This window comes from Entelurus aequoreus, linkage group LG05 (assembly GCF_033978785.1).
Source record: "Entelurus aequoreus isolate RoL-2023_Sb linkage group LG05, RoL_Eaeq_v1.1, whole genome shotgun sequence".
Classification (NCBI taxonomy): Eukaryota; Metazoa; Chordata; class Actinopteri; order Syngnathiformes; family Syngnathidae; genus Entelurus; species Entelurus aequoreus.
Window position 1 is genome coordinate 40,573,567 of NC_084735.1, and position 144,179 is coordinate 40,717,745.

Genomic DNA, 144,179 nt, shown 5'->3' on the forward strand with positions numbered 1-144,179 from the left:
CAGTGTCATCACCAGGAAAGATGAGGTCACCTACCTAGGTTCCATTCTAGAGGCTAACCTTTCCTGTGATAAAATGGCAACCAAGGTAATCAAAAAGGTTAACCAACGAACGAGATTTCTCTACAGAATTTCCTCTCTGGTCAACAAAAGCACCTTGAGGATTCTGGCGGGAACTCTCGTTCAACCCTTTTTCGATTACGCATGCACCTCCTGGTACCCTAGCACCTCCAAAACCCTCAAATCTAAACTCCAAACATCTCAGAACAAGCTAGTCAGGTTACTTCTAGACCTCCACCCCAGATCCCACCTCACTCCTACCCACTTCTCTAAAGTGGGCTGGCTCAAGGTGGAGGACAGAGTTAAACAACTTGCACTGAGCCTAGTCTATAAAATCCGCTACACCTCCCTGATACCGAAGTACATGTCAAACTACTTCCTTAACGTAAATGACCGCCATAACCACAACACCAGGGGGTGCTCCACTAACCACGTTAAACCCAGATTCCGAACTAACAAAGGTCTTAACTCATTCTCTTTCTATGCCACATCAATGTGGAATGCGCTCCCAACAGGTATAAAAGAAAGGGCATCTCTATCCTCCTTCAAAACCGCTATAAAAGTTCACCTCCAGGCAGCTACAACCCTAAACTAACACCCTCCCCGGATTGCTAATAATCAAATGTAAACAATCAAATGCAGATTCTTTTTCTTATGCCTTCTGATCTCTCTCTCTCTCTCTCTCTCTCTCTCTCTCTCTCTCTCTCTCTCTCTCTCTCTATGTCCACTACTTGATGTCCATATCCCCACCCCCCCCCACCCCACCCCCCCTCCACACTCCTGATTGTAAATAATGTAAATAATTCAATGTGATTATCTTGTGTGATGACTGTATTATGATGATAGTATATATGATAGTATATATCTGTATCATGAATCAATTTAAGTGGACCCCGACTTAAACAAGTTGAAAAACTTATTCGGGTGTTACCATTTAGTGGTCAATTGTACGGAATATGTACTTCACTGTGCAACCTACTAATAAAAGTCTCAATCAATCAATGTACAAAATAAACCACATGATGTTAGTACATCAGTTGAGGAAAATGAGCAAACTTCATAAATAACATTCTGTATTTTGATTTTGATATAATTTTTTGGTAACACTTTTGTATGTGGAACACATATTCACCATTAATTAATTGCTTAATAACATGCAAATTAGTAACATATTGGTTCTTAATTAGTCAATATTAAGTACTTATTAATGCCTTATTCTGCATGGCCTCATTATACAAGCAGTAAGCCATTAACTAAGAGTCTTCCCTCAATAAACTCAGAATTATTGCTTACTAGTAACCCTAACCCTTATATGTTCCCCTAGTGTCCAGATAACTCTAAATAAGTCTCTGTTACTTTAACAAGCAACTAATTAATGGAGAATATGTTCCCCATACTAGAGTGTTACCTATTTTTTTTTTATCTTGATAGATTGAAAATTAACACCAATGAGTTGACTGATGAACATTATCACATCATTTATTCAGAAAGGATAAATAACGACAAATAAAGATAGAATACTATTAACCGCGACATGTAAGTGCAGGGGCGCCGAAAAGGGGGGGGTAAAGGAGACGAATTCTAGGGGGGCCCAGAGAGGCCCCTAATGATGATGAAATTATAATGTTACCGCTGTGTTGGGGGCCCTGTAAAGATTCTTTTCATGGGGCCCAAAATCCCTAGCGGCGCCCCTGTGTAAGTGTAAAAGACAACATTATGATTTGTAAATTTTCAGAATGCGCTTGTTTTATTTTTAAACATACAAAACAGGCTGAAGTTGTCTTTGTTTTTAAGTTATCATGCCGTGATTTCACCACTTGGGAGTAGATTTTTATCTCCATGTGGCCCCCGATCTAAAATGAGTTTGACACCCCTGCTTTAAGCCATGATTTGTAATATGTACGTTTAAAACGCACTTAAAGACTGTGGCTTTGGCATGAAGTGGATCGGGCGCAGTAAAGATTATCCAAGCAGATGTCCGACTGAAACAGTGGGCCAATGACACACGCACAAACGTGCACGCCAGTGTGCGCGCACACACACACACACACTGTGACAGCACACTTGCGCAAACCCCCTCCCTTGCTCCTTTCTCGGGAGCTGCCTCAGTCCCACCAATGTCAAGTTTGTTATTGTTTGCCCCCCTCACTGCATTGTGCGCCATTCATCAAGTTTGGACAGGAGTCGGAGGACCGCGTCTTCTAAATGGACAACGAGCGCGTTAAGAGACGAACATCGCGCGTAAAATGTACCCTCGTTTATGTTTTTGTCCTCATTGTTTGCTTTTTGGAGCGGGCCGGCGCACAGATCCGCTACTCCCTCCCAGAAGAGCTGGAACATGGCGCCTTTGTGGGGAACATAGCCGAGGACTTGGGTTTGGATTTGGATAAGCTGTCGGCGCGCAGGTTCCGCATCGTGTCCGGCACCAGGAGGCAGTACGTGGAGGTCAATTTGGAAAATGGAGTGTTGTTCGTCAACGAGAGGATCGATCGCGAGGAACTATGCGAGCAGAGTTCGGGCTGTTCGTTCCACTTGCAGGTGGTCATCGAGAACCCCTTGGAGCTGTACAGAGTGGAGGTGGACATCGTGGACGTGAATGACAACTCTCCGAGCTTCCCGTGGACCGAGTTTAATTTGGACGTTTCGGAATCGGCTTCGCCGGGGTCCCGCTTCCCGCTGGAGAGCGCGCAGGATTTGGACGTGGGTTCCAATGCGCTGCGCACCTATTTGCTGAGCGTCAATGAGCATTTCACTCTGGACATCCAGACGCGAAGTGACGGCAGCAAATTCGCCGAACTGGTCCTGCAGAGTCCTTTGGACCGGGAGCAGCAGAGCGCGCACCAGATGGTCCTGACCGCCGTGGACGGGGGCTCCCCGGAGAAGTCCGGCACGGCGCAAATCGACGTCACCGTCTTGGACGCGAACGACAACGCGCCCGTGTTCGACCAGTCCTTCTACCGGGTGAGACTGGCCGAAAACGCCCCCAAGGGCGCAGTCGTCATCAAACTGAACGCGTCCGACGTGGACGAGGGCACCAACGCCGACATCACCTACTCCTTCAGCGGACACGCGCCCGTCAAAGTGCGCCAGCTTTTCAGCGTGGACGCGCGCACGGGGGACATCAAAGTGAAGGGAGTGATTGATTATGAAAAAGCCAGGATGCATGAGATCTACATCCAGGCCAAGGACAAAGGTCCTTCCGCTGTCGCGGTGCACTGCAAGGTGCTGGTGAACGTCTTGGATCGGAACGACAACCTGCCAGAGGTCATCCTGACGTCGGTGTCTACACCTGTGCACGAGGACGCGCCCCCCGGCACCGTCATCGCCGTCATCAGCGTCACGGACAAGGACTCCGGGGAAAACGGTAACGTGGATTGTGAAATCCCAAATCTGGTCCCGTTCCAGCTGCACTCCTCTTTTAAAAACTACTACACGCTGGTGACCAGTGATTTTCTGGACAGGGAGACAGTGACAGAGTACAACATCACACTCACTGCCAGAGACATGGGCTTTCCGCCTTTATTTACGAGAAAAAACATTCTGGTGCAGGTGTCAGACGTGAATGATAACGCACCGTTATTCAAGCAGCCTTCCTACACGGTCTATTTAACTGAGAACAATGCACCCGGGGCGTCTATTTGCTCGGTCATAGCCCAGGACCCAGATTCCGGCCAAAATGCATACCTGTCTTATTCCATACTAGACGACGCCATTCAAGGAATGCCCGTCTCCACGTATGTGTCCATCAATTCCGACAACGGGAACATCTACGCGCTCCGATCGTTCGACCACGAACAGCTAAAAAACTTTCAAATCACAGTCCGAGCTCAAGATGCAGGATTCCCGCCTTTAAACAGCAACGTTTCGGTGACTATATTCATTTTGGATCAAAACGACAATGCACCTGTCATCGTGTCGCCCCGCCCTCAAAATGGCACACCTCCGCTCGAGGCGGTGCCGAGGTCCGCGGACGCCGGCTACTTGATCAGCAGAATAAGCGCAGTGGATGCAGACGGAGGTCAGAACTCGAGACTTATGTACCAATTACTCCAAGCGACCGACCCCAGCTTGTTCAGCGTGGCGTTGTACACGGGGGAAATCAGGACAATACGGCAGTTGGTAGAGAAAGACCCCACAAGGCACAGATTGGTCATACTGGTGAAGGACAACGGCCAACCGCCGCTCTCGGCCACAGTTTCCATCATCCTGTCAGTGGTTGACAGCCTGCCAGAATCCCAGCCCGATTCCAGCGACCTGTCACTGAGCCCCCATCACAGCTCCAACTTTAGCCTCTACTTAATCGTGTCTCTGGGCGCCATCTCCTTCACGTTCCTCGTGGCTATCATCGCCCTCGTTACAGTGAGAAGGCTGAAGGACAGAGCGTCCAACATAGATTCTGACTTCCCCTCCGCCGACGCGTGCTGCTGTTGCTGCACTCGCTCGGCGTCGGCCAGCAGCGCAGACATCTTCAAAAAGACAAATTTGAACCTCAGGATGAGCGCAGACGCCCCCGGCTGCACGGAGACGAACGGCGGCGGAGCGCAGCAGCAAGCGTACTGCTATAAAATGTGTCTGACGCCAGAGTCGTCCAAAAGTGACTTTATGTTCCTCAAGCCCTGCAGCCCGGTGTTGACGGTGCGGCAAAATAACGCCAAGAGCACGGACTATCTGGCTTCTGGCTGGAGTGCGCTAGACCGGAATGAGCTGACCAACAATAGATCGTCAACCCCGAAAGAGGTAAATTCAAATATGGCTTCAATAACAATTCACAAAAACACTCGCATCATAACATTTAATACAAGAACACTGTTTTTTTCACTCGACAATAGCTGACAGATAGCTTATTGTTCACTGTGTCACAGACAGTCAGAGGCTGGAGCCTATCCCAGTTAGAGTTTGGGTGACTAGTCAATCGCAGGTCGCCAAAATCAGAACACTACCAATGAGTATTTTTTAATCAGTGCCGTTTTTAATCAGATTAACTATACTTTTGAATTGTGATTATTCATGGTTAATAACAGTCAATGAGTTGCCTAAATAACCTGAATTAACTAAAAAATAAAATACCCCTATTCTTTGATGCAAATGCAATTTTATTGTCAGAATGTCATAAACAAACACTTTTAAAAATGAGAGCATTAGCGGGCAAAATAAATGTGGTGATTAACATGCCTTGATATTTCATTATGCTTTAGTTATTTTGTGAATAATCACTCGGTGAATTTGACAGCCATTAATGCAAATTGGCCCAACGAGTGTAGCTAAATCCGATGATCACATTATGAGAAATGATATCAGTAGCCACACAAGAGGGATACATTATTGTTATCTCATGAGAAGCTGGTGTGGAATCGTTTCCCACGCACTGCACACTATATCGTTTTCTTGTGGTTGGCTAAGTAGTACTTATTCAATACCACTATAAAATAAAACAAAAACTGAACCCATGTACTTTAAATTCACTACTCTATTGAAAACGGTTTCAAGATGTCAAGTATTTAAGATCACTTTGCATCAACATCTTTTGGCACATAATTTGAATTTAAAGAGGTAACTATACATTCAAAAAAAGAACAGCATTGTTCAATAACCTACCAGTATATTAAAACAAACAATATTGTGCTTATAGCTATGCTTATAAATAACAATAGTCAACTATTTTACAATCAAATCAAACTATTTTTTTTAACACTTCCTACACAGGCAAGTGGTAACACAAAGTGCTTTACAGAAAAAAAGGAAAGAAGAGAAGAAAACACACACATGCACACACACAAACACACACACACACACACACACACACACACACACACACACGCGCACGCAGCACTATTACCAAAAAATAAACATGGCATGGTACTGAGGATTGCAAAAGAAAATGCCACCTTTGAGGCGTCCACACAGGAGAATAACTCAAATCAACGCCATTCAAAATATAGTATGAAACATATTTTTTTTAAATTATGTAAAAATAAAATATAAATACAATAATACATTTCTTAAAAAAAACAGTAGTGGCATGGAGTCTTTAAGTTCGTAAAAGAAACAATATTTTTGGTTATTATTATTTCAATATATGGTGGTAGTATGACATCATGTACATTTTATTAAAATAGGTTATTAAAAAGGCTAAAACATTTTTAGAGACAAATGTTTGTGTTTATTTGTTATTAGTATCAACATGCTAAGCTTGTTCTCATTATGTAATACCTTTTCGCCTTTTCTTGTTTTTTCATTAAAAAATAAAAAATAAAAAGATAAAAAAAAGAGCTGCGTTCCACAAATGGCCCCCAGGCCACATTTTGAAGAGCAGTGGTTTACGTATCTCACCACAATGAAAAAATGTTTGCCAGACGACGAAATAGTGTCTCTCAACTCTGTCTTCTTGGCACTTGTAGAATTCATGAAGGTTTGATAGAAACCTTGTGGAGGTTTTCTGCACATGTAAAGCACACTACCTGCTGGGCTTGTGGTGGCGGAGCTCACCTCTCACTCTCATGACACATACTTTGCCTTTCATGACCACTTGTGTTTAGTTAGCAAAGAGTTTCACTTTCAATGCGTACCTCGATTAAGCGGCAGCAGTGCAGCACAGATCCCTGCTGCTACGTTTTTCTCTGGCGTAGCAGGTGAGTATTAGGTGTTGTGAAGCGGACATACGATGCATACGGACACAGTCCCATCATAATTTGTACATGAGTAAGGGAAAAATGTAAGCACCAAATGTATATTTGTTGCAGGCTGACACAAAACCCATTTAAGTGGAAACACTGTATCACGATATCGATACTAATGATACTGAAAAAGCAGGTATCGATTTGTGGGATCATTTTTGTGTGTTTGTATCAACTTTGTATCAAAGTACACATTTGACAATCCTATTACTATTATGTTAAAAGTAGATCATTCTGCTTGAGTACAATAATTTTTTATTTTATTTAGCCTTTATTTAACCAGGTAAAATCCCATTGAGATCAAAGATTTGTTTTCCAAGGGAGACCTGGCCAAGAGGGCAGCAGCAAGGTTACATTAAAAACAGTAAACAACACATAAAACATCACATTTACACTTTAAAACTTGCTCACATGACACATGTACATACAGACAAGGTAGACTGCAGTCCTTTCACAGAAGCTTTAAACTCATTCAATGTAACAAGGGTTTGAAGTTGAATATTCGATTGTAGGTTATTCCAAGCCTTCGGTGCTGAAAACCTAAATGCTTTCTTGCCCAGTTCAGTTCTTACTTTGGGGATGACAAATTGCAGAACATTCATTGAACGAAGATTGTGACTTCCTTGTTTCTTTGTTAAAAGACAAGACAGATAAGATGGAGTGATACCCAGAATGGTTTTGTAGATGAAAACATACCAAATGATTGAGGCGTCGAGCACATAAAGATGTCCAGTTAACCATTGAGTATAACACACAATGGTGAGTAAGGGGAGCGCAGTTGGTGATGAATGTCAGTGCCCCGTGGTACACACTATCCAGCTTGTGGAGACAACCAGCAGTAGCATTTATGTACAACACATCTCCATAGTCAATAACAGGTAAAAAGGTTGTTTCCATCAATTTATGTTTCACAGTAAAAGAAAAGCAAGACTTGTTTCTATAATAAAATCCCAGTAAAAGTTTCAGTTTTTTTACAACATACTGAATGTGCTCCTTAAAACTCAAGTGGTCATCAATTAAAAATCCTAAATATTTAAAAGCAGATACTAACATAATTTCTTGCCCATTTCTTGTTAAAATGTTATCACACAGTGCTTATCTTACAGTTTTTGATGTGGTAAAGAACATACAGTTAGTTTTCTCTGCATTTAAAACCAGTTGAAGACAGCAATAAGATAGCAACAAGTCAATAATTTTCCACTATGGTGTTACCCTCAGACTTGCTTGCACTTCATTAAGTAAGGAAAATAACCAAAGCAGTTATTTTTAGTCCACAAATTAGCATAATAAATATTATGCTAGGTTTAACAATGATGTGCGAAACAATATAAACTTAAGCAGGAGTAAAAGCAATTGTTTGAGTTAGATCTTTTTTTATCGCTATAACATGTCCTGGTGCTTCTTCCATGTGTGTAAAGGTCATCAGTGGGATATATCAAAACTGACAACTGTGCACTGCTAAATTTGCAACCACTTTCATTATTCAGGCCATTAGTCATTCTGTGCACTCAAAATAATGTGATGCCTCACACTGAGTCAATTTGTACCTCATTACCTCATCATTATCTCATTAGGGCGCCTTTTTTCTGGCTCCTCCAGGCATATTGAGCAACTTGCAGGGCTGTGAAAAGTATATTTACCAAGGCGCTTCTGTCATGGATCACAATCTACTTGTGATTCACACACTTGCGCAATTTGATAATGCTTTCCACCTGAAATAATTCGTAATTAGTTTTGTTACATTTGTTTTTGTGTCACCTAAGTCACAAACTGTGGATGCATACGCAAAAGTGCAATGTATTTATCTGTACAGTAATCTATTTATTTATATCTGCACCTTATTGCTCTTTTATCCTGCAATACCTGTTAAGCTCGACCAGAGCTGTTGAACCAAATGTACCAGGGACCCTCAAGGACAAAGACAACGGAGGCAGTAATAAAGTATAACAGAGTTTAATGAAACTTTACGGAGGAGCGGAGGGATCCCGGGGAGGCGGCGAGGCGTGGGAGACACTGGGTTTGTGGAGGAGGGAGCCTGGAACGAAGCAGAAAGCAGAATCAGCATGGAACAAACGAGCACCAAGTTCTCCTTTAACTAACTCACAGAATACTACTAGATAACTGTAATTCTAAATGCTGTCTATACTGACCACAGGAGTCAACGTTCAAGCGTCGGGCGCCGGCTCTCAGCGGTTTTTGTAGGCTGCTCTCTGATGGCTGGGATGTGGAGCAGCTGGGCTGATTGGAACCAGCCACACCTGTGCTGGCTGCAGCAGGCTGAGAGAGACGCCCGGCCCTTGCCCTTAGATGGCGTGCAGGGGAGGGACCAGGAACGTGTGACACAACAGTACCCCCCCCCCCTTAGGGGAGGCACCGGACGACTGTCCTAGGGCACCTGGATTGTCCCGATAGAAATCGTCCAGCAGGGAGGGGTCAGCCAGGTAGGAACGGGGCACCCAGCTACGGTCTTCAGGGCCGAAGCCCTCCCAGTCCACCAGGTACTGGAATCCTTTCCCACGGCGGCGGACGGCGAGCAGCTTCCGAACCGTCCAAACAGGATCACCACCAGCCAGGACTCGGGGGGGTGGAGGGGCGGAGGTAGGGGGAGACAAGGCACTAGTGGCCACGGCCTTAATCTGGGACACGTGGAACACCGGGTGAACCTTAAGAGCAGGAGGGAGATTCAGACGAACTGCAACGGGGTTGATAACACTGTCCACAGTGTAGGGTCCGACATAACGAGGATTCAACTTGCGGGTTGAAGTCTGGGACGTCTGCAGGGGCAGGTCCCGGGCCAATAGCCAGACCTTCTGACCAGGCTGATAGTCAGGTGCACGCACCCTCCGGCGGTTGGCACCACGCTGGGTACGTGCAGAGGCACGGAGTAACGCAGCGCGGGCAGCCTCCCAGATGCGTCGACACCGGCGGAGGTGGGCTTCGGTGGAGGGAACTGCTACCTCCACTTCCTGTTCGGGAAACAGAGGGGGTTGGTAACCCAGCGAGCATTGAAAGGGTGACATGCCGGTGGCAGAGCTCTCCATGGTGTTGAGGGAATATTCCACCCAGGGTAAGTACTTAGCCCAAGAAGAGGGGTTGCTGGAGGCAACACAGCGAAGAGTCTCCTCAACTGTCTGGTTAGCGCGCTCCGTCTGCCCATTGGATTGTGGATGGTATCCAGAGGAGAGGCTGGCCGTGGCTCCAATACCCTTGCAAAAGGCCTTCCACACCTTGGAGATGAACTGGGGACCACGGTCTGACACGATGTCAGAAGGAATGCCGTGGGGGCGGACAACATGGAGGGTTAGGAGGTCAGCCGTCTCAGCAGCAGACGGGAGTTTGGGGAGAGGGACAAAATGAACTGCTTTAGAGAATCGGTCGACCACCGTCAGAATGGTGTCACAGCCCTGGGACACAGGAAGCCCAGTAACGAAGTCCATACCTATGTGAGACCAAGGCCGACTCGGAATAGGAAGGGGTTGTAGCAGGCCTGCAGGAGGCCTGTGTGAAGCCTTACTACGGGCGCAGACGGTGCAGGCGGCCACAAATTCCCTGACATCCTTCTTGAGGGTTGGCCACCAGAACCTCTGAGCAATGAATGAAGCTGTCCTGCGCTCTCCAGGGTGACAGGCAACACGGCTGGAGTGCCCCCACTCCAATACCGGTGTACGGACGGCATCAGGAACAAACTGTCTGTTCTGAGGGCCGTTGCCAGGGTCGGGCTGGTTCTCTAAGGCCTGCCTCACCACAGCGTCGATGGCCCACGTGACTACACCTACCACCCGGGCAGGGGGCAGGATGGTGTCGGAATCCGATTCCTCCTGGACAGCAGGATCTTCGTTAGAGAACTGACGAGAGAGAGCGTCCGCTCTGACGTTCTTGGAACCTGGGCGGTAGGTGAGGGTGAAATCAAACCGGCTGAAGAATAAGGCCCAGCGGGCCTGCCTGGAGTTAAGCCTCTTCGCCGTCTTCAAGTAGGTCAGATTCTTGTGGTCTGACCACACGATGAACGGCAGCTTCGCTCCCTCCAACCAGTGTCTCCATTCCTTCAGAGCGTCGTGGACCGCCAACAGCTCCTTGTTTCCCACGTCGTAGTTCCTCTCTGCGGGGTCGTAGCTCCTGGAGAAATAGGCGCACGGATGAATCTTCTGATCCTCTTCGGACCTCTGGGAAAGGACGGCTCCGATGCCTGTGTCAGAAGCGTCCACCTCGACAATGAACTGTCTTGTCGAGCCAGGGTGGATTAGCACGGGTGCTGTGGAGAACAGACTCTTGAGCTTGGAAAAGGCTGTCTCGGCTCGAGACATCCAGGAAAAGGGACGCGAAACGGAGGTTAGAGCATTAAGGGGGGCAGCGATCTGACTGTAACCCTTGATAAACCGGCGTAGAAAACCGGCGAAACCCAGGAATCGTCTGAGCTGAGTCCGGTTAGTAGGACGTGGCCACTCCTCCACGGCTTTGACCTTGGCAGGATCCGCACGCATCTGTCCAGCTTCCACAACGTTGCCAAGGTATGTCACAGAGTCAGAGTGGAAGACACACTTCTTAGCCTTGACGAACAGGCGGTTCTCCAACAACCGCTGGAGAACAAGGCGGACATGCTGGTGGTGTTCCTCCACAGACCTGGAGAAGATAAGGATGTCATCCAAATACACCACCACAAAGATGTTTAGCATATCTCGTAGCACATCATTCACGAGGGCTTGAAACACCGCCGGGGCATTGGAAAGCCCAAAAGGCATCACAAGGTACTCAAAATGGCCAAGGTGGGTGTTGAAGGCCGTCTTCCACTCGTCACCGTCTCTGATCCGAACTAGGTGGTAGGCATTGCGGAGATCAAGCTTAGTGAACACTCGGGCATGAGTGAGTGGCTCAAGAGTGGAACTAATAAGGGGAAGTGGATACTTATTCTTCACTGTGATGTCATTGAGACCACGATAGTCAATGCAAGGTCTCAGACCACCATCCTTCTTGTCTACAAAGAAGAAGCCTGCCCCCAGAGGCGAGGACGACGGCCTGATGATGCCAGAGAGCAGGGACTCCGCAATGTAGTTGTGCATCGACTCCTTCTCTGGTAGGGAGATGTTGTAGAGATGCGACTTAGGATAGGGAGCCCCAGGCAGGAGATCAATGCCAATATCATAGGGCTTGAACGTTCTGTTAAGCTCGACCAGAGCTGTTGAACCAAATGTACCAGGGACCCTCAAGGACAAAGACAACGGAGGCAGTAATAAAGTATAACAGAGTTTAATGAAACTTTACGGAGGAGCGGAGGGATCCCGGGGAGGCGGCGAGGCGTGGGAGACACTGGGTTTGTGGAGGAGGGAGCCTGGAACGAAGCAGAAAGCAGAATCAGCATGGAACAAACGAGCACCAAGTTCTCCTTTAACTAACTCACAGAATACTACTAGATAACTGTAATTCTAAATGCTGTCTATACTGACCACAGGAGTCAACGTTCAAGCGTCGGGCGCCGGCTCTCAGCGGTTTTTGTAGGCTGCTCTCTGATGGCTGGGATGTGGAGCAGCTGGGCTGATTGGAACCAGCCACACCTGTGCTGGCTGCAGCAGGCTGAGAGAGACGCCCGGCCCTTGCCCTTAGATGGCGTGCAGGGGAGGGACCAGGAACGTGTGACACAACAATACCATGAGCTAATGCAACGGAATTTCGTTCTTATCTGTACTGTAAAGTTCAAATTTGACTCTTTGACCACTCTGATGCGGCTCAGCTGCATACTTGCCGACCCTCCCGATTTTCCCAGGAGACTTACGGATCTCAGTGCCTCTCCTAGAAATCTCCCTCTCCCGGGGCAAATATTCTCCGATTTTCACCCAAACAACTAAATTAAAGCTGTGCCTTAACGGCACTGCATTTATTGTCCTCTATAGCCTGTACATACAGCGTGCCAGCCCGGCCACATGATGTATGTTGCTGTTACTTGCACATGTAGGAGACAGCACGGCATAGTTGGTCAACAGCCACACAGCTTACACTGACGGTAGCCGTATAAAAGAACTTTAACACTGTTACGTTACAAATATGCGCCACACTGTGAACCCACACCAAAAAAGAATGACAAACACATTTCTGGAGAACATCCGCACTGTAACTCAACATAAACACTATACAACAAATACCCAGAATCCCATGCAGCCCTAACTCTTCCAGTCTACATTATACACCCCCGCTACCACCAAACCTCCCCACCCATCAACCCCCCCCCCCCCCCCACCTCCGTGCGTCGGTTGAGGTGGGCGGGGTTTGGTGGTAGCGGGGGTGTATAATGTAGACTGGAAGAGTTAGGGCTGCATGGGATTCTGGGTATTTGTTTTGTTGTGTTACATTGCGGATGTTCTCCAGAAATGTGTTTGTCATTCTTTTTTGGTGTGGGTTAACAGTGTGGTGCATATTTGTAACGTAACAGTGTTAAAGTTGTTTTCCACGTTCACCATCAGTGTAAGCTGTGTGGCTGTTGAGCAAGTATGCCTTGCTGTCACTTACGTGTGCAAGCAGAATCTGCATTCAACATGTGGCCAAGTAGGTACGTTGTTAGAGCAGGCTGTAGAGGGCGCTAAAAGCAGTGCCATCACGCCCTGAAATTCGTGAGTCTCCCGGAAAAATTGAGAGGGTTGGCAAGTATGACGCTATCAAGCGCCATTCAATTAAAACTCGCGGGCTGCACTAACATTACATTTTCATATTAAGGTGCGGGCTGGGGCGTGTGTCTGAGACCCCTGGTTAAAACATAGCACAAAGTAAAAAAAAACTTTGTATGCAGTGTTATTTCATTTTAAATTTTCAAAAGAGTTTTGTGGCTCCCATTGTTTTCTTTAACTTGTGAAACTTGTCAAAATGGCTCTTTGAGTGGTAAAGGTTGCCAACCCCTGGTCTAAACTATTCACAATTATGCAATGCAGGTTCAACTAGACTACTAAACAATAACTACAATATGCAATTTTGAGAGAAATTGCGTGGGAATGCTGAAGAGACAAAGCTGAGCTGAAATTCTAGTAGATTGTATCAATGTACAAATTATGCGACTCTCATGTGCGTATCAGCAACATTAGCAAAAAATTATAACATGTTAATATTAATGTCTTAACAGTAAAAGGGGAACTGCACTTTTTTTTGTAAATTTTGCCTATCGTTCACAATCCTTATGAGAGACAAGAACACATCCTGATATGTAATAATCGAATTGTTACAGGTGGCTAGCAATGCTGCAATGGGAGCAATCCATTCTGCCTCTAAATCACTCTAAAATGCATCCAAAAAACGGCAACAATACTTCATTTACGCTCCGAAGCCTGTATGATAACCAAGCTGTAGGAACATTGTTATTGTAAAAGCAAACATTGAGGAACTCTTTTTCTAGCGTAGTAACACACCACTTTGCTCACAGAGACACTCCCACTGCTACGGCATTAGTCGTAAACTAGCTTCTGCGTCAGCAGCTGAGCAGCTTTGTAATGCGCAACACAATGCGATAGAACACCAATCTGTACTGACTGAAAAACATGAACAATCATATTACAGAATCTGTATGTAAAAATTAGCCCGCATTTCATGTTTTGTTTGTTAACAGCAAGCTCGACAGCGTATGTATTTGTACTAACATGCATGATGTGCCGCATGTATTATGAACAATAGTATAGTGACTTACTCAATGGACAGTTGTCCGTTTGGTCCAGCTGGCCCGGGACGTTTTCAGTAAATTTTCATAGGCGGAAAAAACATGTCTACCACTGCAGGGTTTGTTAGCACCAACAGTTTGTCTTTTGTTGTGATGCAGTTTTATTGAGCAGTGTCCTCCTCGCCAGATACAAAAAGCCTCTCTACATTGTTTGCCACTCAGTGCAGCAGAAGCATTCCTTTTCTGTTGGCATAACTTGGCTTCAAGCGCCACATTTTCACGCTGTCGCTTAGCTTCTATGACTAAGTAGTTAATTCTCCGTATAGTTAGGTTAAAAAAAGTTGTGAATCCTCATTTGTCAAAAAATAGTCGTCTTTGTCGTTTGTTACCAAGTCTGCCAGAATTACAACAGACACACGTTTGTGGCCGAAAGTAGGAACACATGTTTTTTGACCAAGGTCAGAAGTGCTTTGCTATGGGCAATAAAATAAATGCTCCCAGGAAATAAGTTCCGGTAATGTTTAAATGACCAATATATGCGTGTTTATAAAAGGTTGATGGAGGGTTTTAAAGTTGTTTTAGAGCAGGGGTGTCAAACTCATTTTAGCTCAGGGGCCGCATGGAGGAAAATCTGTGCACACGTGGGCCGGACTATTAAAATCATGGCATTAAAACTAAAAACTAAAGACAACTTCAGATTGTTTTCTTTGTCTTACTTTGGCCAAAAATAGATCAAACACATTCTGAAAATATGACAATAAAAATATAGAAAAAAATACCGGCTGGGGTAAAGTTTAGATCCATGAAGGAAAGAAAAAAGTGAATTCACGTTTATAACTGAATAAATGTACATATGCGTACAAATTTGTTATAATTTGTATTATTTGTGTTAATGAATTAAGTAACGTTTATGACAACCTTTTTCCAAAACACAATATAGAATGTCAGATATAACAGGACATTTATTATTTGTTTTCAAAATGGTTACAAAAAAGTGGAACCCCAAAAATTTACTGTGGGATCCCATTTTTATCACCATTTTTTAAAAATTCCTAGCGCCAACACTGATGGAGTATTGGTGCGTGCAAAACAGCAGTGGACTGCGGGCCGGTTCTAATACTAATTAAATATCATCCCGGGGGCCATAGATAATTAATTTTAGGGCCAGATTTGGCCCGCGGGCCTTGACTTTAACACCACTGTTTTAGAGGGTTTTGAAGGCAATAGATGATTACTATTAGCTGCATCTTGCAAGCGTTTTTTTTGTACCTTTTAGAATCTTAAAAAAACAAACGTGTGTTCCTGTATCTTGTGATTGTGAATGACAGGCAAAATTCCAAAAAAGTGCAGTTCTCTTTTTAACATGTGTCAATCAGAATCAGAATCAGAAGTACTTAAGTACCAAATTATATGAATCTGAAGTGTATGCCTGCAAAATTTGCTAAACACAATTTTAAACCATTTAGCATACATCTTTTTGAGTTATCCCTGAGTGCAATTTTTTTTAAATGCCCATGCAGAAATAGTACATCAGATGGTGCAGGTGTTTCTAATGTTGTGGCCTGTAAGTGTAAGAGATAGGATTGATGTACAGTCATTCTTTGTTTATCACGGATATTTCGTACCGAACCAAATCGTGGTAAACAACGTTCTGCAAAGTAGGATTATTAACAATAAATGTAATATTTTCAGAGTTGGAGCATAAATATCCGTTGACAACTGTCTAAATAGGTTTTTAAACATTATTAGAGCCCTTTAAACATGGCATAACAGCTATATAGTCACCATTGTACTCGTTTCACCCAATATAGTTGCCCTGAGTGTGTTCTACTGTTGATTAAAGTACTCACCGGTAGCCTGGAGGATTCATCAAGCGTCATTGCTATGGTCGTCGGCCCGCCACTACAACACGGCCACCACATGGAAATACTTCATTATGTCCTGAGAAGTTCTTCTTAAGTTAGAACTGAGCTTCAATGTGCTGAAACCACGGGTGTAAGTTGTTCTGCAAAAACTTGGTCAACTTGACAGTTACAGCTATCATCAGTCATTAGCTTTGTTGTTAACCTTCCGTGTTGTTAGCATTGTGTGTCTGTGTTGTCCTTCCACATTGCTCAAGTCAAAGCTGTGTGATTGATGTCGAAGATGAATTGCATTAAGAGTTCACCTCCACTTTGGCTGGACAGCTGCTGATAGTTTATTGCAGGCTTGTTAGCATGAAGTGCTGCGTCAACTCCAATGCTAGGTCCCGTTAATTGTCTTTTGATATTGCTCGAGTCAAGTCTCACCAATGTGGAGATGTGCTATTGAGGCAGGAGTTGAAGATGAAGTCCATCAAAAAGTCATTCTGCCAAAAGTTGGTCAACTTGATTGTCGCGGTAAAATAGAGTAGTGCCAAGATTAGCTGTTAGCATTGCTCATTCTTAACCCGGAAATGGTGACTATCTTTATCACTGCCACAACATAATTATAGAAAATAAGACAGAAAATATGTCAGTGAAAAACTGTACATAAAATGCAGAAATAACATTTAATTTAACGCTTTATTTAGGCCAAAACTAAAAATGATTTGATCTTTTTTTAAAATCCCCAATGTAGCGACACCACAATTTATTTGAAGTACAATTTAACGAAGAACAACTGAATTAGTGAACAGAACAACCTGCTCAGTGGCTTTGTGGTTCAAGTGTCCGCCCTGAGATTGGTAGGTCGTGAGTTCAAACCTCGGCCGAGTCATACCAAAGACTATAAAAATTGGACCCATTAGCTCCCTGCTTGGCACTCAGCATCAAGGGTTGGAATTGGGGGTTAAATCACCAAAATTATTCCTGAGCGCGGCCACCACTGCTGCTCACTGCTCCCCTCACCTCCCAGGGGGTGGAACAAGGGGATGGGTCAAATGCAGAGGGTAATTTCACCACACCTAGTGTGTGTGTGACTATCAGTAACTTTAATTAACAAACCTGGAAAATAATTGTTTTAATAATATTAAAGCCAACACAAGGGAACAACTTGACTTGATAAAACATAAATGTTTGCTTTAGTACTATCTAGGGCTGGGCGATATATCGACTTTGATATAGTTTTGAAGATATGAATGAAGAAAATATCGTAATATCAATATTAATTTATTTCACGTTAAAATTTCCAAACGCTGCTTATTTGTTGTGTTCCTTGTTCTCCCCCTCCATTGGCTACTAAACCCCTCCCCTTCCTCCTTCCAAGACGTGCTTGCATGTATAAGAACATCCATGATTGGTTGGTTGTTTACTATGATGAGTCATGATTGGTTAGGGACAGGCCAATCAGAGGCAAGATAGGGCGGGTCATCGAACCAGGAAGGGAAATCACAAAGTGCCTGCCTGTATTTGTTTTATCTGAGTTTGATACATTTTGTATTATTTGCACAGCTGTGTTATTTATTTTACATAGAAATAATATTTGTGTGTTTTATTTATGTTATGTAATTCTGTACTACTTAAACAGTTTATTTTCTGTGCTGTTAATACCCATGTTGACTAACTGGGTTAATAAAAGTGCCACTGAATGTTTACAGTACAGTTCAATTTCACTTAATATCGCTAAAAAATGAATATCTTTATATGTATACTTTCACCGAAAAATATATCGAGATGCATATCGAATATCAAGTCTAAGTAAAACTATTTCGAGATATACTTTTTCATCCATATCGCCCAGCCCTAGTGCTAACAAAAGCAAAAGGCTATGAGTATCCATTCAGTCATTTTCTACTGCTTGTTTCTCCCTCTCTGGGTTGTGGGGGAATTACCTTCCTACGGTAACTCGACCAGAACACAGTCATGTGATAGCATTTCTTGCTATGTTGGAAGACTGTTCTAGGTATCAAAGGTGCATACAGTGTTTAAAGCTGACTTAAAATTGAGGGACTAAACAACAAATCCCACAAAGTTGCTCAGTTCAGTCATTGTCACTAAAACTTGTCCTTTTCGCCAAAGCGTGCAACCCGTGAGCTATTGGCTGCCAACATAAAGGATAAAAGGGCACAGCAGTCAAGCAGAAAACACAGTTGCCACACTTGAACAAGTTATTGATTTAATGTGGTTTGTTTGCAGCTTAAATATTCCAGCAAGGACTGGACCTCCGCCAAAAATCAACGCAATTCAGCATACAAGAGGTGAGTAGTTCATACGCACCACGGATGTATTGCAAATGTATGAATGTGTACTCAAGTTGTGTATTTATTTACTCTTCAGGTACAGTTCAGGAAATATGGAGGGAACACTGTCACGTCCACAACAATACGACGCCGATGCCTACTTCTGCTCTGTGGCACCACAATACTGGACCTGGGGAAACCGTATGAGTGGTAGGTGTTAATTGTTCAATTTGCCCAGCCAGGTTAGATAGATATACTCACTATGTTCTCTGCTCGCTGTACATATCCTACCAAGTCAGACCTACACTGTTTCAATGCCCATTTCTCTGATGATGCAATTGTTGATGACTGAAGTGCTGTTATCAACCAAACCCTCCTCATCCCACCCCCCGGATTGTAAATAATGTAAATCATTCAATGTATATACTCTGATGATTAACTTGTGTGATGACTGTATTATGATGATAGTATATATTTGTACCATGAATTGATTACGTGGACCCCGACTTAAACAAGTTGAAAAACGTATTCGGGTGTTACCATTTAGTGGTCAATTGTACGGAATATGTACTGTACTGTGCAATCTACTACTAAAAGTTTCAATCAATCAATCAATAGGATAGTAATCATAAAATGAATTAATTTACAGAGTGCAAGATGTCTCTTCGAGAAGAAACAAATCCGGACTTTGTGTGGACTCCAGAGTACACCCAGTCTCAGTCTGAGGCGCCTGCAGACTACCAGCACAACGTGTATATTCCCGGCGCCACATCTGGTTACAGCACACTGAAGCTTGCGCCGAGAGGTGACTTGGATGTCTACAACACCTTTTCTACTTTTGGGAAGAAAAAGAAATTCATCTCGAACTATGAACAGTCTTTCGACAACGACGATGGGCTCATCAGCAATGCTATTTTCAAATGAGGCACCAAACCATTCTGGTGCATGATGTGCAGCATTTATAATTAAAGTCTCCTTTCGCCGTCAAATGTTTTGAAATTACGCTAATTATGGGTTTGTGTTGCGGGTGTAAAGTTACACCATAATCACGGTTCAGTACGTCCCTCGGTTTTAAGGTCACAGTTTGGTTCACAACATAACACCCAGAAAAAAATGAAGAATGTTTGGGGGTCACGTTGATACATTTTGTACATTAAAGATGGGAAAACTATTCCAATGTACATCAATATATGCTAAGCTATTTAAACAAAACATCTTACACAAAACATATTTGTGTTGTTGGTAACAAAGCAAATTAGAGTAAACTCTAATCTTTAAGGGGAACTATGATGAATTTTTTTTCTGACTCATAAATTTTGTCAGAATGTTGGACACTGTTAACAGCGTCACATCATAAGGGTCATGCATTTGTGTGTGCAGCTTGCGCACATTTTTGCATACCTCTGAATGCCATGTTTTGCAATATTTTTTTAACAGTGGCTACAGTATGAGACTATAAAAATGGGACCCATTACCTCCCTGCTTGGCACTCAGCATCAAGGGTTGGAATTGGGTGTTAAATCACCAAAATGATTCCCGGGCGCGGCCACCACTGCTGCTCACTGCTCCCCTCACCTCCCAGGGGGTGATCAAGGGTGATGGGTCAAATGCAGAGGATCATTTCACCACACCTAGTGTGTGTGTGACTATCAGTGGTACTTTAACTTTTAAATTTAACATCACAGTGAAGTGGATGCACTTATATGGACATTAAGTAAAAGCATGCAGAGAAACAAAGCAGTTTTTTTAATGCAGCTTTACCCATCTGATGGTGGGCAGGTGTAACTAATGTTGCGACCGGGTGAATCTATATAATACGTTTATTTTTGATTATGTCTGACAAAAAATAATAGCGGGGACGTTTTTTACATTCTGATTGTTTTGGAGGGGATTTCAATCGCAATCTAAAGAGAACACCTTCAGACATTTTCATAGGTTATAAATGTGACTGTGGAGCAAAAATTTACTTAAAGTTTACACCAAAGCATATCCAGTAAAGATTATCCAGATCACAAGGGAGTATTTTAAATGTAAATTAAAATCCTAGGTCGCTTTATCTTTAATAACAGATTTTATTTCCAGTATAAATCTCGGGACAATAGAAATCAACCTGTGGGTACTACGTAAACACTCCTGGTTTACAGCATTCTTCTTAAGAAAGTAAGAGTTGAATACCTCCTAAATATGATTTTATTTGTAGTAAATACAAAGTCTGTTGTTGGCTGAAGTGCAGCATTAATAGTTCCAGCTTGTAACCCGGTTCTCCATCTCCGCTGAACAATGTCAAAACACTGTTTTCCTCTTATCTACTTGTATTCATCTGTTTATGTCTTCCATCCGGAGGCAAAGTCTAAAAACACAGCATATTTGAACTCATTAAGATTTCAAGTTGCATTTTCACTGTTACTTTTCACGTCACAATGAAATAATATAATTTAGAATAATGGACTTCAGCAGTTTGTGATGGTCCTCTTGTCGTCTTTAGGTTTGTCAAAAATGCTTAATTAGAAGCAATTGTTAAAAGATACATGATAGGGCTGCACGATTAATCAACATCAAACTGACATTGTGGTTGTAATTAGTACGATCAACAAACCGCAAGATGTCACCGACATTTGAGTGACACACATGCTCGCCAATCAGAATTGTTGAACCTTTATTCCTTTGCCTTCTAGCTAGTAGCTAGAAGGCTTGCACCTTGGAAAACGTTTTAATGGTGACTAGACCTGGGCTGATAGTCAATAAGTCATTTAATCGAAGGATAACTGAAAAGGGAAGTTGAAATACTTTGCCGGCATCACTAAATTGCTTTGTCCGTGTTTTTTCGTTTTCTTCATCTCTTGCTTCAAACAGGGAGAAAGAGGTCTCACTCTGTGCATTTATTTAACTTTAGAATTGACTGAATGCAGTGAGATGTCTTTATAGTAATTCACAACCTGTGTCTCGGTGGGCGGAGAGCAGGACTGCTACCTTACACACACAGGATTCACACCTCCCTACTTGTGACTCGCTGGTGACAAGTCCCGCAAGGTAACTCAAATTAAAGGTGCTGTTTGCAACTTCCTCGCAGTAACGTTTTTTAAAGCAAAAAATATAACAAGAACACCACCGGCCAGCTTACGTTAACATTATTGGCTTAACAGAACACATTTGTTTGACAATTGTTTATATTTATCACAATTACTAAATGTATGGAATAACATGTTTTACAGGCCCGAATAAAATGATTGGTGTTTACGGCGGTCAACACGTACGTGCATGGAGCGCGTGCACACGTACAAAAGCAGTCCAAGGGAAGCAACGAACAATCTGCAGTCATGTTGTTGTTATGATAAAAAATACATTCAATGACAGCTTACGCTAGCTATCCAAATTGCTATTATTAACTAAAAACACAGACAGCTAATGCACGTGCATGTGTTACGTACGTACGTAATTACTTCATTACGTCATTACGTACGAGAAGCCGTGAGAGGGCGACATATATTGTGTAAAAGACATTGGAAAGTTGGCGCCCTCTAGGCATCTGTGTAAATGTTGCAAACAGCCCCTTTAACATGGAAACAATGTGATTACAAAGCCACATGTCCTTTTGGGAGAATATTTCAGCCTCAGACCGGATGGGCAATATGAGCCCATCAATATGGACGATGACAACAACAACAAAAAAGACAACCAGACCTAAGTTTACCAATCAGGAAAACAAATGCACTTTAAGATGTTCATTATTTTTTTAAGTAACATTACAGAAATGAGAGTCCATTTTAGTTAGTTAATTTATTTAAGATAACAAAGTTTTTGGCCTTCCAATTACAGTTAAGTGGTAAACAATTCCACAGTAATGAGGAATAAAAGTGTATATTATTTAGAATGGGTACTTGCATTATTATGAATACATTACATTCTGATCACTGTATAGTTTTTATCGGTTATTTCTTCAGTTTAAGAGCATGATGTAGACAAAAACTCAGAGTCTGTTTGCAGCAAGCCAAATATTTTTGAAAATAGATTATTGCATATTGTTCTAATGTGGGGCACCTTGAAAGAATATGTTGATCGACAGTCCAAAAGTAACATGTCTTCGTTCACTCGTTATTTTCGCAGTTTTATGCATTTACATCTATAAAATAGAAAAATCGCAAATCGAATCTCAATTGCAATTTTGGTGGGAAAAATCGCAATTAGGTTTTATCTCAAAATCGTGCAGCCCTAATAGATGATAATGTATCTGTTGTATGCATTCCAGATTGATGTGACCTGTTCTTATCCATGTTTCATCTGTTATAGTAGCCTACACTCCTAGAATCGCTTTGTATAAAGTTTGTGTACAGTATATATTATATAAATAAAAATTCACCTTTGACCCTGTTTGTTTCTTTACACATAGGGAAATAATGAAATACAACACAAGAGAGTATAACCAAATGTAGCAGATTGAATGTGGGGACCATATGTGAGCCATATGTGAGCGTGCTAATGATGTAATTATGCATCATTTGTTACGTTTTTGCACAAGCATAGCTTGAAAAGTGACCCCAGGATGCAGAGATGGCAGGCATAGCACAGGTAAAAAAAAATGTATTTAATAACAATACCAAAGTAATTGCAAAGTGCACAGGAAGCATTGGGGAAAGCTATGCATGTTTCAGTTACGAAATAAAGCAACACATTGAGGAAATAAGTCAAGCAATGATCCAGATGGTCCAGAGTACAGGCCTGGCATATAAAGCATTTTGATTACCAACCAGAAACAGGTGTGTCCTGATTGCAAATCAGGGACAGGTGAAAGCCAGCACCCAAACAGAGGAAATTGCGGCGAAAAAAGGCTAAAAGGAATTGGTAGCAAAATTACAGAAACTAATAATTGTCATGAGAGAGCATGACAGGAGCAGACCAAATAACCATATACCCAAAATGTGATGTATAATGGAACAATTCCCCTTGTGGATCAATAAAGTTTGTCTAAGTCTAAGTCTAATATCTCCCAACATTTGGAAGGATGGATTTTTTTTTAGAAAGTATACTGTAGGTTTATAGTTCAGTCATGCTCAGGTGACTAATCTGTCTCAACCTGTGCTTCCATGTTGTCACAGTTTGAACCTTGTTGACCTTTGACAACAAGTCAGACAGCCTCAGGTGTCTGACTTCATTGTTTTTACTTCAACATATGAATCCATTTTTGTTCAGCAAGACGTGGCCTGCGGGTGAATGCTGGCAGTGAGTCGGTCAGTGACACCACACTGTTTCACAAACATGAAAAAATAAGTAAAAGTACAGTTTAATTTGTCTCTCTCAAGTCCCCAAAGGAGTCTGGCATTTTGAGGGCAAATCTCCGGCATTTAAGTGAAGTGAATTATATTTATGTAGCACTTTTCTCTAGTGACTCAAAGCGCTTTTACATAGTGAAACCCAATATCTAAGTTACATTTACACCAGTGTGGGTGGCACTGGGAACAGGTGGGTAAAGTGTCTTGCCCAAGGACACAACGGCAGTGACTAGGATGGCGGAAGCGGGGTTTCGAACCTGGAACCCTCAAGTTGCTGGCCTGTCAGCCACTCTACCAACCGAGCTAAGACCAGCTGCAATATCATCCAGACAAATGAACGTATGCTGCCAATAATTACAGATTTAGAGATGTAATATTTGGCTGCATCACAAACAGTACTAAAAGGAAACAGAAGTAGACCACATGTATTGTGTCAGATAACAGTCATAGGGAAACATTATTTTAATATAAACCATAAAGGAATTATTTTCTAAGTGCCTTGCATCCTCGGGGAGCAGATATCTATTTCCTCCACTAGAGGGTGTACATCCATCACAAATACATGTCCTGTTGTACAAAGGTGTGGAATTGAATTCAGTAAATTACACTACACATTACATTGTCTTAAATTGTTTATTGACTATATGATTCTCTTGGTTCTGCATATTGCAGACTTAACATTTACAGGATTTCCAAAGAAAATAAGTCAAATTCACAAAGTGGCCACGACATTAGGTATATGGACACATTTTAATATGAGGCAATATATAAACTCTACTAAAACTGCAGCCTTTTCAAAGATGATCATTTTAAATTTGTGTTGACATTATCAGAGAGGTGTTAATTTTATAATATATCTGTCAATGTTGTAGATACTTGCTTTATTTGTGCCAGACTTTTTCATCATGGGCCATGAGGTGTTACTTGTTACTGTGATCGCCTTATTATATTATTACACAATTCATTATAATCATATTTTTGACCAAGGAAGTGATTACAATCTGCTTGGAAACCAACAGGTCAAGTTGACAATCAAATATACAAGTAGGCCAATATAAAAATTGTACACTTTATTTCAAAATGTGGTTTACTTGCATCACTTAATATCAGGAAGAATTGCAATTGCATGCAGTACAATTGTTCTGTAAAAATTGAAAGAACAAATACATTCAGCAAGAAAGATGCATTATTGATGCTTATTGGTTTGACATCTGTACAATTGAGTGACAAAGTAACGGCTTTCTGTACAGTTCTGCACCACTACAGCCTAAAGCCACGATAATGAACATGCTGTTAAATGAATATCCCTCAATCAAAACTGATTATTGTCTTTTTTTTAAAAATGCACTTAAAAACATACAGCTTTTGCGGTGTAGCTGTTGAGTTTGTTTACTCTTACTGTACCTACTATACTCTCAAAAATAAAAGGTACCAGCGTGTACCGAAAAGGGTACAATGCTTGTCGCTGGGGGTGTACCTTTTTCGAGAGACATTTCTGTACCCTTTAGTCCAAGCTATTTGTGTACATTATCAATTTGTCAAAGAACAATCGTTATAACCCCCTAACGCTATACAGCCCAAAGTGAGTCATGAACCTGTGCTTGAACCTGTGCTTGAACCCACAACAAAAACTCAATACACAAAAATAGGTAAAACCTTAAAGGATAAAATTGAAAATACAACAAAAGTTAACAGAATATAGATGATGGCAATAATCAAGTATGATAATAATAGGGACATGGATTATCATTATTAGTATTATATAATATATTATATTATATAATTATACTACTATTAGTGTGGCCTATTTAAAGGGGAACTGCACTTTTTTTTGTAATTTTGCTTATCATTCACAAAATCATTCACAATTCCTGTGTAAAACAAGAACACATATACTTTTTTAAATGCATTTCTAACTTGTAAATAAAGGCTAGCAAAAGTCAGCAATGGAGGTAATGTGATTCATGACGTTTTTGCTTCTACTGCGTCTATTGCGCCCATAATGCCCTTTAAACTGCCAACAATACTCCATTTACATCTTGTGACCTAAATAATAACAGAGCGTTAGCGATATTGTTATTATAAGCACTAAAATTAAGAGACTATATTCAACGGTGCCATGATCACAGTGAGCTAGCTTATGCTGCTACATTGACATATTGAGTCTGTGAGCTGCAGCATTGCCTCTGAGTTAGTGAAAGTTAATTGATCAATTTGATTGATTGATTGATTAATTGATTGACTATAAATCATTATTTTCACCCAGATAGGAGAAATTTGCTGTTATTAAAACGAGAGTTGGTCAACTTTGACATCCTACTTATACCCGAAGATGACGAGAAAGATCAACCGTCCAAACGGTCTAAAGACACGAAAAGACGCTTGCGTTTGCTGCGCTTTTTTTTTCTAACCTGCGTGGAAGATATAAACATCCCATCAGTTGGCATCACAGTGAGGGCAGACATTGTACAGTAAGTGGTTGTTTTATTATGTTTGTATCTTGCTCAGCACTTAGCAATACTGCTACATGATGCTTAGTGTTTCAATAAAGCTGGATCTGTTAGGCACACAGCTTCTAAAAGTTGTAGCTAATTCTTGGTATATTCAGGCTAAAAAATATAAGGTTCTGGATCATAATTAGTTTGTTGTTGAATCTCCGGAAGTCTATGAGTAATAGTGTTGTTGTTGTTGTTGAAGAGAAAAGCGGGCGTTGTGATGCATCTGTAAAATTAATACGCCGCAGTATGCTTAAAATGAGCAAAATATGTAAATGTTATTATGAATGAGCCTGTTACTACATTACATATATACTTACAGCATATATGATGGAGGCTTTTTGATGTTTTTTAGAGTGCTTTATAGGAGAAATAGCGCAAATCCAATTAGCTCCATTGTTCGATGACTTTTGCCAACGTTTGCAAGTAAGAATGCACAGAAGAAAAAAAACCATACGTGTTGTTGCCTCACATAAGGATTGTGCATCATAGGCAAAAAAAAAAAAAAAAGTGCAGCTCCCCTTTAAAATACTACTAATAATACGTAAAATATGTGAGCTAAACACATGTTTAATGCAGCAGGTACCCTTACCTTGTTTTGGTTGTACTTCTGGCCTCTTAAAATACCAATATTGCACTGCTGAGAGAATTTTTTTTTTTTTTTAAACGTACCTACTGTGTTGGTATTGTACTAAAATGTTCTCCTCTCGTACCTCTATTTTTGAGTGTGTCTTTTCATGTGACTGTTTCACTGGGCAGATGATGGCGCCAAAATACAGGGATTATTGAGGCACACTCCCTTTGTGTACACATCAGGCATGCTGGCACTCAAGGTTGCCATGGTAACCCCCCCCCCCCCAAGAAAATGTAATTTATTGCTATTAACAATAATTGCATTCAAAGACACTACTCGATGAACCCATGTTTGAAACAGACTAATACCACCATATACATACAACGTAGTAATGCAGATAAAAAGCAAATGTATGCACATCATCTGGAGACCTTGACAGGATGTTTACATTGTTTGTCATACATATTTTAAATGGCATGGATTTGTCATGCCCCCCCGACCTCCTTCATGTGAGCAAGGCCACTATAGAGGCCAGCCTCCACAAATGCTGCATACGCCCCTGCAGAGGATTCAGTGCTGCTGCTGCTGCGTGTGTGTGTGTGTTCGTGTGTGTGTGTGTGTGTGTGTGTGTGTGTGTGTGTGTGTGTGTATGCTGCTTGGTCGCTGCAGCTCCCACGCGTGGAAGCAAGAATGACACCAGCGCTTCCTCGCATCCAGACAGCCTGAGCATTAGGACACATTTGCCTCATTGCTATCTTTAAAAGCCTGCACCATGGCTCCTCTGAAGGCTCCTCCACGGACCCAATTGCTCCTCGCAGTTTTTACGTTCAGTGCACTGTGGGGGTTTGTGCTTGCCATCACCCGCTACTCCATTCCGGAGGAGATGGAAGAAGGTTCCTTTGTTGCAAACCTGGCCACCGATTTGGGTCTGGATGTGCGCAGCATGGTGGAACGGCAAGCAAAGCTGGATGTCATTCACAGCAAGAATTACCTCGACATCAACAAAGAAACCGGGGATCTGATCATCCGCGAGAAGATCGACCGGGAAAGCATCTGCATGACAAAAACAACCTCATGCTTTCTGAAAATGGATGTCATACTAGAAAACCCCATTCGTATTTTCAACATCGAACTGGAAATCATGGACATCAATGACAACGCTCCAGTGTTTCGGAGGAAGACCATTTATTTGGATGTTTCCGAGGCAACCCTTCCCGGTGAGAGATTCTCATTAACAAATGCTGTCGATGCAGATGTTGGAGCTAATTCAATAAAGACTTACTATTTAAGCAAGAGCAAATACTTTAGCATTGACATTCAAACTGGCAGTGACGGCTCCAAATATGTCGATTTGGTTCTGAATGGCAATTTGGACCGGGAGGCAGGTGAAGTGCATGATCTAATTTTAACCGCTGTGGATGGAGGGGTTCCTCCCCGCTCGGGTACAGCCAGTATCATTATTAATGTGCTGGATATCAATGACAACGCCCCCTTGTTCAGTCAACCCGTATTTGAAGTCAATGTTTCAGAAAACACTGTTGCAGGGACTGTGGTTATGACCTTAAATGCAACAGATTTAGATGAAGGCACAAACGCCCAGTTGTTGTATTCGTACACGCTTTACACTTCTGAGAAGACACAGGAGCTCTTCTCACTTGACCCAAATTCCGGCGAGATCAAAGTAAAGGGCGTGATCGATTTTGAAGAGAGTCAGAATTTTGAGATGCACATCCAAGCCCAGGACAGAGGGGCGACCCAGCTGTCAGGGCAGTGTAAGGTGATGGTGTCCATCACGGATTTGAACGACAACTATCCTGAGCTGACCATCAAGTCTCTAAAAAGCGCTGTGACGGAGAATGCCGCTGTGGGGATGCTGATCGCGGTGGTAAGCGTCCAGGACAGGGACTCCGGCCGCAACGGGCAAGTGGAGCTCACTTTAAGTCAGCAGGAAATCCTCCCCTTCACCCTGAATCAATCCTCAGAGGGTTACTTTGAGCTACTGATTTCAAAGCCACTGGATAGGGAGATACAGAGTAAATATGAAATAACACTGAGAGTGTCGGATAAAGGGTCGCCGCCACTGACTGAAAGCGAGACCTTCACTTTAGAGATCCATGATATCAATGACAATGCACCCACATTCCCTCAGTCCTTCTACACCATCCACGTCATGGAGAATAATCTGCCAGGGGCCCTGCTGACATCTCTGAGCGCGTTTGACCCGGATCTGAATGAGAACCAGTACTTGGTGTATTTCATAATGGAGAAGGAGATAGTGAACACATCCGTGTCAATGCTGTTCTCCATCAATCCAGAGAATGGAGACCTTTATGCGTTGAAGACATTTGACTATGAAAGAGAGCGGGAATATCTTTTCCATATTGAGGCCAGGGACTCAGGTGTTCCTCCATTGAGCAGTAATGTGACGGTTCACATCATCATTCTGGACCAAAATGACAACACCCCTGTCATAGTGTCGCCATGGCGGGCACAGGGGTCTGTTGTCGAAGAGGTTATACCAAGGTCTACAGATAAGGGACATTTAGTAGCGAAAGTGATTGCCATCGATGCAGACTCCGAGCAAAACGCCAGGGTCACTTATCAGCTCTTGCAAATCACTGACACAAGCCTCTTCAGTCTCGATCAATACAACGGCGAGATTCGGACCACAAGAATGTTCAGCTACAGAGACCCCCGGCAACAGCGTCTAGTCATCGTCGCGAAAGACAACGGCGACCCTGCTCTATCAGCCACGGTCACCATTAAAATATCCACAGTGGAAAATGCAATGGCCTTTTCAGAGACGACAGAGTTGCCACTAGAGTATGACGTCTTCACGGACCTGAACTTGTATTTAGTCATCGGTTTAGGGGCTGTTTCCTTCTTGCTGCTTATCACCATCTTAGTTATTATTGTGCTCAAGTGTCAAAAACCAAAGCCAAAAGCCATCAAGATACCTCCAGTTAATAGGAACAGTGTGATCAGCAGGAATAGTGTGATCAGCCAGAGGAGCTCCACAATTGCTGACTCCACCTTGATCTCCAGCGATGCCTACTGGTACAGTCTGTTCCTCGCAGAGACCAGGAAAGGCAAAGTCGTCGTAAGACAGCCCATAATACCCAAAGGAGCCGGCTACTTTGTGTCCAGTATACCCAGGAGCATAGGGCCAAGTGAGACCACGGAGTCCAGAGCATCCACACTGGAGGTACGTACCTGTGAGATCCAACCTATAACATTATGCTAGTGTCATTTTTAGTCCAAACTACAAAACGAACATTATTAAAAACACAATTTTTTTCCAGTAGTAAGTTTTGTGGAGCATGAAATGTACACAATGGGCTGATAAGGCGTGTTTAGAAACTTTTTGAATCATGGTAACCAAGCCATTAATAGTAATTTGTTAAAATCAAACATGTTTCTAAATAAAATATCAATGTATGTTGTAGGGTTGTTCGGTATACCGGTACTAATAAAGTACCACGATACTAATTGATTGAAATCGGTACTATACTGCCTTTGAAAAGTACCGGTACCGTTCTTTCATCTGAATGCCGCTGTGCGGCGGTGACTACAGAGCCGAGGCGCATAATGTTGAGTGTGTCAAAACGCACACACAAAGTGCATACAAGCAATAACATCTTGGAGAGGAGGAATGGCAAAAAACAACAATTATACTGGTTAATAAAGTGTGCGTGAAACGTAATATAGAGATATCTGGGCTTCAAAACTAACGGTAAAGGTGACACTTTAAACACGGAAGCGCTGCGCTTCAAGTGTTGCTTTAAAACACGCCTCGCCAAATGTGGTGATTAGCATTACCACCTTTGCTTCAAACTTAGGTAAACATGTAAATAATAAGCATTCAGATCTGCACAAGAAGTTATAAAGAGTGACAGGTAATAATTTTGTTGTTGCACCTATCCTGCTGTTCGGCTCCGGTGCAGACCGTAGTAGAGGCGCACAGGGGGACGTTCCCTTCAGTTCACTTTAACCCGCAATGGGTCTGCTAAGATCCACTTTTCGGTTTGTGACAATCTGGTTGCTTTATTATTAGTTTTGCAGGACACAACCGGACCTCTCTCTCTGTACTCGCCCACTCACTCACTGACGTCACTCAGCCAACACGTTGACATTCTCGCAAACACACATGCTGTACGCTCATAAGATACATAACATGTAGATAAGCAGACGCGCACACAGCTGCTTGGCTTGATGCCAAATATTAGCGGACCGCCCATCTAACGTCAACTAGTGCAATTAAAATTACTGAATTTGGTAACAAATTGCTACAATTTGTGTTTTATCTTGAACAGATGTGTGTTTTACCTGCTACATGGCTTATCTGGGTACATTTATCCATAGTTTTGCTTTTAGTACTTACTAATAATTGTATTGTTCTTAAAGCACATACCAGGATTGGCAACCATAAATCAGGAAGCATTTAATTTAATTTAAATAAAGCTTTTTTATTATATTCTAATATAATCTTTGATTATGGCAGACTATATGTAATATGGAAAATTGTAAATTGTTCTTTGAGTGCAACAAGAAAAACACAATGTGTTTAATGCCCTTTAATTTATATTTTAACCTTCAAAAATTGTTCTTTGAGTGCTATAGGAAACAAATGTTTATTGTATTGTAAGATTTTCTGTTAACATAAAGCCAAAATTGACACTTTTTCGTAGTTCCTTTTATTTGGAAATGTATCAAAGTATCGAAAAGTATTGATATACATTTTGGTACCGGTACCGGTACCAAATTATTGGTATCGGAACAACCCTAGTATGTTGTATAATAACTTTCATAGCAAGGGTTGCTAGCCAAATGCAAAAACAACAACAAAAAATATTGTAAAGGGTATCCCAATGTTTTTTTGGAGCGTAAGCAAAATTACATTTCTCCCCCAATTCCCAAAATGTTTGGTGTTAGATTAGGGGTGTCAAAAATAACAAGTTAACTGTGATTACTTACAAACAAATAATGCATTATTCATGTATAAAACACAGTTTAATTTCACCAAAGATCAGGTCAATCAAAGCATACCTTAGTGCGGGGGTGTCAAACTCGTTTTTATCAAGGGTCACATCGCAATTTTTAATGCACTCACACGGCCACGTTGAATGACATGGCGAATCACGTTTTGATGCGACAGGCCATTGTGAATGGCGTGGTAGGCCACATTAAATTATTTGGCGGACCACAATAAATGATGTGGCAGACTACATTAAATTTAGCGGCAGACCACAATAAAAACTGTGGCAGACCACTCTAAATGACGTGGAAGACCACGGTAACAGACGTGGCAGATGACATTAAACAATGAAATGAAATCGAAGACCACATTGAATGGCGTGACGGGCCATATTTAATGATGTGGAAGGCCCCATTGTGTTTGACACACACCTTAGTTCAAAAATGAGTGAGGAGACTCCCATCGGCATGCTTGAAGACAAATGTCACTTCAAAATACACTTGGAAGTGACTTGAAAACTGACTTTAAAAAATGGCGAGTATTCAAGTAAAAATATTCCTGTATCAATAAACATTTGTTTATTGATTTTCAGACACATTTAAATGACATGAATTGTTTCGCTGTGTTTTTGTCCCTACAAGTAAAACAAAATAAAACAATTGTAATAATTATAAAATAATAATAAGAAACACAGTTAGAAACCGCAGACAGATAAAACCACATGCAGCTGCATTCCTGAATGACCTTAGAGAGACATAGCAACCCACAAGCACACAAAGGACTCATCAACCACCCACATTTCAATTGTAATTCAACCAGGGTTAATTTGGAGATCCGTTTCTCCGACATATCTCAGAAAGGCACCCCACAGTTCATGAAACTTCACAGAACAACCAGTCAATGTCAGCCTAATCTTCTCCAATTTGACAAAATACAGAACACCTTTAATCCAGCGGGTGTAGCAAGGAGGCGCTGTTGCCTTCCAATTTAATACAATGAGTCTTTTAACCAAAAAAGTAGTGAATTCTACAAGATTATTTTTAGATTTGCTAAGGGTAGATGACTGAGGTGCTACCCCAAATAGTACACTTAGAAGATTTGGTTCAATCTTTTTGCCAGTGACCAAAGACAAAAGTGTGAAAAACGTCCGTCCATTCTCTGTTCAGGGATGCAGGGATGGGAGGAGCTAAACATATTTATTAAATTAGCTGGAGACCGTTGGCACCGACGACACGATACAGATATTCGGTCACACATCTTAGCTAGTCGAACCTTGGCATAATAAGTACGATGTATCAGCTTGCATTGAATAAGGCTGTCTCTGGCACAAATAAAATACTTAGGAACTTTCCTTAAAATCTCTGTCCAGCTATCCTCAGATAGGGTCACTCCTAAATCCTCCTCCCAAAGTGACTGAATTGAATTTCGAGACTCGGGACTCAAAAGAAAAACATGGTTATAAGTATGTGTAATTGATTCTTTTAAAATTGAAAGCAGTGTTAGAAAACACATTTAAATTGTGTCAGTCGGTAAATCTGGAAACCTAGGGAAAGTATTACTAACAAAACTGCGGATCTGTAGATATCTAAAAAGGTGTTGATAGGAGTGAACATTTATCACAAAGCTGCTGGAAAGAGGCAAAAGTGTTGTCAATGTATACATCTTTAATGTTGTTGCTCCCCAAACTTGACCACCTTTAAAAAGCACTATCTACAAGAGAGGGGGGCAAAGCATGATTAGCAGTGATGGGTGCAAGACTAGAAATAGTCTGTGAGCCAAAATAGCGCTTAAACTGAACCCAAATTCAGAATGAGGTTTTTACGATTGGATTTTTCGTAAAAGCGGAAGTAGATGAGTGGATGGGAGAGTGAACCAGAGCCATAAGACATACTGGTTTAGTTGAGTTAGCCTTCATAACCAACCATATTGAAGAATTCTAATGCTGGTAGTAGTTCCTGTATGACAGTTTGACAATACAATTCATTTGTGCCAAAATATTGGAGTGTTTTTTAAAGATTATTCAAATTATGCAAGCAATTAATTTACTGTGATTAACTAATCTGATTTTAAAAAATGAAATCGTTTGACAATAATAATAAAAACAGTTACTACCAGGGGTAACCTTTAGTGCAGCTAACACTAACACAATGTGCTGACAAGACAACTAAATGGTGTGTTCAGGGACTTTTGTAACTATAGTAGCCAAGCCATTAACAGTAAGTAGTTCAAATTAATTTCATTTAAAATTCTAAATAGCATAATAATGTATGTTGTATAATAACTTGCATGACAAGGGTTGTGAACCAATACCTACTTTACTGTAGCCACCCTTTTTTCTTTTTTTCGGACACAAAAAAGACCAAAAATACTTAGCATCGACACAATTCAAAGAGAAAAAAAATATAATCTTCAATACAATATTATCATTTGGAGAAAAAAAAAACATTAGTAATATTAAAATAATTAAACAAAACAGAACATGTTGTGTGTCCCAAAAAGAGCAAGAAGAAGCAAAGCTTATAATGTGCATCCTGCCCCATCACTTACACATAATCTTCTCATTGTTGATTAACAATACAATACATAATCACCTGATATATAACAATATTCAGTATATTATTACAAGATACATATCATATATACTAGGGCTGCAATGATTAATCGATTGGAGCTTTGGTTTAGATTCTCTTGCTTTGATTATCATATTTTTTTGGACCATAAAGCGCGCCGGATTATAATGCGCAAGGCCGATGAGCGTTTCTATTCAGGTCTATTTTCATATAAAAGGCACACCGGATTATAAGGTGCACTAAAGGGGTCATATTATGACTTTTTTTTTTAAACACTAATTTAAAACACTTCCTTGTGTTCTACATAAAATATGAAAAGGGTAGTTATTCGGTCAAAATGCTGCATAAATTATGTTTTATAGACCATTTTTAAGCTGCTTTCTGACTGTCTCTTCAGGATGCGCCGTTTTGTGGGCGGGTCTTATTTATGTGGCTCCACTTTGACGGTGTCTTCTCCTCATCATCTTTGTTGCACAGCTAATTTTAGCACTTCCATAGCGAATCTACTGACAGATATGTTATAACTCTATTAGAAATGGCAACAGCGCAGGATCACTGCCACACAACAAAAGGATGGCGTGGCGAAGTTGGTAGAGTGGCTGTGCCAGCAATCGGAGTGTTGCTGGTTACTGGGGTTCAATTCCCACCTTCTACCTTCCTAGTCACGTCCGTTGTGTCCTTGGGCAAGACACTTCACCCTTTGCCTCTGATGGCTGCTGGTTAGCGCCTTGCATGGCAGCTCCCGCCATCAGTGTGTGAATGCGTGTGTGAATGGGTAAATGTGGAAATACTGTCAAAGCGCTTTGAGTACCTTGAAGGTAGAAAAGCGCTATACAAGTATAACCCATTTATCATTTATTTAAAAAGAAAGAGCTACGGCGCGGGCTACAATTGCACCCACACGCAAATTTTCAGGACTTATGCAGATCCCAAATACACAACAGCAGGTGCCAATATGTAAGAAAAGTTTGTTTTGCATAATAGGTCGAAACAAAACGCCAGATAATAAGTCTCCTAATAGGTGCCATTTTGGGGTCCTCGTACACATCCCATAATGATACACATAGGTTAAAGCACAGCAAATCTGACTACCAAAGTTGTACTAAAACTTTTGACAGATTTTTGAGCGCCGTGTGTAATGTTCTATATACTCAATGAAACGTGATAATTTTGGGCTCGCTTGCTAACCTGTACTTGCTAGAGTCATTTATAGAACAGGCGACAGCCTGCAGTGCACACATATCTCTTATGTGTGACTGCCATCTACGGATCACACTTATCACTACACCATGTACCAAATAAAATTGCTACGAGGTCGGTCAGCACAACCAGAATTAATCCATATATTAAGTACACCGGGTTACAAGGTGTACTGTCCATTTTTGAGAAAATGAAATGATTGTAAGTGTGCCTTATAGTCAAAAAAATACAGTAATCGTTAAATGATAATAAATTAATAATAACCCCTCAATGCTGTAACTGCGTCACAATCTATTTTTGTCAGAAACAATGGTAGCAACCAAACAAAATAGAAAATGTAAATTCCATTGGGTGACAAAACACCCTATTTTAGATTTATTACACATTCATTTGTGATCCTGAACACATAAAACAGCAACAAAGAAATGGACAGGGGTGAAACCATCATCTAGGCAGGGGGTAAACATGTGATTAACAAAAAGACCTGATCACACTGTTAATTATTAGAGTATTGAAAAGAGCCCACAAGCAATCACGTTGAATAATTAGGTCAAACTAATAAACCCCCCACCCCACACACACACACACACACACACACACACACACACACACACACACACTCATACCCATACCCACTCAGATAATGTTCCACTGTCCATTGTGTAATGTAGGTCATTTCTCCCAGATGCATATCACAGTAGTTTGTAGTGGGAGAGCGTCAGGACTTGCAAGAACGCAGACATGGTACGGTTCTCTTCAAGGACAAGATGTGCTAAATGAGCTGTATCATGCAGGAAGTCTGGTGCATCTTCAGCCCTTCTGTAGAACCTCCATGGTTCAATACAATCGCTTTTTCCAAAATAAAAATAATCCGTCGCAATCATAAAACCTTAACTCATATGGAATAAGTTATTTATCGTTAATACAACATGTAAAAAAAATACCCAATTTTAACAATGAATGTGAAATGTCAACGTTCCAAAATGGACACACACAAAAATAACATTAACATGATAAAACACTGTACCTTAATTTGTTTAATAATAGGTGATGACAAGTATGGCTACAACGAATAATCGATTAATTGTACACTGTAGAAAAATATAATTTAATATAAGCTTCAATTTATATTATGTTGCTTCGGTTAATCATTCAATGAGTGTAATTGACAAACATTTATAAAATCAGGGCCTCATTAACTTTAAATATACGGACATTGTTTCCACACGGCCTCTGCAATAGAACGCACATGAGAGTGGTGGTTTGTGTGTGTGTGTGTGTGTGTGTGTGTGTGTGTGTGTGTGTGTGTGTGTGTGTGTGTGTGTGTGTGTGTGTGTGTGTGTGTGTGTGTGTGTGTGTGTGTGTGTGTGTGTGTGTGTGTGTGTGTGTGTGTGTGTGTGTGTGTGTGTGGCAAAAAGTGGAGGGTTAAAAAAAAAAAAAAACATTTTATTAATGCAAGTGTAACTTAATAATGTGGATGGTTCAGGGAGAATCGGAATGTAAGACCCCCTTCCCATCGATGCCCAATCAGAGGGTGTACCACCTACTTTCAAAAACGCATCGTCCTCTGATTTCGGATCAACATTTGCAGTAAGAGTGACTGATGTAACACAAGCAGCTGCAGAAAATATCTAACAAGCTAAATAGTCCATGAGAGTTGTGTTTGCTCATCTGAGTTGACGTCAACCCGGGTGAAATTCATTTGCAGCCGGTGGCTCATTTTTTTATTCGCTCATTTAGAAATACAATCAAACAACAAAAAACCCAGCAAAACAGGATGAATAGAGCAAAAAAAACAAACAGCGTAAACAGAAAAAGCCCAAATTATATGCATGTATGTACAAACGTTTGTATGAGGTTGGCAGGTCTGTAAATATATACTGTATATGGAGTATCATTGTTGATGATGTTTGTGCATTGTAAGTACATGTTTGACATACTCACTTATTGTCCAACTTGTCTCCTTCTTCTGTTCTTAAGTACTCAAAATGAAAGGAAGTCCAATCTACAACTGGAGGTATGCTGGTTGCTATCTACATAACATAGGGCTTTCTGTTCAATCTGATTCTATTTGACATACAGATCACATGTTTGTATTTTGAACTCAAATTTTCAGTTATAATTCATCAAGTAACTTAAATCCTATGATTTATGTTTCCCTGGATGAATCGTAGCCCCGCATTTGTCCACATTGGGCCTCACTCACTCTTCACTGAACACCCGCTTCGATGCCATTTTAAAATGCTGTATCTAAATTGGCTCGGGTCTCAAGTGTGGAAACCTATCAGCTTACTGAGAGCGGGGATTAGAATGAAATTGGCTGCTGGTCAGAGTCGTGTTGTGCACATCTGGCCAGCTTGGCCAAACTTCAGGACTAAGTGATGGCCAAAATGTATATTATGATGCCTGCCTGTGCATGCTTTATCAACACTATGATGACTTTGTTTTGCTGTTTTTGATTGGATTGATCAACATTATTTGCAAATTACACCTAATTTGAATTGTTTTCCACCATAACAGTGGCAGTAACCAGTCACGATCCACTGTTGCATGAGTGAGGACTTTCTGTAATCTTCAGCATGCTCGTGTCGATCCTAATTCCATGTTCTGTTTCTCAGCAGGCAACCAGAAGAAAACTGCCGTGATGTAATCATCTCTTCCTGGAACTCTTGGGCTCTTATACAAAATGTTCCTTCAGTCCCTCCAAGCCAACTCTTCTGTCCTCAAACTATCCAAATATCAGCCATTAATCATCACAGATCCTATCTTTCCGGCATGAATCTGCATGATTCTAAAACATACTTGATTTGGACAAAGAGGTGGAATTTTGAATATTATGGAGATGTAGCCCCATGCATTTTTCCTTTTTTGCAGGTTCTCTTTATTAAAGCTGAAACATTTAGTAGTGCTAAATACAAAACATGCCTAATCAATATGAGTCCGGGTCAACTTAATTCTTCAGTACAACTGAATTGTAGCTGATCATCTCAATCATCCAGGCTTCAAATACTATATTTTATTTTTTTTCTGGCAATTTGATATCTCATATTGTACTCCTCTGTCACAAATGTGTAAAAATGCAAGAAAAAACAATGGAAGAACATTTTTATACAATGTTTTGTAGGAGGAGCTCGTTGCGATGGCGGGGGGAATAAAAGCTCTGGTGGGCTTTGTGTGTCTGTAATATACTTGGTAATATTTTGAATACTTCAAAAATATCAAGTGTTTGGCATATGTGCTGTTAAAAATAACGTTTGGGGACAGAACCTCCATGGCGTTGGTAATGATTTATTCCTAAGGTACTTGGAATGAGTGATGACGGTGCTCTAACAGAATGTTGGATGAGAGGAACGATGACATTACGGACTGCAATGAGGTCAAAGTGGATTCAAAAACCATAGCACCACTTAAAAAAATGTTACATAAAAAGCAGTCCATCTTTTTCCTATTGATCAAATAAGCTGGCAATAAAAATATTTTAATGATACATCTATCAATTTATGTCAACAAGAGTTTTCAAATGTATTAATCTTGGTCATGAATGAATGAAAGTCAAGGCGAGGTAGATTCATTTTCCACACTCTTTTATAGGTATTATGTCTTAAATTGTAATGCTGCTTCCGTGAGCTTCTTCAAGGGCATTTTGTGTTGCATATGTGTAGTATGGTGGATTTGATGTTTTGGTATACTGTAGTTTTAAAAAAGAAACAATACTTTTCTCTTACTTTTTGACCTCTGAGGTGGCAAGGCTTTTGACAGTTCTCCGAAACAAGGGGCTGAATAAAGCAAATCATTTGGGTGCTAAGTGATCAACTCTAATAACTTGAAGTATTTTATCAAGAGAACATAGGTATGAAGATAAAAAAAAACAACTGTACAATATGCACAAACGGTTAAGAGCATTCTCCAAAGCAACGCAATCAAGAGACTGTCAGCAAAATCTGTTTTACTCCTTTTGCTTGGTATTTATGTGACACTTATACATGTTTATAGTATTGGTCGGTAAGACTACTGATGTTGGGAGGGATCTTTTACTTTGCATTTGTGCGTTCAATTTCTAAACCAGTCAATTTCTAAAGTGCACGTCATTGCACATCCGATAAGCTCTTTGCGTGCCTTCTGCATTGTAAAAAGATATGTATGTGACTTTTAAAGAATGAACTTATGGCATTTTGAGCTGTATTGTACATCAACGTCCTCAGACAAGAATTTAGTAGGAAATCCAATGAAATGTTAGACATTATATTTCATCATTGTGCAGCAAGCACATGCCAATACTGTGAACATTTAACAAAACAAAAAATGTAATGATTATATTTTAGTATGGTTTTGGACATTTTGAATAACAAATCATAATGACAAGTACAGTCGTGCTTCAACTGACAAGCTTAATTGGTTGTGTGACAGACCTCTCCTGTTGTTTTTCTTAGCTGAGGTCTTTATCATTATGAATGGCATGCATTCAAATAAAGAATGACTCATTGCTACTTTTGTTTATATACAGTAATACCTCAACTTACAACCTAAATTGGTTCTGTGACGGAGCCTTTAACTCAAAACACTTCAATTTCCAATCCTCTCCGATTGAAATGAATAGGCATCAATCTAATTGGTGCAAAAACAGCACAATTCTAACATGGAGCGTATCCCAGCTGCACTCAGGCAGAAGGCGGGGTACACCTCTGTGCCTTTTTAAAAATAAAAATACAACTTTTAGATAAGAAATACTGTATAACAAATAATACAATTGAATGTACTACTAACAACTACAGTAGTTTTATAGAGTAATGTAATAATAAAATACATCATTTCTCTTGGAGACTGGACTTTTACTGTATCTCCTTCCAGCTGCTTCTCCGTCAAACACACCATCAGCCGCCTTTCCATATTTTAATGGATACATTTCCAACGTTTGGATATTATTTTAACATTCTTTGCTGGCGTTAGACTCATTCTGCTTCAGTATGGCGCAGACTAGCAGTGATATGCTAGAATTGGTTTGCCGAGATTTTCTCATGACAATTTATTTCTTTAATTCATGCACCATCATCCTCTTCTTCTTCTCAGCACTGTCCTTCACACTCACTTTCCTCCTTTCTATGATTGGAAAACCAAAATGTGTCTATCTCTAGCGAAAAGATAATGCTGGTGAAACAGATTGAACGTTTTGGGCGGATCTTACGGGGTTCACTGTGATATTTGCAGCACTAACTAGTGGCGGAGATGCTTGTAACTCAATTTTTTGCTAACAACTTAAAGCAATACAATTAGACGACCAACAGCTCTTATCTCAAAACACTCTTAAGTTGAAGTACCACTGTATTTTATTGATCACTTCTTCTGTTATTCTTGTTTTTTCCTAAAAATATGTTTTTTTGCTCAAAAAGTGGTTAATACTCAGCGTTGTGGTCGCAGTGATCGTACTTCGAATCATGGTTGGGCACCAATTGATGTAAACTACCCGGGTTTTCTTGGTTGAAAAGCCAAGGATCGAGTCAACAAAATATTGATTTATTTAAATCATGCGTCAAAATAAATTCAGAATAAGGGTCAAATGGTACAAAAAACTAAGTTGGGGCACTCTTAAGCTGAGGTACCAATGTATTTTGCATTGTGCATAATCCTACTAAATTCTTGTGGGAACCGGCGCCAGAAAATGATGGTTATCCTATGACGAACTACTACAATGTATAATCAAACAACACAGACGTTGAAAGATAATGACTCAGCTTTTTGTTTTCCAAAACCAGTAGATGCATTTAGTGTACATGGAACCACTTTTTACCTTGTGTTTTTTTATGAAGTAGACTTTTTGATATCTTCTGTAACTTCACTGTGATCAAATGGCACAGGGGGTGCTTGTTCTTGCTTAGTGTCATCATCACCTCGTGTCAATTTTTTTCCACCATCAGATTGTACAGTATGCTTGAGGATGACGTCACATGCGGTCCACTCCCATCCCATTTACAGTAGTAGATCAAAGACCGTATGGGAGAGAATGGCCTTGCTTTCTTTTCAAGTCCAGTTAATTGTCCAATTTTGATGTCGCTTATTTGGCTTTAATGTTCTGCTTGATCATGATAGTTTGAATAAAGATTTTTTAAATCGGTCTCTTTGCTGTGTCTCTCTGACGGAACACAAAGAACAATACAAAGTTATCACAAGTCAAAGACGTGCTCGCTCTGCCTGAACTTCCTTCTCACACACAATATTCTGACCCAGTTTCCCTTTGTGTTCATTCTTAGAAACCAAATGAGGGAGTTGTGCTTCCACTTCAACAGGCAGGAGCACACAAACGTGAGCTTGGCCGGGACTAGCAGAGGTTTCTTGAGTTGCTGCATGCTTTGCTTCTTGATTTATGTCTTCCTGTTAAAAAAAAAAAAAAAAAAGCATGTCAAGTTAAGTACAGTACGACGTTTTGTATGACAATTGCTTGTTATGTTGCACAAGTGATGAACAAAAGGTTACACGCCTCTCAGCAGTACTTAGCTACAAAAGGACTTGAACTCCTCTGGATACTTGTCCATTTAAAGAATTGGAAGTAGGTCGGAGGGGGGAGTAAGCAGTGCACCTGTGGCTACATTTGTGCGTGCTGACTGTGCGTGCTGTGATGCGCTGTGTGCCATGCATTCTATCCACAGTGGTCTACATTTTCTCAACTGGAGCTGGACCGACTTCACAGCCATGCAGCTGTGACAGGCAGGGAACTGACGTTGTCTTGCATGCCAGCCTTATATCTACTTGTCCTAAAATGACCCTGCAAAGAGACTGCAAATTGATCCAAAATCAACAAGCGCACAGTAATAAGGATGCTCAAAGTGGGGCTCGCGGGGGCCCGTTGTGCCATTTCATTTGGCCCGCCAAAGGGTGGCTACCAAATGTAATACACATTCATACTGACCTCTTCAAGATGCACAATTATGAATGGAATGTCTGCAAGGCTATGCCGTAGAAAATAGTTAGTATATTTTACTGTAAAAACCTGGCATCTCAGTTGCCATAAATGTACTGTAAAATCATCAGTGTTACCATTTTTCTATTTAGAGTAAAATGGGGAACGTCGATTTTGCGGTAAAAAAAAGTAGCGGTTCATTCACCAAAATGTTGAGGTAAAAATAACAGTGGTACTGTTTTCCAATTTAGTAATGAACTGTAAAAACAAAAAAAGGCCATTCTGTAGCTTTTACGGACACTCTAACCACAAGGCCACTGAGCAGGTGTAAAAATCCCCGTATATTTTTAGGTAAAATTCTGGTGACTCATCTGCCATTTCTTTTAACCAAAACATCTATAGATTTAGCATCCTCCAAATGTCTAATCTATCTGGGTACAGTTTTAAAGCGATCAGATGAAATATATAGGACAAACTGGGTATAAAACAACACCTGAAAATGGCAAAAATGTGCAGAAAATGACCTTTTTGAATTTTTTTAGGTCAAAAATGTACTTAAAAAATGCAAAGTTGCATGTTAACTGAATTAGGCACATGGTCTGTGTGATAAACTCTAGTACCTTATATTTACATATACGGCATTATGAGGCTGCATTCCTCAATCGTGGTGCTATTGCAAGGTAACAAACAATCACTATTTGGCTCATGGACCATTGGCACATTTTCACTTTGGCCCTTGGAGGCAAAACGTTTGGACACCCCTGCTCTGCTATACTCTACAATAATATATTGTTTGTGTGCTGCATGTTCCAGAAGGGAAGGGTGAAGTGAAAAGCAAAACAAGTCAATTTTGCTCATTGTGTGTCACCTCCGGAGGTGGGAATAGTAGCCACAAATTGTACTCAAAAGTACTAGAGCAGGTGTGTCGCGACCTGCCTGACTTTATTTTTCCTTATTTCTGTATTAACTTCCTTTCTTGCGCTCTTATTTTTGTTTTACTTCCTGTTTCTTCACAGGTGTCATATTCCTACTTTGCTTTTGGCATTAAAGTCATGTTTACCTGCGCTACGTTTGCTCTCCCTGCATCTTGGGGTTCAAGACCGACAGAATGTAACAAGGGGATTCCAAAACTTTTCCATCAAGGGCCCCATACTAAAAAGTCAAAGTATGCGGTGGTCATCTATTTATTTTTTTATTTTGCTAGAAAGAGACATCATATATATTTCAAGACAAAACTTAGTGTCAGCTTTGTGTTATAGGTGACAAATATATATTATTATTAGTTATTACAGGGGTGTCCACAATGCAGCCCTGGGGCAATTTGCAGCCTGCAGCTCGAGTTTTGTTGACCTGCGGAATAATGTCCGTAAAAAAAAAGACACGCAGTCATGGGGAAAACATGCAAACTCCACACGAGCCCGTGGATCGAACCCAGGACCTTCCTATTGTGAGGCACACCCACTGACCCCTTTTCCATCATGCTGCCCAAGCAGTAACCAATAGGCTATACATAAATATAATGATGATATACAGTAGTGTATAAAAGTAATTATAAAAAGTTTGATGCATTAAAACTTCTCTGGCAAGTACAATGTATCAAAAAATGTACTTAAATAAATCTAACAGCGTAAATGTAGCATGTTTCAACCCACCTCTGATCACTTCCACCTACCCTTAAAACCCCCCACGACAGTCATATTCACTATTAATGAATGCATTCATCAATGAGGGGGGTCATTAAAGGCCATACAGTACTAAAACTTACAGTTGATATAGAATTGTATAAGCTACTTGGCTGACATTTGGGCAAAGCGCAGCTGGCATTTTTTTCTGTGGATTAGGTTAATAAAAAAATAGAGATATTCAGATTTGGTGACAAGCGGTTTATGGGATTTTTACTAGATTGTGTGACCTGGTAAGCCCTTTTTATTGGAAAGTATACATGGATATGTTTGCATGTTTTACAGAATGACCACATGCTTTAAGTTGTATGTCATACAGTGTTACCTCAATTCAAGAGTGTTTCGTCACAAGAACTGCACCTTTTTGGAATTGTTCCTATTGTTCACAATCATTATGAGAGACAAGAACAGAAATGCCTTTTTTTGAGGGGGGATTTTCAAGATTAAAAAACGCTTGGAAGATGCGGCTAATGAGAGTCACCGTAGCCTTCAAAGCCATCTAAGACAACTTCAAAACCCTCCAACGTTTTATATACACACTGCAAGTATATACAATGTAATAACAGACACGTTCATAACAATAATATGTGATATGTACAATATTTACCGTATTTTGGTCATCTTAAGCAATGCCAGGACTCATTTCCTCAGCGCATTTATTTCTGTTTCCATAGCAGTGCACATCCGACTTCCTGCAACAAATGTGTGTTCCTTCTTCCGGAATCAAACGCGAGTGTTTTCTAATCATGGCAGACTTGGTAACAGATACGAAAACAACTATTTTTGAACAGATGAGGATTCACAACCGTATCTTTTTTGCAGCTGAATATACAGAGGATGAACTGCTGCTTATAGAAGTGAGCACCAAGGAAGAGTGAAACGTTGGAGCAGACGGAAGCTGAGAAAGTGAGTTTGCCGTGACTTGACGGTGTACCTGAACTTGGAGCCATGCTATTTTGACATAAATGGAGTGCTTACCCCAAATAAACCGGAAAAAATCCTTCGTAGCCAGACAACTGCCCATCGAGTAAGTCACTAAAATATTGATTATGATACATGCAGCACGTTGTGCGTTTTATTACAACTACTGTGTACAAAGAAAACATGAAATGTGGGCTAATACTTTACAGACACTGTGATATGATGGTTCATGTTTTTCAGTCACTACATATTGGTGTTCAATCGCATTGTGATGTGCATTACAAACTCGAAAACAGTTTGTTTACTGACGTAGAACCTAGCTTTTCTCTTGTCGTGGTTAGCTTTTACGGCTAATACCCAAGCACGCCGATGTGTTACTATGATAGAAAAAGAGTTATTCAGTGTTCGCTCTTACAGTAACAATGTAGGTACAGCTTGGTTATTATACAGGTTATGGAAGGTAAATGGAGTATTGTTGTTGGCTTTTGAATGCATTTTTAAAGTTATTTGTGGGTAGAATTGATTGCTCCCATTAGCTGCCACCTAGAATGAGCCATTTTTACAAATGACAATGCAAAAAAAAAACAATCGTTTCTCTTCTTGTCTCTCATAAGGATTGTGAACGATCGGCAAAATTCCAAAAAAGTGCAGTTCCCCTTTAAGTTGCATTCCGAAATCTGAGATACATGCATTTCCGCCATCCATTAGCATAGTGAACCCTGTAAGATCTGCCCAACACATGGACAGTGCTGAAATGAAGAAGCGGATTATATTAATTTAATTCAAGAAAGAAATAATCAAAAATATGACCAAGCGTGTCGCAAAGAAATTCGAGCTTATCACTGCTAGTCTGCACCATGTAGCAGAATGAGTCTTACACCGGCCAAGAAAATAAATAAATAAAATAATATCTAAACAGCCGACATGTATCCATGAAAATATAGAGATGCTGCTAATGGTGTATTTGACAAAGAAGCAGCTGAAAGGGGATACTGTAGAAGTCCACTTTCCAAGGTAAATACTGTACATATTATTACTTCATAAAACTGCTGTAGTTGTTAGTAGTACATTCTGTTGCAGTGATTCTCAAACTGTGCGGTACGCGGGCTGCATCTCGTGGTATGGCCAAAAAAAAATCACTTAATCGAATATTCAAACACAGTGTTACTGTTTAAACTGTGTGTGATGTTACATTGGCCATCCATCCATTTCTACCGCTTATTCCCTTCGGTGTCGCGGGGGGCGCTGGAAGGCGGGGTACACCCTGGACAAGTCGCCACCTCATGTTAAATAAAACCTCTGCCTTGTGTTTAATGAATATGTAGGCCTACTACGCTACTGTATTTTAATGTTGGTCATTATGGTGGTACATGGAGAGCCAAGTGTTTTCTGAGGCGGTACTTGGTGAAAAATGTTTGAGAACCACTGCTGTATTATTGCTATGTATTGTGTATGTATTGTATTATTTCTTAACAATTTAAAATGTTCTGTTTTTGGTGTCGCAAGCAATTGATTTCAATTAATTTCAGTGGGTGACATTGATTTGAGATCAAAGTGTTTTAAATAAGCTGACGTACTATACCATACATTTGATAAATACCTTCAATATATGCATACAAATGCTCTGTTTAAGGCTGCAGATGACAACAGTCCTTCATGCTCCTTGGCATGAGCTGGGATTTAAATGGGAATTAAAATGCTCTCTGGCGCCCTCTGTCTGTATGTTTTATCCCTGAGAGTGTAAAGGCTGTTCGTGCTTCATCTTCCTGTGTCAGCAAGAGTCTGGCACGTTCATAATTAATGGCAACCTTTGCTATTATTACACACGTCAAATAATTTAGGACTAGGAAGTAAAATTGGACATCATTACGGAACAAGGCTGCTGAATGCAAAGACAGATTCATGCAAACTGTATGGCTTTTTGGACATAAAATTAATATGTTCCTATTAGAAATGTACCAGTGACAGTGATGTGTGAGGCAGGATTTGGGCGTTTGACCTATTTGTAAGAGTCAGAACAGCAGGGAGGATGGCCTGGCTGGAGCCCATGCACACAATGGGGTCATGAGTCTTATTACCTAGAGCTGCGGTTTCCAGGGTGAAGATAAAGCCAACATGTGATGTGCGACTCGGCCACAACCCAATGGAGAAATCGCCTGTGCATGTTTTTCCTCTCCTTTGGAGCAGAGACTGTGTGAAGAGATAAGTCAGTGACTGCACTGCTGCGGGAACAGATATGAACAGGTTGTCACTCCGATTTAGAAAGAGACACAGAGCAAGACAGGGAACACAAATGAGTTATTGCATCTGCGAATAAATGTCATGAAAAATGCCAGACATCCAAAGACAGCATCTGCCATGTTGCCTTTATGGTACATCACTAAGGTTTTGTTTGATGAAGTCAACAGTGTTGGGGAGCAGACAGCTCTGTTGTAATTATTGGATTATTTATCTATTTCGGTCTATGCATGCATGAATAGAGAACAGGCTTCATATTCCCAGAGGAATAAGTGATTGAAGGGGTGTGTTTTGAGCTTGCAGACATGTCTGATGCATAGAACTATAAGTGCACTGAATCAGGAGAGTGATGCCTGTGGCAGATTTTATATATATATATATATATATATATATATATATATATATATATATATATATATATATATATATATATATATATATGTGTGTGTGTGTCAGTGCTGCGCATGATGCATGTTTTAACTTTTGAAAGATCAACATTAAAGATGGAACAGGGATTTCCAAACTTTTCCCACCAAGAGCCGCAAACGGAAAAATCATTGCATGTGGGGGCCACTTTGACATAGTTTTTTCTGAAAAAAAAAATGCTATAAACAGAAATGATATGTATTTAAATAGAGAACTTTGTGTTGTCGGTGACATTATTAGGCAGTTAAAAATACATTCCTGTAAGCGTGCGTTCCTGTAATATTTCCGTAGTATTCCATTGTCATTTTTTATCGTTTTATGGATTAATTATTGTTATTATCAATTTGTATGATTTTATTTGCAATGTTACTGTTGTAGCTTTTATGATATATGCTGATAATGTTTGTATGTTAACCATGTGAAGCACTTTTGTGAGCTCTCTCTGTGAGAAGTGCCATTTAAATAAAATGTACTTACTTATATACAATATCGATATTGAAGCCTTGAGTATTGGCCGTTACCAATGTTGATCCCATACGATATCAGCACAAATTTTACATGCCTTTTATACATTTGTATTAGTCTGGTATGTTAGAAATGGCTTGATCAAGTGAAATTACTCAAGCTGAGAAAAATTATAGATATAAAAAGACACCAACCTATTTATTATCAACCATCCGGAATAAATTGACGCTGTCTTTAACTTGAGGTAGACGTAATTGTTTTTCGGGACGACACCTAGTGACCACAATCATTTATCAAGCTCATGATGCTGTAAATTAAATTATGCGTTTGTTTCTGGATACTCTTTAATACGCTTCAGGCTTGGAGACTTTGTATTTATATTTCATATACTTGTTCATATTGGCCAATGTGTTGTTTTAATGGCTCAGGAATTAAGGACACTCATGATGCATGTCTAGCTTGTGTACTATTGAGTGCTTAGCTGCTGTGTAACTGCTAGCTCCTAGTATCCCTTTAGCCTACCTTGTTTAACTTTTTGTGAATGACTTCCCTAAAACACAAGAAAAGAAGGCTAAATTGTGTGCTTATTGAAGCACAAGACAACATAATCCGGCATTTGTTTTTTGTTGAGATCGGACCAACATCCAAAACCAATATCTGATCTGGACTCCCCTAGTTATCAGTATCAACATTTCAGCTTTTTATGAACTACATAATGTATTTTGTGTCTTACATTGTTACTAGATTTAGGAATCTTTGGACACCTCACGATTCGATTACGATTACGATTCAGGAGCTACGATTCCATAAAAAAATAGATTATTGATGCAGTTTTTCTTTTTGTTTCACTAAATAAGCGTTTATCACTTGCAACTTTTGAAAACATGCATTTGTAATAAGAAATTCCCATCACATGTAATACATTAATGGAAATGTGTGCAAAACTAGAATATAAGTGTTCCATAGTAAAGGAGCTGGTCGGATCTCTCGATGAGGTGAGAATGGCTGCATTACTTTATTCACTATAAAAACATTGATTATCTATTATTGACGTTTACTAATCGATTTTATAATCGTTCATGTCCGAATTGCGATGCATCTAAAAATGGATTATTTCCCCCACTTCTAATTGTTACTGATGTTTTTTTTTGTTTGATTAAATTTTGACAATATAAAATGCTGGCCAACCAAACTCGAGCTGTTTTTGGGAAAAGAAAAAGAGAAACACTAAAGTCTGGACGAGGAAGAGTAAGAGCAAGGGGTCCGGGGAGAAGAGCAGTCCCAAGGAGAGGGCAAGGTAGAGATGTAAAAATGCGTAGTGGTGGCATTCCAAGGGCTGCAAGAACAGTAGTCGCTGATGAAATTGGTGCCACAATCATTGACCACATAATCAACCACGTCTTTCACTAAGAGAGGCTGGTGAAACAGTTACCTTTGAACAAGGCATTGCATTTTACAGAAATTGTTTCTATTCTCACTTGACATGTAAGTAAGGCCATAAACAGTAATACAAAACCCAAAACCAGTGAAGTTGGCACGTTGGGTAAATCGTAAATAAAAAAAAGAATAGAATGATTTGCAAATCCTTTTCAACTTATATTCAATTGAATAGAGGGCAGTACGGTGGAACAGGGGTTAGTGCATGTGCCTCACAATACGAAGGTCCTGAGTAGTCCTGGGTTCAATCCCGGCTCGGGATCTTTCTGTGTGGAGTTAGCATGTTCTCCCTGTGACTGTGTGGGTTCCCTCCGGGTACTCCAGCTTCCTCCCACCTCCAAACACATGCACCTTGGGATAGGTTGATTGGCAACACTAAATTGGCCCTAGTGTGTGAATGTGAGTGTGAATGTTGTCTATCTGTGTTGGCCCTGCGAAGAGATAGTGACTTGTCCAGGGTGTACCTTGCCTTCCGCCCAAATGCAGCTGAGATAGGCTCCAGCACCCCCTGCAACTTAAAAGGGACAAGCGGTAGAAAATGGATGGATGGAGACTGCAAACGTTTGAACTGGAAAACTTTTGTTATTTTTTGCAAATATTAGCTCATTTGGAATTTGATGCTTGCAACACCTTTCAAAAAAGCTGGCACAAAGGGCAAAAAAGACTGAGAAAGTTGAGGAATGCTCATCAAACACTTATTTGGAACATTCCACAGGTGGACAGGCTAATTGGGAACAGGTGGGTGCCATGATTGGGAATAAAAGCAGCTTCCATGAAATGCTCAGTCATTCACAAACAAGGGTGGGGCGAGGGTCACCACTTTGTGAACAAATGCCTGAGCAAGTTGTTTAAGAACAACATTTCTCAACCGGCTATTGCAAGGAATTTAGGGATTTCACCACCTACGGTCCGTAATATCATCAAAAGTTTCAGAGAATCTGGAGAAATCACTGCACGTAAGCAGCAAGACTGAAAACCAACATTGAATGCCTGTGACCTTCGATCCTTAAGGCGGTACTGCATCAAAAACCGACATCAGTGTGTAAAAGATATCCCCAAATGGGCTCAGAAACACTTCAGAAAACCACTGTCAGTAACTACAGTTTGTCACTACATCTGTAAGTGCAAGTTAAAACTCTACTATGCAAAGCGAAAGCCATTTATCAACAACACCCAGTAACACTGCCGGCTACGCTAGGCCCAGACTCCATCTAAGATGGACTGATGCAAAGTGTTCTGTGGTCTGACGAGTCCACATTTCAAATTGTTTTTGGAAACTGTGGACATCGTGTTCTCCGGACTAAAGAGGAAAAGAACCATCCGGACTGTTATAGGCGCAAAGTTCAAAAGCTATCATCTGTGATGGTATGGAGGTGTATTAGTGTCCAAGGCATGGGTAATTTACACATCTGTGAAGGCACCATTAATGCTGAAAGGTACATACAGATTTTGGAGCAACATATGTTGTCATCCAAGCAACGTTATCATGGACGCCCCTGCTTATTTCAGTGGGACAAAGCCAAGCCACGTGTTACAACAGCGTGGCTTCATAGTAAAAGAGTGCGGGTACTAGTGCCAACTTCACTGGTTTTAGGTTTTGTAAATATATGTTTTTTTCACTGTTGTTGTGTTGTTCAGAATGCTGTTGTGTGTTTCATGGATAAGCAATACTGTAAAACCTTTTCTGTGGTATCATATTGTCAACTGTACCTACTGTAGTAAACAGTAAATAAATAAAACATATTAGCTTTTTACTGGAATGTTATTGACTGCAAACATTCCATGTGGACTTACAGTTCCCAACAAAGACAGTTAGTGTAAAAATAGTGGATTGTATGTTTTGCACGCAAATACCTGTAAAACTGAAACATAAAGGTCTATACAGTTTTTGTAATGTCAACTATAGACAGTATTTTAAAACCTGGTGTTATTTGATTGACTGTACTTTGTGCACCTTGTGAAGTGAAAACAAGTGTTATTCTTTGACAGAATAATTTCAGTTTGAGACAGACTTCCAGTGTTTTGCTAAAGTTAGTGTGTGCAGAAAAAGATGTGTTCTATTTTGAATTGAAGAATTAGTATATGTATATTTAACAAAAATGTGTTTTTGAGAATAACATTTTCCATTGGCCAATTGTGTTTTGTAAGTTTAAGTCTGTGTTAAGAGTTTAGAAAAAGTATCTCAGGTATGGTTAAGCGCTTGTTAGCGATAGAAAAAAAAAGTATTTTCTGAAATGAAACATGATGTTAAAAGATTGAATATCACTTGTTGTTATTGTTTAACTGTTCACTAATCCAACCCTTCCTCTCCAGGTTCAATGTGTGAGTTTGTCACAACCTGCTTATACTAGCCACCTTTCTAAATTGGCCACTTTTGCTGTTTTTCATGAATCGTCGCTATAGACACGTTTGACTGTACAGCTACAATGTTTCATTTATAAAGACAACACTGCTCTGCTCCAAACACATTCATCCTTAAAATGCAGGTAGGTGTCAATAGAATAGAGCTGCATGTTGACAACATGGAGCATTGCAGTTGTGATTGGGGAGCGTACATCAAATTTAGGACAGTGATCACAACTGGCACCACAACATGCGCTAAACTGCTGTTGCCATGGAAACACAGTGTGCCTATGCAACAAATGCAACAAATCCCAAGAATGATTTCTATAAGCAAAAAGGAACACTTGACAGTACAAATGTGGACATTTCATTAGATATTGCTATATTGGAGTGTTTTCCAACCTTTGTTCAGCAAAAGAAAGAACATGATTTAAATTGTTTTTAAAACCTGCACAGCACACCACTAAACAAAAAAATATACAAGCAGAAGTACATCATGCAGTTTTCATCAGTAATGCGTTCGAAGAGGTTAAATGAAGAACAAATCATCCAAGGAATTTTTCCCATAAGAAATTACACACAGAAAACCATTTGAAATGCATACAGATCATTTTTACCTTTAACAGAGACTCTTGGTAAAGACAATGATGAGCAGAGACGTAGAAGGGGAGGGATAGTGTCACGATCGGCCTTCGCCGGAGTAGGACCCCAATGCAGTAAAGAAAGAATAAAATGAATAGCAAAAAGCACACTCAAAAAGGAGTGAGAAAAAAGGGTGCACACAAAAGGTGTGGAGAAATTAAAATTGCACACAAAAGATGTGGAGAGGTACAAGTAAACACTACACGGTAGCGCCGGAAACAGAGCCCCAGGAACAAGGAGCATGAGTGGAGCCAGAACAGAGGAGATGGACACGATTGGAAGGGTGAACCATCAGGAATCAACTGGTGCCGAGTGAATGTACTGGAGAGCTTAAGTAGTCAGTAGGAAATGGGTATCAGGTGTGCGCGAAGGTGGTTCCGACAAAAACCTCTGATTACGCCTCCTCTGTACTTTTACTTGAAGCTCTTTCTTGAATTCAATAATGTTTCTCGCTTTCTGTATCACACATTTCTTCGGCCCCATCTTGGCTTATTTTGCAGCAAAACTCAACAAGAGAAATCACAGAGACAGAGTCACCAGCATGTAGGATTCTATGCTTGGACTCTTTGAAAAAAATCTTTGGACCCATTTAAGCGAAATTGCATAATTTTCTCTGAAATTAAAACACCTGATGATTTCTCAATGCGCTCATGATCCGCGGTACAGTGGTTGGGTATCACTGCTCTGCTCGATGCATCCAGTCAACTCTTTTTGTTGCAATTAGCGGTTTTAGATTTGTGCAACAGGGGCAATAGCCCAGGGCAGCATGCATTCTCTGAGGGGCACAGTAGGGATACAGGAGGAAATAGATATAATAATGATGTGGTAAGCACATTGTGAAGCTAACGTTAGCTTGTTTAAGGAAGGGCTCTCTATTTAAGGGAGATAGTGCTCATGCAATTTACACATGCATTTTGGGAGGGGGCACAGAGGGAGGGTCTCGTCCACGGCGCCATTGAAGCTATAGCTATATAAGTATACCCCGACTTAAACAAGTTGAAAAACTTATTCGGGTGTTACCATTTAGTGGTCAATTGTACGGAATATGTACTTCACTGTGCAACCTACAAATAAAAGTCTCAATCAATCAATCAATGCTGCCCAGGACAAACTGTGTCTCCTTATGTGACAACCCTCTGAACAGATTAAGAACCCCATGTGGGAAAGTAAATATAAAAAGTGAACACATTTTGTTAAGTAAATGAGGCCCTGCTATCGCAATAAATGATTACCCAACTGATTTAAGTATTATATGACGTCGTCCATTAACCTGAGTTATTCAGATTGTACTTAAAAGTCTAATATTGGACGGTCGTCTGAGTGGCAGTGATTAATGGGGCCATCTTTTCAAGTCCCGCCTTGATGTAAACAAGCAATCGTCACAGTTCAAGAGAATCATAAAATGAGGGTGATAACCTTATTTATTACCTGGCGTGACAGTGTGTAATTTCATTTTAATTAATACAATTAGGTGGATTAAACGAGGACTCCGTTTCATGGTTCCCGGCAGAGCGCTGTCCCTGGTGCTGAATTGCCATATACTACACTCCTTTTAAGGAGATGTTTAAGTTATGAGGGGTTCTTTGTTCTAAATGTACATACAATTAAAAAAAAGGTAATATATAATATGCAGCGTGCATAAATATCGATAGGTTCAATTCCCATTCTCTAATATTATATTATATAATTGATAGGTAGGTTTGTTTGAATGTGTTGGTTACTGTGCAGTTAACCTTATATAATCATTTTGCAGCAGAGCACCAGACAAAGAAACTCATCCCTCAGAGGTATACTTTATGTAACACACCTGTAAGCATGTGGTCTAATGCAGTGTTTTTCAACCTTTTTTTAGCCACGGCAAGTTTTTGTGTTGAAAAAATCCAGAGGCACACCACCAGCAGAAATCATTAAAAAAGAAATTCAGTTGACAGTATAAAGTTGTTGTCGCAATTGTTGGATATGACTTTAAACCATAACCAAGCATGCATCAATATAGCTCTTGTCACGACCTGTCACATCACGCCGTGACTTATTTTGAGTTTTTTTGCTGTTTCCCTGTGTGTAGTGTTTTAGTTCTTGTCTTGCGCTCCTATTTTGGTGGCTTTTTCTCTTTTTTTGGTATTTTCCTGTAGCAGTTTCATGTCTTCCTTTGAGCTATATTTCCCGCCTCTATTTTGTTTTAGCTATCAAAAATATTTAAGTTGTTTTTATCCTTCTTTGTGGGGACATTGTTGATTGTCATGTCATGTTCGGATGTACATTGTGGACGCCGTCTTTGCTCCACAGTAAGTCTTTGCTGTTGTCCAGCATTCTGTTTCTGTTTACTTTGTAGCCAGTTCAGTTTTAGTTTTGTTCTGCATAGCCTTCCCTACGCTTCAATGCCTTTTCTTAGTGGCACTCACCTTTTGTTATTTTTGGTTTAAGCATTAGACACCTTTTTACCTGCACGCTGCCTCCCGCTGTTTCCGACATCTACAAATCAATTATCTACCTGCTGCCACCTACGGATATGGAAGAGTATTACACGGTTACTTTGCCGAGCTCTAAACAGCACCGACCACTCAACCACAACACATAATTTGCAGAGTATAATTATTGGTTTGCAAAAAATGTTTTAAACCCAAATAGGTGAAATTAGATAATCTCCCACGGCACACCAGACTGTATCTCACGGCACACTAGTGTGCCGCGTCACAGTAGTTGAAAAACACTGGTCTAATGCACCAAGAAAAAAAGTTATATATATATATACACTACCGTTCAAAAGTTTGGGGTCACCCAAACAATTTTGTGGAATAGCCTTCATTTCTAAGAACAAGAATAGACTGTCGAGTTTCAGATGAAAGTTCTCTTTTTCTGGTCGTTTTGAGCGTTTAATTGACCCCACAAATGTGATGCTCCATAAACTCAATCTGCTCAAAGGAAGGTCAGTTTTGTAGCTTCTGTAACAAGCTAAACTGTTTTCAGATGTGTGAACATGATTGCACAAGGGTTTTCTAATCATCAATTAGCCTTCTGAGCCAATGAGCAAACACATTGTACCATCAGAACACTGGAGTGATAGTTGCTGGAAATGGGCCTCTATACACCTATGTAGATATTGCACCAAAACCAGACATTTGCAGCTAGAATAGTCATTTACCACATTAACAATGTATAGAGTGTATTTCTTTAAAGATAAGACTAGTTTAAAGTTATCTTCATTGAAAAGTACGGTGCTTTTCCTTCAAAAATAAGGGCATTTCAATGTGACCCCAAACTTTTGAACGGTAGTGTATATACTGTGTATATATATATATATATATATATATATATATATATATATATATATATATATATATATATATATATATATATATATATATATATATATATATATATATATATATATATACAGTATATATATATATATTTATACACTACCGTTCAAAAGTTTGGGGTCACATTGAAATGTCCTTATTTTTTAAGGAAAAGCACTGTACTTTTCAATGAAGATAACTTTAAACTAAGAAATACACTCTATACATTGCTAATGTGGTAAATGACTATTCTAGAAATGAAGGCTATTCCACAAAATTGTTTGGGTGACCCCAAACTTTTGAACGGTAGTGTATATGGGTGGCAGAGGGGTTAGTGCGTCTGCCTCACAATACAAAGGTCCTGAGTAGTCCTGGGTTCAATCCCGGGCTCGGGATCTTTCTGTGTGGAGTTTGCATGTTCTCCCCGTGACTGCGTGGGTTCTCTCCGGGTACTCCGGCTTCCTCCCACCTACAAAGACATGCACCTGGGGATAGGTTGATTGGCAACACTAAATTGGCCGTAGTGTGTGAATGTGAGTGTGAATGTTGTCTGTCTATCTGTGTTGGCCCTGTGATGAGGTGGCGACTTGTCCAGGGTGTACCCCGCCTTCCGCCCGAGCTGAGATAGGCTCCAGCGCCCCCCGCGACCCCAAAGGGAATAAGTGGTAGAAAATGGATGGATGGATATATGTATATTTATATAACTTTATATAACACACCTGTAAGCATGTGGTCTAATGCACAAAAAAAATAAAAATAAAAAATATCCATCCATCCATCCTATATATATATATATATATATATATATATATATATATATATATATATATATATATATATATATATATATATATATATATATATACATATATATATATATATATATATATATATATATATATATATATATATATATATATATATATATATGCATCGTACACAAAGATGCTCATGTAATAATTGCACCACTGCCTAATTAGGCTGTTTAAAGAAATGAACATCCATCCCAGTGTATGTAAAGCCCTATATCATGGTTCTCCCTGTGAAATGGACCAGAGGGAATATGATACTTCTGCTTTCTGGGGGTCCACCACTGCAGGCGCCTTCAATGCCATGATTTGACCTGACAGTCTGGGGTCTACCACTGACAGTGATCCATGTGAAGGGAAGGTTGTGATTGTCAGTGCAATGTTTTCTCCCTGCTGCGCCTTGCCCAAATGATCGTCATGCGGTAGGCTGCACCACAGAATGGCTACCGGCAAAATTAAGCATATCCTTGCGACTGCATTGCATGCAGACAACGGAGGACAAATAGTCACTAAGCATGTACAGGGGCTTAAAACCGCATCTTCATTCATCTCGATGCACGGGCAACACCCCAAATGCATCATTAGAGTCACACATTTGTGAAATATTACACTTGTTCAAAGAAACGCCAACAAACACCTGTTGTTATTGTGGAGACGTTATTTTATATCAGCTTTAATATTTGTATTTTTTAATATTTATAATCCTTAGATCGCAAAAAGGGAGGAGGGGAAAAGGAAGAGACTGTGCGCGCTAGGGTGGGATACTGCTAAGTTGGTAGTTTTGGTTCAGTAACTTCCGGTATGGATTTTCAAAATAATTACAATGTTAGGGAAATGTTGTAAAGTATACACATAATAACCAAATTGCTGTTGTATCTATGATTACAAAGTAGAAAATTACAAAAATGGTCACGCGACACTCTGGTGATTTGAACGAATACACGTTAATTTTACACTAAAGTGTATTGTATTTTGAAGGTGCACTGGATTTACGGAAGTACCCCACGGACAATTTGTGCGATTTTACTGCTCTCACAGCTCCAGCGGCAAGGAAACACACCCGTCAGCAGCGCGCATTGGAGACTGAAAAAAAAACAAAAAAAACAGCGCATCACGGACAAAGAAAATATGGGCGCGCTGGAGAGGATTCACCACCGCCGGTACCGACAATGGCTGAGCCGCTTCTGTTCCATTCAGCCGGAATTAATTTAGCCCACCTTAATGAGGTGCTGGGACGCGAGGTACTGCAAGCTAAAAAGGCGGAAGGCTGCGTTTGAAACCGTCTGCGGATCCTATGAGTTTGCAATGGATGTTGCGGGGATATGCAACCGGCGAGGGAGCAATGTGCCTTTTTGTTATTTTTTGATATTCTCCTTATTTTGTGGCCTTTCGTTCGGACAATTGCGCTATTCCATTACAGAAGAACTGGACAATGGGGCACTGGTGGCTGATCTTGCGCAAGACTTGGGGCTGGATATTCGAAGGCTGGCCAGCCGGAAAATCAAGGTAACCTCCAGCAGCAGCAGCAAGCGCTACGTGATTGTCAACCCTAAAAATGGCAAATTGCTTGTTAATGAGAGGATCGACAGGGAGGCGCTGTGCGATGCGTCCAGCAGCTGCCTCATCAATCTGGAGGTTCTGGTGGAAAATCCCACCGAGGTGCACCATGTTGAGGTGGAAATTGTGGACGCCAACGATAATGCGCCACAGTTCCCTAGGGAGGAGTACCAAGTTGAAATCACAGAATCCGCTTTGCCGGGGTCGAGGTACCCGATTGAAAATGCCCAGGATTCCGACATAGGGTCAAATTCAGTTCGTTTGTATCAGCTGAGCACAAATGACCATTTTGCGCTGGTATCCAACAAACCTTCCCTGAACACAAAGCACATCGAGCTCGTGCTCAAAAAGCCTCTCGATCGGGAACAGACTGCTTACCACCAGATCATTTTGAGTGCTGTTGATGGCGGGACACCTGAGAAAACAGGCACTGCAAAAATCAACGTGCGAGTCCTGGATTCGAATGACAACGTCCCTATGTTTGACAACTCCGTATACAAGGTGAAACTGTTGGAGAATTCGCCCAAAGACACCCTGGTGATCAAACTGAATGCCACCGACCTGGATGAAGGCACAAATGGTGAAGTGTACTACTCGTTTAGCAGCTACACTCCTGAGCGAGTCAGGCAGATGTTCAGCATGGACACTAATACAGGAGAAATAAGAGTAAGGAGAAATGTTGACTATGAGGAGACCAACTCGTACGAGATGTACATCCAAGCAATGGACAAGGGTCCAGGGGCAGTGGCGGCACACTGTAAGGTGGTGGTAGAGGTGGTGGACGTGAACGACAACGTCCCTCAGATCGTGCTGTCATCCCTGTCAAGTCCTGTGAGGGAGGACGCTCGCGCCGACACGGTCGTGGCCCTGATCAGCGTCACTGATCGAGACTCCGGCGCCAACAAGCAGGTGTCTTTAGAGATCCCGGCAGGCCTCCCTTTCAAAATCAAGTCCTTTAGAAACTACTACACCCTAGTAACCTCAGCCTTCTTGGACCGTGAGACCATTGATGCCTACAATGTCACACTGAGTGCCACAGATGGAGGAAACCCTCCTCTTTCCTCTCAGAAGACCATCCAGGTGGACGTGGCTGATGTCAATGACAACCCACCTCGATTCGAGCAGACGTCATACACGGTGTACGTGACCGAGAACAATGGCCACGGGGCCTCTTTGTGTACCGTAAAGGCTCAAGACGCAGACATCAAGGAGAATGCACGCATCACCTACACAGTTCTCAATGACAATAACCACGGCATCCCTGTCACCTCCTATGTGTCTGTAAAGGCCGATACTGGCGAGGCTTATGCCCTGCGAGCCTTCGACTATGAATCACTGAGAGAGTTTCACTTCCAGGTCAAAGCCCAAGATGGGGGCATTCCTCCGCTTAGTCGCGTCGCCACCGTCTACATCTACATAATGGATCAGAATGACCACGCACCACTCATCGTCAACCCTCCGGGTAATGGCACACGCTCCTTAGAGACTGTTCAAAAGAACGCGGATTCTGGTGCCTTGGTGACCAAAGTGGTGGCATATGATGCGGATGCCGGTCCAAACGCCTGGCTGGTTTACATGCTCGAAACCGCCACTGACCTGGACTTGTTTAAGGTGCACGAACACACAGGTGAGATCAGGACCACTCGTAGGATCCTGGAAGATAACTCAACCTCGTTTGCGCTAACGGTCTTGGTGAAGGACCACGGACAGCCTGCGCTCTCCTCCACCGCCACCATCAATGTGGCTGTCATGGAGGTGCCCCCCAAAGTGGTCCCTGACCCCAAGAGGATCATTCGACCTCACAGCACACTGCTTTTCTCAAACGTGACCCTCTACTTGATCGTCGCTTTGAGCGCCACCACCTTTGTTTTCCTGGTCACCGTGGTGGTGCTGGCAATTGTCCGCTGCCATGCCTACTGCACCCAACCGGGGTCCTGCTCCCCTTGCTGTGGGTCACAGAAGCCACCTCCTGATGGCGGCAACAGTAGCGTGAGTGCTGGTGGCCCCGGCGGTGGTGGTGGAGCCGCAGGGCAACCTAATAATAATGTGGTACTCCGGAGGGACCTTAAAGTTGAGCCTCACTACATCGAAGTGCGCGGAAATGGCTCGCTAACAAAGACTTACTGCTACAAGACCTGCTTGACGGCCACCTCCGGCAGTGACACCTTCATGTTCTACAACACAGGACGACCCATCAGTGGCACCTGGGGCAGTGGCGCTGACCGTTTCTTCACTAGTGGAAGTGGATTTGTACGCAGACTGAGCATGCCTGATGCTTCGCTGCAAATCTGCCCAGAGGTATGTTTTAATACTTAAAAGTATCTTTGCTTTCATGACTGCAATGTAGTTAATGATGTGTTACTTTAATGCAAACTTCAAAGTACCGACTCAACTTTAGTCCTAATGAAAGCTAAAATGTTTATTATTATTTTACTATTACTTTCCCTTTTGAGACACTTAAATATTGCTTCCCTCCGGCATCGAAGCCAACAACCGAATCAGTGCTGGGCTTTATTCTCTTTGGTTCACTTCGCCCTTATCCCGTGCAGTCGCTGAGCCTAGCCCAGCTCAGCACTCACACCGCATTAACGTCAGTCCTGATGCTTTTCTACAGCCCTGTGTGATTTTCTGATGATTCAGAGATTTGTGTCTCCATTTGATGTTGTCATCACATCCGCCTTCAGAGTGGGTCATATAGTCTTCACCTCTTTGCTCAATCTGAGCAAGTAGGCTTGAACTAAATGGTGTGTCTGAATGAGACTACAGTTGGCTCTTACAGTTGATTGACTCAATAAAAGCAACTGTAAGACTTGTTGTTCAGGGAAAAATTTGATCAGGCATTCTCATTTGGCTAATTGCTACATATCCATGAAGTAAAGCTACTAATGTTTGCCGACATGCAAATATTTTCAATAAAAATGTCAGCTTTTTCATTTCTATTCTTAAAATTTGAACTTACTGTAATTGTTCTATTGTACACAACCTAAAACCAGTGAAGTTGGCACATTGTCTAAATCGTGAATAAAAACAGAACACAATGATTTTCTAATCATTTTCAAACTATATTCAATTGAATAGACTGCAAAGACAAGATACTTAACGTTCAAACTTTGTTATTTTTTGCAAATATTAGCTCAGTTGGAATTTGATGCCTGCAACATGGTTAAAAAAAGCTGGCACAAGTGGCAAACAAGACTGAGAAAGTTGAGGAATGCTTATCAAAAACTTATTTGGAACATCCCACAGGTGAACGGGCTAATTGGGAACAGGTGGGTGCCATGATTGGGTATAAAAGCAGCTTCCATGAAATGCTCAGTCATTCACAAACAAGGATGGGGCGAGGGTCACCACTTTGTGAACAAATGCGTGAGCAAATTGTCTAACAGTTTAAGAACAACATTTCTCAATAAGCTATTGCAAGGAATATAAACATAATTGTTCAGAGAATCTGGAATAATAACTGCACGTAAGCGATTATATTATATAGCTTCAACCCTTAGGCCAGGGGTGGGCAATTATTTTTTACCGGGGGCCACATGAGCAACCCGATCACTGCTGGAGTGCCACATCGACAATATTTCAATTAAATTTTGCTCAATATTATTTTTGATATACCGTAAGATAAATAATAATAATAATAATAATAATAATTTCATTTAACCTAACTTAACTTTATACAAATGCAGAATGCTTTTGATGGTTTCATTTTTAACACTGTCTTACACAACACTTCCTCATGTATAATACAATGCAAAAATTTCAATTTCTGCACAGGGTTAATTTCTGTCACTTTATCCTGCATCCTCTTTAAAAGTCCAACATTTTTCCCGGTCAGATTTGGACAACCATCTGTTGTCACACCTGCCAGCTTGTCCCATTTCAGTCCTAATATGTCCAAACACGCATTTACCTCTGTGAACAAGTCATTACCTGTGGTTGTCCCTTTAATTGACTGCATGGCTGCCAGCTACTCCGTCATTTGAAAGTCTGCAGTTATGCCACGCAAGAAGATGAGCAGCTGGGCGGTGTCACGTACATCGCAGCTCTCATCCAAAGCCAGCGAAAAACAGTCAAAGTTGGCCGTTCTGTTCTTCAGCTGAAGCTCCAAGTTTCCAGCGATGGTCTCTACCTGCCTCGTTACAGTGCGTCAGGAGAGTGACACATTCTCAAATGCACCCCTCTTCTCCAAATATATCAGCGCAACAGAGTCCAATAAGCCCTCCTTAATAAACTCTCCGTCAGAAAACGCCTTACTTTTTCTGGCGATTTTGTGAGAAATGACAAAACTTGTCCTGACGGCTGCACATCTGGGGGTGTGAAATTTGGCAAAAAGTCCTTGTTGTGTTTGCAGTTTTACCATCAACGCATCAGCCTCCCTTGCGCGCTCTTCATCAGACAGATTCCGGTATTTTTCCTAATGCTTCGTCGTGTAGTGGCGATTCAAATTATATTCTTTAACCACAAGTGTTAGAACCACAAATTAAGCACACGGCTTTACCTTTAATTTCTGTAAAGAAATACTTGGCAGTCCATGTCTTGTTGAAAACACGGCGATCGTCATCAACTTTTCTTTTTTTAGCGCGAGCTGACATCTCTGGCATCACTTGTCGCTGTGCACCTTCACTCACAGGTTACACACGGACATACGTCAATAAATAACACTTTTCAAAATAAAAGCAGCACAGTTGTATTGCACGCACGACTTTTTTTTTTTTTTAAATGTATTTTGTAATTTGTGTTTGCCGCTGTTCACATTCACTCACAATCACTCACAATCACGCATGCGCATACGTCCACACGGAAGTAATAGAAATAACGCTTTTCAAAACAAAAGCAGCACCGTTGTATTGCACCCTCGACATAGATACTTTTTAAAATGTATTTTGTAATTTATGTTTGGCCTCACGCGGGCCGGACAGGGACGCACAAAGGGCCGGATGTGGCCCGCGGGCTGCAAAATGCCCAGGTCTGCCTTAGGCGGTAATGCATCAAAAAGTGACATCAGTGTGTAAACGATATCACCACATGGGCTCAGGAACACTTCAGAAAACCACTGTCAGTAACTATAGTTTGTCCCTACATCTGTAAGTGCAAGTTATGCAAAGCGAAAACCATTTAACACCCAGAAACGCTGCCGGCTTCGCTGGGCCCGAGCTCATCTAAGTGGGACTGATGCAAATTGTAAAAGTGTTCTGTGGTCTGACGAGTCCACATTTCCAATTGTTTTTGGAAACTGTAGACGTTGTGTCCTCCGTAACAAAGAGGAAAAGAACAACTGAATAACTTAAGCTGTTCATCAAGGAAGAATGGGAAATAATTCCACCTGAAAAGCTTAAAAAATTGGTCTCCTCAGTTCCCAAACGTTTACGGAGTGTTGTTAAAAGGAAAGGCTATGTAACACAATGGTAAAAATACCCCTGTGCCAAATTTTTTGCAATGTGTTGCTGCCATTGAATTCTAAGTTAATGATTATTTGCAAAAAAATTAAGTTTCTCAGTTCGAACATTAAATATCTTGTTTTTGCAGTCTATTCAATTAAATATAAGTTGAATAGGATTTGCAAATCATTGTATTCTGTTTTTATTTACGATTTACACAACGTGTCAACTTCACTGGTTTTGGGTTTTGTACATTAAATGGGCCTTACATTGTAAAGGTCTGATTCAAATAATGGAATCTCAAATGTTACAGTATATGGTCGTTATGCAGCGCTTTAAATATTGAGATTTATTTATGTTTTATATGTATTGCAGTTAGGGATGATGCTCTGAACCGGTTTTCCCGGTTGTTCGATAACAAAAGAACCGAGTCCTTGGACTCGAATCCCTTTTTGAGAACCGGTACTCGTTATCGAGAACACTATAGTAAAGAAAAAGAGTTTGTTCTTTATTCGAATCCCTGAGAACGAATCCCTTCCCACAGGAATTGCCCTGTGAGACGCAATGTTATGCCCATTTGATTGTAGACTCTTACTGACACCTTGTGGCGATATGAAAATACTACGCGTCATTAGTTTGGGCACTTCCAGGTTTGGCGAGTCAGTTTAGTTCATGAGACAATTGAAAAGTAGACAAGTTGTGTTAGCTCCTACAAGCCTTGGAAAAGATAAGTCTGTAAGTAAAGTGTTTAACTTGTTTATATAACTCAATATTAAGGTGGAAAGTGTTTCAATTTGATAATAAGATGTCTATTGAAAAACGATTTTTGTGCACTGTTTCAATGGATGTTTTGAGGACTTAAAATGGCTGCCAGTCGTGTATTTACACCATCTAAATAGTTTCAACACTCAGAAGTATTTGTTTGATGATAGTACTGTATATTTGTGTGAAGCTAATATTTACATATTGTGTATTACATTTCAGTATGTTAATTGAATCACATAGCTTATACATTTGTCATTGTGTGTATTTCAGTTTAAAAAAAAAAAAAACAGTCCAGTGCAAGACAAAAGTAAAGATAGGAAAATACAAAGCAAGATCAACAACAATAAAGAGCCTAAATGGATTAATCTGCTTTGGAACTTTATTAGACGTCTTGGATTGTTTGTTAGCTGTCTGCCAAGCTGTATAACCTCAACATGTATAGTGAGGGCAGAACAGGCAATATGCAATTATTGACAGGCTTCGCTCTCATGTAAGGGAAGAAGAATTGTTGATTGATGACTGTGGTGTTCTTAGTGTGTGTAGTTAGTATGTTCCAATAGCAGCAGAAGTGCACTTTTTGGAGAGCTGTAAAATTTTCAGTTTTGTGCCCAATGTACTGATTTTATTTAACACTATATTATTATTTATACACCTATAGTGATCACAGAGACAGGTTGTTTTTGTGTTACTGTATATATTAGTTTTTCTGAAAAATCCCACCTAATATACTTTGGGTAACAACAGTCAATATTTTTTTTAATTTTTTTTTAGGGGGCTAACAGTCAATATTTATTTATTTATTTTATTTTATTTTTTTCTTATAAAATAAAAGTGAGCTTTTGTTAAACCAAATATTGTGTTTTTTTCCATATACAACAACCTATCTGGAATCGATAAGAGAATCGATAAGGAATCGGTTCGATAAGAGGATTCGATAATGGGCTCGAACTCGATAATTTCTTATCAAACATCATCCCTAATTGCAGTGCAGTATTTGTCTTATTTCTAGTACTATGTTGTGGCGATCGATAAAGATATGCACCAAGCCAACAAAAACACAAAGAGCTAATGCTGGCACTACTTTACCTTCACCGCGACAATCAAATTGACCAACTTTTGGCAGAACAACTGTTTGATGGAACTTCTTTTTCAGCGCTTGTCTCAGCAATAACACATCTTTACATTGGCAAGACTTAGACGCGAGCAATGTCAAAAGACAACAGCGGAATGTTGCATCGGACTTGTCTGCTATAAGATATCAGCTATCAGCATCTGTCTGGGCAAAATGAAGATTAACTCTTTATCTTTGATACCAATAACACAGCTTTAGCTTGAGCAATGTGGGATGACAAAGCAGGACACGTATGGCTGACAACATATAACCCTAACAGCAAAACTAATAATTGTTGCTCCGACTGTCAAGTTGACCACGTTTTTGCAGAACAACACACACCCATGGTTTCAGCACATCGAACTACATTTCTAATGTAGAGGAATTACCTTGGATGTGACAACGTATTTACGTCGTCACCATGTTTTAAATGTCGGGTGACGCTTGGACGATCTGTAATCTACAGTAGAACGCACTCATGGCTATTTGGGTGAAACGAGTGTAAAAGTGACTATGTGAGTGTTATTTCATATTTATAGGGCTCTAATTATGTTAAAAACATATTTAGAAAGTTGTGAACATTTAGTTATAGTCCAACAATGAAAATGTATGATTTATTAATAGTAATCCTACTTTGAGGACATTTTGTTTACCATGGTCAGACATGAAACTTTTTGGCCGCAATTAACGAGGGACGAATGTCATCAACTCCTCTCTGAGCTGCCACCTTACCGTGGTAGAGGAGTTTGCGTGTCCCAATGATCCTAGGAGCTACGTTGTCCGGGGGCTTTATGCCCCCTGGTAGGGTCTCCCAAGACAAACTGGTCCTAGGTGAGGGATCAGACAAAGAGCAGCTCGAAGACCTCAATGAGAAATAAAAACTATGGACCCAGATTTCCCTCGCCCGGACGCGAGTCACCGGGGCCCCCCTCTGGAGCCAGGCCCGGAGGTGGGGCACGATGGCGAGCGCCTGGTGGCCGGGCCTGTCCCCATGGGGCCCGGCCGGGCACAGCCCGAAGAGGCAACGTGGGTTCCCCCTCCAATGGGCTCACCACCCATAGCAGGGGTCATAGAGGTCGGGTGCGATGTGAGCTGGGCGGCAGCCGAAGGCAGGGCACTTGGCGGTCCGATCCTCGGCTACAGAAGCTAGCTCTTGGGACGTGGAACGTCACCTCGCTGGGGGGGAAGGAGGCTGAGCTAGTGCGTGAGGTGGAGAAGTTCCGACTAGACATAGTCGGACTCACTTCGACGCACAGCAAGGGCTCTGGAACCAGTTCTCTCGAGAGGGGCTGGACTCTCTTCTACTCTGGCGTTGCCGGCAGTGAGAGGTGACGGGCTGGGGTGGCAATTCTGGTTGCCCCCCGGCTCAGAGCCTGCATTTTGGAGTTCAACCCGGTGGACGAGAGGGTAGCTTCCCTCCGCCTTCGGGTGGGGGAACGGGTCCTGACTGTGGTTTGCGCTTACGCGCCAAACTGCAGCTCAGAGTACCCACCCTTTTTGGATTCACTCGAGGGAGTACTTGAGAGTGCTCCCCTGGGTGATTCCCTCGTTCTACTGGGGGACTTCAATGCTCATGTTGGCAGCGACAGTGAAACCTGGAGAAGCGTGATTGGGAAGAATGGCTGCCCGGATCTGAACCCGAGCAGTGTTTTGTTATTGGACTTTTGTGCCCGTCACAGATTATCCATAACGAACACCATGTTCAAACATAAGGGTGTCCATATGTGCACTTGGCACCAGGACACCCTAGGCCGCAGTTCCATGATCGACTTTGTAGTTGTGTCGTCGGATTTGCGGCCTCATGTTTTGGACACTCGGTTGAAGAGAGGGGCGGAGCTTTCTACCGATCACCACCTGGTGGTGAGTTGGCTGCGATGGTGGGGGAGGATGCCGGACAGACCTGGCAGGCCCAAACGCATTGTGAGGGTTTGCTGGGAACGTCTGGCAGAGTCTCCTGTCCGAGAGAGTTTCAATTCCCACCTCCGGAAGAACTTTGAACATGTCACGAGGGAGGTGCTGGACATTGAGTCCGAATGGACCATGTTCCGCACCTCTATTGTCGAGGCGGCTGATTGGAGCTGTGGCCGCAAGGTAGTTGGTGCCTGTCGTGGCGGTAATCCTAGAACCCGTTGGTGGACACCGGCGGTGAGGGATGCCGTCAAGCTGAAGAAGGAGTCCTATCGGGTTCTTTTGGCTCATAGGACTCCTGAGGCAGCGGACAGGTACCGACAGGCCAAGCGGTGTGCGGCTTCGGCGGTCGCGGAGGCAAACACTCGGACATGGGAGGAGTTCGGGGAAGCCATGGAAAACGACTTCCGGACGGCTTCGAAGCGATTCTGGACCCCCATCCGCCGCCTCAGGAAGGGGAAGCAGTGCACTATCAACACCGTGTATGGTGAGGATGGTGTTCTGCTGACCTCGACTGCGGATGTTGTGGATCGGTGGAGGGAATACTTCGAAGACCTCCTCAATCCCACCAACACGTCTTCCTATGAGGAAGCAGTGCCTGGGGAATCTGTGGTGGGCTCTCCCATTTCTGGGGCTGAGGTTGCTGAGGTAGTTAAAAAGCTCCGCGGTGGCAAGGCCCCGGGGGTGGATTAGAGCCGCCCGGAGTTCCTTAAGGCTCTGGATGCTGTGGGGCTGTCTTGGTTGACAAGACTCTAAAGCATCGCGTGGACATCGGGGGCGGTACCTCTGGATTGGCAGACCGGGGTGGTGGTTCCTCTCTTTAAAAAGGGGAACCGGAGGGTGTGTTCTAACTATCGGGGGATCACACTCCTCAGCCTTCCCGGTAAGGTCTATTCAGGTGTGCTGGAGAGGAGGCTACGCCGGATAGTCGAACCTCGGATTCAGGAGGAACAGTGTGGTTTTCGTCCTGGTCGTGGAACTGTGGACCAGCTCTATACTCTCGGCAGGGTCCTTGAGGGTGCATGGGAGTTTGCCCAACCAGTCTACATGTGTTTTGTGGACTTGGAGAAGGCATTCGACCGTGTCCCTCGGGAAGTCCTGTGGGGAGTGCTCAGAGAGTATGGGGTATCGGACTGTCTGATTGTGGCGGTCCGCTCCCTGTATGATCAGTGCCAGAGTTTGGTCCGCATTGCCGGCAGTAAATCGGACACGTTTCCAGTGAGGGTTGGACTCCGCCAAGGCTGCCCTTTGTCACCGATTCTGTTCATAACTTTTATGGACAGAATTTCTAGGCGCAGTCAAGGCGTTGAGGGGATCTGGTTTGGTGACTGCAGGATTAGGTCTCTGCTTTTTGCAGATGATGTGGTCCTGATGGCTTCATCTGGCCAGGATCTTCAGCTCTCGCTGGATCGGTTCGCAGCTGAGTGTGAAGCGACTGGGATGAGAATCAGCACCTCCAAGTCCGAATCCATGGTTCTCGCCCGGAAAAGGGTGGAGTGCCATCTCCGGGTTGCGGAAGAGACCCTTCCCCAAGTGGAGGAGTTCAAGTACCTCGGAGTCTTGTTCACGAGTGAGGGAAGAGTGGATCGTGAGATCGACAGGCGGATCGGTGCGGCGTCTTCAGTAATGCGGACGCTGTATCGATCCGTTGTGGTGAAGAAGGAGCTGAGCCGGAAGGCAAAGCTCTCAATTTACCGGTCGATCTACGTTCCCATCCTCACCTATGGCCATGAGCTTTGGGTTATGACCGAAAGGACAAGATCACGGGCACAAGCGGCCGAAATGAGTTTCCTCCGCCGGGTGGCGGGGCTCTCCCTTAGAGATAGGGTGAGAAGCTCTGCCATCCGGGGGGAGCTCAAAGTAAAGCCGCTGCTCCTCCACATCGAGAGGAGCCAGATGAGGTGGTTCGGGCATCTGGTCAGTATGCCACCCGAACGCCTCCCTAGGGAGGTGTTTAGGGCACGTCCGACCGGTAGGAGGCCACGGGGAAGACCCAGGACACGTTGGGAAGACTATGTCTCCCGGCTGGCCTGGGAACGCCTCGGGATCCCCCGGGAGGAGCTGGACGAAGTGGCTGGGGAGAGGGAAGTCTGGGCTTCCCTGCTTAAGCTGCTGCCCCCGCGACCCGACCTCGGATAAGCGGAAGAAGATGGATGGATGGATGGATGAATGTCATCAAATCGTGTTTCTAATCCATATTTTGGTTGTCCAAGTTATTTTAATTTATCAAATGGACAAGCAAATTAATTACAGCTCACTGATTTTTTTGTCCAAACATGAGCAAATGCAAAAACAGCCTAATGGCAGACAACCCATCAATACCGCTGCATAGCCCTCAACTATAGGGTCTTCAGATGATGTTTTTAACTTCACCAGCCTGGGGAACCTCACTCCATTCGCTTTCACTTTTACAAGCAGTCTATGTTGTAGATAAACAATGGACCAGTGATTCTCAAACTGTGTAGTGGTATGCAAGCTCCATCTTGTGGTAGGCCAAAAAAAACACTTAATTGAGTGATTAGTGTTTTATTTTCCTTTATTCCAAAAAATGTTTACTGTTCAAACTGTGTGTAATCTTACAGCGGCCAAAAATAATAACTATGCTTGTTAAGTAAAACCTCTGCCTTGTTTTTAATTAATACTTAGGTCTACTAAATGACTGTATTTTAATGTTGGTCATTATGGAAGAGCAAAGTATTTTCTGAGGTGGTACTTGGTGAAAAAAGTTTGAGAACTACTGCAATAGACATTCAACTTTGTCCGTGTTTTTAGGAGGGATGCATAGAAATGAAAATTATTGGTCAAAACCCGCAAAAAAGAAGACCAAGGCTGAAAACTGAAACATTGAAATATTTTTTTATGCCAATTATTATTACCAAGGCAATTATGGCTATGACTGTTTGTACTAACCTCAATAAAATCAGGGCTTTAAAAATGCACATTTATACCCGTTTTATGAAAATATTAATTTACCATTGGTATTCCAATACAACATAAAATAATTATGAACAGGCCAAATACTGAATGAGTCGGATTTCTCGAAAATGCAACTTTTGGGCTGACAATTTTCAGTGGCTGAAAATTCACTAGTTTTTAGATCATAAAAGCACAGCTCATAACTTTGCTATGTTTTTGTTTGTTTTTTTATTTATTTATTATGAACACTTTGTTGCTTTTTATTTGATTTAGTATGCACATTTTTGGCAACAAACTACGAGTAGTCTGTGTGAGATGCACCCTCTGCTGGTTGCTACTCCATTGCTAACTCGCACAACATATCCTTGTTGATCAGATAGAACATATTCAGTACTGATGGACCCACTTTTTAATGTTTAGAAATTGATTGTTCCATATGATTCTCAGTTGAAACAATCAACTATTATATATTTTCATATTCAGGTTTGTACTATCCACAAAGCAGTCCCTTGTAGATGTGTTACATGTTGAGGAAATGCGTAGCAAAATAAATTTGATTAACCTTCCCTTAGCCTCTGCTGCTCAGCTCTCAAATTAGATTTTGTCAAAGAGGCTGGGTCGACCAGCAGAAAATACTCCCTGATGAATTGATGGAACATTATGTGCCATCTTTATCTGGGACACACATCCTGAGAAGTTGTGAATAGCTAAATCTGTTGAGGTACATAACTAAATCCCTTTTTAATCACAACATATTTACAATAAGCCCGTGCAAAGATGCACGAAGGGTCGGATCAACACCAGACCAGTTGTGGCTGATTCAGGCAAGGAATTGTACAGTAATTACTCACATACAAAATAATTATGAAATTCATCCAGGGTAGGACAATTAAGAAAACAAATATTTTTATTTGCAATGCTGGCCAAGCAAGGATGCAGCATTTACATGACAGAGACGTTAAGGTGATAATCTCTCATTGTCTTTCAAATACAAAAAAATAAATAAAATAAAATAGCGCTACAGTTCACTCTCAACATTTTACAAATGCTGTTAACCTGCGGGGATAAATGTGTTGGAACTTTTGTGCTTTTCAAGCATAAAACAGAGAGAATATCTGCAATTTGTGGACAACAGAGCAGACAGCAGAGAATACGAAAGCCTTTGGTGGTGTTTCTTTATGTAATCAAAATTAATTATTACTGTTTTTATCATAATTAATTAAAACAGTACACTTATTTGACAAAGAGCTTTGAGTATATGCTTTTACTGCAATCTGTTTTGATTGTGTTTGTCTGGAACCCAAGGATGTAGAGACAGTAGGCAAAGTGCAGGAAGATGTAAACACTCGAGTATCGATCATATACTGATATATTACCGCTGGTGTCGACACCACCAATGTACTGACTATAACAGTGCCAATGTTAATTATGTTGACCAATAATTGTTGTCTTAGTTATCATCAACAACCTATTTTCCCCTGACAAAAATAAGACGATAACGAATCAAAACAGAATGCACGTTAACTTAGACAATAACAACATAAACTGACATGGTCGTCGACGAATAAAAACGAGACAAAAATGTTGACAGAAACGCAATCCAATCATATTTAATTTTGTCTGTTAGATGTGTAGGACAAATTCAAAATATATCCAATCACAGCTCTTTAACAGCGCACATGTGAAAGACAGTTAGTTATGAAGGAGAGCCAATTGGATGCTTTTTTTTGTTAGATGAGGAAGTTGAATTTCTCACTGTGAAAACGAGAATGTGTGGATTTAACATGTTCCACATCGCAATATGTGTACACTGAGGAGAAAGTGAAGAGGATGCATTTTATTTTTAATGCTAAATGATGACATCAGCAGGCGAGTCCTCGTGGCATCCACACATCTGTAAGTTAAAGCTACAGTATGTTTCCTTGCTACTTCCGGTTCTCCCACGCTCATAAACAAATTATAATGAAGGCATGCATCGTAACTCCGTTTCACAACACACATACTGTATATACCTGCTTTGCCAGAGGCATAGCATATACAATACATTTAAAAAACTGCCCGAAATGTTTTTATTGGCTATTGAACAAAAAAACAACTGCAACATTCCTGAACATAAGACTGGGTACTATGGGGTGCTAAACAATTGCTTTGCTATATAAAAATACATTTTGAAGAGGCCTTATCCTTTTTGCTTAATGTTTTAGTCGAATAAATTGACTGTAATTTGACTAAAATGTTGTGCAATTTTGTTAGATAAAACTCGACTAATTAAATTTAAATGACTAAAAAACATTTGCTGTTTTATTATCCTCTCTTTAACTCGTATTAATTTACTTGTTCATTTCCTGTTAATTACTGCTTACATTAGGCTGCCACACAGCGCCATCTACACTTCTTAAACTTTACTAAGAACCTATTTATTCTGTTGTTTCTAGCTAGCTTAGCAGTTAGCTTAACCATTAGCATACCTGCTCTTGGCTTACTCTCGGTGTGTAACATTTTTAACATCGTCCTCCAGTAACGACAATACTTCATAATGATACTTAAGATACTAAGAAATGCAGATTATTTGCGGTAAGGGAGGTAATTATTATTTTTGGGGAGCGGCTCCACACTGTGTATGGAAACACACAATTGAGTTGAGTTTGAGTTTATTTCGAACTCCAGCCCCAGTTTCTCTATTCAACATGTTCGAAAAGGAAGCAGATCTTATTTAATCCTACTCCTTTTCCTTTACATAGCAGTTGCTAAAACTTCTGTTCACTTCCTGTTCTCAATTTATTCACAATATACTCCATAAGTAAGAACAATAAAAATAAATAAATACATAAATAATAATTAATGAATTAAGTTACATTTTATATGGTGAGGTGAGTAAGATTATCTAGAAAATGAATAGATGGATGAGTTAAATTCAGAATTTTTATCATGGTTCTTCTTCTTTGTACTTTGTAAACACTTTAAGTTTGAAGAGTTTCTTGAAGTGGATCATATTAGTACATTGTTTGATTTATTTGGTTAATTCACTCCATATTTGAATTCCACATACTGATATACTGAAGGTCTTAAGTGTTGTATGTGCGCACAATTGTTTTAAATTACATTTTTCTCTAAGATTATATTTCTCCTCTTTTGTTGAGAAGAATTGTTGTATATTCTTGAATAGCAGATTATAGTTTGCTTTGTGTATAATTTTAGCTGTTTGCAAATTCACTATGCTGTGGAATTTCAGTATTTTTGATTCAATTAATAAAGGTTTTGTATGTTCTCTATATCCAACATTATGTATTATTCTAACTGATCTTTTTTGTAACACCGTTAATGAATGAAGTGTACTTTTGTAATTATTTCTCCATATTTTCCCCATATTTCCCCACAATTAGCTGCTTGCTTATAAGCAGGTGAACTTAAATAAAAATCAATCAATCAATTGCCGCGAATGCAGCCCTTTTCGGCTGCAACCGTCCTCCCTAAGAAAGCCAGCAAAAATGGAACACAAGTTGTAAAATAAAACATTGCATTTTTAGTGTAAAGCCTTACTTATACCATATGAGTCTTTCTCTTTAGATGAGAGGCAAAGGGTGTGGTTGCCGTGGCAATGAAGGTCGTTGCTTGCTTATTGGTTTATGGCCGGTAATTTACCACAGGTCTGCAGGGAGTATTGCATCCTCACAAACCCTGAAAGGCCATTGCATCCATCCTCTTTTATGGAGGAGAAGACGAAACCCTCAAAAGTCATCAACATGGCTTTGAGTTCATCACCAACCTTATGCAGGACTGCTGCTGCATGTCTGTGCTTAAATATCTGTGTCTGTGCAAGGATATCACTGTGTATGTGTGTGTGTTTGCAATGAGGGGCACAACTGCAGTGCTCCTATCACGTCCAGAGCTTGAATGTGTGTTATGATTAATTGATGAGACTGTAGCTCAGCCTGTATGAGATTGAACTAAACCCTCTCTCTCTCTCCACCCCTCCTTCTCTCTTTCTTATCTGCTTTTCCGCTCACCTCTTGCACGCTCAGCCAAAAGCCCCAAATGCTGACTGGCGATATTCTGCATCTTTGAGGGCCGGGATGCAGAGGTAAGAAACTCTTATGAAACTTTCATCTGACACCAGCTGCACCCGTTTTTTTTTTTTTGTGCCATGTTGAACTATACCAGACCCGGATATTGTAAATCAAAAGTCTCCACATGCACAACATTGCCCAATAAACTCAATTAAAAACACAGACTCCAGTTAGAGCTTCATATACTGCATATGAGCATCTGCCACTGTCACTATATAGGCCATTTACATTCTGAGCGTCACAACCCCCTCTAGTTGCAGTCTTTAAGCAGGAAGCATGAAGGACGAATGAGTTATGACCTTTCTCAGATTAGCTGATGTACGCACGCATCAGTGTCTGCGCGTACAACTGCCCTGCACGCACTCTGTGCGTATTTATACACGTTTTGTCTGGAGGTGTGAAGCTGTTAACACAGACAACAGAGGACATTTTGCTTATACTTGCTGACGCACTTCATGGACATAAGTATCGGGACATTTTATTATACCTCTTATATGGAATTGGTCTCAGCTTTGCAGCCATAATAGTTCAACAGGACAACAGTGATTCCATTCAATTGAACTTCAACGCCCTGGGGACTTTAAATTGTAATTATATTTAAAGACAAACAGGACATAAACATTTTGGGGTTTTTTTACTTATTTTGCCCAAATTTCTCCATAAACTTCAGTCCTCAACAAAAATATAAAATATGTAATGTTTCTTTGACCCTTGAGCGGGCCTTTGATCAGGTAATGTTGCTGGTTTAAATTAGTAAAATAACTCATTTTATGCAAATGTATACTAATTCCAAATTGTGACATAATTGATTAAAAAGCCTTCAAAAGGTTAAAATAAAAAAATACATGTTTAATATTTTTTGTTCAGGACTGTAAATTGAAAAATTTGAGCAAAAAAAAAATTTTAAAAATAAAATAATCCAAAACGTTTAAACATGTTATGACCTATGTATTGTCGAATAACTGCCATTGTATTGTACACCTGTGAAAGAATTGGACATTGAAATTTTAAAATTTTAAATAAAAAATTAAAACTCTCTTCGGAAAAAACATTTCTATATTGGAGTAATACAACAAAAATGATGGCCAAAATACAGCAAAAAATTACTAAAAGGACAAAAAAGTCAGCCTTTGTCCCTGAGGGTTAAACAGGGATTTTTTTCCCCAAGCAAAGGTCTTTATTATGAATAGCATGTATTCAAATAAAAAAAATATTAATTGATACCTTTGTTTATATACAGTAGTTCCTCAACTTACAAATTAAATTGGCTCAGTGATGGAGCTCTTAGCTCAAAATACTTGCATCTTAAATCAAGGTCTCCTGTTGAAATGAATTGAAATACATTTGTTTGGTGTTTGGTCCCCACCAAACAGCACACTTTTAACATGTAGCATGCCTTTGAAAAAGAAAAAGACTATTTTTAGAACAGAAATATTGTAGAAAATAATACAATAGAATGTAATACTAACAAGTACAGTAGTTTTTTTGGAAGTAATGTAATAATAATGTACTGAAGAGTGGACTTTTACGGTATCTCCTTCCAGCTGCTTCTCTGTCAAACACACCATATGCAGCTTCTTCATATTTTCAAGGATAAATGTCTGCTTTAAATATAATTTTAACATCCTCGGCTGGCATTAGACTCATTCTGCTTCAGTATGGTGAAGACTCGCAATAATACGCTTGAATTGTTTTGCCACGTTGGCAAAACGCTCAATCATGTTTTTGATTATTTCTTTCTTTAATTCAATGAATATCAGGCACTCCTTCTCAGCACTGTCCTTCACACTCGTTTTCTTCCTTCCCATGGTGGGAAAACAAAGTTATGTCGATCTTGAGGTAATTTTGCTTTCAAGTTTAAACATAAAAACTAACTGAGGGACAGCTCCCATCTCAAAACACTCTCAAGTAGAGGCACTCGTAAGTTGAGGTTCAATTGTAGTACAGTAGGAAGGTGATTCACATGGCCCCATTTGTCGCGGTTTGCCTGACACATGAAACGTGACAAATTGGGAGGGTGCACTATCCACATTAGCCACTAGATGGCAGTAGAGTGTTAAATATCTTAAAATGTGTTTTGTGGTGATTCCAACTTTGACCACACCGTCAGTTGCTATGTAGAGTGGCACTTTCCATCATTTTCAGCAGACTGTATTGCAAAATGATTAAATCACCCCCTTCCTCTCAGGCGAGATCCCCCAAGTAATATGGGCTATATGAATCCCTTCCTTACTGTATACATTTTGTCATGCCTTATTTAAGCTTTGGAAACAGACCAACTATATGCTTGATCAAAGTGCATCCAAAAAAGTTTCAGCATAATCTGCAGCACAAAATACAACACTGAAACATAACATTTCGATTCGGAGGTTCAGAATGGGTTATAATTTAGGACTGTTGCACCAGCTCCAGCTAGGGTTTTCAACAATAACAATTTCTAAGATTTAGAATTAGAGATAATGAGAGGTCTGAATATAGGACAGAACATTCGGGTATTCTCATTGTTGTCTGATAATGAAGTATTTTTTTCTTGAAAACATTCTCATTAGTAGCCAACCAAAGCATTTTGAATAAAAATGTCTGGCCCTTAAGTTTGTGATGATCAGGTTACAAAAGGTTGCATTAGCATATGCAATGAAATGGTCTGATAATTTCATTTGAGGACAGCTGGAACTTCGCAGACTAATTATTTTGTTGGGCTGAAACCGCTATAATTTCATACCAATAATGCTGACTGCTCATTTGTGCACTCTTCTTCGCTGCCCATGTAAGCTTTAACTAGAAATTAGTGTTCATTTCTATGGTGTCGAAGTATCCTAATGTGCATCATGTCATCAAGTGACTGCAACATGATGTGGATTAACATAAATCATCACTGCAATTTGCCGCCGCCGTCTCGAGAATGTCAGAGCCTGTAATGTCCATGGACAGAGGAGACGCTCTCATTAACACTTAACCCCAAACACAGGCGTTCTGTAATGTTCTACTCCTCACACACTTTGCATGTTGCACTAAATTCGCTGACCCACATTCCTGGAATAGTCAGTCAGCGCAAAAAAAAAAAAGACACCAGTCCTGTTGGCGCCATATTCTGACACATGAAAGAAACATTTTAAGTAAAAGCAGAACATTCACACTCTTTGGAGTGAACATAGCCATTTTGTATTCATGCCGCGTCCCGGCCCAGCATAACAAGTGTTACACTTAAGACTTTCTGGATGTACTGCATTGCAGAGGGCCCTGCTGGAGGAGGTCCACTTTTACTGTAACTTCACTAATAATAGTGATCTGGAAGGTCAGTTTTTAAAGCTGCATGCAGCTGTTTATAATATCTTTGTTCCCAATTTTAACATGAGAAACATCTCAGGACAGTGGGCCCCATTCAGCAACTGTTCTTAAGAACAAATTTTGTTCTTAGGCCCACTTATGGAGTTTTTAAGGAGATTTTTGTATTCACCAATGTTGTCTTACCTGGGATTTGTTCATAGGTAAAAACAAAATCTACGAGTGCTCCAAAAACAAAATCTATGAGTGCTCTAGAGCGCTCTTAGGGTGGCCTATTTGTTCTTAAGTGTGACAATTTCCCTTACTTTGATTGTCTAATGTTAAATTAATATCATAGATAGACAGAAAGATGGATATATATATATATATATATATATATACATAGATAGATAGATAGATAGATTGAGATAGATAAGACAGACAGACAGACAGACATATATGATAGACACGCACGCGCTAACCATTTGGCATTCAGCAACTCAAGAACAGCACGTGGGAACAATTTGATCGTTTGAGAACACGTCATGAATTTGAATGGACTCCTCTTAGGAAATCACTTAGGAAGAAAGATAAGAGGAAAAGTTCGGAACTTATTGCTGAATGGGGCCCTTAATTCTGCCCTCTCTGCGGGGCGCTAGATGATAATAATGGCTTAGATTTATATAGCGCTTTTCTATCAACTAGATACTCAAAGCGCTCACATTCACAATTCGGTGGTGGTAAGCTACATTTGTAGCCACAACTGCCCTGGGGTAGACTGACGGAACCGTGGCTGCCAATTTGCGCCTACGGCCCCTCCGACCACCACCTATCATTCATTCACCAGTGTGAACGGCACTGGGTACAAGGGTGAATTCAAATAATTCAAATGGGAGTGAATAGTAGTTTTTTCTTTTGTTTACTTATTGTACACTAGTCTCTTTATTTTTATTTAAAAAAAAAAAATCTTGCCCAAGGACACAACGGCAGTGATTTGGATGGCAAGAGGTGGGAAGCGAACCTGGAACCCTCAAGTTTCTGGCACGGCTGCTCAACCCACCACGCCGCGCCGTACAGATGACGTCATCATCTAATTTGCATAATTGGCCATAATGCATGACGTGACCAGACGTGCGCAAAAAAACATAAAGAGCAATAACAAATATGTGTAGAGATATAAATGAACTCTCTTCAGTCAATCCTTTGTCGTTTTTTTTTAATGCCCCAAGCCAGTGAGTGCTTTTAGATGGCGGGGAAGGGGGAGGGTGTGCACAGCAGGACAAGACAGGAGAGCGATCTGCACTTTCATGCCAGTCTCTCCAAAAGTGGCCATTAAGACCGGAAAGAATTGCTAGATTTGTCACTAATAGATCTTATTTTTTCATTTTTAACATTAATCAGATTATTCACACTTTTGAATTGTGACTATTTGCAATTAATTCCAGTAAATTGCTTGCATGATTTAAATTTACTTTAAAAAAGACCTCAAAATGTTGACACAAATCCAGTTTTGTCGTCAGAATGTCTTACAATATTTTACTTGAATGTATGTCATTTATTTGCTCACAAGTTGGTAACAGTTTTATCTAAAGTAACATTGAGGAGTATTTTTAAGCGAAATTTACCAATGATCACGCCAGTCGTAGACTCCTCCCTTGTCTTATCGTATGCATTGACCGGATCACTGACTGTATAACGACTATTCACGTAGCATGTGCGACCAAAATTAGAACTGTCCTCATCCTGAGCATGTGATATTTGCCTTTTTTAGCTGATCCGATCTGATCTTTCCCACAGTTGTATCCTGGTGTTTACGTGGCTAAAGGTTTTACTCACCTGAACAATTCCTTCAAAAGAGATGCACGCTCAGGGAGACACAATTACATATTCATATTCCTTGTTACACACATGCAGGAGTTGCATGAACTCCAGGAGGGGGCGTGTCTTGCCAGAACACCGGCTCGAGTTTGAGAGCTATTTGCATCAACGTCAATCCACAGTGCAAAGTCGCTTTTAAGATATTAATCCTTACCACTATAGCTGGAAAATAAACTAAGTTTCTTTATAAGTGTTATTATCACTGGAGGACTAGAGGAAAAGGAATGACTAAGTCTGCTGCACACACACGGAGCAGGACAATGCAAGAAGCTAACTGTTAAAGATGTAAAGTAGGGGTGATCGATCCAGATGTCGATACTATTGATACCTACCTTGTTTGATACCAAACAATATTGACATTATACAATTGACATTTTCCTGTTCTTATTAGTACAAGTCAATATATTTTAGGTCATTTGTGTTATTGTATAAAGTCTCACGATACAGGAAGACTTTGACGGCAAAACCCCTCCATCCATCCATTTTCTACCGCTTGTCCCTTTCGGGGTTGCGGCGGGTGCTGGAGCCTATCTCAGCTGTACCCGGGCGGAAGGTGGTGTACACCCTGGACAAGTCACCACCTCATCACAGGGCCAACACAGATAGACAGACAACATTCACACTCACATTCACACATTAGGGCCAATTTTAGTGTTGCCACTCAACCTATCCCCAGATGCATGTGTTTGGAGGTGGGAGGAAGCCGGAGTACCGGAGGGAACCCACGCAGTCACTTGGAGAACACGCAAACTCCACACAGAAAGACTCTGAGCCTGGGGATCGAACCCAGGACATTCATATTGTGAGGCACATGCATTAACCTCTTGTCTATCGTGCTGCCCGGACGGCAAAATTCAAATGGGAGTGAATAATAGTTTTTTCTTTTGTTTACTTATTTTACACTAGTCTCTTTATTTTATAAAAAAAAAAGTGCATTCATTACCACATTTTTAATACATAATCTGATTTACAACAATACTAGCAAATTCCAAATGTAGTAAGTAAGTTTCATAAATATGTGTTTACTTAAGTTACTTGCTTTAAAACATTTTCAGTACTACCGTACAGCAGGAAGGGGTTCCATATGGCCTTATTCGTCACGGTTCTACCTGACACATGAAACGTGACGGATTGAGGGGAACACTATCCACTTTAGCCGCCAGATGGCAGTAGAGTGTTGAATATCTTAAAATGTGTTTTGTGTCAATTCCAACTATGACCACATTGTCAGTAGTCTCACATGCGGAATCCACCCATGAATGGGGCCATGTGAATCCAGTCCCTACTGTATGTTGTCAAAGAATCAAATCGTCACTCAGAATCAGACCTGACCTAACCACATGCAGTAACATTTTTGACAACCCTAATAAAAAGACTATTATGCGAAGTCTGAATATTTGCTAAATGTAATAATAATAATAATAATAATAAAAATGACTCACTCACTAAGTTGAAAACAGTGATCCCTTCTGCAATGTCTTCTTATTCTCTGGCAGACCAGATGCTTATTTTACGACAAACTCCATTCAAAGGCAGATGATAATGTGTTTATATGCCGGGGTATAACAGGCAGAAGCTTAGCTTTGCCTTCCCATGTGCAAAACACATTCTTAATTATGACTTTTATGTGGCATCTTCTAAACAAACATTCATTCTACGATACTTAAAGCAAATTCCCTGGCAAAAACATGAAGATACTAATGTACTTAAAAGCTTAAAAAGGGATGGTAATGTACCTAATAGCATGCAGGTGTTACTAGAAAGCTTTCACTCTGAGGCAGGTGCATTAGTGAAACCATACTCCATGAGCTCACTTCAAGAAAAAACAAAGCTTGCCCTAGGCTGTGCCATCACTAGCATGACATTTATTCCTGCCCCGGTGTGTCTTAGCGCTTGGAACATGTGCCACCATATGAAGGCATTTGGCCTTTTCAGTTGTTGGACCGTGATATTCGCCAGTGACGCTAATTACGGCAACAAAAGTGCCCTGAAACATTCACGTAATAGAAAGAATGCCACCATGATTAATGTGATTACACTTGTTGTGTGTTGGCTTATGCTATTGACCTCCAACAGGAAACAAACTTGGAATAGCACTACTTCCTGTTTTGTTCAATAAAGTGTCTGTTCCTGGTAAAGTTGTTGTAGTTCAACGCCCACAAATAATGGGGTCCTATGCACAGCTCGTGATCTGCATATAGGGGAGGGATGGCCATGCACTAGATGCTACCAGACACACACAACACAGTTATAGAAATGTCCCACTTGTCTGGGTTCGGTATAAAGTGCACAGACAAATAAGAAGCTTATGACTACTGTAACATTTGGGAGGCGTCGATCGATCAGCCACCAATCAGTATCAGCCTTTTTTTCTTGAAAAAAGTATGTGATCGCCATTGTCAATAAATGCTTTTTAATGCTGACACAATTTTTTTTTTTTGTCCCCCGACTGACAAGTGGCTAGCAGCTAATTATGTGTCTCCATACACAGTGTGGAGCCACTCCCCTAAGTTAATAATAATAACCTCCATTATCACTGAAAGACAAGGCTAAACATCTTACACACCGAGAGCAAGCCAGGAGCAGGCATGTTCGAGTTAAGCTAATCACTAAGATAGCTTCAAACAAGTAGATTAGTTAAAAGTCTAGAGCAGGAATGTCAAACATGCGGCCCGCGGGCCGGGTCAGGCGCGCGAACAGGTTCAATGAGGCCTGTGAGACAAGTTTGCTAAGCGTAAAATTGAGCTGCATTTTTTTATTAAAAAACTGCTGTTCTCAATGTGTCCACTGGATGTCGCAATAGTAATTCTGTTAGGCAAACAAATAGTTCATACCAGGGGGAGCAAGTATGCCAAGCAAGAGATACACGGTGCTGTGACTCCTCCCCCTCGACCCGACGTAAAACAAACAGGAGTAAAATAAACAAATGGTAACCCCACTTAAAATGCTGCATGAGACACTGCACATTGATATAGTTCTGTGAAAATGATTGTTTTCTGTGCAAATTGAAAGAAAGTTAACAGTGTGTGATTTACTGCAATACTGTCAGTCTTTTAAGTTTTTATTTTTGGTTTGTTGAAATTCACAACTGTTATTTTTCTATCAATACACGGTGATGCCTAGAAGGCAGGGAGTAACTCAACCCTCTTGAATAGTTTCTACCTCAGTTTGTATGGTTTGTTAAGTATGTGTGGAAATGACAAATTACATTTGATACATAGAATAGCTTTTATTTATGCTTTATTACGTTTTTAGTTCAAACCTAGATGGGCTGCGACTTAAAGTTAAATTGCTTTGTATATACACTGAGAATAAGTCTATGTTCATTGTGTTCTTCATGGTGTTTTTGAAACGGCACCGATTTTTTCCACAGAAACATAATCCTTTTGACAAAAGTGTTTTGTCAAAAGGATTATTTGTGATATGCACATTTTCAGAACGGGCTTGTTCTATTTTGGGCCGAAGTAAAACTAAGAAAACAATCGGAAGTTGTCGCAGTTGGATATTTTTAAGTTATTATGCCATGATTTTACCCGTCCGCCCCTCGTGGGAATAGATTTTCCTCCATGCAGCCCTTGAGCTGAAATGAGTTTGACACCCCTGTTGATGTATCAACTGTTGGACTATCAGCATTGTCAATACACGACACTTAAGAGGAGGGCAGATCGATCCATAAATTGGTGATGTCGATACCAAGGGTAGTATCAGTGTATGATCGATATCAGGGGGATTAGGTCGATATTTTGAATTTCTCAAAATCTTTTTTCTGTTTGCTCAGGGTGTACCCCGCCTACCACCCGAATGCAGCTGAGATAGGCTCCAGCATCCCCCGCGACCCCGAAAGAGATAAGCGGTAGAAAATGGATGGATAGATGGGTTTTTGTTAATGTTTACAAACTCTGAATTATTCCTTTGACATAGAAGGACTTTTAGGGTGAAAATCTAAGGATTTAAAAGGTGTAGTTAATAGTAGTTTTTGCTTTTGTTTAGGTATTGTTTACTATTGACTATTAACAATTGTATTTCATAAAAGAGAAAAAGGAACTAGTTTAAGTATTGTTAAACTGTCAATACATGACTCGATCGGTGGTCTCGTCGGATCTCATTCATAAATGATCGGTAGCGGCAGCATAAAACCGGAAACATCCCTAAAAAAATTATGTACACTTCTGTACTTTATATTCTTAACTCTTCTCTGACAGTGTCAGTCAAAACTAGTTAATTTGAGTAAATATTTACAAATGCAACAATTTGTATTAAAGCTCTTGTATTGGTTGCCGATCGATTGTGTAGCTCTGCCTTGTTTTGTGACTGTTGAATGTGTACAGTGCTATAAAAAAACATCTTGCACATTATTTGTATATGGCAGCCTGTCTAACCGAAAAAATATAACTTAAAAGATTAATTAAGACTATACAGAGGTTAAATCTCAGTTAATTTGAATTGTCTCTAACTTAATGTTTTCTCCTTTTCAGTTCGGTCCACATGGAGGAGGCCTCTGTGATGCAGGGTGCCCAAGGCATGCTGGTCCAGAATTGGCCCACTGTGTCCAGTGCTGCAGGTAAGTGAGAATATGTCTAACGGGGGTGTGAGGTATTTACATTATTAAAAGTTAAATTCTTAGTTTACTTTTATGAGAAACAACAATTTCCAAAATGATATAAAAAATGACCACTGGTCACTGAGGACACTGGTTCCCATGTAAAAGTTGAAAGACATTAAACTGTACATTTTTGTTTTACACTGAATTGCATTTGCATTGTTACTTTAAAGACATCAACTGTAAGTTATTGTTTTACATATAGTATATTCTTCAAACAGTCGATCTTGCACAATTATTTGCACTTAAGAATACTTGTTTGTAGTAAAAAAAAATATGATTAGAAGTTAGAACATGTTAGCATTATGTTTTTGTTCAATCGCAATAAGCATGTTTATATGTATAAATAAAACTAGTGGAATGTCTCATAAGTAAGGCTGTCAAAAAACAAAAACAAAATAAACAAACAAACAAAAACCATGCCATTAATCACAAACAATATTGCATTAATCATGGATATATGCATATTAATCACATAATTTATTTTGCTCCTTTACCTTCTAATCTATTCCAACAATAATCTTGCATTTGTCTCCAAATATTGTGGTGTTTTTTTTAAATTAATGGAAATCATGCAAGCGAGTAATACTTAATCTGAAATTGGATTAATCTGATTTAAAAAAAATGTACGGTTTAAAAACACTTTTTCAATGACAATCAATTAATTGTATATTTACAATCTGTTAAGGGCTAATACTAAACAAGCTGTGGGCTGAAATTGGACACCCCTGGTTTAAAGCATCACAAGTGTGTTTTTTTTTTTTTTTGCAGTTGTGTGACTGTTAACCAAAAATTAATCTATAATAACAACCATATTTCTCACAGATTATCAAATAATAACATGAGTACCACCCCCATTAAGTTGATTAATGCATATCGCAACACATTGGATTTCTGACATATTAAAGACATTTATAAACAAGGACAATACGGTCTGGCTTGGTTATTGCTTGTCTGGACCCCAGGATGCATAGACGGCAGGGAAGTCCAGGTAAAATGAACTCATTAACACAACTAAATAGTGCATCGGGAAGTGCACAGGAAGCATAGAAAAAGCAATGCAGATAAAAGCAAACAAAAAAAGTAATCCTGGCATAAAAAGCATCCTTTTTGGCAACCAGGGACACGTGTGTCTTGATTGCCAATCAGGGATGGATGAGGGAGCCAGTGTTCAGACAAGAGAAGTGATGGAGGCAAATAGGAAGCGAAAAACAAAATAAAAGCACTGGACAGGGAATAAATACAGAAACTGAAGGAAACTAATAATACATTCCAAACTGTCATGCAAGATCATGATGCATAGCTCAGTAATCTACATATGGCACACAAATGTAATAAACAGTTAAAGAAAAGCCAATGTAAGTTTTTAAACAAAAAACTACACATTTCCCCAAAGCTACCTTCATGCATTCTGTTAACTGCAATGTTGTGTTTAGTAGTGCAACAGGGCAAGTAATTTAATTCCTGAGTGCTCCTACATATTTGAATACTGCTTTTAACGGAAAGAACAACGTTGACCTATTTTCTTATGTCTCAGAAATATGCAAAAATGATGTGAATTAGGGAAAGAAGAGCCCCTGATTAGCTTCATTATATTACATTTGGCAGTAAATTGTGTTCAGAGCTAAGCTGAGCATTTTACAATCCTGAGGGATGAGTACTGAAACACAGATAAACAACTGCTGTGCTGAGATTTGCAAACTGAAACAGATGTTTTTGTTCACTTTTTTAAATCCAAACAGGGAATGATTTGCACAGCGCGGGTGGCAAAGTTGAACATCTGCGGCAACACAAGCAGTGTAAATAGTGCTGACCTTAAACATGACCCCTTGCTTCATTATTTACACACACTGGCTAATGACTGAGAAATAGCTTCACAGTGGTTGCTTCCAAAGAGCATTTTTGGTGCACTTCTTCATCCCTTCCCTCCTTCCTTTATCCTATCATTGATTTTTTTTTTTTGCCTGGGCATTAGGAATTAGAGCGTAGGTACAGACTCCTCTGTGAGACATTTTATCACCTTCACTCAGTGGTAAAACATGTGCTGCTGTCTGGCACCAAAGGCATATTTATGTATATAATTTCCTTCTGGAATAGCGTGTTAGACATACAATCTGTACTTGTTGCCAGTTGTTAGAGCAGATGGAAATCTGCCTCCTTGGCCATGCAAATCTTCAAATATTGTTTTCATGAAGCGCGCATTTGTGTGATTGTGTGTCAGAAGTGCATTGTTGCATGAGGAGAATATTTTGTAGGACGTGGATCAGTGCGGACACATAGTTGCTTTTTAATATGCATCAAGAGGAAAAGCTTTTTTTTCTTCTTTTTTGGGGGGGGAGAAAAGTCTGCAGTGAAGTGTTATCGCTATGAATTTGTCCGGCATGGTGTGATGAATGTTAACTATGTTTATGTAAGTGGCCCAAAAGAGAAGCATTTATCTAATGCCAGAGAGTGGCAGAAGCTATTATCAGTAATAAGAAAAAGTAGCAAACCCCTTAACACTGAAAGTCATTTGGAAGAGGGTACAAAAGAGGGGTGACGGCGGGGGGGAGGGGGTTGGACAATGAGAAAAGGTTAAGAGGATTGGCAAGTTTCTGCAGTGGCGTTGTTGCTAGGGAACACCATGTGACTTGTTGCCTGGCAACACTGTCTAACTGAGCGATTGCTGCAGCAGCCGCACCCTCCATCAGCGGGGAGTGGGCGAAGGCAGTTCCCATGGCAACCGGTCATATCTCTAAATGGAAGAATTAGACACCGAAAGAAGGACGATGGAGCCTGTCAAGGACAGGTGGAAAATAACCTGAAGAAAAAAAAACGACACATATATTATGCAAGCTTTATATAATTATTACGGAAACCATCAGAAATGAGGAGGGAAATGACATGAAATGTGCTTCAACAGGTTACTATACAGCCTCTTATCTACAGCAGGTGTCATAGCAACCACCTCAAGGAGCCATCCAGCCCGGTTTAGCTGCAGCTACTCCTATAATCCATTTCTGATGCATGTTTTTACTGTGAAATATAGGCTAGAGTGAGGCAGTCGCTGAATCACAATTAGGCTACCCAGTTTCACAAGCTAAGCACATACACGCACACAGTAACATATCTAATGCATACCTACACTTAGAAAATATGCACGTTATTAAAATCCTCACTTGACTGATAGTTTGCCTCATTTGACTAAGAAGTTGCTGCAACAGCATCAAATGCACCTATGAATACTGCATTAAAGTTACAGAAATGACTTCAGTATTATGCTGTGGAAAGAGTTACTAAAATCCTACTAAAATTATTAGATGAGCTCTGAAAATCAATGTTTTCGACTATATAATATTGTTTGAGTAAAATTAACATTGAGATTTGCTGTTTTTTGTCTGTTTTTTTGTTTGTCTGTCCCTATAAGTTCTTACAAAAAGTAATGCAAGTTTTTTTTTTTATGCTAGCCCTGTCCTGTACACTGATTGCCAATCAGCACAAGTGTTTCCTGATTGCCAATCAGGGACAGGTGTTTCCTGATTGCCAATCAGGGACAGGTGAGGGACCTAGCTCTCAGACAGAAGTGCTGGCAAAATGATACAAATAGGAAATGGAACAAAAATAAAAGCGCTGGACAGGAAATAAAACAAAATACCAAAAACCCTTAATGGGTTACAAAGGTTCTTCATTTAGCTGCTGACGTATGCAGTTTCATATTGCGTCATTTCCGCTTGTATTATTTTTTTCAAAACTATTTTTAATTTACTTATTAATTTACTTGTAATATTTGCTTTCTGTTGTAACTGGGTAATATATCAATCTTATCGCTAAATATGAGTTGTTTCTTGCAGACGATTTAAAATATATATGTATATTTTTTTCTCCTCTTGCTCCGGCATACTTTTTGCCCCCATGAGCTTTGTTAGCCCTCGCTCTCCCACTTACTTCCTTAGCGGAGATTCAACACATGGCTGATTACTTGGATTTTACTGACGTCGTGTACGATTTGCGTCCCGTCCATGAAATATTCGTGGTGGTCAAGCTAGCTCTGTTCCTAATGGGTATTAAGCGCCATTAAGCTTTTCTCGAAGAAAACATGCCCTATGCTTGCGTTGTTTTCGGCTGTATGAACCGTTCAAATCGCAAAAAGGATCAACTTTTCTCCAGAGTTCCTCGAGAGATAATCAAAAAAGGCGGAAAAGTACAAGATTTAACGAAGCAACAACGAGAAAAGCAGCTCACACTCCAGTCCAAGGGAGCAAAGTCGAAGAATGCACGAGTTTGCAGTGGTCACTCCGTTAAATGTTTGTTTGATATGCTTTTAACGTTTATTATCCCCCATTTTTAGCTATTAATTGCCCTCCAGTGATAATGGTACTTGTAAGAAACATAGTTTATTTGCTGCCATGGAGGCGAGGATTAGCTACCTGTTACCCGCTACATTGTGTTGAGGTCATTTGCTTGGCGCTGTCAAATTTGCCTGGCACAGCTAGAATGTGTCAACAACATGCATTTTTGTGATAATATTAAAAGCTCTAATTTATATCACTTATAACATGTATCGTCTATATCACGTAACCCTACAGTTTGTAGGAAAAAAAATATAAGTTACATTTGACATTTTTTTTGGATCATTAAAAACATGTGTATTTATTATTTTTATTAGAACCTGTGCGGAAAAAAATGTCTTCTACTTTATATTTAACTTACTTCCTGTCCTTGTCGTTCTCTTCACAAGCAAAGTAAGATCCTTCCCTGACTATTGAGCCAACAAACAAGACCTAGTTTAAATGCTGGAACTCTTTCCACGGATTAAAAAGTGGATTAAATACATACCGTCAAATATCATAATCCTCAAAAACAGACCATCATTACTGCATTACAGGATTTACTCGATTTATGTCGAGATAAAATAATCTAATCTGACACTGATGCTTCGTTACACCAGCTCATTTACATGCGGGTAATTAACTTCCCTGCCTCTTTTTTTTGCAGATTGTCTAAATTATGTAAAATAATGCGATATATTTTTCCAGTTAGACGTTCAGGACGTCTAAGTCCTATAACCATGTCATGTTGTACAGTTCGCCCCGGTTTTATATGCTTCATTTTCCCACAATACATATCTCAGTTTTCATACAACTGCAAGGTTTTAGTACAACTAAACACACGACGGTGACTCAGTCTACGTGCTTTTATTATTAAGTACAAAATAATCCACCGTACAGCCAAATAAAGTTGGAGCATACAGTAATAGTCCAATCTAAAGCCTGGTGTATACTATTGTGTCATGTAACTTGCGTACTTTCCGTTGCGTTGCGCGCACCTCCCAAAAATCGTAGGTTCGCGGCAGAGCAGATCGCAGAGCTGTGATTGGTCAGTTTTTGCAGAGGAGGGTGCCCGACCACAGGAGAGCAGACTTTGGGTTTGAAATGCACACATTATTGTAAGAAATAAAGCAACAGTGATTAAAACTTTTACATGAAAACGGATATTGTGCACTCAATATCTCGGTGCCCCATACTAATAATTACTGAAAGTGTCGTTTTTCAGCTATTGTGTTGTTGCGTCCAGAAGAAAGTCACAAAGTACACGACTCTTTTTAACTTTTATGCCAAACATCAATAACGCATGACCGTACACATTAACACCTTTCGTTAAAATTGTTACCTAACGGTTTTGTTTATTTACAATTACATGATAGCTACGGAGCCAGAACACTGCCAGCAGGTTTGGTATCGAAAAAGAAATGACATTGTAAAAAAAGTCGTATTGGCACCGAAACAAGTTTTGGCAACAAATAAATACAAACATGGAAATAATACAATATTTTCGATGGATATTTTTTTGAATCATGTCATGATTCCGATGTCAGTATTCATATTTTTGTACACTTTTATTGTTTTTGTATGTTTTAAAGGTTTTTATGACCAAGTTTTTTTCACATTGGCTTGTCTTTTTTACGGTGTAGTTTCTTTTTTTTCTGGTTTCACTTGTTTTTTGTACGGTTTCAAACTAAAGGGCACATTTTAGCGTGAGGAGCGGGGCTTACAACAAGTTTACCCAGAAGCAGTCTTACTAGACTTGGGCATGCAAGTAAAACTCGTAGAAGAAAGGATGACCGAGGGCATCTGAATTAAGTTGAAAAAAGCTTCTAAACATTAGATTATGAAGCAAAAGTATTTTTTTACATTAATCTCGAGTAAGCCTGTATGTGTTGCTGTCAGCAGAAATCTTGTATTTGTGAACATGACACAGTGACCTACTTTATTACTCTTTGATTACTTCGTAAAGCACTCGGGTCAACTTCTTTACTTTCACAATTAGTTTTATATATGCAGTTGATTTCAGGACAAATACGTTATTAGGATATATTTCTGTTATTTATTAATTGTTTGATTTATTACTATGCATACATTCTCTTTACAAAACAAATACAATAACTTTAAAGCATGTACTCATATTAATTAGTTATAATACAGTTTATGGATGATTTATTATATGATTGCTTTATTTTTTAAATTAAATAAAATCACAGTCCAGCATCAGCTTCGCTCACTTGATGATGTTCTGTAGTTGGATGTCCTCTCAGAAACACGCCTGTGAAGGAAGTCCAGATGTCCCACAAAGGCAGAGATCTTCTTTGTCTTTCTTGTTGATTTAAACACAGTAACATCACAAAGTACAGATATTATTTTTAAAGATGTGTTTTTTTTTGTTGTTTTTTTTTTTTTAAAGAATTTATCAATCAATCAAACAAAACAATACACAACAATACCATACTAATGCAATCCAATTCCAAAACCAAACCAGACCCAGCAACATTCAGAACAGCAATAAACAGAGCAATGGAGAGGACACACAAACATGACACAGAACAATACAAAAGTAGTGAAACAAAAATGAAAATTATCAACAACAGTATCAATATTAGTAACAATTTCAACATAGCAGTGATTAAAAATCCCTCATTGACATTATCATCACAGACATTAACAAAAAAACCAAAAAAATGAACAATAGTGTCACAGTGGCTTACGCTTGCATCGCATCTCATAAACTTGACAACACATTGTGTCCAACATTTTCCACAAAGACACAACAAGTCACACTTTTGGTTAATTTAATAGTTAAAACAAATTTAAATAATGGATCCCATATTCCAATATATGACTCATTATTATCTAAACTAAATGCATTTTTTTCTACTGATATCATCTCCATAGCTTGTGTATACCAGTCAGGATGTGTTGGACTATCAACATCTATCAATTTTTTTAATGTTACCCTTTTTGTTATTATGCATATTAAAAGAAATGCATTTTTACTCTTTGGTGACACGTTACTAAATTGATGGAGATCCCCAAGAATACAAGTTTGCAGTGTCATCGGGATGTTTATATTAAGGTATGTGATTGCTTCTTTTATTGTTTTCAACCATAAATCTTTTATTCTCTGACATCCCCACAATAAATGAACAAGAGTTGCCTCGGCTGGCCGACACTTCATACATAACTTGCTATCTACTACACTAATTTTAAACAGCTGAGAAAATGTAAAATGCAATCTATTCAAGATCTTAAATTGAGTCAGCGTATCTTTAATGTTTCTAAAGGGCTTATTGGCATTTTTCCAAATATCATTCCATGACATGTCTCTTTCATCTAAAATGTTTAAGTCCATCATCCATTTCCGAACACATGCATTAAAGATGTTTTAATGTAATTGTTAATAGAAATGTCTCATCTAAAAGTCCAGCCTATTTTTTAAATTAATTTTAAATAATCCCTCAGCTCTACATTATAGTAGTCGATGTTTTAAACATGTGTTGTAGCTTGTACTTTCAAATGTACATGTAAATATTATGTGGAATATCATTTAGGTAACTTGAATGCATTTCCCTATTTTGTATAATTTGCAATTAAGGCAGGAAATTAATCACAATAGCGGTAGTTTCAGCACATTGTGTATACAAGCCACACTTGACAATGCAATACAATACAATAAGACACACAATAAGACATGAGTCCACCTATTCAGGAGTAAACAGAAAGAAAAAGATAGATCAGATGGAAAGTTTTACTTCCAAACGCTGAAAAAAGTTTCGTGCATGTAGTTGTCTCCACAGCCTATGAGGCTCCCTCTCGGGGTAACAAGAGGAAGAACCGCCGGAGGTCGCTCAACATTACGATAGTCGAAGCCTCGTATTGTAACACAAATTGGTTACTCATGTCACACCAAGCTTTACATGTCTGGTGTTAAATGTTTTAAATGAATAAATACAGCTACACTTACATTTTAAAGTCACTCTTTTCTGTCTGTGTGGAAATGTAACAAAGTATAGTTCCATACGGAGTTTTGCCAAATATCGCGGCTATATTGAAACTAACATGGATCATTTATAAATACATAATCAATTTCTGTACCGCTTATACTACATCAGGGGTGTGATAACTAAGGTCCCTTTAATCTGGCCCGCCAAATATTAAAACAGAATTGTTTTGAGAATTGCCACAACAAAACTTTGACGCATTGGCAAAAAAGAGTGATCAACAACACAGCTGCCCCTAAAAGACAATGGAAGCGTTAGTCCTTTAGTACCATTTTTATGTTTCTTTGATGTTCTTATTCGATATAGTTGAAATCATGTATTATGATCAAAATAGCCCATGTTTGAGAAGTCAACTCTTAGTTCCAACATATATGATATGCTTTGAAATGCATCATGTGACGGCCTGTCTGTCAAATGTTAAAAGCCAATGTGGCCCCGGAGCCCAAAAATGTCCCCAACCCTGTACTACATCCTCAAAGTATGGCTGGGTTAAAGTTAAAGTTAAGGTTTAAAGTACCAATGATTGTCACACGCACACGAGGTGTGGCAAAATTTGTCCTCTGCATTTGACCCATCCCCTTGTTCACCCCCTGGAAGGTGAGGGGAGCAGTGGGCAGCAGCGGTGCCGCGCCGGGAATCATTTTTGGTGATTTAACCCCCAATTCCAACCCTTGATGCTGAGTGCCCAGCAGGGAGGTAATGGGTCCCATTTGTTATAGTCTTTGGTATGACTCGGCCAGGGTTTGAACTCACAACCTACCGATCTCAGGGCGGACACTCTAACCACTGGGCCACTGAGTAGGTGTAACGCGAGGCAGGAAAGTTGACGCGAATTGATTGATTGATTGAAACTTTTATTAGTAGATTGCACAGTACAGCACATATTCCGTACAAATGACCACTAAATGCATACTTGCCAACCCTCCCGTATTTAGCGGGAGAATCCCGATATTCAGCGCCTCTCCCGACAACCTCCCGACAGAGATTTTCTCCCGACAAACTCCCGGTATTCAGCCGGAGCTGGAGGCCACGCCCCCCCCAAAAAAAGTCTGCCGCAGCTGCGATTGGACCTGACCAGCCTCCGGGTACAAGTACTGGAGTACCAATTGCTTGCCAGGGAAGATCTTCCCCAGGAAGCAAGGATTGACCGGTTTTGGGCCATACTAGGGAGAGATGGAAGATTCCACACTCTCGTGCATTTGATGAAAGCACTTTTGTGCGTGCCACACAGCAATGCATCATCAGAGAGGGTGTTCAGCATGGTTAGAAAAATAGTGACAGAGAATAGAAAGAGGATGGACAATTCAACCCTTAACAAAGCATTGTACTTTCAAGTACAACAATGAGTAGATGAGTGTTGTGTGTGTGTGTGTATACTGTATGTGTAAAAAAATGAACACTAAAATTCAAGTATTTCTTTTATTTATATAATAAAATCAATACATATATATATATATATATATATATATATATATATATGTAACGGTGTAGAAACAGACGTTCATTATGCTTGATTAAATTATGAATGAAGTGTTGCAACAGCGCCTGTTGCTAGCGAGAAGTGGTATGTACTTTACCTGCGGGAAGTGCTCAGAACTGTGACGCCTTCCAATTGATAATCCCGTGACCCAAGTGGACTCACAGTCTCACAATTTGCACTGTTTTGCAGGACACTGTAATAAAAGAAATTCATAATCCACCTGGTGCCAGTGTTATATGTTGAAGTGACAGCAGTGTGGAGCTGCATTTTGCCACATACAGTTGTGGACTGTCACATATATATATATATATATATATATATATATATATATATATATATATATATATATATATATATATATATATATATATATATATATATATATATATATATATATATATATATATATATATATATATGTATATATATATATATGTATTTATATATGTATATATATATATTTATATATGTATATATATATATATGTATATAGCTAGAATTCACTGAAAGTCAAGTATTTATATATATATATATATATATATATATATATGAAATACTTGAGTTGGTGAATTCTAGCTGTAAATATACTCTCCTCTTAACCACGCCCCCCACCCAACCCCCCCACACCTCCCGATATTGTAGGTCTCAAGGTTGGCAAGTATGACTAAATGGTAACACTCGAATTCATTTTTCAACTTGTTTAAGTCGGGGTCCACGTTAATCAGTTCATGGTGCAAATATATACTATCAGCATAATACAGTCATCACACAAGTTAATCATCAGAGTATATACATTGAATTATTTACAATCCGGGGGGTGGGATGTGGGGGGGGGGGGGTACGGGGGGTGGGGGGGTGGTTAGGTTAGGTTGCTATCAGCATATTTCAGTCATCAACAAGTTTATCATCTGAGAAATGGACATTGTAACAGTTTAGGTCTCACTTTGTAGGATATGTACAGCGAGCAGTGAACATAGTGAGCTCAGAAAGCATAAAAAGATATATAACTTTTAAACTTGTTTTCGATGTTAGTGAAAATGAAATTGTATCGGTGGTAACAAAACTGAAAAATAAGACATCAACAGACAGTGATGGTATAGACATGATAATTGTAAAAAAGACTATTGACTGTATCATCAAACCTCTTTGTTATATTTTTAATCTTTCTTTTCAAACAGGGACCTTTCCAAATAAAATGAAGGTAGCAAAGGTAATTCCACTCTTTAAAACGGGAGATAAACATAGATTCACTAATTACAGACCAGTGTCACTACTGTCACAATTTTCTAAAATAATTGAAAAAATATTTGTAAAAAAATTAGATAGTTTTATTGAAAAGAACATGCTGTTGAGTGAGAGCCAGTATGGATTCCGGACCAATAGATCCACTGCTTCAGCTGTAATGAATATAATTGAGGATATAGCAACAGCAACTGATAATAAGAAATACACTATAAGGGTATTTATCGATCTTAAAAAAGCATTTGATACTATAGATCATTCTATATTATTGTCCAAGTTGTATTCATTTGGTGTGAGAGGAGTAGTTTTAGACTGGCTAAGAAGTTATTTAGATAATAGACAAGAGTTTGTGGATTTTATGGGTAATACATCTGCACAAATGAGGATTGAATGTGGAATTCCACAAGGTTCGGTTTTGGGACCAAAATTGTTTATTTTATATATTAATGATATATGTGAGGTATCAAAGTTATTGAAATTTGTATTATTTGCGGACGACACCAACTTTTATAGTTCGGGACACGACTTAAAAGCATTATCAAAAATTATTGAAAAGGAAATGATTAAACTTAAGAGATGGTTTGATGCCAATAAATTATCATTAAATGTAGAAAAAACAAAGTTCATGATTTTTTGTAAGAGGAAAAGTGAGGAAACGATCAAATTGTCAATAAATGGAATAGATATTGAAAGGGTTTCTGTACTTAGATTTTTAGGAGTGATACTGGATGACGGTCTGACATGGAAATCTCATATTGCACATCTGCGGAAAAAGATGTCTAAGAGTATTTTTATATTAAATAAGGTAAAATATGTGTTAGATTATAGGGCAATGCGCATATTGTATTGTGCACTTATATTGCCATATATCAGCTACTGTGTGGAAGTGTGGGGGAACACATATAAGAGTAACATAAAGGCATTGTATCAACTACAGAAAAGAGCTATAAGGATTATTCATAAAGTAGATTACTTAGAACACACTAACATATTATTCATTAATTCAGGTTTATTGAAATTACAGGAGCTAGTAAAGTTACAGACATTATGTGTCATGTTTAAGGCTAAAAGCAAAACATTACCAGCAAATTTACAAAAAATGTTTGTCATCACTTCTGAGAATGAAGAGCATAGAAGAAAAGGTCATTTCCAACATCAGTATTCAAGGACAACTTTAAAACAAATGTGTATATCAGTGGTGGGGGTTAAATTATGGAATTCTCTTTATAATGAGATAAAAGTGTAACGACCGGGTCGCATCGTGGTGCGAGGTGTTCTCCCAAGGATGCAGACGGGCTCGGACACAGCTTGCAGGTAGGAAAAATGATTTATTCAGGAATTAACTCAGACAGGAAAAAACAAAACGACTAGCGTGGGAGCTAGCAAGCAAAATAATGTAGCATGAGAGCTAGCAGGAAACAAAGTGGTCGTTAACTGTTGCATGAAAGCAAATTAGGAAGCCAGGCAGAGTGCTGCCTGGGCGAAGACTAAATAGCCCTCTGATTAGTGCCCGGACAACAGGTGAGCGTCTCGAACACTAACCAGAGGCAGCTGAGCATAATCTGCCGTCATGGCAACAGAAACAAACAAACACGTGACACTAAACTGTAAACAAACTGATCCGAGCAGCGGATCCTAACAAAAAGATTGTAAAAATATATTCCAATTGAAAAAAATATATAAAGACAGAACAATAAAATCATATGGACAGCCATAAGTGTTTACATTTTGCTTTATATTTATTAATTTACTTGTTTTTTGCCTGGTTTTGTATTTGTTTTGTATCATCCTGTGAGGTGTACCTGTATATTACTTCTTTTGTTTTTTTGTTCGGTTTGTACTTCATGAAGTTTTGCTCTTGTGTTTTTTTTGTTTTGTTTTGTTTTGTTTTCGTTATATTTGGATGTAATTGTTGGTTTACATATCATTAAGTAAGACTATGTATTATGTGAAGGGGGCAGGAAAATATAAGATTTTTCTTCATCCTGCTCCTTCTCAGGCATTGGTGTGTAACGGTGTAACTGAATAATTGTGTTATAATTGTCTATCAAAGATGCACATCAATGAAGGAGATAAATAAAAATGATGATGATGATGATGATGATGCCATCGGTCCTCCTTTCTTCTTCTACGTTTTTTTCCCCCCAGTCCAGTAAAACTAGTTCCGGGTAAACTTGTTATAAGCCCCGCCCAAAACACATAAAAACAATAAAAGTGTACAAAAATATGAATATTGTCATCAAAAACATCCACCAGAAATATTGTATTTTTTCAATGTTTGTATTTATTTGTTGCCAAAATTTGTTTCGGTGCCCAAACAAATTTTTCTACAATGTCATTTTTTGTTCTCGATGTCAAATCTTACTGGCAGTGTTCTGGCTCCATGGATAGCTCTGTCTTGTCCCGTGTTCCGAACGGCCAAAAAGCGTTGCAATTAATAATAGCGTCCTCTGCCACGATTTGTTCAGAAGTTGTACAGTCCCTCTTTACGGAGGTACTTTCCTCTGGTTTATAAGTAAAACATCCATTGAAAGTAAATGGATGGTTCTGAATGATTAGTTCCAGTATGGACAAAGATGTCCATGTCAGGGTTGTCATCACTCTTCACAAGAAGGTAAATATCTAGTCAACAACAGCTCCGGTTGCTCCTTCAGGACACACTGCCTCCTAGTGTTTTGGAAGATAATTACAAGTCTGGTACTAACCCGCACGGAAGAACTATAAATCCAGAGAGTATATTCCAGCCTTCAGTCAATAAGAACCTTTGACTCTGTGTTTCCCAAGTGTCACTGAACGCACCATACTGCTACAGTAAGGGCTGTCAAGCTTCTTTTTATTGAGGGCCACATCGCAGTTATGGCTGCCCTCAGGGGGCCCCTTGTAACATTGAGTAATATATATAGATACAAATTGCCTCATTATATTATTACGCAATTATTAATTATAATTTATTGACTATATATATTTCAATGTGATGTCTGTCTATCTGTGTTGGCCCTGCAATGAGGTGGCGACTTGTCCAGGGTGTACCCCGCCTACCGCCCGAATGCAGCTAAGATAGGCTCCAGCACCCGCCGCGACCCCGAAAGGGACAAGCGGTAGAAAATGGATGGATGGATGGATGGATATTTTTTTTACATGTATGTAAAAAAATATGGTAACAATTTGGAAACCCCTGATATTCAGATTGTTTTGCTGCAAAATCTACGGTTGTTGTTTTACGGTGTATTACTATAAATGGAAAAATGACTCCAGTTTAGTTTTTTTCATTGAAATCTTTGGTGACTGAGCGACTATTTTTTTACCATGTTTTTTACGGCACACATTGATGGATACATTGATTAGAAATCATGAGTCAAGCTTTTATTTCAAGTATTTATTTTTATTTTGACCCCAACAAATGTCTGGAATATATGATAAAATAATATGTGTTCTACCTTATTATTTGTTACAATTTTATCTCCATTTTTGTGTAACAAGTTGATACAACGTAGTGGTATTACAATTGTTTTATATTTTAATTGGTTTACTTTTTTATTTTTTTATTTTTTTTTAGCCTATCTCAGCTGCATTCAGGCGGAAGGCGGGGTACACCCTGGACAAGTCGCCACCTCATCACAGGGCCAACACAGATAGACAGACAACATTCACATTCACATTCACACACTAGAGCCAATTTAGTGTTGCCAATCAACCTATCCCCAGGTGCATGTCTTTGGAGGTGGGAGGGAACCCACACAGTAAAGGGGAGAACATGCAAACTCCACACAGAAAGATCCCAAGCCCGTGATTGAACTCTGGACCTTCTAGGCTCCTGCACCCCCTGCAAGGGACAAGCGGTAGAAAATGGATGCATAATATGTGTTGCAATGTTAGATAAAGTTGAAAAGATATGAAATTGCATGCAGTACATGTATTTTTTTCTCTCAAAAAGTTGACTACAGTCCAGGCTTTTACATAAAATGATATTGCTGGCCAGATGTGGCCCCCAGGCCTTTAGTTTGACACGTGTGGTACACCCTAACAAACAAGGGCAATGTGGCGCTAATATTTATTAGTTCCACCTTGTATTCCCTGCAGATGAAAAGGGATGAGGGGCAACCAGGCAGTTTGCATTATAACGCAAAAATATACATTAGCGCGTAAGGCTCTGGAGTCACGACAGTGTGACGTGTTGTGCCATAAAGCTGTCGCTCACGTGTGTGTGATTGTATCAGTTGGTGTCCATGCATTCTTGGATCACGAGTCAAGTTTTGCATTGGTTTCTGTGTGTAAAATTGTGATATTTCTTCATAAAAAGTGTTTCGCGTTATCACTGTTGGGTGTCTGGAATGGATTTATTGTATTTACATTGTTACTTATCCAAAAAATTGTTTCAGTTTCCATCTGATTCGGTTTTTGACTGACCCTTTGTAACAGAATAATAACACAAACCAAATAAGTACTTCTATTTTTGATAACATCACAACTATTATTTATATCTGTGTTCTTATGCCCCTATCACAAAGTCACTGGGATGGTCACATCCTGTTTCAATATATGTATCAAGTGGAACAACAACATGTTTACAAGAGTAGTGAGTTCTGGCTCAATGAGCTAAATTGGTGTCCAGTGTTGTTAGAATGCTTTTCGTAAGAATGTTTTGCCCAGCCAACAATGCCGTGCTAGCCATTGTTTTGGCCGCCGGTACATGTCCATGCATGTAATTGACTTGATGAACTCGTTAAAAAGGAGATTTGTACCAGACCGCGTGTAACAGCGTACATCCCAGAGGGACTGTAGTTGAAACCATTTCAGCATTCCAGTAATGTCATAAATAGCCTACAAAGAAAAATCAAAAATAATCTTTTGGCAAGGCTGTGTTTGATCTAAATAAAATCCTGCCTGAAAGTAGGTCAGCACAGAGAGAGAACTGGTGTGGGCCTGAGAGCACCGTGTCTGCAGAGCCCGCCCCCCACCCCCATCTTCCTTACTGCTATGCCTCTCGCTGTCTACTCTCTGGATCTCATCTAACATTATCTTTCCTATTTCATGTGTGCATCTCTAACCTTTTCACCTCACTATCTTATGTTGCTTGTACATTATCCTATATCCTGACAATTTCTTATCTAGTTTAGCTATGTGTTTCTATTCCAGCTGAGTACTTAGTCTGAGCAAGATCAGATTGCTGCCATCATCCAAACCCAAATTCCAAGATTTAAATGTCAGGCATATCTGTAAATATCCACACATTTGTTATTACTTCCTTAGTTTTCGCTTCTCTGAATAAAAGTACAGTAAATCCTCAATTTACGAGCTTAATCGGTTCTGTGACTGACCTCTTAACTCTAAACCACAGGTGTCAAACTGAAGGCCCGGGGGCCAGTTCTGGCCCGCTACATCATTTTATGTGGCTTGTGAAAGCCTGGGAAAAATGTATTTCAATAAATTACTTATTTTTTATTTTTTTACTAAATGCATTCGTTCTTCCTCTCTGAGCTGCCACCTTACCGTGGTAGAGGAGTTTGCGTGTCTCAATGATCCTAGGAGCTATGTTGTCCGGGGGCTTCCATGCCCCCTGGTAGGGTCTCCCAAGACAAACAGGTCCTAGGTGAGGGATCAGACAAAGAGCAGCTCGAAGACTTCTATGGAAATACAAGAACCGAGACTCAGATTTCCCTCGCCCGGACGCGGGTCACCGGGGCCCCCCTCTGGAGCCAGGCCCGGAGTTGGGGCACGACGGCGAGCGCCTGGTGGCCGGGCCTGTCCCCATGGGGCCCGGCCGGGCACAGCCCGAAGAGGCAACGTGGGTCCCCCCTCCAATGGTCTCACCACCCATAGCAGGGGCCATAGAGGTCGGGTGCGATGTGAGCTGGGCGGAAGCCGAAGGCAGGGCACTTGGCGGTCCGATCCTCGGCTACAGAAGCTAGCTCTTGGGACGTGGAACGTCACCTCGCTGGGGGGGAAGGAGCCTGAGCTGGTGCGCGAGGTGGAGAAGTTCCGGCTAGACATAGTCGGACTCACTTCGACGCACAGCAAGGGCTCTGGAACCAGTTCTCTCGAGAGGGGATGGACTCTCTTCCACTCTGGCGTTGCCGGCAGTGAGAGGCGACGGGCTGGGGTGGCAATTCTTGTTGCTCCCCGGCTCAGAACCTGCATTTTGGAGTTCAACCCGGTGGACGAGAGGGTAGCTTCCCTCCGCCTTCGGGTGGGGGGACGGGTCCTGACTGTTGTTTGCGCTTACGCGCCAAGCAGCAGCTCAGAGTACCCACCCTTTTTGGATTCACTCGAGGGAGTACTTGAGGGTGCTTCCCCGGGTGATTCCCTCGTTCTACTGGGGGACTTCAACGCTCATATTGGCAACGACAGTGAAACCTGGAGAGGCGTGATTGGTAAGAATGGCCGCCCGGATCTGAACCCGAGTGGTGTGTTGTTATTGGACTTTTGTGCCCATCACGGATTGTCCATAACGAACACCATGTTCAAGCATAAGGGTGTCCATATGTGCACTTGGCACCAGGACACCCTGGGCCGCAGTTCCATGATCGACTTTGTAGTTGTGTCATTGGATTTGCGGCCTCATGTTTTGGACACTCGGGTGAAGAGAGGGGCGGAGCTTTCTACCGATCACCACCTGGTGGTGAGTTGGCTGCGATGGTGGGGGAGGATGCCGGACAGACCTGGCAGGCCCAAACGCATTGTGAGGGTTTGCTGGGAACGTCTGGCAGAGTCTCCTGTCAGAGAGAGTTTCAATTCCCACCTCCGGAAGAACTTTGAACATGTCGCGAGGGAGGTGCTGGACATTGAGTCCGAGTGGACCATGTTCTGCACCTCTATTGTCGAGGCGGCTGATTGGAGCTGTGGCCGCAAAGTAGTTGGTGCCTGTCGTGGCGGTAATCCTAGAACCCGTTGGTGGACACCGGCGGTGAGGGATGCCGTCAAGCTGAAGAAGGAGTCCTATCGGGTTCTTTTGGCTCATAGGACTCCTGAGGCAGCGGACAGGTACCGACAGGCCAAGCGGTGTGCGGCTTCAGCGGTCGCGGAGGCAAAAACTCGGACATGGGAGGAGTTCGGGGAAGCCATGGAAAACGACTTCCGGACGGCTTCGAAGCGATTCTGGACCACCATCCGCCGCCTCAGGAAGGGGAAGCAGTGCACTATCAACACCGTGTATAGTGAGGATGGTGTTCTGCTGACCTCGACTGCGGATGTTGTGGATCGGTGGAGGGAATACTTCGAAGACCTCCTCAATCCCACCAACACGTCTTCCTATGAGGAAGCAGTGCCTGGGGAATCTGTGGTGGGCTCTCCTATTTCTGGGGATGAGGTTGCTGAGGTAGTTAAAAAGCTCCTCGGTGGCAGGGCCCCGGGGGTGGATGAGATCCGCCCGGAGTTCCTTAAGGCTCTGGATGCTATGGGGCTGTCTTGGTTGACAAGACTCTGCAGCATCGCGTGGACATCGGGGGCGGTACCTCTAGATTGGCAGACCGGGGTGGTGGTTCCTCTCTTTAAAAAGGGGAACCGGAGGGTGTGTTCTAACTATCGGGGGATCACACTCCTCAGCCTTCCCGGTAAGGTCTATTCAGGTGTACTGGAGAGGAGGCTACGCCGGATAGTCGAACCTCGGATTCAGGAGGAACAGTGTGGTTTTCGTCCTGGTCGTGGAACTGTGGACCAGCTCTATACTCTCGGCAGGGTCCTTGAGGGTGCATGGGAGTTTGCCCAACCAGTCTACATGTGCTTTGTGGACTTGGAAAAGGCATTCGACCGTGTCCCTCGGGAAGTCCTGTGGGGAGTGCTCAGAGTATGGGGTATCGGACTGTCTGATTGTGGCGGTCCGCTCCCTGTATGATCAGTGTCAGAGCTTGGTCCGCATTGCCGGCAGTAAGTCGGACACGTTTCCAGTGAGGGTTGGACTCCGCCAAGGCTGCCCTTTGTCACAGATTCTGTTCATAACTTTTATGGACAGAATTTCTAGGCGCAGTCAAGGCGTTGAGGGGATCCGGTTTGGTGGCTGCGGGATTAGGTCTCTGCTTTTTGCAGATGATGTGGTCCTGATGGCTTCATCTGGCCAGGATCTTCAGCTCTCACTGGATCGGTTCGCAGCTTAGTGTGAAGCGACTGGGATGAGAATCAGCACCTCCAAGTCCGAGTCCATGGTTCTCGCCCGGAAAAGGGTGGAGTGCCATCTGGTTGGGGAGGAGATCTTCCCCCAAGTGGAGGAGTTCAAGTACCTCGGAGTCTTGTTCACGAGTGAGGGAAGAGTGGTTCGTGAGATCGACAGGCGGATCGGTGCGGCGTCTTCAGTAATGCGGGCGCTGTATCGGTCCGTTGTGGTGAAGAAGGAGCCGAGCCGCAAGGCAAAGCTCTCAATTTACCGGTCGATCTACGTTCCCATCCTCACCTATGGTCATGAGCTTTGGGTTATGACCGAAAGGACAAGATCACGGGTACAAGCGGCCGAAATGAGTTTCCTCCGCCGGGTGGCGGGTCTCTCCCTTAGAGATAGGGTGAGAAGCTCTGTCATCCGGGGGGAGCTCAAAGTAAAGCCACTGCTCCTCCACATCGAGAGGAGCCAGATGAGGTGGTTCGGGCATCTGGTCAGGATGCCACCCGAACGCCTCCCTAGGGAGGTGTTTAGGGCACGTCCGACCGGTAGGAGGCCACGGGGAAGACCCAGGACACGTTGGGAAGACTATGTCTCCCGGCTGGCCTGGGAACGCCTCGGGATCGCCCGGGAAGAGCTAGACGAAGTGGCTGGGGAGAGGGAAGTCTGGGCTTCCCTGCTTAGGCTGCTGCCCCCGCGACCCGACCTCGGATAAGCGGAAGAAGATGGATGGATGGATGGATGGATGGCATTCGTTCTTTCAATTTTGACAGAAAAAAATTGCATATTTTAAACTTTAATATTATCTGATCATGCCGATTATAATATTATATACTGTATTGCAAAACTATTCAGTGTTTCCCATAAACTGCCAAGATACCTGTGGCGGTGGGGGCGTGGCTATGGGCGTGGTCACCATGACATCATCGATTAATTTGCATAATTTACTACAATGATATGATTTTATCTAAAAAGGCTCAAAAAATGTATACTTACTAATTAATAATAGTTTTGTTTTAAATGTCCATCCATCCATCCATCCATCCATTTTACAATATAATTACAACACTTTATGTACATATTTATATACAGATTTGAACAATAAGTTATTCACTGAAATATATTTATTAATTGTGGTTCTTGCAAAAAATATATCTTATAAAAATATAAAAGCTAAAATGTCTCTTAAAGCTCTGCCCCTTTAATTAGTGCATACTAAATGATTTAACTTTAGCCTACTACTACAACCATATTTTTTACCAGCAACATAAAACAGAGGCAGAGGTGTCCTGCCACAGTCAGTAACAAATAAACAGAAAACAGTAGTGGTGGTAGATAGACACAAAGGTTCATCAAACATCTGATCCACTGAACAAAGAGTTCCAAAAATCTTGATCCTACACTTCTCTTTTGTAAAGTAAATCTGAACAGCCGATATGGGCATCTACATCATCTATATGATTTGCGTGAGAAGCTTGACAGGACACAAAAAAAAAAAATTTAAACATTTTTTTTTTTTGTGGCGGCCTTAATTCTTTTGTGGCGGGCCGCCACAAATAAATGAATGTGTGGGAAACACTGCTAATTTTGTGAGATAAAAACAAATAGTTAAATATTTATTTAATAATCAAATGCATATGCAGTTCGATTAATCATGATTAATCACAGGTTATTACCCGCATGCATAATGTAAATTAATTTTAAAAAAGCGGCCCTCTGAAAGCAGCCATGACTGCGATGTGGCCCTCAATGAAAATTAGTTTGACACCCCTGCTCTAAACACTTTGTCACCCATTGAAATGAATTGAAATCATTTTAATCGGTGCTTCCCCCCACCCTAAAACGTAAAAATGTTGACATGTAAAATTCCTTGTATAAATAAAAACACGTTTTTAGATAACAAATATGGTAGAACAACAGAATGTACTACGAACAACTGCAGTACTTTTATGAAGTAATGTAATAATAATGTACAGCGTTTACCTTGGAGAGTGAACTTCGACGCAATCTCCTTCATGCTGCTTCTTTGTCAAACACCCCATCACCAGCTTTTCCATATTTTTATGGATAAATGTCTACCATTTAGATATTATTTTACCATTCTTGGCGGGCATTAGACTCATTCTGCTTCAGTATGGTGCGGACTTGCAGTGATATGTTCAAATTGCTTTGCCAAGTTGCCAACACACTGTCATGGTTTTGACTTAAATTAAGCTAAGCCGGAAGGCAAAGCTCTTAATTTACCGGTCAGTCTACGTCTCTATCTTCACCTATGGTCATGAGCTTCGGGTTATGACCGAAAGAACGAGATCACGGGTGCAAGCGGCCGAAATGAGTTTCCTCTGTCAGGTGGCAGGTCTCTCCCTTGGAGATAGGGTGAGAAGCTCTGTCATTTGGCAGGAACTCAGGCTAAAGCCGCTGCTCCTCCACATCGAGAGGAGCCAGATGAGGTGGTTCGAGCATCTGCTTAAGATGCCCCGCAAACTCTTCCCTGGGGAGATGTTAAGGGCGCGTCCGACCGGTAGGAGACCACGGGGAAGACCCAGGATACGGTGGAGAGACTATGTCTCTCAGCTGGCCTGGGAACGCCTCGGAGCTTAAAGCTGGACGAAGTAGCTGAGGAGAGGGAAGTCTGGGCTTCTCTGCTTAGGCTGCTGCCCCCGCGAGCCCCGACTTCGGATAAGCAGAAGAAGATGGTTGGATGGATGGATGGATCCTCCACTTCTTCCTCTCAACACTGTCCTTCACACTCACTTTTTTAAATAAATATAAAAATAAAAGGTGCAATATAAAATCTAAATAAAAAACAAGACATGTCTGTGCACTGTTATTTGCGATGAGGCTAACAGACATGGATTTTACTGCCACAAAACACATATTAATGAGCTAAATTTAGCCACTTCTTAACTTTATCATCACAATCATGTCATACATCAATCAATGTCACCGCCACTAGAAAATAAACCAGTGTTTGGTTAATTAGTTAATAATATTTAATTTGCCTCGACCAATCAGCGCCTTATTTCCCTTCTATTATCTTTTTAAATATTTTGTTGGTAGGTTTCTTCACCTGTGTGAGTTTGTCCCACTTTGTCATTGCAAATATTTACACAACACTGCCGTTCGTACAAAAATAAATACATTTTCTGACAAGTGATGTTTTATAATTGACACACAGCCCCTCCAGCTTGTGCAAATCTCCCCGAACGTGTCCTAAAATGTTTGCGCTGCATTTGTTTGTGCTCAAAAAACAACATTTGCGCTGTTTAGTTTTATTCATTTTAATCCTTTGATATTTACATTTTGATATTGTGAAATTACAGTGCGTGCATTTTAAAGTTAAAGTTAAAATACCAATGATTGTCACACACACACTAGGTGTGGCAAAATGATTGTCTGCATTTGACCCATCACCCTTGATCACCCCTGGAAGGTGAGGGGAGCAGTTAGCAGCAGCGGTGGCCACGCCTGGGAATCATTTTTGGTGATTTAACCCCCAATTCCAACCCTTGATGCTGAGTGTCAAGCAGGGAGATAATGGGTCCCATTTTTATAGTCTTTGGTATGACTCGGCCGGGGTTTGAACTCACGACCTACCGATTTTAGTAAGTTCCTTAAATCCTTGAAGTTAAACCTCAATTCTACAGTAAGTTGCCATATTTGTTCTTTTTTCTGCTGAAATGTCGTCTTATTTTTTCATTTGGAGGTCTTGTATTAGCAGACAATATATGAATTTCCCTACGCGTTTGTTAACTTTTTTGACAATGTAAAATAAAAATCTGTAGATTTTACAATAAAAAATGGCAACTCAGTCACCATAATTTTAATGTCAAATATACAGTGGGTTTTTTTTGTGGGTTTTTTTTACAACATTTTACGGTAAATGGAAAAAGAGTACCAATGTTTTTGTACGGAAGAAAACTGACAGCTTGGACGCCAGAATTTTACTGTAAAATGTATGGTAGTCTCTACAACATATTACTATAAATGAAAAACTGGACCACTGTTTTTTTATTCCGGCAAAAGCCAGTTTTTTACCGTTAAAAACAGTGGTACTGTTTTTCCATTTACAGTAATACACCATAATAACATCAACTGTAGATGTTACGGTAAAACACTGGCAGCTCAAACGACAGAATAGTTTTTCCAATTTACAGTAAAAAAAACACCATTAATTTTACCGTAAAAATCTATTGTAATTTTTACAGTGCACAATTTGATGGATACCTTGTTTTGAAATATTTAGTCATACAGATATTTAAGTCCATCCATCCATCCTTTTTCTATCGCTATATGATGATATATTTGTTGCTATATCGAATACATTAAAGTTTACAAGGTATGCAATTTCATTTTTATTTTATTTGTATCCCTAGTATGTGAATGTTGTCTGTCTATCTGTGTTGGCCCTGCCATGAGGTGGCGACTTGTCTAGGCTGTACCCCGCCTACCGCCCGAGTGCAGCTGGGATAGGCTCCAGCCACCCCCGCAACCCCGAGAGGGACAAGCGGTAGAAAATGGATGGATGGGGATGTTAGTTTATTTGAACAGGGACAACACACATTATTCAACAGTGCTGTAAATGCACTAGTTTTGCTACAAAGCTACATGCAGTACAAACTATCCATCCATCCATCCATTTTGTACCGCTTGTCCCTTTCGGGGTCGCGGGTGGTGCTGGAGCCTATCTTAGCTGCATTCGGGCGGAAGGCGGGGTACACCCTGGACAAGTCGCCATCTCATCATAGGGACAACACAGATAGACAAACTATATATTTTTTATGTGAAAATGAAAAAAAAAATGCATTTAGTGAGAAAATATAAGGTACTTTATTGACACTTATTATTACCGAGCTTCCGCGGGCCATCTAAAATTATCTGGTGGGCCGGATCTGATCCTCGGTCTTAGAGTTTGACACCTGTGATCTACAAAATTCAAAGAAAAAAAAAATAGCTTCTTAAATACAATATCATCATTTATAAAAAAAAAAAAAAGTTTTAGAAAATAAATGTATTGTGTGTCCAAAAAGACGTAGGAAGAAGCAAAGCCCCAAAACTCGCATATAAAATCTGATTGAAACTTTTAAGAAACATATGAAAACTTCTCTTTTTAGTAAAGCTTTTAGTTAATGTACCTTTTTAACAATCATTTTTAATCCACTTTGTATCCTTTTAATGATGTTGCCCCTGTTGTTTTAATTGAATTGTTGTTTTACTTCACCTATGTTTTGCACAGCACTTTGTGAGTTTATCTGTGAAAAGAGCTTTATAAATAAATTGCACTTACTTACTTATTTGATTATTGATCAACGTTACAATGCATACTCAATCAATCAAGAAATCAAAGTTTATTAATATTGCCCTTAATCACAAGTGTCTTAAGGTTTTCACAAATCACCTGATAAACAACAATATTAATCTTCGATTTAAAAAAATGTGCAGATATTCTATTATTATAGGATCCTGTTAGAATGGATGCAAAGGTTAAAAAGGTTAGTGCTAAGTGGGCGGATCCACTAAGATTAAAAGTACAGTACGTGATAGAGGCGATGAAAGAGATGCTAAGTCATGATTTTTTTTTTTTTTAACAAATTACACCACAGGAAGCAATGTTATAAACGCATGTGCAGTTTTGACATGTGACCTGTCTTTTTTTGACTAGATGGAGAGGGTGGCGGCGAGCTTTCTCCCCCAGTAGGTGCCGGTGTCAACAGCAACAGCTGGCACTTCCGTTACGGAGCGGGACAAAGCTATGGCCCACCGCAGGCGCTGAAGCCCGGCGAGATCCCTCCAGAAGCCTTCATCATTCCCGGATCCCCCGCCATCATTTCTATCCGCCATGACCCCGGCCCTGTTGACGATAAAGGTGACTTCATAAGCTTTGGCAAGAAGGACGAAGCCAAGAAGAAGAAAAAAAAGAAGAAGGATAAGAAGGAAAAGAAGGATAAAGGAAAAGATGAAGAAGAATAAGGAGAGTTGAATTGAAGCCAACCAATTACAGAGCCAGAAAAAAAGCCAAATTGATATCGTATAATTGCAGAATATGCATTAAATACCATATTTACACAGTATTGTTGCCATTCAGGCTTTAGGCTCTTTGCGGAAAGCAAAACTGCGAATCAAATGCTTTTTCTCTCGTTTGGCTCATTTGGCCTTCGACTTTAACCAGTAGAAGTTCATTCTATTCAAATGCATTTTATGCGATCAGTATACGCTGTGAATTTATTCAACCCCCGAGTTTGTATAATGAAAACCAAAACAGCAAAAAAAAAAAAAAAGAGCAATTTGTATTTGATTATTGCCAGCACGCCATGCTGGGTGCTAAGTGAAAGCCAAACTGAAAAATGTGACCTTTTTTTTTGTCTTCAGTAATACATAGTAATTCTGCAAATGTTGGTATTTTGTATAAAAGGGAAAAAAACGAACAAGAAACACGTGATATGTGGACCGTAAAATGAGCACCTTATAGAGAATAAGGTGGCTGAGGCACGCAAGATGACCGTACAGCTTTCTTTCGGTGTAACAGCACATAAACGCGCAGCAGCGTCCAAAACACGCAAACCCCCAAAAACATGTGTAATATTGGGAAAACACAACAGAAGTACGATGAAACCAGAAGTTAGCATGCTACTACAAATGATAATGATAAATGGGTTATACTTGTATAGCGCTTTTCTACCTTCAAGGTACTCAAAGCGCTTTGACAGTATTTCCACACACACATTCACACACACATTCACACACTGATGGTGGGAGCTGCCATGCAAGGCACTAACCAACAGCCATCAGGAGCAAGGGTGAAGTGTCTTGCCCAAGGACACAACGGACGTGACTAGGATGGTAGAAGGTGGGGATTGAACCCCACTAACCAGCAACCCTCCGATTGCTGGCACGGCCACTCTACCCACTTCGCCACGCCGTCCCCCTGTCCATTGGAATGAGGCGTCAACGCGACCGCCATCTAGAGCAGGGGGAGGCCAGAGCTTTTTACCGTATTAGCCAACTGAGACAGAGGTATACACTATATTGCCAAAAGTATTTGGCCACCTGCCTTGACTCACATATGACTTGAAGTGCCATCCCATTCCTAACCCATACGGTTCAATATGATGTCGGTCCACCTTTTGCAGCTATTACAGCTTCAACTCTTCTGGGAAGGCTGTCCACAAGGTTGCGGAGTGTGTTTATAGGAATTTTTTACCATTCTTCCAAGAGCGCATTGGTGAGGTCACATACTGATGTTGGTAGAAGGCCTGGCTCTCAGTCTCCGTTCTAATTCATCCCAAAGGTGTTCTATCGGGTTCAGGTCAGGACTCTGTGCAGGCCAGTCAGGTTCACCCAAACCAAACTCTGTCATCCATGTCTTTATGGACCTTGCTTTGTGCACTGGTGCACAGTCATGCTGGAAGAGGAAGGGGCCCGCTCCAAACTGTTCCCACAAGGTTGGGAGCATGGAATTGTCCGAAATGTTTTGGTATCCTGGAGCATTCAAAGTTCCTTTGACTGGAACTAAGGGGCCAAGCCCAACTCCTGAAAAACAACCCCACACCATAATTCCTCCTCCTCCAAATTACACACTCCTACTACTTCATGGCTGAGTTGCTGTTGTTCCCAAACTCTTCCATTTTCTTATAATAAAGCCGACAGTTGACTTTGAAATATTTAGGAGTGAGAACATTTCACGACTGTATTTGTTGCACAGGTGGCATCCTATGACAGTTCCACGCTGGAAATCACCGAGCTCCTGAGAGCGGCCCATTCTTTCACAAATGTTTGTAGAAACAGTCTCCATGCCTAAGTGCTTGATTTTATACACCTATAGCTGGGCCAAGTGATTAGGACACCTGATTCTCATCATTTGGATGAGTGGCCAAATACTTTTGTCAATATAGTGTATCAAGTAAAATGTTGACGCCAGTCAGATGCACATCGGTCTAATTAGTCTGACAAAACCCCTGCTCAAGATAGCGGGTGTTGACGTGCCTGACAAGCATAAAGGCGGCATCCACGTTTTCATATCTATTCGCCCTAAAGGGAGCGATATGCAAATACATGAGCCGAATGTCCAGAAAAAGGTTGGCGTTGGTGTGAAAATGTATTTCTCTTAGATTGTTTTGAACAATATTATGGAGCTACCAATTTAAAGCCCCACTTAAGAACTTTCCGTTTTGGTTGAGTTTGGCGGCGTCAGTGGACCAAAGCGGTAGTGTTTTGCCTGAAGGAAGACCACATTTCTCATGAAGACCAGCGCATAGGGTTAGTCAGTCAGTATGACCGATCTTTCCACAGGAGGAACCTCCATATTTTACTCAAACTTTATATTTGCAGTTTGCAGTCATCGCATTGTTTTTTCTTGATAAAGTACTTTTGAGTTTGTTGAGTGGCTGGTCGTGTCAGTGTGGAACTACGAACTATCAAGCCAGTGGCTATTTATTGCTACCACGCAAATTTCTGACAGCTAATGATAGCATTATCGTTTTGACTTGAGTATCAAAAGGTATTTATTAATAAAGCAGTAACAGAGCCAAGGCAGCATTGGTCTGAAGTCCCTCCTCGTCTTTGAGCGAAAGCCGGGCCAATGCCTGTCTTCTTTATTTGTTCGTCTCTTCAGACAAAACTTTTCGTTTCTTTGGTTGTTTTGCAGTTTCTGCGATGATAGGAGTAATTGCATGTAGGCGTTTGCATCGACTTAGCTCTTTGTAACAAATGGGGAAGGCAGGAGTGACGTATGCCGTAAAGCAAGTCAGCACATTTGTAGTTTTTTGTGTGGCAGGGTTCCTGCCACCCCCCTCAAAGTTGCTTAGTGCCAGTGAAAGCGAAACAGACCCCCTCAGGACATGACAGAGGTGTCATTCAACCAGTTCTAAGTCCATGTATCATCCCAAAAAGTTATTAAGATATTTTATGAAGGTTAAAAAGTTACTTAGTGATGCTTTAATGGGTTGTGTTTTCCCCATATTGCATGTGTTTTGGATGTTGCTGTCCCCGTCAGCCACACTAGTCAAGGGCCTACGCTGGGTTACACCAACTATGCGAAGGTTAGATCACAGGTTACATTAGTGGCTTGTTAGAAAACTACAACATTTGATTGTATTGTAATTGTTAAGGGACATACCATGGCTAGAGTTAGGTTTAGCATTAAGACGATAGATAAATATGGAATGAGCAATGGTCACCAGTCACTGTGAGGATATTGGTTTGATAATATTGATCCTCAAAGGATGAGACCATGAGGTTTAATATGAGTTTTTGTATTTTTGTAATTCCATCCTCTGCAACTCGGTTGCGCATTTTAAAGTACACCATTGTACACCGTCCTGAGAGCTAGTGTCCTCTGCAATGGACACCCGGTTTTGTTATTGTTTTCACACTTTTTTACTTAAGTGAAACGATTTTTATACTTTTTTAAATCAAACATTAAATTTGATGCATGTTATGTACTAAAACAAATCAATGGGAAAGAAATTGTTGAATAATCATTTGTTTTGGTGATCATTAAAACATACATTTGTAAGCCATCCAAAATCAACTCCGATCCACATTCTAACCCAGTCTTTCAAGACAAGCACTGAGGCTGTATATGGGGACATTTGTCATTATATTATTATCAATGACGGAGCAGGAAGTGACTAAGCTAAGCTGGTTTGCGGTAACATGTCATATGTAGCGCCATGTCAATCATTAATTGACATTTTATGTACTCTTCTTTAAACAAAACGATCAGCATATAAATGTACATTGCAGAGGGCGCTGGTTCTCAGGAGGGTGTGGGCAATGATGCAATCTCAAAATCGTGTCCACCCCATAAAAGTCAATGTGACATTTGGTCTAATTGTTAATTAAGTCAGACCATTTCGGAATATGAGGAAAATATATATATAAAAAAACATTTAAGATGGTTATTCTGGCCAGAATGATGGTGGACATTTTTGGTGTGAATCTTTACATGGAACAAATTGAATGAGAACTTGATGGTACTTTGGAAAGAAAAAAAAAGTACACGTGATTTGTAGAAACATTCAAAATATCCTTTAGGAAATCATTGTAAATGGGGGGGGGGGAAAGGATGAACACTCTTTAATATTAGTGAGTACAATTGTGTGACTTGGTATCATTTGCACCGGCTTTGTTGTTCGCTTAACTATTTTATTGTCGCCGCTTGTACTCTAGTGATGCAGTGTTAACTGGGGAACATACGTCATGTGCAGCTGATGCAATTGCCACCTGACCATTTGCCTCTTTTCTTGGAATATAGTGCAGCGCAGCGTCTCCACCCCGATCTGAGATGCACATAACTATGAACAAACTATTTTCCCTCTCCATACACTCTGTAAAAGGTACTGATGGACGTTACAGCATTCTTGATGATGAGAGTGCGTCGCACGGCTGTATAGTGGCAACGTCAAGCCTGGTACCTCTACTTATAAATAAATAAATGATAAATGGGTTATACTTGTATAGCGCTTTTCTACCTTCAAGGTACTCAAAGCGCTTTGACAGTATTTCCACATTTACCCATTCACACACACATTCACACACTGATGGCGGGAGCTGCCATGCAAGGCGCTAACCAGCAGCCATCAGAGGCAAAGGGTGAAGTGTCTTGCCCAAGGACACAACGGACGTGACTAGGAAGGTAGAAGGTGGGAATTGAACCCCAGTAACCAGCAACACTCCGATTGCTGGCACAGCCACTCTACCAACTTCACCACGCCGTCCCGTTACTTCTGTTTTTGAATGTTAAGTAGATGTTCCTCTCTAGCCCATCACCACTTGTAGGACGTGCTTGGCTCCTCTTCCCGCTAATCGACTGTCGGGAATAACATTACTACTTGAAAGTCACTCCCCATATGGACTGTGCAAGAATAGCACATCTTTGCATACTCATAAACATATTCATAAACATAGGACACACATCAAACATACAGTGGTACCTCAACTTATGATCTTAGTTGGGTCTGTGATGGTGCTCTTAACTCAAAACACTTGTATATCAAATCTCCCATTGAAATGAACTGAAATGAATTTAATCTTTGCTATGCCCTCTCCCCCAAAACACATTTTAAAAAGAAAAACAAACTTTTAGATATGAAATATTGTATAACAACAAAACAATAGAATGTAGTACAAACAACTACAGTAGTTTTATGAAGTAATGTAATAATAATGTACAGTATTTACAGTACCTTGGAGAGTGGACTTTGACGGTATCTCCTTCCAGCTGCTACTCCGTCAAATACATCATCTGCAGCTTTTCCATATTTTCATGGATAAAAGTCTGCCGTTTAAATGTTATTTTAACACTCTTCGCTGGCATTCTGCTTCAGTATGGTGAAGCAGTGATATGCTCAAAGTGCTAAATAATATGTTTGATGATTTCTTTCTTTAATTCAATTAATATCATCCACTTCTTTTTCCCAGCATTGTCCTTCAAATTCACTTTCTTCCTTCCCATGCTTGGAAAATGCTAGTGGGTAAGACCAGATGTTTTGGGCGGGTTAACGAAGGTATTTTCTACGCCAACGAATTAGGGATGCCTGTAACTCAAGTTTTTGCTTGCATAAGAGCGCTTAACTAAAAACACTCTTAAGTTGAGGTACTACTGTACACATCTTTGTGATCATTTCTTGGTTTTAATATTGTGCTTTTTTGGGGGGGATACAACGCTAAATGAGGGTTTGTGTTGCTTCAACTTACGGGATCCATGTTTGGTTTTTGGCCAAGTTGAGGCTCTTAATCAGGAAAATTATAACAAATAGAAAGAATGACATGATGTCAAATGTAGTTGATGATGCAGTTTTTGACGGAAGGCCTTTATTAATTGCACAACACCAGAATTCTCTAGCACAGTGATTCTCAAACTGGTACGTGGGCTCCATCTCGCGGTATGCCAAAGAATCACTTAATTCAATCTTAAAACACAGTGTTACTGTTCAAACTGTGTTTAATGTTACAGTAGACACAAATATTGAAAACGCTTGTTAAATAAAACCTCTGCCTTGTTTTTAATGAATATGTTATTGTTGGTCATGATGGTGGTACTTGGAGAGCCAGGTGTCTTCTGAGGTGGTACTTAGTGGGAAAAGTTTAAGAAGCACTGCTCTAGCATTACTTTTGCTGAATTTTGGCAAACAAGCAGTAGTTTTTATAAACTGTTTGAGACGTCCATGAAGAAATCATTGTAGCTCATTGTGAACTGTACAGTAAAACACTTTATTTTGCCCAAATATTTGAGAAAATCATGTTGGAGCATATATTGAGCTGCAGGCATTGGAACTGGACATTTGTCATCTCATGTTAGTGTTCCTTTTCTAGACCCATCCAATTTCTAGCCTATCTGGCTCAAACCCAACCATGCTCACACGTCTTTGTCCCCGTCCGTCCGTCAGGTGTTCTCCTGTGCTGTTAGATCACCAAGTGACTGCTTGCATGTTATAAGCAAAGGAAACAGATATTATATAAATACTATATATAACTAAAAATGTTTTATTTCACCAGTAAATGTGTACTGAAACCACAAACCTGCGATACACTTCCATCCACGCATACTGTGAACTCCAACAGTACTGCAAATTGTGGCAAAAACCTAAAAGTATCACATTTTTCTACTTCTGTAAATTCCAATAATGCTTTTGTGTATTGTTATGAATTGCCTTTTGGGGTTTCTATTTGCGCGTATGATTTTCATAGATAAGAAAATCAACCCTTAAACTTGTGTTACGCTTTGAAATGATGATCAAACAAACACTATTGTGAACTCATGTACACCCTCCCCCCATGTCTATTCCATGCTTAATAGAGACAAAAACGTAAGAAAAAAGATGATAAAAAAAATTTTTCAAAATACATAAAAAGTAAAAAAAATTAACAAAGTTGATGTTTTCTCTGCTTGTGTATAGTGAATGTTTGTCAGTCACTGGGTGTGGCAATGGTTGGCACATGCTAGTCGACTGTGACAGTGCAGATCTGTTAATAAACTTATTTTGTACACCTGCTTATTGTTGAGGTGATAATAGTGCTTCTAAAGAGTTCATCAACCTGGTAATGTGTTTTGTTAAGTCACAAATAAAGTTTTTCTTAAATATCTCCGGCTTTGTTTGGCCTTGTTGATGCTCACTTCTCAGTCCCATCCACTTGTGATTCAACTCAGTCATTTTTTAATGTATTTGGAACATTACAAAAAACACATTTACACTCGCACAATTCAACATGTGCGAAAAGGAGTACGAGGAAGTTGAGTTTACTTAATCCAACAGCATCCTCCATGGCTCAGCAATTATTATTATTTTAACTTTATTTAAATGAAGTGCATATTTGCAGAAGTGAGGGGGCGCCTAAAACACAACAAATAAAGCATAAGACAGGGAACAATGGTGCACAAGAGGAGGGGGGAATTGTGCATTGTCAGATGTGCACTAAATAAAAAGTTGTATGTATTCTGACAAAAAACTATTAAACAGATATAGTAACATAGTACTAGATGATAGTAGTCATGATGTCAGTCCCATAGTTTTGCTACATTAAAGAGGAAAATAAAAAATGAAAAACTGCTTGAGTCGGACAAAAAACAATCTAATATGTATGTTTTACTTAATAGGAAGGCTGAGATTATGTTTTATGTATTCCCCGGGGAGCCGGGGCTCTGCAATTATTGATAAATATATATATATATATTTTTTTTTTTTTTTACATTTTACATATTTTAACAGCAAAATAAAACAAATTCAAAAAAGCAATGTCATTGTAAAATAAATAGAGTTTATGTATCTTGTTTTAATATTTAAAAAATAAATGCATTAAATAAAAGATCAAGAGAAATATGAATAACTAAATAAAGGAATACAAGTTGACAGAAACATTGTGCAGTTATAAATAGGTGCAGTATATATGATAAACAGCTATCGAAATGACATGACTTATTAAATATTTTTTTTCTTGTTTTAGACCATTACTATTATTACCTTACTCTTATTCCCAAATTACCTCTTGGTAGACCAGTGACATTATGCTGCAAAAATAGCACTAAATTACACTGGAATTGTATTGAAGAATAATACGTTTGTAGAAGCGCTTATATATACAAGTCTGAAGAGTAACGTTAGCAGCAACACAATATGAAAGTTAAATACTGGTGTGTATACAATTTGTGTAGACCAATAAAGTTGGTCATCAGGGGTTTCCATGGCAACAACAGCAACAATATGTTGGTTATGACATGCCAGTGTCAGACACAATTTAAAGGAAACTGGGGGGTTTAAACGCAATACAATACAACATGTTGCAACAAAGTTGATGCTTTTTCTAGCTTTAAAATAAAATAGGCAAACTCTTTGTATGCAAACTAATAATTTATCTCAGCCTCCGCATGTGGCCCACTTGGAGGATTTTGCAGCTGTTTCTACATACACAGGCTCCCTTCACATAAATGTACTCCCCAACGTGGTATGCGGCCTGCAGGAATACACCCACAAAATGAATGGTGCCATATTCAAAGCAAGTTACATCAGAAAACCTTTTGGGCACAGGTAAGTAAAAAATGAACTTTTTGGTATAGGGTATTATTTAATATGTTATTTTAAAATCCATTCATTGAAGACAAGACAGGCAGTGAACCAGCAAATGGTGCTATTTTGAATAAAGATTAACGTTGGATAATAGTGTTGTCATGGTAGGTAGGGGTGGGCATATTGTTCTAAACAATAATCATATTTATATTATTCTTTTCCATGTTTATTTTCACAAATATCTGTGTTTGTTGTTCATATTGTTGTATTGATGATATTGTTATATTGTTTCCAAACTCAGAGAATGATGCACTTGGGCACAGGATGACTTTGGGGCTAAAATGTTCAAAGAATTTGAATGTGAAACAATAGTTTACTTATTTCTTACTCTTGATTTAAGTTTTCTCAAACAATTGTAGGCTTATGTAATAAAAGGTAATACAGGAATGCATTGTATTATTTTGTTAACACTGTTATATCATCTTCTATTATTATATTAAAGATTAAAGATTAAAATACCAATGATTGTCACACACACACTTAGATGTGGTGAAATTTGTCCTCTGCATTTGTCCCATCCCCTTGTGGAGCAGTGGGCAGCAGCGGCGCCGCGCCCGGGAATCATTTTGGTGATTTAACCCCCAACTCCAACCCTTTGTTGCTGAGTGCCAAGCAGGGAGGTTATGGGTCCCATTTTTATAGTCTTTGGTATGACTCGGCTGGGATTTGAACTCCAACCTACCGATCTCAGGGCGGACACTCTATATATATTCTAATATTGTTCTTGCGTGTGTGTGTGTGTGTGTGTGTGTGTGTGTGTGTGTGTGTGTGTGTGTGTGTGTGCAATGAGGTCTGCTAAAAATGATAGAAAGTGCCACTCGACATAGCAACTGATGCTAAGGTCAAAGTTGGAATTAATACAAAACACTAATAATAATAATAATAAACTAATAAATAAACGAATAACTAATAAACTAATAAATAATAAAATAATAAACACTCTACTGCCATCTAGCAGCTAAAGTGAATAGTGCAAGCCCCAAATTTGTCACGTTTTATATGTCAGGTAAACAAAAGGGGCCATATGAATCATCTTCCTACTGTAGGTTTGTTGTGAAAAATGTTTTTGGCTGTGTTTTTTTTTTTTGTGATTATAATCATAATCAACAAATTAAAGACAAAAATTACAAAATCATCTTAAAAAGTTTCCAGTAAAAAGTATCCGTATAATCCATACTTGCCCTGTATTTACCTAATTGGTGTCAAGTCAATACAGAAATGTACAGTATTGCCTCAAGCTCAGTGTGTGATAACACCACTGATGCTCTTCTACCACACATGTGTTTGTCCATCCATTCATCCATTTTCTACCGACTGTTGACATTTTATTTACAAACAAATCCAAAGCATTCTATCTATTTATTTTCCCAGTTCAGTGACAATATGGCATTCAAGCCCGAGCAATAACAATAAGACATTATTAAGATATAATAACATAATTCATGGTGGTCAAAACAAAGCAGCAGCATGTGCATATCAATACAAAGCGGTGGGGGATTCAAGGACGCTGGTGTTAACATGGGACACTAATCCTCTCCTCCATTTGAACAATGAGGTCTCATGCTAATTACTGTCTATGTGGGGGAGTCTCCTCATACTGTACATGTGTAGTGAGCGCCATCTGTCTGTAGACTGGAGAAGTAACACCTCACACGTCCTCTGTTTTTTTTTTTTTGGGGGGGGGGGGGGGGGGGGTTTAGCTCCTCCAACAACAGTCCAATCTCCAGCAGTGCTGACATCTACTGGTACAAGTAAGTTATGCATTATTGGTGTTTGACCTATATTTTTTTTATGGAAACGTAGAAAAAAAGGCCAGTTGATTTTGATCATTTGAAAATTAAATGGGTGGAAAAAAACGAAAGAAATACATTGATATATTTAAAAAATGTGTTTGTGTTTAATTAGCTTTTCGTGATTAATTTTAATTATATACATTTCTATCTAGATTATAATGTGAACAGTAATTTAAAATAAATTAATTTAGGTTGTTAATAAGGCTTCAGTGAATTGAAAATACTGAAATTCCACGACATAGTGAATTTGCAAACAGCTAAAATAATGTACAAAGCAAACTATAATCTGCTACCCAAGAATATACAACAATTCTTCTCAACAAAAGAGGAGAAATATAATCTTAGAGAAAAATGTAATTTAAAACATTTGTACATGCGTACAACACTTAAGACATTCAGTATAATATATTATATATATATATATATATATATATATATATATATATATATATATATATATATATATATATATATATATATATATATATATATATATATATATCTAGTCGAGGTTCCTGTGATTTATCCGTTATACAGTGCTCAATACCAGGGTAGAGCGGAATATATGTTAGGTCAGAGGCTATATCATCCCTACAAGCCTGTTTCGCAGGGTTCCCTGCTCATCAGGGGATTTTATAAAATCCCTACAAGTTGTGTTTTTTCCTGACCTAACATTTATATATATATATATATATATATATATATATATATATATATATATATATATATATATATATATATATATATATATATATATATATATATATATATATATATATATATATATATATATATATATATATATATATATATATGTGTGTGTGTGTGTGTGGAATTAAATTATGGAATGGATTAAGCAAATAAATCAAACAATGTACTAATATGATCCACTTCAAGAAACTCTTCAAACTTAAAGTGTTAACAAAGTACAGAGAAGAGGGACCATGATATACATTCTGAATTTATTTCATTCATCCATTCATTTTCTAGATACTCTTACTTATCTTACCATATGAAATATAACTTACTTCACTAATTATTATTTATTTATTTTTATTGTTATTACTTATGGAGTATATTGTGAATAAATTGAGAACAGGAAGTGAACAAAAGTTTTAGCAACTGCTATGTTAAAGAAAAGAGGCAGGATTAAATAAGCTCTGCTTCTTCCTACTCCTTTTCGAACATGTTGACAAGAGAAATTGGAAATTGTCACGTATCATGTTGTATGCATGCATGTTCAAAATAAACACAAACTCAACTCAACTCAACTCAATACCATGTATACAACTGCATAAGACTTAGAGCAGGGGTCGGCAACCCGCGGCTCCGGAGCCGCATGCGGCTCTTTGATCACTCTGATGCGGCTCAGCTGCATACTTGCCGACCCTCCCGATTTTTCCGGGAGACTTTCGAATTTCAGTGCCTCTCCCGAAAATCTTCCGGGGCAACTATTCTCAGATTTTCACCCGGACAACAATATGGAGGGAGTGCCGTGATGGCACTGCCTAGTCTACAACCTGTCATCGCGTCAGCTTTTTCTCCACACTATCTGCGTACCAGCCCAGTCACATGTTTTATACGACCTCTGCTTACACACGTAGGTGACTGCAAGGCATGCTTGGTCAACAGCCATACAGGTCACACTGAGGGTGGAAATATAAACAACTTTAACACTAATACTAATATGCGCCACACTGTGAACCCACACCAAACAAGAATGACAAACACATTTCGGGAGAACATCCGCACCGTAACACAACATAAAAAATACCCAGAATCCCATGCATCCCTAACTCTTCCGGGCTACATTACACCCCCCCCGCTACCACCAAACCCCCCCCCCCCCCCAACCGACGCACGGAGGGGGGGGGGGGGGGGGGGGGGGTTGATGTGTGGGAGGGAAGGGTTGGGGGGGCGGGGTTTGGTGGTAGCGGGGGTGTATAATGTAGCCCGGAAGAGTTAGGGATGCATAGGATTCTGGGTATTTGTTCTGTTGTGTTTATGTTGTGTTACGGTGTGGATGTTCTCCCGAAATGTGTTTGTCATTCTTGTTTGGTGTGGGTTCACATTGTGGCGCATATTAGTATTAATGTTAAAGATGTTTATATCGCCACCCTCAGTGTAACCTGTATGGCTGTTGACCAAGTATGCCTTGCAGTCACTTATGTGCGTCTGCAAAAGCCTCATACAACATGTACCTGGGCTGGCATGCTGTTAGTACAGGCTGCAGAGGGCGCTAAAGGCAGCGCCATCACGGCACGCCCTTATTAGTGTTGATTGGGTGAAAATCAGCAGACGTTCGAGAGAATAGTTGCTCGGGAATCCACCGGAAAAATCGGGAAAGTTGGCAAGTATGACGCTGTCGAGCGCCATTGAAAAGTCTAACAGATTACTCTTCATTCACAATTGAAGTTAAAAAGTGGCTTTGAAGCAATCAAAGCTGTTCACACGGTCACTAAGGTGGGCATTATGTTTGACACATCAACCTAATGTGTATTATATTTATCCATGAGAGCGTTTTTATTGTAAATTGTGAGATGTGTGTGTTAAAATCATGGTTGTTTTTACAAATGATGACAGATGTGAACAAAAGCATGTATTGTCTTTGTGTGATGATGTAAATGAGGTGTGGTTGTATTGTATATTAAGTATGTGTACATGAAAGGGCATTTTATGACTTTTCTTAATTTAAAAACATGCTATAGTACCATGCTATAGTACCTTTTCTGTCTTGCCACTGGTGAGGGCGGTCGCATCTCTCTCCGCTCCCTCCTTCCCTCCCTGCTTGCTCTCTTTGTTTTTGTCTTGTTTGAACTATTTTGAAGCCTCTTTTCTTGAGCTGTCCTCAAATCTAAACATCAAAATGAATTTGATCAACTGGACTCTCGACGCAATTGACACAGTCTTTTCGACAAGGAAAAGAGGCTCGGGGGAGCCTGGCTGCCCTGATGGAACCATTGCTGCGGGGTACGTGAGAGATTCCTGGAATACTTGGAGAATCATGTGCCTCTCAGTCCTTTCCATCGAGGACGTGGAAGACATCTACCTATTTGGAGCTGTGATCGCAGGGCATTTGCTGATTGGGCTGGGCATTGCTCTGGTGTATCGTCAAATTCGGAAGACGATGGCAGCCACTCAAGGGGCCAACAGGCTGTTCAACGCAATGGAAGGAATGGGTCGTGCTGTGGGATCACAGACTGGAGCGATTGCTGATTTGAATCGCAAGGTAGATTCGATCTTGATGATGTTACAGAAAGAATAAATTGGAATTGTCAGAGCCAGCATATAGAGCAGGAATGTCATTGTTTTGACTGCTCGAAGAAAAAAACAACAACATCTTAATCTACGATTTGACTCCCTCGAATGGCCTTGAGGAACAGGCTGTTTGAAAACACTCCCCCGAGGACTCCTCAAAGATGGACGCTTTTGACCTTTCCCTTTTCTTCAAAAGCACCTGGGTCGGACTCTTGAACTCTTGAACTCTTGGGGCCGGCCTCGGCCCATAAAGACAATCCAACATCTCACCCAAGTTAATTGGGCATACATGCACGCATATACCCTTCCCCAATCAACGCCTTCACCACTGCTTTATTCCTCCGGGGTTGTGGGGGCTGAGCAGCGCTTAACAGCAGCTGCCGGCCTCCAAAGTCCTGTTGGATGACTTTGTTGCGAGTTTGTTGTGATTAAATGTACCTTGTTTATGTGTGCCATGCTATGTGAGGTTTTTTTCCTCGGACTCAGTCTGGACCATTCCTGAGGGTCCAGCCTCAGACTGATATTTTTTTTACTTCCACCCTCCCCCCAATGTCACCTTTTTCCCACCTTTTTGAGGAGCGCCTAAGTGAGGCTGATCCGTTGGCGGTCCCGTCTTGTCTCCCTGTAACGTATGTCTGCTCTTAGCGGGATTGTGCCGAAAATGTAATTTCAGTTCTTATGTGTCTTGTACATGTAAGAATGGACAATAAAGCTGATTGATTGATTGATTGATTGATATAACATATCTGTCTTTGAACTTAATGTTTCTGTGCATTGTCCCTTCAAATAAAGACTAAACACTAAACACATATAAAACTCGCGGGCCGCACTAACAATACATTTTCATATTAAGGTGCGGGCCGCAAAATACCGTCTCGCGGGTCGCGTGTCTGAGACCCCTGGTTTATACATAGCACAAAGCAAAAAAAAACTTTGTATGCAGTGTTATTTCATTTTAAATTTCAAAAGACTTTTGTGGCTCCTATTGTTTTCTTTAATTTGTGAAACGGGTCAAAATGGCTCTTTGAGTGGTAAAGGTTGCCGACCCCTGACTTAGAGTATGTGTAAAATATATGTATGTATATATTTCCCCCATTTTTCAAATATATCTTAAACATACAGTACACGTCATTGTCGTACTGTACATACTATTTGTACTAGAGTATAAACATCTGTTTCATTGTTTAATTTATGCTATTCTCTTTCTAATCTTTTAGAAAATGTTATTAATCAAAATCAGAATAATTTTGATTGGCCAAATATGTTAAACACACAAGGAATTTGACTTGGTACTGTAATCTATTCCTATTAAAGGGCCCCTGTAATGCTGAAAACATTGGCACTTGTTAGATAGTTTTGGACTTTAAAATTATGTATACATGTGAAATGATCTCCAAAAGAGAAACACTTGTGATATTCTACGCAGTTTTAGCACATTTTGGAACAACCATTTTTAGCTCCAATATGTGGGCGGGCCTGGATGATCTCACTTCCTGATGGTAAAAAGTGTGCAGCTGCAGTGATTTTGGCTCTAACAAAAGCATTTGACACAATCAATCATAATATCTTAACAAACAAATTAAAACGGTATGGTATCAGAGGTTTGGTCCTGAACTGGGTAAGAAGCTACTTAACCAACAGGAAGCAATACGTGAAGCTAGGCGAACACACGTCTACAGTGCTGAAAATATCTTGTGGCGTACCTCAGGGATCAATACTGGGACCAAAATTGTTTAATTCTCTACACAAACAACATTTGTAAAGTTACGAAGGACTTAAAGTTAGTACTATTGCGTTTTGTTCAGGAGAGAACACGCAGAAGCTAATACAAATAATAACAGAATTTATTATTACATTGAAAAGATGGTTTGACAAAAACAGACTATCTTTGAATCTCAGTATAACAAAAATAATGCTACCTGGTAACAGTAGAAGAGAAAGTCAAAAACTAATACAAATTCAGGGATTGGGTAAAAAAAAAGGGTAAAATAAATCAAATGTTGGGCAGTAATAATAGACGATGAAATGAACTGAAAATATACAACATGAAGTAGCAAGAAACACATCAATCATGAATAAAGCAAAACATGTTCTGGACCAAAAGTCGCTCCACATACTCCACTGCTCGCTAGTGTTACCATAGTTCTGAGTTATTGTGTAGAAATCCATCCATCCATCCATTTTCTACCGCTTGTCCCTTTCGGGGTCGCGGGGGATGATGGAGCCTATCTCAGCTGCATACGGGCGGAAGGTGGGGTACACCCTGGACAAGTCGCCACCTCATCACAGGGCCAACACAGATAGACAGACAACATTCACACTTACATTCACACACTAGGGCCAATTTAGTGTTGCCAATCAACCTATCCCCAGGTGCATGTCTTTGGAGGTGGGAGGAAGCCGGAGTACCCGGAGGGAACCCACGCAGTCACGGAGAAAACATGCAAACCCCACACAGAAAGACCCGAGCCCGGGGATCAAACCCAGGACCTTCTTATTGTGAGGCACACGTACTAACCCCTGTGTCACCGTGCTGCCCATTGTGTAGGAATATGGGGAAATCATTACAAAAGTACACTTCATTCTCTAGTGGTGTAACAAAAAAGATCATTTAGAATAATACATAATGTTGGATATAGAGAAAACTCAAACCCTTTATTTATTGAATTGAACATATTTAAATTTAAAGGGGAACTGCACTTTTTGGGGGAAATTTTGCCTATCTTTCACAATCATTATGAGAGACAAGACAACGGATTAGGGTAATCCTTCTTAGCACCATTTTTGATAATGCTATTTAGGATGCCCCATGTTGCTATCATGTTGTTTTTGTTCTGGTCCAATAATTGACTGTAATATTCTCTTGTTGCTTGTACATTTGCTTATACACTTGCTTTTTCTTACTCCTTTTCGGACATGCTGTATTAAAACTGGAAATATTTGATGTATTACCGTGTAATTGTATGCATGTTTGAAATTAACTGACACTAACCAACAGAAGACTTGAGATAATTTCATGATGCGTAGTATGTGTTTGGTAGCATAAGCATCCCAAATGTCTGCGCAGAATTTGATGGAATAATCAAATATGTCTGCCAGATGCATTGTTGCAGGTTGTAGCAATGCAATTAAAAAGGGGGTCAACCTGCATACATTTCCAAATGATGGGTACATGAGAAAAGTATGGACCTTTCCAGTCAAACTGACTTGCTCAAAATGGACGGCCCAAGCGAGAGGAGTGTAACTTGAAGCAGTTATTTTAATAATTCTGACTTCGCAGAAGGAGGAATTTGGGCGGAGTTTGGTTGGAAGAATTTAAAAGACTCAAGCCAAATGAGATTTCGAAAATCAGGAGCACCCTCGAGGGGAAAAAGACTAAGTCAGAACCTGTAGAATAAACTATGAAAAATCAATCAAAAACGAGAAAAAAAGATGGTGAAACGCTGGTGTTCTATTTTGCGTCTACTTCTACCGATGTTTTCCAATGTGGAATGACCATGAGGAAACCCAGGCCATGATGACATGGAAGAGCAGGGAAGTACCGAATCCTTCTTTTTTGCTCAAAATGTTCAGTATAGCAGTTTTGAAGTAATCACAGACCAGTGTGACAAAACCATACAGTTAAGTGATCAAAATAACAGTTTTACATGCCTTTATCCACACTGTCTATGCAGGCAAATGGGCTCCAGTTCTGTAGATGACCTCGCACCAAGAGGGGATGGCATATCGAGTCTGGCGATGGAAAGGTAGTGTTCCATGTAGTTAATTATCTACTGATTACTCAAAAACGTATTGATGTTATGTGAAATCATTGCAAGTTAATTTTTTTAGGAGAAAATAATACATGAAGTTAATCATTGTTTGTGAAATGTTGGTAATTTGGATGCTATTGGTCTTAATGCTAATTAATGGAATGTATAACGTGCTTTATATTTTAAATGTACATGCTATCGTTCTTGTGGCACTAATTGGGCTAAATCTTGGACCTTGGGTACTACAAACCCCGTTTCCATATGAGTTGGGAAATTGTGTTAGATGTAAATATAAACGGAATACAATCATTTGCAAATCCTTTTCAACACATATTCAATTGAATGCACTACAAGACAAGATATTTGATGTTCAAACTCATAAACTTTATTTTTTTCTTGCAAATAATAATTGCATTTACAGATGTAGCGACCAACTGCAGTTACTGACAGTGGGTTTCTGAAGTGTTCCTGAGCCCATGTGGTGATATCCTTTACACACTGATGTCGCTTGTTTATGCAGTACAGCCTGAGGGATCGAAGGTCACGGGGTTAGCTGCTTACGTGCAGTGATTTCTCCAGATTCTCTGAACCCTTTGATGATATTACGGACCGTAGATGGTGAAATCCCTAAATTCCTTGCAATAGCTGGTTGAGAAAGTTTTTTCTTAAACTGTTCAACAATTTGCTCACGCATTTGTTGACAAAGTGGTGACCCTCACCCCATCCTTGTTTGTGAATGACTGAGCATTTCATGGAATCTACTTTTATACCCAATCATGGCACCCACCTGTTCCCAATTGGCCTGTTCACCTGTGGGATGTTCCAAATAAATGTTTGATGAGCATTCCTCAACTTTATCAGTATTTATTGTCACCTTTCCCAACTTCTTTGTCACGTGTTGCTGGCATCAAATTCTAAAGTTAATGATTATTTGCAAAAAAAAAAAAGTTTATCAGTTTGAACATCAAATATGTTGTCTTTGTAGCATATTCAACTGAATATGGGTTGAAAATGATTTGCAAATCATTGTATTCCGTTTATATTTACATCTAACACAATTTCCCAACTCATATGGAAACGGGGTTTGTAAATGTATTGCCCCATGTGTGGTATGACAATAAAATAATTATTTTGAGTCCTTGCATGCATCAGACTCCAAATTAAAAACGCCACAGTCTCACATGTTTGTCAACCTGCCACAAAACCAAAAACATATATATATTTTTTAGCTCTTTCATAAATCTTTTCAATTTAATTTGAAACAATCAATCTCTTTGCGAATGTTTGTGTGAATAGTTTGTGTTTCACAAATATGGAAGTTGCATTAGGTGCATTAATACTCATGGACTGGTTTTGATTCTAAGGCCTCGAAAAAAAATACAAATAAAAAAAGCCGCAGATATTAAATACCTCGTCAAAGTAGAATTAACTATTACAAAGATTAACTGTGATCCAAATAAACATTTACAGACAGTAAACATTTACAGACAGTAAACATTTATAGACGGTAAATCAGTAGTATCCTGTTTAATATGCTGGGCTAAGCATTTGCAGTGATGAAATATTATGCATTCACCTTTAGGCTAAGTACAATCTTCCAGGCACCAAGGAAGCTTCATGTTCCCCACAGCTGCAGTAATGAAATATGACCACAATCTAATGAACGCAAAACACAAAGGCCTCGTATAAAACCCATTTATATGCTGTTGTGATCATTTTGGTGACAAGATAAATAACTTCCATTGGCTCTCAAGTACTGAATTTAGCCATCCGAAGAACCCACACACCCTTTTTGTTGAAAAAAAAATTGCAAGTTCTCTCAAGCCTGAAAATTCCAAGTGACAAATCAATGGGAAGTGACCAAATGCATATAGGTACTGTTCATCTACATAGTTCCATTGCTGTCGTTATCACTGAAATTTAATACAATATAATAATTTGGGCTGCCATATTGTATATATTTTTGATCAGATTAAATAACACTTTTGAATTTGGAATAATCATGATTAATCACAGTTAAATTATCTACCCATCCCTTTTTCCTATCACTTGTCCCTCTAGTAGTCCCGAGCCTATCCCAGTTGCACTCGAGCGGAAGGCACGGCACACACGAGTCGCCACCTCATCGCAGGGCCAACACAGACACACAGACAACCAATCACACTCACATTCACACACAAGGGCAATTTAGTTTTTCCAATCAACCTATCCCCAGGTGCATGTCTTTGGAGGTGGGAGGAAGCTGGAGTACCCGGAGGGAACCCACGCAGTCACGGGGAGAACATGCAAACTCCACACAGAACCCAGGAGCACTAACCACTGCAATTATTTGCTTGCAAAATCAAATAACTTTTAAAAGACCCATATTTTGACGCAAATGTAGTTTCATTCTCAGAGTGTCATAAACATTTTTTAAATGTTTTACTTAACAGCAAGTCATTGATTTGTTTAAAAGTACTGCCCTTAGCGACAGTATGGTGAGAAGTGCACATTTTGAAAGTATTTGCAATAATATGGCAAACAAGATACTGAAGTACACTAATATATAATGTAGTAAAGACACCCATAAACAACACTGTGCTCTATTTACAAGTTCATTTACTCTTCCTTTCACCAGGCGCTTAAACAAACAAGCTTATGTTACATTTTCGGATGACAGTGTTAAACTCTTTTTTTGGTGGAATGTAACCCCAGGTAGTTGTGATTACTTACTAAAGTCCAATGGTCCTTAGTAAGTAATCAACATGGTCAACATCAGCCAGTAGTTGAAACTTGTTGCTCTTGTTTGTGCAGTACAGTTTGTTTATCCTTTTTGGAATTGTGCCTCTCCAGGGTAGTATGTAAGACGAAACACCTGTGGCGATATGCATGACATCTTGCCAGTGGTGGGCCGTGCGTTTCCCACCTAGGCCTTCAAAGATTACCTCTCAAGATAACATAATTTATGTCACCACATGACCATTGCTGTAGAAATACTATACAGAAAAACATTAACGCACTACTGTTCATTGAATCACCTCAAAAGTGTACAAAACGGGTTATTTTCTGGCGCATTTAAAAATCAATTGAAACGCATCAGCAATTAAAACATATCTTACGTGGTACTGTCAAAATTGAAATTGCAAAAAACATATTGAAAGTGAAAAAATTTAACATTTGAACTCACAATTTGTAGCACCTATTCAACGCCGTATAACCCAGAGGTACCCCTCGTCTTCGGCTTATTCGAGTGGAAATGGCGAGCATTTCCCCATTTCATCGTCAGAACAGCTGCGCTAGATTCCGGTGTTGGCCGACATCATCTAACAAGACGTAGTTTCTCTTTAAATATCCTTCTTGAAAATGGCCTTGCAAATATGTATCTGCCACCTAATCAACATGTTGTTCTCCTTCGCTGCTATCCCGGTATGGCTGCGGCACTTCCTGCTTCCTGCTAAATTAAAATTTGTGAATGGATATACACTTTGGAATGACAAGTGAGTATCCAATCACAGTCTCGTTAACATCAGGCTACTTAGACTAACTAACTTTTGATCTGATTGGCTATAACAACTGTCTCTCAACTCTATGTGTTCTCAAATTCATCCGCTAACGGTCTCGATTAATACCCAATCACAGGACGCGTAAATGTCACGTTCAAAGTGAGGCCATCTAGTAGGCCTTACTGACAACATATCGTGATCTGATTGGCTATTGCAACTAGGGATGATACTTGAAACCGGTTTTCCCGGTTGTTCGATAAGAAAAGAACAGAGTCCTCGGACTCGAATCCCTTTTTGAGAACCGGTACCCGTTATCGAGACCACTATAGTAAAGAAAAAGAGTTGGGTCTTTATTCGAATCCCTCGGAACGAATCCCATCCCGACCAGAAATGCCCCGTGAGACATCACAAGAATTTACGTCACGTAGCTCAGTCATTAGGCGCAGATAGCGAAAGCAGGTAAAACAATGGAATAATAAAGTTCAAAACAAAAGGTATAATCCAATGAATAACTTTACTGAGAGATGTGAGCAGGGTACAAACACATGACGAACACTTTTACGACCAACCGGAAACATAGCAACCAGGCTAGCAACGCACCTCCTTTACGGCAGCTGTCACAACGTTCTTAAAGCAACCGCAGCACATACATATATATACAACATATATGACATCTCCCTTTTTTAACTTTTGTTTTTCTTTCCTTGTAAACAAAACAAAATCACACTGTATATGTGTTGTCTGTCTAATTATAAATAATGCAGACGAGGCGTGTTGGCTGAGTTCTTGACGTATACTTTCACAGGTGACCACATGCAACAACACTTTTCGGGGCTACCGCGCATGCTCGTCACTCCCGTTGCATGTTGGGTAGTGTAGTTGTTATATTCCCTAGCTCATAACATCACATCTTTCCCCCTATAAAGAAATATTTTAACTCAATAAAGTGTATTTCTTTTTTTAACTTTAACTTTTAATTTTTTAGCATTGTAACCACATTTGCAAACAACTTTTCTCTTCATAGAATTTTCTTTCAATAAAGAAATAAAGTGCAAAAATGTCAAAGCATCATAACAAACAGTTATGTCAAATAGCAGCAGAAGTGCACTTTTTGGAGAGCTGTATTATTTTCAGTTTTGTGCCCAAGGGACTGATTTTATTTAACACTATATTATTATTTATACACATATAGTGATCACAGAGACAGGTTGTTTTTGTGTTACTGTATATATTTGTTTTTCTGAAAAATCCCACTTAGTATACTTTGGGTAACAACAGTCAATATTTATTTTTTTAATTTTATTTTTTTAGGGGGGTAACAGTCAATATTTATTTATTTATTAGATTAGATTTTTTTCTTATATAATAAAAGTGAGCTTTTGTTAAACCAAATATTGTGTTTTTTTCCATATCTGGACTCGATAAGAGAATCGATAAGGAATCGGTTCGATAAGAGGATTCGATAATAGGCTCGAACTCGATAATTTCTTATCAAACATCATCCCTAATTGCAACTGTCTATCAACTGTATGTCCCCGATCGCTTACAGTGCACAGACGCCCGCATTGTTGATTCTGAAGGCCTCGGGCAGATTTCGTACAGCATAGCAACATAAGCTAGCTGAATTCTGATTGGATACAAACTAAAACTAAAAACAACAGCACTAGAACGAGCATAATATGAAGAGAATATGAATACTTTTAGATATTTAGGGAAAGTAAATTTAAAAAAATAATTGTATCTTTAATTATGTTGAAATAAAGCCAATATCGACATTTTTTGTAGTTCCCTTTAATTTGAAAAGTATCAAAGTATCGATATACATTTTGGTACCGGTACCAAATTATTGGTATCGGGACAACCCTTCATCCTATATGATTCAAACTTATTGAGGTATTCATTTTTGTGTCTTGTGCACAATAGTGCAGCCTCCCTCCCATGCACCTTCAGCGATAAAAAGAAAAAAGTGGTGTCTAAGATGCATTCCAGGCCTACTTCTAAAATGCCCATAAAAAGTGGCTTGCTAGAAAACAACGCAAAACGTCACAGGTAGGAGCACGATAACATGAATGTGCAGTAAATGACAGGCTCTCTGTGGTGATGTCGGTCGAGTACTGTATGTGACACACTGTAATGTGTGGTCACATTACGTAATGTATATTATTTTTCATGTGTATATTTGTATGCAAGAGCCTATATGTCATTTGATGAACGTTCATATTGGGAGTTGTATCTCCATTTTCGCCACCAGGGATCATGAAAAGGCAGGTAGTCTTCAATTGCCGAGAGAAGACGCTACTATCTGCCTCGTCATTTGTTACAGGTTAGTAGTATCCATCTATTTCCTACCGCTTGTCCCTCTCGGGGTCTCTTTTCAGGTCCCTAAACGTGACATAATCCCCATTGCTATAACTGCGACATTGTCGATTTATCTCAGTGAAAGTAGTGTGATCCGTCTAAAAGGCTCAAACTTAATTTACTTTTGGCTCCCTGAACATTATAAAAGTATGTTATGTGTCAAAATGTTTTTGATTATATATTTATGTGTTAAAATACTTGCTAACTGACATTTTGGGATTATCTATTCCATTGCATTGTATTACATTGCACTTCATTAACATCCATCCATCCCTCCATCCATTTTCTACCGCTTGTCCCTCTCAGGGTGGCGGGGGTTGCTGGAGCAGTATTGCTCAAATGAGAAACACAAATGTAACTGTTAAGATAAAAGTATATTTACTTAAAACATTATGGTTGAACATCTCGGTTGTCATTTGGCTAACAGTATTTTCATTATTGCATACAAATATCAGATGTATTGACTCAAAGGGGAATGTTTTAAGTTGGTGATTTGATTTATGTAAGCTTTGACCTGATTTAGAATGTAAAACAAAGAAAGAAAGAAACATTTTTTGACAATAAAGTCAGTCAGACTGCAGCGAGAGAAGACAACAGATGCTACTATCTGCTTCATCATTTCTTTGTTCGTTACAGAACTACACACACAATCTGTTTACGGTGTTAGAAGTACACGCAAAATCATTTAAATAAGGCCTAAATAAGGTCTGCACAACTTTTTTAATTGCACACGCAGTCTTTGTAGATCGCACGCAACATGCCCACTAATAGTACACACTGTTTTATGGATTGCACATGCTGTTTAGCAAGAAGTATTAGCAAATCAGGCACTAAATGTAGTATTTATTAAATGTTATTAAATGCCTTTTAACACATTAACAACTGCAAAAGAACTCGGAAAGTGCAGAAGCTCTGTCAGACCCTATGTCCCAATAGTAAATAATGCTTAAAAAAAATAATTCTGAATGCAGACGTTGAGCCCCATCAACCCCAACATTGACTTGTAAAACAGCGCCCTCTGCTGGATTATCCATCTCTTTCCTCACATTCAATCTATGTTATAAGAAAATATTTACAATTTAAAGCACAGAAGAAGAAAAATCTGCAACTCTATGGGGACGTGAATACCGAGGATCTACTGTAGTTTTAATTTACAGTGGTCAACTTTTCTTTATAATGCAGTTTTGAATGTTAATGTACAATAAAACATTACCTATAAAGTTGTAGGATTTTATGGTGTCAACATTCAAGCCTGGACCAAATGTTGTTGTTTTGAAATTAGAACAACTTCTGGTTCCTCATTGGAATGAGGAACCAGACACCACCAGCTGTCATCATCAGTGTCTGAATGTGTGAATGTATGTGTGTGAATGGGTGAATGTGGAAAATAGTGTCAAAGCGCTTTGAGTTCCTTAAAAAAAAAAAGGTAGAAAAGAGCTATACAAGTACGACCCATTTACCATCATGAGATTCGCAAACAGGAAAAATAAAATTGTATTATTAAAACAAGGACGCAAACTGAAAGGTACAGATGTTTTCATAAATGAACACTTGACCAAGAAAAATGCTGACATCGCAAGGGTCGCACGACAACTTAAAAGGCAAAGCAAGATTCAAAAAACGTGGGTAACAAACTGTAAGATCGTCCTTAAACTAAATGGGACGCCGCAGGAAGCAAAAGTCTTGGTGATAAGGAAAATAGAAGATCTTGATAAGTATTGACATTGACGCAGTACTTGGTATCATGGTAGCTTTGTGACCTTTACATCATCTCAATGCTACCCACACCAAGAACACAGACCACACCAAGTATTAATATGGACATGTTACAGAAGATCCTACAACATCAACAAAAAGAACTGGACATGTGTGAGTATCAAGAGCACACCACAACAGAGACTGATATGGAGATAGACCCTGACAATAAATTTTTCTCTGCGATTGTTAAAAACTATAATTATTTTACCCGTGAACAATATGAAAACAGTGTAAAATCAGAAGATAGTCTATCAATAATACATTTCAATAGTCGAAGAATGTACACCAACTTTGACACTATCAAGGATTACTTGAAATAATTTCCTCATCCATTTACCATTATTGCAATTACTGAAACCTGGTTCAACATTGATAAAGGTATTGATTTTAGTCTGAATGACTATGAATTAAGATACATAAACAGAATAAATAAAATAAGAGGAGGGGTTGCATTGTACATTCATAAATCTGTTACATTTAAAGTTTTAACAAACATGACCATAGCAGTCAATGGATTATTTGAATGTTTAACAGTGGAAATCCTAAATGACAAAAAGACAAATATCTTCATGAGTTGTGTATACCGGGCACCTGGTTCAAGCATAGAAACTTTCAATGAGTGGATGGGTAAACTATTTTCCTCTGTGAACCATAAAACCATATTTATCTGTGGTGATTTTAACATTGATTTGTTAAACTCAACCAAGCAAAAACATCTTGATGACTTCATTGACACAATGTACAGCTTGTCTCTATATCCAACCATAACCAAACCAAGCAGAATAACAACACATAGTGCCACAATCATCGACAATATTTTTACTAACATTATGGGAAATCAAGTCACCAGTGGCCTATTTATATGTGATATCACTGACCATTTACCTGTTTTTACTTTATTTGACTGTCATCTCAAGAAAACCAAAGACACTATGGCAAAAAGCTCTAAACGAATAACAACTGAGGAAACAATCTGTGCCCTAAACAATAGTTTAGCAGTTCAGGATTGGACTTCAGTTTACAGAGAACCAAATGTGGACAGTGCTTATTGTAATTTTTTAGACATCTTTACTTCCCTGCATAATAAACATTGCCCTGTGAAAGAATATTTTATAAAAGGAAAACATAAAAATAGCCCTTGGATCACAAAAGGGATAATTAATGCCTGTAAAAAGAAAAACAATCTCTACAAACTGTTTATCAGAAGAAGAAAAAAAGAAGTTGAACAACGATACAAGAAGTACAAAAATAAATTAACTGATATAATAAGAACAAGCAAATGGTTAAATTATCAAAAAAACTATATGAAAACAAAAACAATATAAAAGGAACTTGGGATGTTTTGAATAGTCTAATCAAACAAGGATATTCAAAGTTTACATATCCTGATTACTTTATTGATGAAAACGGTGAAGATTATGATATGAGTAATGTAGTGAATAAGTTCAATAGTTTTTTTGTAAATGTTGGTCCTAAGTTGGCTGTTGATATCCCAGACAATGGAGTTACAAAATCAACTATTGAACAGAATTCTTCGTCATTTTTCCTCTCAGCTACAAATGAGCAGGAAGTGATAAACATTGTGCGGAAGTGTAAAAGTAAGTGCTCCGCTGACTGCCATGATATCAGCATGATATTGGTTCAAAAGGTTATACTGAATATTGTAAAACCCTTAACTTATATATGTAACCTATCATTCCAGACTGGCCGCTTTCCAAGTCAAATGAAAATCGGTCTTTGGAGTTTTGACGACAGGTACGACGCCAGAGTCTGTTGAAATAAAAAGTGTTTCTCGCCTTCCTGTCGGTAATTTTTTCTTAATAATGAGCTGGCAGCAGCCAGCATCATCTCAGAAGACCCTCGGGTGCCGTGAATGTCAATCAAGTGACGAAATGACGTCATAGTGAAGATTTATGATCGCTCATTTTTAGGACTATTTTTTTAATGCCTGGCTAGCGATCGACTGACACACCCTCCGCGATCGACCGGTAGCTCGCGATCGATGTAATAAGCACCCCTGCCTTACATACTGTGTTGAAGTATGAGGGAATACTTACCACAACACAATTCATCCTCTGATCATATTACAGAAAAGAGCAGTGCGGATCATTCACAACGTTGGTTATTTAGAACATACTCATAATCTGTTTATGCAATCATAGTTGCTCAAATTTGATGACCTTGTTAAATATAATACATTAATAATCTTATATAAAGCATTTCACAAATTATTGCCGCCTAATCTACAACGTTTTTTTTATAAGACGAGTGCAGGCTCATAACTTGAGAGGCTTTGGATATTTCTCATTGCCGAGAGCTCAAACCACTCGTAAACGTTTTTGTGTGTCTGTATGCAGAGTAAAACTATGGAACAAACTGGACTTACAACACAAGCAATGCCAAACTATTAATCGATTTAACCTATTATACAAACATGGGGTCTGGTTCAAATATAGAAATGAGGGTCTTTAATTTGACCTGCTGTTGTACTCTGTCTCAAAGTGTTAACATGTGCTCAATGTGTCCTTACAATTATTGCTATGTTGTCTATTACCATTATTGCTATGTTGTCTATTACCATTGTTGGCATTTTGTCTATTACCAATGTTGGTATATTCATTATTCCTACATTGTTGATACAAATTATTGTTACAGTGTAATAATTATTGTTACCTGTGGTAATGCCACTATGATACAACATCTGTATTATAATCCTTGAACAAAGTAAGAGTGAAACTCATGTGAATAATCACTGAATGGAGAACTGGGGGTGGGATTAAATAAATTATCTTCTTCCCACTCCCTTTCAGGCAAAACTGGACAATCATGCATTACATACTATACATTACCTTTTGCACTATATTAATTTATATTATTATGTGTTGTCAACTTTGTACTTTTTTATGTCATTGCCTGGAATAAATAAATAATTAATGAAAATAATGAAATTAAGTCCAACTTTAGGGATTCCTCTGTGCTTCTTTTATTACACATTAAGAGTGTTACTAAAACGGCCTTCTTTCATCTCCGTAATATCGCTAAAATTCGTTCCATCTTGTCCACTAGCGACGCTGAGATCATTATTCATGCGTTCGTTACGTCTCGTCTCGATTACTGTAACGTATTATTTTCGGGCCTCCCTATGTCTAGCATTAAAAGATTACAGTTGGTACAAAATGCGGCTGCAAGGCTTTTGACAAAAACAAGAAAGTTTGATCATATTACGCCTATACTGGCTCACTTGCACTGGCTTCCTGTGCACTTAAGATGCGACTTTAAGGTTTTACTACTTACGTATAAAATATTACACGGTTTAGCTCCAGCCTATCTCGCCGATTGTATTGTACCATATGTCCCGACAAGAAATCTGCGTTCAAAGAACTCCGGCTTATTAGTGATTCCCAGAGCCAAAAAAAAGTCTGCGGGCTATAGAGCGTTTTCTATTCGGGCTCCAGTACTCTGGAATGCCCTCCCGGTAACAGTTAGAGATGCTACCTCAGTAGAAGCATTTAAGTCCCATCTTAAAACTCATTTGTATAATCTAGCCTTTAAATAGACCCCCCCTTTTTTAGACCAGTTGATCTGCCGTTTCTTTTCTTCTCTCCTCTTCTCCCCTGTCCCTTGCGAGGGGGAGTCGCATAGGTCCGGTGGCCATGGATGAAGTGCTGGCTGTCCAGAGCCGGGACCCCGGGTGGACCACTAGCCTGTGCATCGGTTGGGGACATCTCTGCGCTGCTGACCCGTCTCCGCTCGGGATGGTTTCCTGTTGGCCCCGCTGTGGACTGGACTCCCGCTGATGTGTTGGATCCACTGTGGACTGGACTTTCACAATGTTATGTCAGACCCACTCGACATCCGTTGCTTTCGGTCTCCCCTAGAGGGGGGGGGTTACCCACATATGCGGTCCTCTCCAAGGTTTCTCATAGTCATTCACCGACGTCCCACTGGGGTGAGTTTTTCCTTGCCCGTATGTGGGCTCTGTACCGAGGATGTCGTTGTGGCTTGTACAGCCCTTTGAGACACTTGTGATTTAGGGCTATATAAATAAACATTGATTGATTGATTGATTGATTAGATTCTATATGTATTCTGTGTACCGGATTATAAGGCACCCTGCCGATGAGCGGGTCTATTCAGGTCTATTTTCATACAATAGGCGCACTGGATTATAAGGCGCATTAAAGGGGTCATCCATCCATCCATTTTCTACTGCTTGTCCCGTTCGGGGTCGCGGGAGTGCTGGAGCCTATCTCAGCTGCATTTTTTTTCCAAATTTAAAACACGTCCTTGTGGTCTACATAACATGTAATGGTGGTTCTTTGGTCAAAATGTTGCATAGATGATGTTTTACACACCATCTTCAAGTCGCTTTCTGACAGTCGCTTCAGGATGCTCCGTTTTGTGGGCGGTCTTATTTACGTGGCTCACCTTCGATAGTTTCTTCTCCCCGTCATCTTTGTTGTAGCGGTGTAGCGTGCAAAGACGGGAGTCAAAGAAGTGTCAAAAGATGGAACTAACTGTTTTAATGATATTCAGACTTTACTTAAGTCAATAATGGAGCTCTCACTAGTGCAACAACATCGCCGTAAATTTGTCCCATGAAAACACGTCCGACCGGAACTCTCATATAACTAAAGTTCTGTGGGTGAATTATGTAAACTCACTATACCGGTAGTTTTTAGTGCTTCCATAGCGAGTCTCGTGACATATATAAGTTAGAACTTTACGCTACTTTATATTAGCTATGGCAACAGCAAAGGATGAATGTCCCATAACAAGAAGATAGAGAAAAAAAAAAAGCTTATCGGATACGGTGTCGGCACGGACTGCAATGGCAAAGGCGCGCACATTTTTAGAAGTTATGCAGATCCCAAATACACATCTGCAGGTACCTGAAGGTAAGAAAAGTGTTTTTGCATAATAATATTGCGAAACAAAAACACCAGATAAAATGTCTTCTATTAGATGCCATTTTGCGGTCCTTGTACACACACCATAATAAAACCCGTACTTTGAAGCACAGTACGTCTGACTACGGTAGCTGTAATGCTCCGACAATCCATCAAGCTGTGCGGCTTCGTAGCTTACCAAAGTCGTACTAAAACATTTCGATTGAATTTTGAGCACCGTCTGTAATGTTCTATTTTCTCAATGGAACATTTAAAGTTTTGGTGTTGTTTACTACCGTCATCTTACAGTCTACCATATTTTTTGGACTATAAGGCGCACATAAAATCCTTGTTTTTTACTCAAAACTCGACAGTGCGCCTAATATACAGAATAATTACAGTTTTGCTTACCGTCCTCGAAGCAATTTTATTTGGTACATGGTGTATTGATAAGTGTGACCAGTAGATGGCAGTCAAACATAAGAGATACGTGTAGACTGCAATATGATGGCAGTATGACTCAAGTAAACAACACCAACATTTTATATGTTCCATTGAAAATATAGAACATTACACACAGTGCTCAATCCATCAAAATGTTTTAGTACGACTTTGGTAAGCTATGAAGCCTCACCGTTTGATGGATTGTCGGCGCATTAAACATATGAGTATTATTATGGTGTGTGTATAAGGTAAAACATATTATCTGGTGTTTTGTTTCGCAATATTATGCAAAAGCAACTTTTCTTACCTTCTGGTACCTGCTGATCTATATTTGGGATCTGCATAAATCCTGAAAAATTGCGCGCTTCCGCCTTTGTAGTCTGGGCCGACTCCGTAGTCCAGGAGTGGGTAATTAATTTTTACCGGGGGCTGCATGAGCAACCCGAGCACTGCTGGAGGGCCACATCGACAATATTTCAATTAAATTTTGCTCAATATTATTTTTGATGTATACCGTAAGCTAAATAATAATAATAATAATAATAATAATAATAATAATTAATAATAATGATAATACTTTCATTTAACCTAACTTAACTTTATACCAAAAGCACTGCTTTGGAAATCATTTGTACCCCTTTCAGAGATCACATTTAGTTCCCCTTAAACATCCTCATGTTGCACAATGAAATGTAAGCATAGGATGAAGTGTGCATTCCTGTAACGTTCTCTAGTAACAGCATTCCACGATTAACATAAATAAATTAACATTAATAATAAATGACAGTAAAATAAGCACACATATGACTGAGGAGTCATAGTGTAACTTTGTGTGGTGTTTGAGTTGTCCGACTTTTTGTGTGGCCATAAACGCACCAGTGGTTTAGTGGTATGCGTGTTAGTGACAGATGACAAGTTGGTTTTGGCCTGGTTTGTACGGCAGAAAATGACTAGTTTTTCGAGATAGAAGTGTTTTACTCATGTTTTTGGTGTGGTTATGGCCGAATATAAAGTGATCGATATAATTCCTGGCCTGGAAGCATCTTGTTAGACGTTATAATAATTGAACGGTGTTCAATTGAACGGTGTTGACGAACACCGTTAGGGCCGCTTGTTGTCACTGTCACTCAGAGTTGCATTGCAAAATTACACAGAATAAATGTGTTTATTTTGTTTAGAATTCAGATGGGATTTGATTTGGTGCGCGGCATATATTTGCTGTGCGCAGAGGACGCTTGAGCAGTGCGCAATTGCGCAGGCTTGCACCTTAGAGGGAACGTTGCTTGGCAGTCCATGTCTTGTTGAAAACACGGCATTCGTCATCAACTTTTCTCTTTTTAGCGTCTCGGGTGTAAACCGTGCATCACTTGTCGCTGTGCACCTTCACTCACAGGTTACACACGGACATACGCCCATAAATAACACTTTTCAAAATAAAAGCAGCACAGTTGTATTGCGCGCATGACATAGATGTTTTTTCAACTTAATTTTGTAATTTGTGATTGCAGCTGTTCACATTCACTCACAATCACGCACGCGCATACGTCCACACGGAAGTAATACAAATAACGCTTTTCAAAACAAAAGCAGCACCGTTGTATTGCACACTCGATATAGATACTTTTTTAAATTTATTTTGTAATTTATGATTGGCCTCACGCGGGCCGGACAGGGACGCACAAAGGGCCGGATGTGGCCCGCGGGCCGCAGAATGCCCAGGTCTGCCGTAGTCGATAAGCTTCTTCTTTTTCTCTATCTTCTTGGTATGGGACATTTATCCTCTGCTGTTGCCATTTCGAATATAAAGTAGTGTAAAGTTCTTACTTATATCTGTCAGTAAACTCGTCATGAAAGCGTTAAAAACATACCGGTGTAGTGAGTTTACATTATTCACCCAAGGAACTTTAGTTATGAGAGAGTTCTGGTCGGACGTTTTTTCACGGGACACATTTCCGGCCTTGTTGTTGTTTCCAGATGAGGAGATGCTGCTCCGTTATTTATTGAAGTAAAGTCTGAATGGCGGGGAGAAGACGCTGTCGAAGGTGAGCCTCGTAAATAGGACGGCCCACAAAACGGCACATCCTGAAGCGACTGTCAGAAAGTGACAAAGATGACCTGTAAAACATAATCTATGCAACATTTTGACCAAAGAACCACCATTACATGTTATGTAGACCACAAGGAAGTGTTTTACATTTAGAAAAACTTCATAATAATATGACTCCTTTAATGCGTCTTATAATCCGGTGCGCCTTATATATAAAAAAATATCAAAAATAAACCATTCATTGGCAGTGCGTTCTATAATCCGGTGCGCCCTATGGTCCAAAAAATACTGTACATGTCTCTCTTATGTGTGGCTGCCATCTACTGGTCACACTTATCATTACACCATGTACCAAATAAAATAGCTTGGAGTGAAAGGATTTTAGTTGCGCCTTATAGTCCAAAAATACGGTAAAGACAGTCCCTATCTTTTCTGCATGGTAATTTAAACACGGTCCCTCACTGATGGTAGTCACTTCCCTCCCCCTTCTCTCTCTCTTTCTCTCTCTCTCCATCTCCATGCACCCAGCTGTAGATCTGATGATGGGAGGAGGGAGGATAGTGATGGAAATAAGAGAGAGGGAGCAGAGGATAGGGGAGAGGAAGCAAAGAAGCAAGTGAGTGCAGGGCAGGAATGTGTTGGGTAGCATCCAGCAGCATCTTTGGAGCCAGTGGAGTGAGCATGGAGCAGGGGAGATTCAATGCGGAAACAGCCTGGCCTGATCAATGCCAGGCAGATTCAATCAGAGCTGGATACTGTAAATGCAAGAGTTTCACTTCTTTTAACCCTCTACGCTACTTTGGGACTCTAGAGGACACAGAGCCAAGGTTGGGAACTTAGGTCATCATATTTGGACGTAACGCAGGTATGATAGCAAAGCAGAATACGCTTCTTTGATTAAAGTGTTTTGCTTGTTTTACTTACAAATACCATTTGTCACTTAAGAATTCAAGTAATGGCCACCCAAATGTATACAACCTACAGGGATTAATGACGACGTGTTGTTTTTGCACTTTTGACATGGCTGGACGTCGGGATGAAGACGAGGGTGAGGATGAGAGGAGCCTTGTCAGAACGTGTTTGTGTAAAAGTTATGACATGCATAATAACACTTGCAAGTAGGGCTGCAACTAACAATTATTTTGATACTTGATTATTCAATAATTATCTTAACAATTAGTCGACTAGTCGGATACTAAAGCGTACACATATTTAATGGCTATAATTTTTCCATCGACTTAGTGTAGTTTAGTTTAGTCTTTATTTGAAGGGACAATGCACAGAAACATTAAGCTCAAAGACAGATATGTTCTGCACCAGATTATAGCTAAATAGCTCATTTCCATCTGCAGTTCCTGGCTACCTAAATTAAAAAGATACAAAAATCATGCAATAAAATGATAACAATAAAATTATACTGTAGCACGTAATCAATCTAAGAAAAGTCATAAAATGCCCTTTCATTGACGCATACTTATTATACAATACAACCACACCTCATTTACATCATAACACATAAACAATACATGCTCTTGTTCACATCTGTCATCATTTGTAAAAACAACCATTATTTTAACACACACACCTCACAGTTTACAACAAAATGTTCTCATGCATAAATATAACACACATTAAGTTGACATGTCAAACATAGTGCCCACCTCAGTGACTTCCAAATGCAGCTTAAGTTATTTTAGGCATGTGCTGACTAACAACAAAGATGACTAATTCATTCATAAACATTTATTTATACTGTAACTGTGCTGCTCTTTCAGCTGTTACAAAAATTTAAATGACTATTAAAATGTTGTCCATTTAAAAGAAAGGAGAGGCAATGTGCTAAAAAAAAACTATTAACCTTGTTTATGTCTTTAAAAATCAGTTAAAATAGCAGCAATAAAAACAAACAAAGCACAAAATCTAACTTCCTCAAAAAGTAAAATATTTTGTGATATTTAATAAGCTGCACACTGGTATTTTGACTATTGAATAACTCTTGGCAGTGTTAGCACTCTAACAGACTCAATGTGTAGATCTGTATCTTTGATTAATTCTTAAAATGTTGGCTATTTAATAGATTGTATGTTTAATCCTATGATACCTACGCAGTGGTGCCTAATGTCTCTGGGTGTGTGTGCGTGCGAGCGATTGTTAAAGTGCCTTTTTTTTTACGGCTTTGCAAATTTATGCTGCTTTAAAACGTACTTGAATTGATGTAGACAAAGTTTAGCTGGCTGACCTTGACTAAAATGATAGTTAAAGTTATTTTTCGCATAACTTCGTCTCACTCTTGTTAGCTAGCTAGCAAGGTAGAAGCTAACAGTAGTCTTATTTTATAATTATTTTTTTATTTTTATTTATTTTAAATTAAAAACATTTTTTAGAAAAGACACTACTGTTAGCTTCTACCTTGCTAGCTAGTTAACAAGAGTGAGACAAAGTTATGTGAAAAAACATTGTCTCACTCTTGTTAGCTAGCTAGCAAGGTAGAAGCTAACAGTAGTCTCTTTAAAAAAATGTTTTAATTTAAAACAAAA

General features: G+C 40.0%; 3 protein-coding genes across 5 annotated transcripts; all 3 read left to right on the plus strand.

The window, feature by feature from the left end:
• Positions 1-2,177: 2,177 nt before the first annotated feature.
• LOC133650623 (protocadherin-10-like) lies at positions 2,178-22,821 on the plus strand. The gene is made up of 4 exons (XM_062048099.1): positions 2,178-4,794; positions 18,456-18,517; positions 18,597-18,709; positions 19,149-22,821. Exons 1-4 carry the CDS (start codon positions 2,263-2,265, stop codon positions 19,421-19,423), a joined length of 2,982 nt encoding a protein of 993 aa, XP_061904083.1. The 5' UTR covers positions 2,178-2,262; the 3' UTR covers positions 19,424-22,821.
• Positions 22,822-27,519: 4,698 nt separating this feature from the next.
• On the plus strand, positions 27,520-41,689 carry LOC133650624 (protocadherin alpha-C2-like). 3 transcript variants are annotated; one of them, XM_062048101.1, is made up of 3 exons: positions 27,520-30,040; positions 37,561-37,597; positions 38,199-41,689. In XM_062048101.1, the coding sequence occupies exons 1-2, from the start codon at positions 27,608-27,610 to the stop codon at positions 37,570-37,572; spliced, it is 2,445 nt and encodes an 814-aa protein (XP_061904085.1). In that variant the 5' UTR covers positions 27,520-27,607; the 3' UTR covers positions 37,573-37,597; positions 38,199-41,689. The 3 variants fall into 3 exon arrangements, with proteins under 3 accessions (XP_061904085.1, XP_061904086.1, XP_061904084.1); XM_062048102.1 differs by having other exon boundaries at positions 38,202-41,689; XM_062048100.1 differs by lacking the exon at positions 37,561-37,597.
• Positions 41,690-57,785: 16,096 nt separating this feature from the next.
• On the plus strand, positions 57,786-116,383 carry LOC133650621 (protocadherin alpha-C2-like). The gene is made up of 4 exons (XM_062048097.1): positions 57,786-60,589; positions 74,392-74,450; positions 84,054-84,139; positions 108,960-116,383. The coding sequence occupies exons 1-4, from the start codon at positions 57,956-57,958 to the stop codon at positions 109,265-109,267; spliced, it is 3,087 nt and encodes a 1,028-aa protein (XP_061904081.1). The 5' UTR covers positions 57,786-57,955; the 3' UTR covers positions 109,268-116,383.
• The last annotated feature ends 27,796 nt before the right edge of the window (positions 116,384-144,179 follow it).

What these genes read in the sequence shown, in the direction of transcription:
- LOC133650621 (XM_062048097.1), top strand. Translation starts at nt 57,956, where the DNA reads ATGAGGTGCTGGGACGCGAGGTACTGCAAGCTAAAAAGGCGGAAGGCT. An exon ending in TTGAGGGCCGGGATGCAGAG is followed by an intron (nt 74,451 to 84,053) that starts GTAAGAAACTCT and finishes TCTCCTTTTCAG; the next exon opens with TTCGGTCCACATGGAGGAGG. An exon ending in CACTGTGTCCAGTGCTGCAG is followed by an intron (nt 84,140 to 108,959) that starts GTAAGTGAGAAT and finishes TTTTTTGACTAG; the next exon opens with ATGGAGAGGGTGGCGGCGAG.
- LOC133650623 (XM_062048099.1), top strand. Translation starts at nt 2,263, where the DNA reads ATGGACAACGAGCGCGTTAAGAGACGAACATCGCGCGTAAAATGTACC. An exon ending in GATCGTCAACCCCGAAAGAG is followed by an intron (nt 4,795 to 18,455) that starts GTAAATTCAAAT and finishes GTTTGTTTGCAG; the next exon opens with CTTAAATATTCCAGCAAGGA. An exon ending in CGCAATTCAGCATACAAGAG is followed by an intron (nt 18,518 to 18,596) that starts GTGAGTAGTTCA and finishes TTTACTCTTCAG; the next exon opens with GTACAGTTCAGGAAATATGG.
- LOC133650624 (XM_062048100.1), top strand. Translation starts at nt 27,608, where the DNA reads ATGGCTCCTCTGAAGGCTCCTCCACGGACCCAATTGCTCCTCGCAGTT. An exon ending in CCAGAGCATCCACACTGGAG is followed by an intron (nt 30,041 to 38,198) that starts GTACGTACCTGT and finishes TCTGTTTCTCAG; the next exon opens with CAGGCAACCAGAAGAAAACT.